Here is a 129,546-nt window from a genome sequence, read left to right as displayed (position 1 = left end):
ATTTTGTAAATGATTGGAGTGGATCTTGTGCTCCCATTAATATTAATATATCCTTTACACTTATAAAGGAGTTATGCAAACATTAAATATCATACCTTTTGAGGTAATTGATAAGGGCCAAATTCTCTAAACTCCGTTATAAATATTAGATAGTTAGGTTTTGAGTAGCATCGTAGCTACTATGACCTGTTTCCATTATATTTGTAGGTTTAAAAGATCAAAGAATGCTTGGGTATCAACTAACAAAAAATTTGAGTGCCAGAAATTTGCTAAGCGAGCAAGGAGTGAGCATGTAGCGCGAACCTAGATTCGCTATGCGAGCAAGGAGAGAGCCAAGTAAGAGAGTTTAAGGAAAGAAAGGCAAGAAATTTGCTAAGCGAGCCAAAGCAAGGTCAAAGCAATTCAAGTGAGAGAGTTGAAGGTGGATTGCACGAGCAAATTTGCTAAGCGAGCTTCACTTCCCTTATCAATTCTAGGAGGCATTAGTGACCTTAGAGATGAGATGGCAGCTGCTTCACTTAGACGAAACCTCAATTTACCAAGCGACAACTTGTTCGCTTAGCGAATCTTCACTTTTTTGAAACATATATAAAGCAACTCGTAATCGGTTTTGAAGATTCTATCAATTTTGAGAGCAAGAAACACACATAGGGAGTTGTAGGAGTAGAGAACTCAAGTGGGAATCACTCGAGGCTTGGAACTTAAAGACTTTGATGCAATTTCATATTCTACTCATCTCTTTGTATATGCTAACATAAGTATTTGTGTCAATTTTCTTTTATATCGGGATTAGGTGTAGTTAGCTATAAATTTGATGTAAACTCTTGATCTGGATTTTTTTTTTTTGTGTACAAAGCTAAAACAAAAGAGAAAAAGGAAAACAAAAGAAACAGAAAAAAAAAAAAACAAAGCTACACTCTCAAATAAAAATTTCCAGCTGCATCACTTCGAATAAAATTCAAAAGATCCATCGGAGGAGACTACGAATAAACTCTTGATCTGGATGATTATATATAATTTTTATTTCATTATATTGATTATTTACTTTTGTTCTTAATGCTTTTCTAATGTTAAACTCTAAGATTGAGCTTTTGATGTAGAAAGTGCTTGATAAAGACATTTTACTTAAGGGGTCTGGAATAATTTTATCTCATGTAGATGCTAGTTGCTAGGCATATGACTATATTTACAGTCATAAACCACGAACGAAACTTAATGGTATTGTATCAATTAATTAACAAAATGACACGATATATCTCTCGTTGTTTGCCGAACACGAAAACGCATGATGAACAACGCCATGTGAATATATCGTGCCATTATGTTAATTGTGTAACGTCAGTTTGGATTCACTTATACTCTAACATTCTCTAATGTATTCCAAGCAAGTTTCAATACTCTATTATAATAAGGGCCGGGACAATAACAATAATTTGTCTATTTCCCTGAGTCTTTCACACGTTCCGCATAAAGTTACATCATAGAATTAGAAACTCACACTTCCAAAACATAATGGTAAACCATATTTTTTTATTGCCAAATGGCATAAAATAAATTTCTATTCAGACTCAGGGTATTGTCCAGTTCATAGTTAAGTAAAAACAAAAGAAAAAGTTTCTCTACATTAAAAATAAAAAAAATAAAAAAAGTTGTGCAAATTCAACCCCGTCTTAGTAAAAGCCGACCAAATCCGGTAGCCGTTTATAATAGCATACAAATATTCTATTATTGTTGTGACGATAAAATCAATATACACACACATGACATCTATATATAGCCTAAGTTGAATTGCACAATTCATCAAATCAAATCAAAACACTAACATTTGCAGCAGTATTTGCTACCTAGCTATTCCTTTGACTGAGATTTTATTCTAGGAAATTTTTTCCTGATACTCATTTTTTATAGTTAATTTCCACACTTAGAGAGACATATATTTCAAACTCAAATTTTGTTCAAATGGCTTCTTCTCGTGTAGTTTTGATCATTTCCATTTCCATGGTTTTACTTTCTTCAGTTGCAATTGCAACTGATCACGTTGTTGGTGATGACAAGGGTTGGACTGTTGATTTCGATTACACTCAGTGGGCTCAAGACAAAGTTTTTCGTGTTGGAGACAACCTAGGTATGTAATAAAAGGAAAAAAGAAATATCCATTTGGTTTCAAGTTTATTCAATTCATATTCAATTGTTTAACTAATTAGTGTATCTCATAATTATAATTAACTTTTGTTTAGATGAACATGTATTAATCTAATATGAACTAATTCTGTTTTATCTCCTTCTTTTTAGTTTTCAACTATGACCCTTCAAGGCACAATGTTTTCAAAGTGAATGGCACACTCTTTCAAAGCTGCACTTTTCCACCAAAAAATGAAGCACTTTCTACAGGAAAGGACATCATTCAACTAAAAACTGAAGGAAGAAAGTGGTACGTTTGTGGTATAGCTGATCATTGTTCTGCTCGTCAAATGAAGTTAGTCATCACTGTTCTAGCCGAAGGTGCACCTGCTCCTTCTCCTCCACCTTCTTCTGACGCTCACTCTCTTGTTTCATCTTTGTTTGGAGTCGTCATGGCAACCATGGTTGCCATTGCAGTCATCTTTGCATAAGAGAATTAGGAAGCTTTATATTGTTATCAATACAAGAGTTTATGTTAACCTCTGGGCAAGATACATTGCCATATTTGTTTGAATTTTTTGCATTAATGAATTATATGGTTATTTATGTTAATGTCATTGTAATTTGATCATCAATTTTATATCCTGTTATGTTTTGATTTTTTTATTTTATTTTTAGAGAGTGTTATGTTTTGATTTGTGCTTGAGTTCTTTCAAATCAGATTGTAACTCTAACATTCATTAATAATTTGTTATAAAAAAGTGTTTGCTTGCTTCTTAGTTCAACTTAATCCATATTGTAAAAGACCCAAGAGAAAGCAATATCATTCGTGAAATTGACTCAATTGAGATCCACAATCTTATTGTTCGTAAGAAATTTCTACTTTTCTGATGAAGCAAACTGAAATGGTCGAAGAATAAGAAATTTTCTATTAATCGAATGCACAAGCCTTAACCGAATCATCAATCAATCAATCAATTTTTGGTTAAACTTTTTTTTTTTTTGGTGGTGGCTGGGGTTCGAATCCCGGACCTTGCATATCGAATGCACAAGCCTTAACCGAATCATCAATCAATCAATCAATTTTTGGTTAAACTTTTTTTTTTTTTGGTGGTGGCTGGGGTTCGAATCCCGGACCTTGCATATTATTATGCATTGTCCATACCAACTGAACTAAGCTCACGAGAACATTTTCGGTTAAACTTTATGCTATATTATTCATGTGGCATCTAAATATTTTATTGAAATGTTTAAAAATTATTTTTTTTTCTTTCAAAAAAAATTATATTTTGTTTTTATGTACATGACCACCCACATGTTAATTTATATAATTTTTTATCTTTGCAAAATTAACTTCTTCTTTTGTTATTTATCAAAAATATCTCAACAAAATGCATCAAATTTTAGTCACTTGCAAATTTCAAAATATTTATATCCTAATATTTAAATAGGGTTTAATTGTTTATCATTTTATCTTTTAGCAACATATTTAGATTCAAATTTTAATAACTACAAAATAATTTGATTCAATAAGTTTACTTTTTATATTTTTTTAAAATATTATTTAAATGTATAATTTGTTTATGGACATGTACTATACTATCACATTAACAATTTTTTAAGTAAAAAATCAATGTTTTTTATATTATAAATATCTCTACACAAATTACACGTCTTAATTATCATTATAAATTGTATGTAGAGATACCATTGCTTCTACATATGTATCCATTAATTTAAAGTAATTGAAATATCAAATTATTTATCTGTGTGTACATATTAAGCTATTCACTTTGTGTCAATGGTCGATTTTATTTGTGGATATTATACATATAAATTTTTTGGCATCCCTAATTACTGCTACTATTACTATTATTTTTTCCCTTCATAAGTCTATTATTACTATTATATTCATTTGATCTTTTTATTCATTTATATACTTTGTGCCCTTTTTTAACAACTAATTACTGATATTTATCATTAAAATAATCCTTTATTTTAAGGACAAAACTTTGGTCCATTTTCCTTACATGCTTTTCGTATGGTTCTTCACATAATTAAAATTCATTTTTGTGGTTATAACAAACGTTGAAAAAATTGTGAATTGGAGAAATCATAGGTAGTTGTGAGTATTTTATTTAAAGTACCATATGAAAAGCATTTGAGAAAATGCACCTAAGTTTTATCCTTATTTTAGTTCTGGCAAAAAACTTGGTGCATTTTCTTAGGTGCTTTTCATATGGCTCCTAAATCATGAAAAATATATTTTTAGCTAAGAATCATATGAAAAACACATAAAAAATTCACATGAAATTTGTCCTTATTTCAAACTATTTATTCCTTTCTCAGATTTCTCATTCATTAAATTTCATTTTAATATATATCAATAGCATAGATTTTTTCAAATTTAATAAACAATTCATTCATATTTTAAATATTAAATTGATAGAGAAAATTTTAGATGATTATTTGATTAAGTTATTTATTTTAATCAATTTCATATATTTATAAGGAAATAACTTTATTTGCCTACACGTGCTCATTATTTTCATTCTAAGCATGCATTCTTGATAATCTTTCTTAGATAACTAATATATTTATTTTCTCTAAAAAAAAGTAATATATTTATTTATTTATACTAAGTAGTTTTTTTTAAAATTTGATATCTGGTCGAATGACCGACTAATTCGAGGGGTCCAATCCCACCATCCATTAATGGGACCTCATTTAAATTCATATTTTTTTGTAGATATTAAGAATTTATTCAACAAATTACGGGTTATATCACAACAACAAAATTACGTGATATAATATGAGCAATCTTTTTCTTTTATTACCTTTCTTTTATCCTTAAATTAATATTTTATTTGAATAAAAACTAGTTTCACATCTAAAGTCCAACTGACTTTTTTTGACGTAAACCAAATACCATTTGTACGCAACTGCATGCCTAAGGTTAGATTAGAACCCAACACATTGGTTAATCTAGAAGAGACTTGCGTCATCTCATATAAGCGCTCTTGGTAAGGCCAATTGTCTCTTGAAGAAGAAAAACAAAGAATGAACGCTTAATTATATATTTACTACATTGAAACATCAATGTAAGATTAATCGGAAGCTTAATTGAAAATACCTTTATCGGACTAACATTTAATACCTAATTACACGTCGATGATAAATAGTAATTTTATTTCGTTAAAGTTAAATGTAAGTTTTATTGTGCGGCGGAGTATAGGTCGAAGGATTGTGTAAAGGGTTAATGAAGCTCACAATGTTGTTGTTATGATGATTAAAGGAGATGAAAGCCGGACGTTGTTAGATACAATGCTTTGATGACTGGTTACTGCTTGTGTGTGGAAGTGTGAAAGAGGCTAAACCGTTTGATAAAATGGTTGAGAGAGGTGTTTCTGATCCTGATTTTATTTAAGTTTGTTATGACATAAATATTGAAGAATTGCACATGTGAACATTTTTTCTCTCGCGCCTGACATTTTATTAGGTGAGAGCTATAGCGGTGTTATATGTTATGTCAGCTTCTGGCAGTGTCTCAACCGTCACATGGGTCTTCAATTGCCATTAGATATATACGCCAAATTTAAGAACGCACACACCATTCACAATTCGCATGATCATGTTTTATGCGAGCCGTAAACACATTACCATGCTAACCGTAACCTCTAACCGTAACCTAGTTGTAAGTTCAAACATGGAAATTAATTCATAAATACATTCCTGTATATGTGTGTGCATACCAAATTTGTATATTTGTTTTAACAAGAAGATAAAAACAAAAACATTATAGCCATGTCATACAATTTCTATGGAAAGCGTGAAACTTGTATTATGTGTATTTTACTTATTCACGACGTCCCATAAAAAGAACTGCTACTTGTAACACCCTCCTTTTATTTAATTATTTTTATCAAGTTAGAATTTATTTGTGTGATTTAATTATTTATATGAAGTGTTAGTATTTTATTGTGTAGTATTATTCTATTATTTGGAATATGAGAATTATTAGTGTAAGTAGAATTGGGGGTTAAAATAGAAAGGAGAATAAGTTGTTGGGCCCAAATAGATTTAGAAAGAATAGAAAAGGATATAAATAGGGGAAGCTAGGTTGAGAGAATAGTTTTACAACGTACGCTCAAGTTTAGGAGAAAAGCCAAGAGGAGAAAGAGGAGAACTCAGAGAGAGAGAACCTTAGGAACGAAGAACGCTGCTTTTGATTTCAGAAAAACAATTCTAAGGTAAGGGTGAGACTATCTTTCACTGATATTAAGTTTGTAGATTATTAAATTGCATCTGACATGTTTTAGGATGAGTTTGTGAGGTTATGAGAAATTAGGGTTGTTTGATCATATGGGTAGTGAAGGGTTTTTTTATTTTATTTTATTTGTTTTTCAAGACCTTTTGATGAATTCATGTTAGATTCGTATTTTAATTTACTGCTATTATGTTCTTTTTGGCTGTTTGCGTTCTTCATATTCGTTGTATTATTGATAACTTTGATAAATCTAATTTTGTGCCTAATTGCTATTTTGGTATGTAATTGTGTTTACTTGGCTTTCATGAATTACCCATCGATCCACGTGATATTTGTTATCCAGTTCCATATTGAGTGCCAAACTTTAGTTTCGGTAATATTTTGAAGAATTTGTCATTATATGATTATCATACCAATATTTTTTGAAGGAGTATCATGCTAATCATGTTTTTGGTATTCGGTGTTTTGACCATTGGTACCCATCGGCACATGATTTTGTTATAGTTATATGTGTTATATCTAATCTAATATAGTTGGTTTTGTTTTGCAATAAGATTTTATAATGTTTTGTTTTAAAACTGAATCACGTACGCATGTTTCGAACATGCCGTGCGATTTGGGAAACTTTATTTGTGTGCTTGTGCCTTCAATATTTTATGCACATATATGATGAATTAGTTGTGAACTGTCCATATGCTGTCTATGTTGCTGTTGAATCTTAGTGAAGTTGTATAAGACGGTCTAAGTCGTAAATATTTAAGAAGTTGTCCATTTTAATAGAATTGTATAAGATGTTCACGTTGTTGTCCAAGTTGTAGGAAGATTGTGTCGTTGCATAGTTAGCGATGGGGGCTTAATGCCCGACAGGTTCTTTATGACCTTAGCGATGGGGGCTTAATGCCCGACAGGTTCTTTATGACCTTAGCGATGGGGGCTTAATGCCCGACAGGTCCAAATATGACCTTAGCGAAGGGGGCTTAATGCCCTGGTGGTACCACATGCATGTTGAAGTTGTCTAAGTTGTTGTTGAAGTTGTCTAAGTTGTTGTTGAAGTTGTTGTTGCATTGTAGAGTCGTCATAACTTATATTTGATGATGATTTAATGATGATGCTTGTTTAAGAAGTTGATTATGAACTTAATTATGAAGTTGTTTTCGATAAATGATATGCTTTGATAATGATACTTATGTGAAATACATGATGATACTCATGATTATATCTGGTGTTAGATGTTGATGCTTATGATCATTATATGTGTTGATGTTTGTAATTAATATTTGATGATGTATGGTGATGTTTATGATTAGTAATTGATGTTATATGATGATGTTTATGCCTATAACTAAGATGATATAAGATGAAGTGTATAACTAATGTAGGAGATTAATGAAGCTAGTTAATGGAGTTTAAGATATGTTAATGATGTTTAAGTTGTTGAATGTACTTTATATGATTTATATGTTTAATATTATTGTTTGAGAAATCTCACCCCTTCTGCTGGAAATGTTGCCCTTCGTATGGGTAACTGCAGGTACTTATGGCTTGTAGGTTGGTTGGCTCAAGTGTCTAGGTGCTCTGATACGTAACGGGACGGGACTTGACTTTACTTCTATTCCTTACGTATAGTTATGAATTCTTTTTATGAATAAATGACGAAACAAGAATTTATGAGATTTTCTAATAAGGCCTGCGTGCCAAGACTTTATCATGTTGAACTATTTTCCGCTGCAAAGTTTAAGATTTTATGATGTTGAATTTGAAGGATAATTATTATTGCCTGTTTTAAGATTTTTAAGTAGTATGTGACATTCCGTTTATGAATTAAATACTCTGATTTTAAATGAAATTTTTATGTTGGGAAAACGGGGTGTTACAATTGGTATCAGAGCAGGTCTGTCCAACTAGACCGAGTGGGCGTAGTGTTAGTCGTGTCATGCATAATATTTTTCCCCTTCTTGACCAATTGAATGATGATTACATACAAGTTAATGAGATGTGTATTGCGTTCTTGAGTTACTTAGAATTCTCATAAGACTAGTACGTCTCGTTCCCAGCATGCTTTTATTTCTATTCGAAGTTTGTGTTTGATTGACTAAGTTAATTGTGATTTTTTTTTTAATTTTTTTTTTTGTATTGATTGATCCATGTTTCTACTTTGTTGCTGACTTGTTGCAATATTTGATTACTACGTGATATTCTTGCCTGTTTACTCATGTGAGACTACTCTGATTTTTTTTTTTTTTTTTTTTGACAAAATGTGAGACTACTCTGATTGAATGCAATGAATTAGTCTTGTAAATCCATGTCTTGTATTTTGGTTTTAGTTAGAGTACTAGTAAATCAATATCCTGGTTAACTCGTTAGAATAAAAGAACTGTAAGTAGTGATTTTTTTTTATTCGTTTGGTTTCAAGATTTTGTTTTCTTTCCATTATGCTAGTATTCAAGACTATATATGGAAAATATAGATTCTAGTTCTTTTTCATCTCAAAGATAGAAATACGAGTACGTCAAAAAAAAAAAAAAAAGAGATAGAGCTATCAGGAATTTGATGAATCATTCCATTCCTTTTTTTTCCTCTATTCCATAAGAACCCTTTTGTTTGGAGTGAATTTTTGTTAAAGAAATTAGTTATTTTGGATTGGGATTTTGGGAAAGGTTGAATTTGAAATATTTCTTATGTTAGAAGAATTAAAATGGTTAGTGTTTGAACCTTATATATAAAAAAAAGAACGATGTAGTTGTTTCTTAATGTTATGTAGCCACAATTTCAATTCATGCAACGAGTTGAAATGTTCAACTCTTATAATAAAGTTTTTTTTTAAAAATAAAATAAAATAATTGATAATGTTCCCACTTTTATTTAACCCTGTTCCTTTTAATATTTATCTTTTATAAGTCACTAGTAATGTTAGTCTTGCATTAATTTACTTCAACTATTTATTTAGAAATCGCTATCTAGCAAGTACAATTTCAGTTGTTGCAAGGACTTTGCTTTCTGGTATGGAAATAAATTGTGTTACTTCCATGCTGATTTTGTTTCTTCACATGACATTTTGAATATTATTTCGTACGTAGAATAAAACCTTGATTTTAAACATGTTTCTCTTAATAATTTTTTTTTTCCTTCTTTGATATCTTTTATAGATCTTGTTTGGCCTGCTATATATATAACTTTATTTGATCATTACTTAGAATATTGTTGCGATATTTTACTTTAGATTGTGTGATCTTTTGATTGAGTTACTTATGTGAGAATGGTAACTATATTTTGTGAACATATGATAATTTATTCGTCTGTATGTTGAATGGGAAGTGTATATACCTTATTCGTGTCATTTTTTTTTTGTGAGAATAAAATAGAAAGCTTAAGTTCTCATGTTTTTTTTTTCCTTGTAATATATAGATATATCATAGGACAAGAAACGTGAATCATTCCCTCGCTTGGTCATTTCCTTTGTTTCCCTCCTTCTAGCTGGGTTGGATTTTATTCTGAATCATGATGCAGAATAAATTATGTTTGGTAACCTACTACTTTTGGTGGTATTAGTTCTTTTGGCCTTGGCTCAGTTTAGTTTTGTCGTGAGGTTGGTTGTGTGGCATGGTGCTGCAATTGGGTGCAGGTCCTTACCATTCTATGTCTATTCAGGGCTCGTCTATTAGTGTTGGAGTTACTGGTTCTGGTTTGCTTCGTATTGAGTTTTTAATGTGCTTTTCTTTTGGTAGTCACCTTTGCTTTCTTTGTGGCATTTATTAGTGGTGTTCATTTGTGACAGTTGATAGTTTGTTGTGGTGCTCTATTTTTTTTCTTCTTTCTTTTATCTGTGAGATAGTTGGCTTTGTTGTTGGTATACTAATTTTTCTTTTGTACTACAACTTGTTCATTGGTGTCGATTATTAATCCATTCTTTTTCCTTGAAGAAAATAAAATAAAATCCCCCTTTATGTCTAATATAGATTGAGTATTAAATCTAATTTGATTAGTGTCGTTCTTGAAAAGTGTGTTGTCTCAACTCTTGGATAAGTCAAGTTGAAACTCTATTATAGTACGTTCCTTTTAGTTGACATTTATATTCTTTCTCATAATTTATTCCTTGTGTTATACATTTCGTTAAATCTAGTTTACAGTCACTAGTTATTTAGCTGTCCCAATTCCTCTCCTATGACCCTCTTGATTCTCTCCCCTTTTTGGGTAAAATTTTGATTGCTACTTCATCTCTTTATTCCTTTTAGAATTCAGTTCTTTAAAAAGGAAATAATAGATAATTCCTCTTTCCTTCATCTAAGATATTTCAAATTTCGAGGACGAAATTTATTTAACGAGGGGAGAGTTGTAACACCCTCCTTTTATTTAATTATTTTTATCAAGTTAGAATTTATTTGTGTGATTTAATTATTTATATGAAGTGTTAGTATTTTATTGTGTAGTATTATTCTATTATTTGGAATATGAGAATTATTAGTGTAAGTAGAATTGGGGGTTAAAATAGAAAGGAGAATAAGTTGTTGGGCCCAAATAGATTTAGAAAGAATAGAAAAGGATATAAATAGGGGAAGCTAGGTTGAGAGAATAGTTTTACAACGTACGCTCAAGTTTAGGAGAAAAGCCAAGAGGAGAAAGAGGAGAACTCAGAGAGAGAGAACCTTAGGAACGAAGAACGCTGCTTTTGATTTCAGAAAAACAATTCTAAGGTAAGGGTGAGACTATCTTTCACTGATATTAAGTTTGTAGATCATTAAATTGCATCTGACATGTTTTAGGATGAGTTTGTGAGGTTATGAGAAATTAGGGTTGTTTGATCATATGGGTAGTGAAGGGTTTTTTTATTTTATTTTATTTGTTTTTCAAGACCTTTTGATGAATTCATGTTAGATTCGTATTTTAATTTACTGCTATTATGTTCTTTTTGGCTGTTTGCGTTCTTCATATTCGTTGTATTATTGATAACTTTGATAAATCTAATTTTGTGCCTAATTGCTATTTTGGTATGTAATTGTGTTTACTTGGCTTTCATGAATTACCCATCGATCCACGTGATATTTGTTATCCAGTTCCATATTGAGTGCCAAACTTTAGTTTTGGTAATATTTTGAAGAATTTGTCATTATATGATTATCATACCAATATTTTTTGAAGGAGTATCATGCTAATCATGTTTTTGGTATTCGGTGTTTTGACCATTGGTACCCATCGGCACATGATTTTGTTATAGTTATATGTGTTATATCTAATCTAATATAGTTGGTTTTGTTTTGCAATAAGATTTTATAATGTTTTGTTTTAAAACTGAATCACGTACGCATGTTTCGAACATGTCGTGCGATTTGGGAAACTTTATTTGTGTGCTTGTGCCTTCAATATTTTATGCACATATATGATGAATTAGTTGTGAACTGTCCATATGCTGTCTATGTTGCTGTTGAATCTTAGTGAAGTTGTATAAAGCGGTCTAAGTCGTAAATATTTAAGAAGTTGTCCATTTTAATAGAATTGTATAAGATGTTCACGTTGTTGTCCAAGTTGTAGGAAGATTGTGTCGTTGCATAGTTAGCGATGGGGGCTTAATGCCCGACAGGTTCTTTATGACCTTAGCGATGGGGGCTTAATGCCCGACAGGTTCTTTATGACCTTAGCGATGGGGGCTTAATGCCCGACAGGTCCAAATATGACCTTAGCGAAGGGGGCTTAATGCCCTGGTGGTACCACATGCATGTTGAAGTTGTCTAAGTTGTTGTTGAAGTTGTCTAAGTTGTTGTTGAAGTTGTTGTTGCATTGTAGAGTCGTCATAACTTATATTTGATGATGATTTAATGATGATGCTTGTTTAAGAAGTTGATTATGAACTTAATTATGAAGTTGTTTTCGATAAATGATATGCTTTGATAATGATACTTATGTGAAATACATGATGATACTCATGATTATATCTGGTGTTAGATGTTGATGCTTATGATCATTATATGTGTTGATGTTTGTAATTAATATTTGATGATGTATGGTGATGTTTATGATTAGTAATTGATGTTATATGATGATGTTTATGCCTATAACTAAGATGATATAAGATGAAGTGTATAACTAATGTAGGAGATTAATGAAGCTAGTTAATGGAGTTTAAGATATGTTAATGATGTTTAAGTTGTTGAATGTACTTTATATGATTTATATGTTTAATATTATTGTTTGAGAAATCTCACCCCTTCTGCTGGAAATGTTGCCCTTCGTATGGGTAACTGCAGGTACTTATGGCTTGTAGGTTGGTTGGCTCAAGTGTCTAGGTGCTCTGATACGTAACGGGACGGGACTTGACTTTACTTCTATTCCTTACGTATAGTTATGAATTCTTTTTATGAATAAATGACGAAACAAGAATTTATGAGATTTTCTAATAAGGCCTGCGTGCCAAGACTTTATCATGTTGAACTATTTTCCGCTGCAAAGTTTAAGATTTTATGATGTTGAATTTGAAGGATAATTATTATTGCCTGTTTTAAGATTTTTAAGTAGTATGTGACATTCCGTTTATGAATTAAATACTCTGATTTTAAATGAAATTTTTATGTTGGGAAAACGGGGTGTTACACTACTGAGTTGAGATCACAGGTCATTGCATACATGATGTTTTCAATTAAAAGAACAATGGCAACACCACAATTATGTTAGTGTAGAGCCGGTCCAATATATTAAAAGGTCTAAAGCTAAAAATTTAATGGGACCTTTTAAAATATATTTTTTAACAAAATACTTATAAAAACATTAGGAAAATAAATTTTCGGGAATACAAGATATTAACACATGACCAAGAGTGTTTTAGGCCTTTTCAATACCAATTAAGCTATACAAATGCCAATAATTTATTATTTGCAATATTATATATTACTCCCTCCGTTCCTTTTTAAGTGCTTTTTGAGAATTTTAACACAAAAATAGCAAAGTGCATTTTTGCACATTTTTTCCTATTATACCCTCATTTTAATCCACTAATAATTTCCTATTTTTTTTGGACACACTTTATTTTTTTCAATAAATTTAATATGTAACAAACAATTGTTAGTTAATACTCTCTTTCTCCAACAAATTTCTATTATTTTGTGTGCTTTATCTGTCTCGTAACAAATAATTTTCAATTTTCTAAATATTGCACTTGAATTTTTTAACAATTACTACTCATCTTATTTAAAGAATTTTAACTCTTCATGAAACCATTATCATAGGTAACAAAATTTTGTTTAAATTTGAAGATAACAAGAAACAAATTTTGTTTTAAAACAAAACAAACGAACTTTGTTTAAAAAAACAAACTTTAGTTTTCAAAATATATGACATTAATTAGTTTTATTGAAAAATATAAGAGTAATTGACCAATGGTATAATTGACAAATTGTACCCTTAAAATACCAAAACGACAGTTAAATAGGAACGAAAAATTTACCCTAAAAAGACACTTAAAAAGGAACGGAGGGAGTATAACCAAATTAATTTTTTTAGGTATTTTTTGACCAAAAATTTTGAGGCATGAAGTCGTTGTTTCGATTACTTGACCCTTAGGTCGGCCCTGCGTGAGTGATATATAGGGTCATAAGGGTGTCTGAAAATAGTCTATGACGGGTGTTATGGACAATCTCTTTTCAAGACTCACTTTTTTATTGGATGAAATTCATGTGGGCATCGCATTTTGGAAATGGATCCCCCATAAAGTAGTGAGATCCACATGAATTTCACCAAATAGGAGAATGATTGTTATAGAGAGTGCTAGAAAGAGAGTGTTCCTTGCATTTCTCATATTGTAACAATTTTAGGTAGTTTTTTCTTTATTGTCAATATACAACCGTCACTGTTTTTTTTTGGGTAATAGTCACTTTGGTCCTAAAATTGTAATGAGTAGTCAAAATAGTCCTTCAATGTATCAAAACTTCAAAGGCTTAAATATGGTATTGGTCCCTGCAAAATAGGTCAGTTTTGGTTTTAGTCCCTGCAAATTTTTTTTATAGTTTTTGGTCCCTGCAAAATAGGCCAGTTTTGGTTTTAGTCCCTGCAAAATTTTTGTTTTTGGAAATAGTCCCTGACCCCTGCAAAAATATTAAAAAATTCTGGAAAAATGAAAAATTAATAAAAAAATTGAAAAAAAATATTAAAAAATTCTGGAAAAATGAAAAATTAATAAAAAAATTTAAAAATTCTGGAAAAATGAAAAATTAATAAAAAAATTGAAAAAAATATTAAAAAATTCTGGAAAATTGAAAAATTAATAAAATATTAAAAAAAAAATATTAAAAAATTCTGCAAAAATGGAAAATTAATAAAAAATTTGAAAAAAAATATTAAAAAATTCTGGAAAAATGAAAAATTAATAAAAAAATTAAAAAATCTGGAAAAAATGAAAAATTAATAAAAAAATATTAAAAAATTCTGGAAAATTGAAAAATTAATAAAAATTAAAAAAATAAGGAAAAAAATTTAAAAATTCTGGAAAAATTAATAAAAATAAAAAATGATTAAAAAAATAAAATAATCTAATAAAATGAAAAATAATGATAAATTCTGAAAAAAATAAAAAGATTAAAAAATTCTGAAAAAATAAAATTTCGAAATTTTCTGAAAAAAAATTAAAATTCTGGAAAAATGAAATTTTCGAAATTTTAATTAAAATTTTCGAAATTTTAATAAAAATTATGGAAAATTTCATTAGTATATATGTCGAGCTTAAGTTTTTTCAGTGTATTTATTTCCAAAAAAATTTCCGGGAATTTTGTGTATTTATAAATCGAGAATAAGGGAAAAAATATGTGTATTTATAAACCGAGCTTAGGTTTTTTGTGTATTTTTCGAAATTTCGAAATTTTCATTAGTATTTTTTCCAGGAATTTTTGTGTATTTATAAACCGGGAACTTTTGTGTATTTATAAATCAAGAATAAGGGAATTTGGAATATATACTAATCAAAATTTCGAAAAATACTAATGAAAATTTCAAAAATTTCATTTTTTTAAAAATGATTAATCTTTTTAATTTTTTCGAAAATTTCGAAATTTTTTAGATATTTTCCAGAATTTTTTCAGAATTTTTATTTTTCATTAAAATTTTATTTAAAATTTTTTCAGAATTTAGCATTATTTTTCATTTTATTAGATTATTTTATTTTTTAATCGTTTTTTATTTTTATTAATTTTTCCAGAATTTTTAATTTTTTTAGTATTTTTTTTAATTTTTTTTTCATTTTTATTAATTTTTAAATTTTCCAGAATTTTTTAATTTTTTTTCAATTTTTTATTAATTTTTCAATTTTCCAGAATTTTTCAATTTTTTTATTAATTTTTCATTTTCCAGATTTTTTTATTTTTTAAAATTTTTTTTATTAATTTTTCAATTTTCCAGAATTTTTTAATATTTTTTAATTAATTTTTCATTTTTCCTGATTTTTTTAATTTTTTTATTAATTTTTCATTTTTCGAGAATTTTTGTAGGGACCAAAAACTATAAAAAAAAAATTTGCAGGGACTAAAACCAAAACTGACCTATTTTTGCAGGGATCAAAAACTATAAAAAAATTTTGCAGGGACTAAAACCAAAACTGGCCTATTTTACAGGGACCAAAAACTATAAAAAAAATTTGCAGGGACTAAAACCAAAACTGGCCTATTTTGCAGGGACCAATACCATATTTAAGCCAACTTCAAAATAGTCCCTGATTATGCATTTTGTTAGTCAAAATAGTCCTTGATGTTAAAATGTTTAATTAATATTGTCAGATTAGTCCTTCAATATACTTACTTATTGTCATATTAGTCCTTATAAGTACATGTTTATTGTCATTTTAGTCCCTATATGAAAAGAGTTATTGTGAGCATTGAAAGGTTATTTTAGCGTCGAGGACTATTTTGACTAACATAATGCACAATCAATGACTATTTTGAAATTTTGATACAATGAAGGACTAAAATGACTAATCATTACACATTCAGGGACCAAAGTGACTATTACCCCTTTTTTATTTTGGAGTTTCTGCGTGTTCTGATTATGATTATGTGTTCTTTTTCATTTTATTTTCTTCTGTGTGTTTTTCTCGATGTATCTTTTTTTTTACTAAATCAATGTATCTTTTCTCATCTCGTTAGGTATTTATGTTGACTAAGATTGCCTATAGTCATTGATGACAATCAGGAGATGTGTGGCCTTCTAATCAAGATCGAACGATCAAGATCTCAAACGTTTTTTATTTTCTATAAAATCAAAACTTGAGAACTTGTATTTGAGACTCCTCAAGTGTATGTGGAGACAACTCATTATAATGAAGGCCGGAAGAGCAACTATACTTTTTCTATTTCCCTTTGGCACGTTCCACTCTAAAATTACACATTTGTTTGTCCACGTGGTTAAATAAAAACAAAAGAAAGCTTCTTTACTTGTTCAACTAATAAATAAAAATGTTTCTTTACATTAAAAAGTTTCTTTATGTTAGTCTATTCAAAAAATATAATAATAAGCTGTGGAAATTCAACCTCGTCTTAGTAAAAGCAGACCAAATCCGGTAGCCGTTTACAGTTGATAATAGCATACAAATATTCTATTATTGTTGTGTCGATAAAATCAATCTACACACACATGACATCTATATATAGCCTAAGTTGAATTGCACAATTCCTCAAATCAAATCAAAACAATAACATTTACACAGCATTTGCTAGCTAGCTATTCTTTTGATTGAGATTTTATATTCTAGGAAAAAAAATTCTTAACACTCATTTTTTTAAAGTTAATTTCTACACTCAGAGAGAAATATTATCCAAACTCAAATTTTGTTCAAATGGCTTCTTCTCGTGTAGTTTTGATCTTTTCCATTTCCATGGTTTTACTTTCATCAGTTGCAATTGCAACTGATCACATTGTTGGTGATGACAAGGGTTGGACTGTTGATTTTGATTACACTCAGTGGACTCAAGACAAAGTTTTTCGTGTTGGAGACAACCTAGGTATGTAATAAAACGAAAAAAGAAATATCCATTTGGTTTCAAGTTTATTCAGTTCATATTCAATTGTTTAACTAATTAGTGTATCTCATAATTATAATTAACTTTTGTTTAGATGAACATGTATTAATCTAATAAGAACTAATTCTATTTTATCTCCTTCTTTTTAGTTTTCAACTATGACCCTTCAAGGCACAATGTTTTCAAAGTGAATGGCACACTCTTTCAAAGCTGCACTTTTCCACCAAAAAATGAAGCACTTTCTACCGGTAAGGATATCATTCAACTAAAAACTGAAGGAAGAAAGTGGTATGTTTGTGGCGTAGCTGATCACTGTTCTGCTCGTCAAATGAAGTTGGTCATCACTGTTCTAGCCGAAGGTGCACCTGCTCCTTCTCCTCCACCTTCTTCTGATGCTCACTCTGTTGTTTCATCTGTGTTTGGAGTTGCCATGGCAACCATGGTTGCTATTGCAGTCATCTTTGCATGAGAGACTTAGGAAGCTACATATTGTTATTAATACAAGAGTTTGTGTTAACCTCTTGGCAATATATATTTCTGGATTTGTTTGAAATTTTTGAATTAATGAATTATATATGATTCTTTATGTTAATGATATTGTAACTAGATCCACAATTTTATATCTTGTTATGCTTTGATATTGTATTCAAATTGTAACTCTCACTTTCATTCATAATAATTCTTAGTTCAACTTTATCCATGTGTGCAAAAGACCCAAGAGAAAGCAATATCATTCTTGAAATCAACTCAATTGAGATCCATAACCAAATTTACTAATTTCATGTAAAGCATATGTTAATAATAAATAGGAGGGCCTTGCTTATTACATTGGAATTTCATGTAAAATTTATATAAAAAAATCCTAGTCTATAAAAGAGAAGTAGAAGACAACAATGACTGAGACAGCTCATACATAGTGCTATTATCTTGAGACTTAGAGATAAAGTTCAGAGATAAGTTTCAAAAGAGAAGACTGTTGCAGGGGTTTGGGACAAGCTTTAAGGGCTTTACATTACAAAATGGAATTTCGATAACAAGAAATCAAGGTGATGAAATAAAAAAAGGTGAAAATTGAGCCGAACAAGGAATTTGAAATAAAAGACATGGGGACTACAAAAAGAATCTTAGGAATTTAAATCAAAAGAGAGAGAAAAGGGAAATTTTTGCATCTGTCACAAGAGTTGTACCTCAAAAAGGTCCTTGACAGGTTTGAAATGTTGAATTCAAAATCTGTAATAACACTTATATCTCAGGAGTTCAAGTTAGGTGTAAACAAGTCTGCAAGAACCGAAGAAGATAGAACTTATATGGACAAACATCCCTGAATCAAGTGTTATAGGGTCATTGATGTATGCAATGGTTTGCACTAGACCAGATATAGCTCATGCAGTAAGCTTGGTTACTGGTTAGCATATTCATGTCAAATCCTAAAAGTCCACAGTTGCCAGCACTGAAATGGATACTAAGATCAAAAGATATCTTGGCATGATTCTAATTTATGGTGAAGCCAGAGGGATGCAAGAAGATAAATTGCCATAGAAGGGTTTTGTAGACTCTGATTATGAAATTTGTCTAGAGTCTAGACACTAGAAAGTCTCTAAGTGGATCCATCTTTACTGCATTTGGTACTACCATTAGTTGGAAAGCTGATTTGCAAAAGGTTGTACCTTTGTTAACTAATAAGGCAAAATATATTGCCTTGAGCCCTTGACTGAAGCTATTAAAGAGGCTCTATGTCTTGAAGAGATTTCTAAGGAATTGAGGTTGCAAGATCAGGTCATTATTGTATATTGTGATCAAGGTTTCAAAAAACGGAACGTTACCGGGATTGCGGCCGTTACAAATCGGTATCGGCAGTCACCGTGACCGTTTTCGGACCTTTTCACGTTGAGAACAAAAATCACAGCAAAATCGCCGTTACGGCCGTTACGGAACGCCGTCACGGGCGCGAAACGCCGTTACGGCCGCGAAACGCCGTTACGCACTCCGTTACAGACTTGAAAATTCAGTAATTTGAGGAGAAGAGGGAATCTGAATATCGAGGGAGTGGGAAGAAGGAACGAGATCGTGAAAGGGAAAGAGAAAGAGATCGATTGGGAAGAAATAAAAGGAGGAGAAATGATAGGTTTGATGCACGGTGTAAGAGAAGATGGTGGAGAGGATACTTCAGAAGAGAGTATTAACGATGAAGAAGATGATGATGATGAAGACGGTGGTGGTGTTGGAGGAGGAAGACGGTGGTGGTGGTGGTGGTGGTGGTTGCCGTTTCTTTGTTCATTCTCTGTGATGAGAATTGAGAAGTGAAAGGGAAAAAAGTACAAACGAAAAGAGTGGTTGCCGAGTCTTTGTTCATTCATATTATTTACTCTTCTCTTGTATTTTTTTTTTTTTTTTGAGTGGATAAGGTTTGTTATCACTTGGTTACCATAGACACACGTATGCAGCTTCACTCTTCATTCAATAATAATAAATTAATAATAATAATTAATAATTACTTTTAGATGGTTTATTTGTTTATACATATATTTATTTATTAAACTAAAAAAAATGTGCATTCATCTCTTATTTAAGTTCAAGGGAATTTTAAATTGACACTCTTAATTTTAGTATTTAGGTAACAAATATTAGATGAAATTTTAGAGAAAAAATTGGGACTTTGATGTTAAATTAGAACCTTGAACTTTGATTGTATATGTTGTTAGTGATTAAAAGAAAAATAAAATGATAGAGGAGTTAGATTAGAGTATTTTTAGTATGGTTCCTGTAACTTTTTTAAATTTTTTTATTTTTTAGAAAGCTATTTTGATGAAGCAGCCCATTAATATAATTTTTTTTAACCCATTAACATGAAGTTTTATTTTTATTTATTTTAGAAACCTTTATTTTATTTTTAAAAATATATTATATGATAATATAAATAGTTTTAATACGTTTTGTGAAACATTTTGATAAATTCACACCGCGAAGACCGTTATTTGTATCGCAGCGTCCGTTACAGCCGAAACCGCGACAACCTTAACGCGACCGCGATCGCGACCGCGACCGTTATTTAGAACCTTGATTGTGATAGCTAAAGTGCTATATTCATTGATCCAAAAAGGTAAACATACCATGAGAGGACAAAGCACACTGTCATAAACCTTTATATATGATTGGGAAAGGATCAGCTATTGTTAAGAAGATTTCAAATTTATCATAATGCTTCTGATATGATCACAAAGGCTGTTCCAAGAAGCAAGTTCTTCCATTGCTTGAATTTGATTAATCTGAAGGAAGATTGAGACCTTAGGAAATGTGTTTTGGCTGTAATTTCTAAGATTGTTTATGAATCAAGGTTCATATTGGTTCTGTCATCATAACTACTTTAACTGATTTTTGTTCAGTCTGTTAGAATAGCTAATTATTTCTATGGGTTGTTGGTTAGCTAGTTACTATGTCTATTAGTTCTATAGATAGTTGGTTCAAAGTCACATTGAATCAAACGGTTGTAATTCACTTGTAATCTATAAAGAGAAAGTGAGTTGATAAGCAATAAAGATTTGATTAGAACAATGAAAGTTGAGTGTGCCTTGCTTAGAGCATAATCCCCAACAATATCCATGTATTGAATTTTCCTTCTTTTACTCAATTATCTTGTTAAGTTATTGATTCAAATTTAATCATTATGTAATTAACTAGTATGGATACCCGTGCCAAGCACGGGCTAGAATTTTTTCATATTTGAGGGAGATAATGTTGTGATGTATCAAATGTAAGTTATAGTCTAACATTGAGTAGAGGATTGAAGGTTGAACAACATATAAGTGAAAAAATTCATACACTTAGTGCCTTAAAATATTGGGCGAAAATGTGGTATCATTCTTATTTGTGTGGTTCCTCTCTATTCGATTCAACTTTGTGGGGAAAGCGGGAGTGATTCAAGGTGGTAGATCACAGATGCAAAGAGTCTCATACTTGAAGAAGAGATGTTAATGTGTCAATTGTGAGTTAAAGTTTTGCATGAACGCTAGAGTAAATTTTAAAGAACATTTAAATGATATACCCATATACCTAGTTAATTCCTTAAAGCTCTATATTGGATAGAATAGTAGATTTCGAAGAAGGTATCAGTAAAAAGACTCATATACTTGATGCTATAAGATATTTTGTAAGGATGTGGTATCAATCTCACTCGTGTGGTTTCTAGTATACTGTGGGAATCATACCTAGTGTAGGATTCCCTGGTAGTTCCAAAATTATGATGAATTTTTTTGTTAGTTTTTGGATCCCCGGTAGTCCCCCAACAACTCAATATATTCCGTATACTTTCACAGACAAAGCACACACTCCTTAATTTTTTTTCCCTTATCATTTCTCTTATGTTAAAATTCACTTTCATACTATATTTTTATTCAACTTCTATTATTTTAAATTCCTTTAATTTTGATATTAGGTGGGATGTAACAATCGAAAAATGCAGATGTGTTATGTTAAGTTTAGAAAATACATGCTTATTAAACATTTTAAAATTATATTGAGTTTTTTTAATTAAGTCTAATTTGTTGGTAAAATAATTACTCAAGATTCCTCAATTCCTTCAACAAATCTATAAAATTAACGACAACTCGTATTATTCACTACTCTCTTATGGACCATATTTTTTTCTCTTATTATTTCTCTCATATCCAATGTCCTTTTTCGTATTCATTGTGTTTCTTCTAATTTTCTTTATCTCTTCTCGTGAAAGAAAGGAACATAAACATACATCCACGAAATAATCATCAACCCAAATTTTTGAACATGCTGTGTCTCTATTTTACTTTCCATGACCGTGTCACATAATTAAGAACACATGTAATCACACAGTTGGTTAAAATATGGTAACATTTTCAAGTGTGAGTTAACATTCTACATATTGGATTCCCTCAAAAAAAACATTCTACATATTGGATGAAAGAGTAGATTTTGATCAAGATAGAAATGAGATGACCCATTTACCTAGTGCCTTAAGGTTTTTTGTGAAGACGTAGTGTCAATCTAACTTGTTTGGTTGCTATTAACATAACATGATTATCCAACCTAATGTAGGCTCTATTGGAAGGCCTAACATTATGATAAACTGGTTTGTTAGTTTTTGAATGTCATTTGTTTGATTTTTTTTATCTTAAATTTTAGTTAGTAGATGTCATTCGCTTTAATGCTATATTTTTTATTCAAACTTAATATTTTTTTTCAAATTCATTTACTTTTGGCATTTGATGGGATTTTACATTAGACAAATGCAGATGTATTATGCTAAGTTGATAAAATACATGCTTATTAAAAAATTTAAAATGATATAACACTTTTTTTGGTTTAGTCTAATTCTTCTTCTAGAAAATATGAAATTTAAGTTTTTCCATGTTGTTCTCTTTCATACCATTTATTTCATTCAACTTGTATTATTTCAAATTCTTTTATTTTTGGTCTTTGGTAGGATTTAACCTTAGAAAAGCACTTTTATGTTATGTTAAGTTGACAACATACATGTTTATTATACATTTTTAAATGATGTGGTTTGTTTTTAATTGAGTCTAATGTTTTGGTAAATTAATTATCGAGAAATTCTCAACCCTTTCAAGAAACTCATAAAATTACCAACAACTTTTGAAAAATGTGTTTCATAATGTAATTCCAATAATCAAGAACAATTAAACCAATAAACTTTTTTCAGTAAAAAACCAAGATGAGAGATGGTTCATGTATAATGAATATGCTATTTATCATGATTAATTTGAATTAAAAATGCATTTTCTACTTCATTGTGATTTTCCGACTCTAAGGGTTTAATCTAGTGGTAAAAAGAAAAACTTTGGATTTAAAGGTTCCAACTCATGACAGAAAACCCATTGCATATCTTTTTCTCTTATCATTTCTCTCATAATCAATGTCCTTTTTCGTATTCACTTTGCTTCTAATTTCATTTATCCCTTCTCATGAAAGAAAGGAGCGTAAACCTACATCCATGAAATCACCACTAACCCACATTTTTGAACATGTTTGTGTCTCTATTTTACTTTTTATGACTACGTCACATAATTATGAATGCATAAATTCACACACTTGATAAAAATACGTTAATGTATGAAGTGTGAGTTAACGTTCTACATATCGGAAGAAAGAGTAGAATTTGATCAACATATAAATGAGATTACCCATATGTCTAGGGCTTTAAGGTTCTGCGTGAAGATGTAGTGTCAAATTAACTTGCGTGATTGCTATTGACCTAACATGATTACCCAACCCAATGTAGGCTCCACTGGAAATCCCGGCATTATGATAAACTCTCAGGATTTAGTCTAGTTAATTGTGATTTTCCAACTCTCAGGGTTTAATCTAGTAGTAAAAAGACAAATTTTAGATTTAGGCTAGTATCATTGGAGATAGATGAAATCATATTTAATACCTATCACAAAATCAACATTCGTCGACATATTTTTTTTATTAAAAATAAAGTCAATATGATTTTTGTTTCTTATTTTATTAACTTCATTAAATATTATACCTCAAAAATCGTTAGTGCAATGATCATTAAAGAGTTATCCATGTACATTTTTATTTATAAAATTAGACAAAAAGGCATTAAAAAAAGTGTTATTAAAAGACTTTTACATGCATTATGCTATTAAAAGGACACGACATATATACTTTAAAAAAAAATTGAAATACAGACTTTGTAGAAAATTAGTAAAATTGGAATTTAAAAAATCACCGGTTATTGCTCAAATTTAATTTTGGGTAACATTCGATTCTTCTTCAAAACTTTATTATTATTGTTTCTATAATTATATGATTTTTCCATTTTATTGAATAATCTTTCCTAAAAAATGTTTTCGATTGATCTTTTTTCTTTTATAATATGCTAAAATTTAGGCTTTCATTTTGAATCAAAAAGTTGAGATTTTTCATTTTTAATTTTTTTTAAATTTACAATTTAAAAAAAATGATAAAATGTTTAGATGAGTTAGGCTTCGGAAGCTCATCAGGGTCAAAACAAATCTCATGGCTCGAAGAGCATTTAGAGAGGTACTTGTAAATCATTCACTAAAGAAGTCCTCGCGCAAGCACGCCATAAGTTAAATCAATTACCTTGCAGTTAAGTCAATTCTTTACCAATTGAGTCTACCTTCCTTTGTAATGCTACTATTAGTAATTTAGTATTAACTTATAAAAAAAAATTTAAAGACATGTAACCATATTTAAAAAAAAAACATGATAGCAAATATTAATACTAATAATATCATTCAATTCTCCTTTTAAATATTGTTGTTATTACTATTTCTATAATTATATGATTTTTCCGTATTGTTAATTTTTTTTCTTTGGCTTAAATGTCACTTTGGCCCTGTAACTAATTTTAAAGTTTAATTTAGTCCCATAACTTTAAAATTGGTCAAATTTAACCCATAAACTTATTTTAAAATCTAAGTTTGGTCCCTTAATTTTAATATAAGTCAAATTGATCTCTTAACTTGTGTAAGTTAGTGCAACTTGATCCTTTATCGTATAACCAGATTAAACTTTGTTAGTATCATTAACAAAAAAAAAAACACCATTAAATAGAAGTAAATTTATATGTAGTACAAACCTATGGAATATCATCTTTTAAAAAAGGAATAGGTGTAAAAATATGATGACATATTCAATTTCATTATTTTTAGAAAAGTAATAAAGACCGTTTAGTGGAAATTATATTGTTGTATATTGTATGATTATTTTTAGGGAAAATGATAATGAGCATTTATTCCCTAAAATAATAATAATGGGTATTTAGGTGTCTTTATATTTTTTTTTTGTTAACCTTATGGTTCCTAAGAGAAGAGTTCAACCGTGACGTAACTAAAATTTGAGTTTTCCCAAAAAAAATCATTTGATGGAGTTCATAAACAACTTGAGCCAAAATAAGTGATTTTCATATTTATTTTTTTATATTACTATGATTACGATTTCAAAATCAATCAATTTTAATTTTTCAAGTTTGGAGAAGTGTTTTAAAAGAATTGTTTTTCCGTAGAAGTCAAGGATGGAACGAATATTGTGGAAAGAATTAAATATGGAGTCGTTTTTAAACCATTTGCGATTATAAGTTTTAATAATAGAATTGATGCTCCTTAAAAAAAAGAATGAATACAAAGATATGGTGTTGAATAAAACATTAATATTTTTTTCTAAAAATTTTTAATAATTTAATAATCATTAATTAGAATATTATTTTTAATAATAGTATGAATTCATTTAAATATTTCATAAGGATGAAGGAAATAAAACTAAAAAAACCAAAAGCATTATACACTAACGCAAGGTCTTGTTTTTGTTTTTTATTTATACGCCCATTAATTAATTAACTTTGTCCACTCAAATATCTATTTGTTTTAATTATAAAATATTAGTTTTGTTATTGTCTGTTTTAAATAAATCAAAGGAGCCATAAAAACAATTTTTTTTGTTATCTACAAAAGAAAATAGAAACATGAATAGAGATTCGGTCAAAAACAAAGAATATAGAAAAAAGCACCAAAAGAAAAATTTAAAAGAAAATATGAGTAGAAAATAGCAACATAAGAAATCACAATAAAAAGTAACATGTCATTAAGAAATAAACAAATAAAAGAAAAGAGAATGGGGTTGAAAAAAATGATTTTTTTTGGGAGGAAGATGTAGATGAAAATAATGAAAAACAAATTGTCTCTATATATAGGAAAAAAAATCATGTCATTATCAATTTTAATTGGCTCATGAAAAGTAAATGAGTCATTGATCCATTTTGATTGGCTAACAAAAAGTAAATGATTCAATATCCATTTTGATTGGTTGACAGAAAAACATTAAATGAGATGAAGAGCAAGAAGATGCCACGTGTACTATCGCTTATAGAGGTATGTTTTTGTATTATGTAAAGATGAGCAAGAATGTCAACAGTCATTGAAGATAATGTAAAAATTATTTGGGTGTTTTAGCTTCAAAGTGAAGTTTAATCTTTAAGGTGGAGTACGAAAGTTGTTTTGAACTATGATTGTATGTGAAGACAATGGAAATAGAAGATGTATCATTTCGATTAGTAAAAGTTTATGTACTTGGTTTAAAAAAATTTAGAGAAAAATAAAATAAAAGTGGTATGCAAATTAATTAACAAAAATAAAGCGAGTAAATTACTTAAATGTGAGAAGATAGTAGGATGAGAACAGAAATAGTATCTTTTTTATTAAAAGTATAGGTTGAGATGGATGTCAAAAAGCCCACCATGTCTGTCAGCGAACTAAACAAAGTGTGTTTTTCGTTTTCATTTCTATTTCAAATTTCCTAATTGTGGTTATGTTTGTGATTTTGTTGTTGTTCTTTCATGTTGTGACCAATCAATGCGGCGATTGATTGGAAGTTCTTCTGATGGAAGCACTGGTGAAGGAATTTTTACATTTCTATAGCTTGTGTCGTCGTCATCATTGATGTGCTCATGTGTTGATTTGTCTTATTTCTCCATTCCATTATTTGTTACTCATTCAAATAATTCTTTATTTTAGCTTCAATTGTATAGATAGATATGTTCACTGCAGCAGTATAGATAGATGTGGTGGTTTCGTTGTTTTTGTGTTACCGATTTACAAATTTTGTTAATTTTGTGTTTGTGATACTGATTCATCCATGATTCATCAATCGATAATAATGTAATTGCTTTCGCTATACACAAAAATATTTGTTTTTTTGTTTGTGAATTGTTGATTTTGTTTGTAATTTTAATACATTTGATTTGTGGGGTTCGCCCGACGAGGACCGGCACGCCCCGCCCCCAACCACGTCAACGTAGACTCCGAAAACTAAAGTTTCAAAGTGAAAACAACTTGTTAATTTGAATGAAAACTAGTTTCACATCTAAAAATTCTTATTATTTATTTACTAGGTTGAAACATCAATGTAAGCTTAACTGGAATCCTAATAGAATTGAAAATACATTTTTTTATAAAGTGACGTAAATAGGAGTTAAATTTGATTAAAGTTAAATAGTAATTTTGTTGTGTAGGGGGAGTATTGATCGAATGAATGTGTAAAAAGCTCGTAATGTTGTTATTGGATTCGTATAATAGCCTCTATTAGAGCATCATGTAATATATATAACCTATTAATAAAAAAAATTGGGTTTCTTTAATTCTATTAATGAGTCAATTAATTAGTTTTTTTTAACTGCTTTCGCTCTCATATTTTTTTCTCTCGAATAAACAGCTTACTTTTAATTATCCTTGTTATTGTCTCTCTCATCCCTGACGTCATCTTGTTGGAAAATCTTGCCACCGACATAAAAACAAAACTATAAACAAAAAATGATCAGAGAATGAAGAAGAAGCTCTTTGAAAGTTTGAATCGGGAAAAACAACGATTCTGGAGGTTTGAGTTTGCAGGAACTTGAAAATAGTAGAATTTTGATCTGATCGGATCCAAGAGAATGAGGCGGTTATTTCGTCAAGTTAGTTAAGGGGAAATGTTAACTAGAAAAACTTGTAGGCAAATTTGGTGTTATTTTGAAGCATAATGAATGGAGTAGAGGAAGAAAGAAGAACGAGTGTGTGTGAAGAAAAAGTCCTGAATACATTGAGGTGATGAAATAGGACATGGTTTTGTGGATTATTTACGGCGGCGGAACCATTAGTATTGAAGAGAGAGAAATGAAAAACTTCCTTGTAATCTGAAGCGGATAATAGTTAATCAAAGAGAGAAGACAAATAAATTAATTTACAATAAAAAGAGTGGTTAATAATAATTAGAGAAACCCAAAACATAAGGCATTTATTAGTCCTTAAGTTGTGCAATTAAAAAAAACTCTTAATAAAAACACATTTATATTATTGAATATTAAAGTAGAAGAATCTTTCGCAATGGAGATTTGTTTCTAAACTGTAAAGTAGAAGAATCTTTCGCAATGGAGATTTGTTTCTAAATTGTTCATGAAGTGTTATTATATTATTACTAATACAAATAACAAGGTACCCTGCATTTTGACAAGTGTTATTTATTTTCGTGCACATGGGTAAAATAAAAACAAAAGAAAAGGAAGAAAAAATACAAAAGAATAGAGTAAGAGAAATGAGAGATAGAAGAAATAATTTATATTGATGATATTTATTGTCTAAGTTTAAAATGGTAACTTTTTAAATTTATAACTTGTCCAACGAGCTACAAAATTTATGCGATTAGTTTATAATTTTTGTTAAGAATCTGTTATTTTGTATTAAAAAAACAATTATTTGATAGATAATAAAAATATAATACATAAATGTAGCAATGGTAGAATTTATAATCACTTGTTATGTTTAACATATATAATATTCATCATCACATGACACATATGATTTTAATAGTCGTATTTAATAAATGAAAATGAGGGAGAATTATGTAGGTAGTTGGTGGTAATTTTGGTGATAGATATACATGCTTTTAATAATCATGCAGACAACATGAGAGTCATGAAGAATCAATTATGTGTGATTTAAATAATATATTCGATATTGATTTTTTTATTTAAAATAATTAAATCTTGATTTTGTTTTATCCTTTATGTAATTATAATTAGTAAATCTTAAAATTTTAAATTAAAACTAAATTCTCTATTTTATATTACATTTAAATTTTAGATGGTGGTGTTCTTGGTAATAGATATACATGATTTCAATAATCATGTTTAAAACATGAGCCATGAAGAATCAATTGTGTGTGATTTAATAATATTCAATATTTAGATCAATGGATGAAATTCATATGAGGAATGAAGGAAGTAAAGTTGGATTGAGTAGTTTACTTTCACTGAAATGCCATGAAATTTTTATTGTACCATCTGCAATTACTCGAGCAAGAGTTCCGGCCGTGGTTGATAGTAATCCTTCATTATTAAAGGTTTGAGAAAACCTTGATGAAACCCAACTGACATAGGACATCATATGACAAAATGAATACATGTACCTTGTTGACATATCAGTTTCTGATTCATGTCATACCAGTTTCTAATTTTTAACCTATCTCAATTTCTGCTTCATGTCAAAATGACATATCAAATTCAGCATCATCGGATCAACTGACATACCATTTTTTTTATGTGAGCCTTTGAACATGTATTGTATCTCTTCTGCAATATGCTAATTAATTGTAATATCGTTGTAAAGTTCAAAAATGGAATTTGTTGCAGAGTAATTCATAAACACACTCCTCAATATGTGTACATAATGTTTTATCAAGAAGATAAGAACAAAAACATTATAGCCATGTCATAATTATTTTTTCTTCTGTAAAGTATGAAACTTGTGAGTATTAAGTGTATCTTTACTTACCCGCAGAAAAGGCGTCCCATAAAAAGAACTTCTACTGAGATGAGATCACAGGCCATTGCATACATCATGTTTACAATTAAAAGAACAATGACCTGAGTATGACAGTTCTTAGACACAATCGGTTCAATCACACACTGAAATAAATAGAAGCAATAACATGTGCAATAGCCGTTGATCCAATGACGACACCACAAACAATTGCAGCAGCTCCAAGGTTCAATGAGTAGTTGCCGGTCCTAGGCACAATGATGTAAGTAGTGACCATATACAAAAACGTGCTTCCCAAGTTCAAAAGAAGTGACACGAAATGATATCTTTCATCAACAATGTTTTCTTTAGATGGAGATGGTGATATCTCCTCCTGTAGCATAATAAAAGCATGTTTTCCCAAAAACTGAAGGAAATTCAAGAATTGGATCCTTCAAGTAAAAGACAGAAGGAAATCATTTGGAAGAATACCTTAGGTTTGTCTTATGAGTAAACCAAAAGTAAAAAAATTAAAACTAAACTACAATTATGGTTAATAGTGCTCAAAATCGTAGTTAATTACGTGCAATGGATGATAAACGAGTTGCGACAACTTTTTATATTCATTAACCATTGATCAGTGAATGTAATTAACCACACCACATGTTTTAATTGTGTTAACCATACAATTCTTTGTCGAATTTTGTGTCAGCTTCAAGCTAGGAACCCTCAAATTAGTATTAGTCTATTAGATCAAACACAAGAAGGGTTAGAGATCAAGTAAAGATTAAAAGTATCATGTAAACAATGGATCAAGAACTGATTTGATGAGCATAAGAAGGTTGGTTATATATAGAAATGTAGCTTCCTTGACACTTCTGTAAATCATGAAGGCCCGCAAGATTATGAGACAAGACTCCCACAACAGCACCAATTCCCTATAAATTAATATTATTACATGCTGAGACAGTTTCAAACAAACAAAGATTGCATAAAAGGAATCTATTGCAAAAAATACTACCTTATATTTTGTAACATTAAGCATGATACAATCAGGGTTAGAAACCCACATGCCTTAAAGGAGCACTTGCCCTAAAAAAAAAAAAAAAAAAGCAATTCAACCGCAAGAGACAAACGTTAGAAAAAAATTAAAATGAAACATAAAATGTATGCTCGTGAGTCATAGGATTCAAAGAGGGGAGCAGGGAAAATAAGTTGGACGTGGCTTGTAAAAGTAATTTTCATCTCTTTCTTAAAGTTTTTTTTCCCTTATTTTTCCATTTTATAATTGAAGAGTTTAGTCTAAATTTTGTTTGACACAACTTGTCATTCAAAGGAGATGATAAACTTCCCAGAAGTTGGGTTAAACGCTTCCATAATATATGAGATCTAGCTCTTCTTTACAATATGCACTAGTTGGAAGTATTTTGTTTGTGTCTCACTTTTTTCTTTCTTATACTCTTGTCATAAGGTATTGTGAGATGTAGTTATGTATTTACTTGTGAGTGATCCGAGGGTCATAAGATTGTTTGACAATAATCTATACATATTGTATTTATTTTCACATAATTTTTGTATTTATTTTTACATAATTTTAAATTGTTGCTTAAATTAAAATATTAATTGATGAGACAATTCTAAATATTTTGATTGGTTGTGTGTACAAAATTATTTTGAACCGTCAATTCTCCACTATTAACCTCTATTCCAAATAGAAAAACTCGTATAAGAATACAAACATTATTTATGTGTAAACTTTATGCATGGAGACAACTAAATTATAACGAAGGCCGGTTTTTATATTTCCCTTTGACACGGTCCACACTAAATTGCATATTTATTTATTGCCAAATTGCTTCAGATACTTTTTTTTAAATCACAGATTGTCCACGTGGTTAAATAAAAACAAAAGAAATTTTGTTTCCATTTTTTTTTTTGAAGTAGAAATTTTGTTTCCATGTAATATAAAGTTTCTTTACATTAAAATAAAACAATATAAGTGTATTCCAAAAAAGTAAAAAATAATAAGTTGTGAAAATTCAACCTCATCTTAGTAAAAGCCGACCAAATCCGGTTGCCGTTTATAATAGCAAAAAAAATATCCCATTATTGTTGTGATGATAAAATTAATATACACATACATGACAACTATATATAGCCTAAGTTGAATTGCACAATTCATCAAATCAAACGAAAACAATAACATTTGCACAACATTTGCTAACTAGCTATTCCTTTGATTGAGATTTTATTCTAGGAAGAAATTTCTTGACACTCATTTTTTATAGTTAATTTCCACACTTAGAGAGACAGATATTTCAAACTCAAATTTTGTTCAAATGGCTTCTTCTCGTGTATTCTTGATCATTTCCATTTCCATGGTTTTACTTTCATCAGTTGCAATTGCAACTGATCACATTGTTGGTGATGACAAGGGTTGGACTGTTGATTTTGATTACACTCAATGGGCTCAAGACAAAGTTTTTCGTGTTGGAGACAACTTAGGTATGCAAAAGGAAAAAACAAATATTCATTTGGTTTCAAGTTTATTCAGTTTATATTCAATTGTTTAACTAATTAGTGTATCTCATAATTATAATTAACCTTTTCTTTAGATGAACTTGTATTTATCTAACATGATCTAATTCTGTCTTATCTCCTTCTTTTTAGTTTTCAATTATGACCATGTAAGGCACAATGTTTTCAAAGTGAATGGCACACTCTTTCAAAGCTGCACTTTTCCACCACAAAATGAAGCTCTTTCTACCGGAAAGGATATCATTCAACTAAAAACTGAAGGAAGAAAGTGGTATGTTTGTGGCGTAGCTGATCATTGTTCTGCTCGTCAAATGAAATTGGTCATCACTGTTCTAGCCGAAGGTGCACCTGCTCCTTCTCCTCCACCTTCTTCTCCTGCTCCGTCTATTGAATCATCTTTCTATGGAGTCATCATGGCATCCATGGTTGCTATTGCAGTCATCTTTGCATGAGAGACTACTTAGGAAGCTTTATATTCTTATTGATACAAGAGTTTGTTGTTTTTCTTTAATTGATACAAGAGTTTGTGTTAACCCCTTGGCAAAATATATTGCCATATTTGTTTGAATTTTTTGAATTAATGAATTATATGATTATTTATGTTAATGGCATTGTAATTTATTTGATCCTCAATTTTATATTATATCTTGTTATGTTTTGGTTTGTTCTCGAGTTCCTTCAAATCAGATTGTAACTCTCCCTTTCATTAAGAATTTGTTGTTAAAATTGTTTGCTTACTTCTTAGTTCAACTTAATCCATGTTTGAAAAAGACCCAATACAAAGCAATATCTTTCCTGAAATTGACTCAATTGAAATCCATAATCAAATTTACTCATTTCATGTAAAGTTATAAACAAGATAAAAGTGTTCGTATTCTCTTATTCTTTGTGTTTTCTTCTGAAAAAACTTCGGAACTAAATTAAACAAGTTATAAACACATGTACAATATTATAAGAATTAATATAATGATTTTCTCCTTTTTTCACAGCAATAAACTTTACACAGAACCACCTCAAACCATAGCCTCATCTAATTTTGAAAATATGATTGACCTTGAGCCATGACGGTTTTGCTCATATCCACAAGATAATTTACAATAACCATTACAACAATTATCACAACCATGAATTTAAGAGCAACCTCTCTAGTAGTTTCTACATCATTTTCTCCAAACTTGTTGTCTGTTGTGTAATTATATTCTGATAGTTTTTCAATCTCTGCTTCTCTATTTCTTCCTCCAAATTCCAAACTCTGATATGTATTTTTCTCTTGATATATATCCTCATCTTCAAGTTCTGGCATTTGTTCTTCTTCTGGTTCCTCTTGAGGTATCAGATCAACTTTTTTTGGCAATACTACTGAAAGAATGTTTTGCATGAAATTGCCACGAATGGCATCTTCATTGCAATATTTTGGAAGTTCAAATTCTTTCTTGAAACGTTTCCATTTAGTTCCATCAAATGGACGCTCTCCACTTATCACCAAAAAACCAAGATGGTTGATTTGAATTCGTATTTGCTCTCTCTTAAAACCTGAAAACAAATTAATAACCCCTCATAACTCTCAAATAAAGCCCTAGTCTGTGAAAAAAGTCTAAACACATTGTTTTTGTTAAATTTACGGACAAAAATAAACAAATCATTTTGTTAACACGAGTATACACAAAATGACAAAGTAAATGAAATTGAACTAAACAAGGTCCATATATAATTTAGATACATGAAATTGACATGCCTGGAAGATGAAGCTCAACGGTGTCACGGTCTTGTTCTCTACGCCACTTAAAAACAGGATCAAAATCTTCATAAGACCGGTTATGTGCATGTTTGTGTTCCATTTTATTTCACAAATCTTTGGTGTGTGATCGATGATCAATAAATTTATTAGGTTGAAGGAATTAAACCTACTAATGAAGGCACAAGGGCTTTCAAATTTGCCTTAAGAGTTGGTTATGAGCTAGAATTATTCCTTGTTTACCTTTCCAAATCTTGGCCAGCTCGAGGGGTATATAGTAATTTGCATTTGTGTTTGAATAATACTCTTCCGTCATGTGTGTATTTCGCTTAAAACTTAGGATTAGGATTATTCCTTTTTGTTCCATTCGTGATAAAAAGGGAATGGAAAAGCTATGTTAAGAAGCAAGCTCTAAAATTACAAACGAAAATGAAACGATAAAAATATATTGTATGATTTTTGTAAAAAAAAAAATAAAAATTGGATGGTGTAAATTTAAATAAGAAAAAAGGCTATGGGGTCCTCTAAGTTATATGGTTATAACATGTTAGTCTTTAAGTTTTTTTTTTTTTTTACAAAATCGGTCTTTCAAGTTATAAAATATATGTATCATTATCCAGTTTTTATCAAACTTGATTAAAAAGTGTTTATGTGGACGTTTAATTTTAAGTTGATATGTCCAAATTTACGACTCTCAAAACTAAAGTTCATAGGTGTATTTATCAGATGTATAATATTGTCGATGACATATTTATAAGCAACTTGTTCTCAAGGTTGCACGGGGTTCTTAAAGCCATGATCAAATTTTCACAAGAGAAACTTTCTTCCAAAGTAACCCTAGGATTTTGTTTATTTTTTTATTTTTTTATGTATAGAACATATTAAAGGAAAGTAAATACGTGATAAAATTTTCTTACACGAGAACTTTTACGGAGTGAAGATATTCTCTCCCAATCACTAAAAATAAAGTTTTTTGTCGGAATTTTTTTAAACAAATTTACTCTTAACAATTCATCTCTTTTTTTATTTTAAGTTGAAATTTAAATCTACATCATAGACTCAATCTTAAATAGATTTTGTCCTCGTGAGCTTAACTCAGTTGGTATGGACAATGCATAAAAATATGCAAGGTCCGGGGTTCAAACCCCGGCCACCACAAAAAAAAAAAAACTTCGGCTTTTTAAGTTATAAGGTCAAACTCTTACCACCAGTTGATATCTTATGCACAAACAAATAAAATTAAGTTCAATATTATACAATAAAATATCTAAACCGCAAAATGCAATAGAAAAAGTGGATAGACAACAACAAAAGTCTTATGTTTGGTGAAAGATAAAATATATTAGTGGGGGAAATAAAAGACTCAATAATACTTTTACAAGAAACATCTCAAAAAAAACTTTGTCAAAAAAAAAAATCTCAAAAAAAATAATAACAAGAGAAAGATGTTATAAATTTTTATAAAACATATAATATCTATAAAAAAAAAAAAAAAAAAAAAAAAAAAAAAAAACCAGCCTCAAAATTTGACATGTTTGCATCAATTATTTTTTTGTAAAAGTACAACTAAATGCATGTATTAATAATCAAAGATTGAATACACGTAGAAATATCCTAAAAAATTTAGAACAAGGTTATAAATGATCGACCATCTTTGCGAAATATAATTTTACAACAAAAAATTTTTGATTGAAAAAACATGCTTTTGTGGGGCCAATTGCCCTTGAATCCTTAGATAGGTCCTACAAGTGCATGGTGGTCCTTCACTTTTAGGACGAGGTAGTTAAGATGATATTGTTTGATGACTGTTAGTTGAAAAGCACCTTTCAGTTGGATTATTCTCAAAACCAACTTATAAATGTGACAGCCAAAATGTGTTGCTTGGTGCTTTGACATTAAAACCTGTCACCAAATTTCCTTTTCACATAGACAGATGTAAGGAATGTAAATATAGTGAAAGAGATAGAGGAACAACTAAGGTCAAGTTTTTTGTTTTTATATCATCTTCATTATTCCAAAAAAATATATATCTTATTTTGCGTTTTCTTTTTAACCACATTGATTCTTTTAATTGCTTTGTCTTTTCAACTTCAGTTACATTGAGTTTCTTTGTTACGTCTATGGAACATTCATCCAGTTTTGTTGCTGTCTTAGATATACAATCCAAGAATGTTTCCAGGAAACCAAATTGTAAATATTTCTTCCCTCAAACTCAAATCCTTTTATTTATTTATCAATATATATTTAGTTTCCATGTAGGGTTTTATTTTTTAGGGTTCTAATTTCCATGTAGGGTTTTAATTTGGAGAAATGCGAAATTATTATATAAAATGACACTAATATCAAGGTTCTAAAAAACGGTCGCGGTCGCGATTGCGGTCGCGTTAAGGTTGTCGCGATTTCGGCTGTAACGGACGCTGCGATACAAATAACGGTCTTCGCGGTGTGAATTAATCAAAACCTTTCACAAAACCTATTAAAACGATTTATATTATCATATAATGTATAATAACTTAGATTAATACTTTTTCCCATAATTATAACATCAAAGTCCCAATTTTTTCTCTAAAATTTCATCTAATATTTGTTACCTAAATACTCAAATGAAATGGTTGTATTGAGAGTGTCAATATAAAATTACGTTAAACTTAATAAATAAGAGATGAATGCACACTTTTTTTTTATTTGAGTTTAATAAATAAATATATGAATCGGCAAGGAAATTGGAAATTGGAAATTGGAAAACTGAATGAAGCAAGAAACCAGAATCGGCAAGCAGGAAGGAATCACACAACACCAGAAGAATAACAACCCAAGAGAAGCATGTTTGTTTGTCACCACCACCACTGTATGTTAGTAATAGTTACTACCACCACAAGAGAAGAGAATAGAAGTAAGTAATTGATTTGTGTCTGAGAAAGGTTTAATTGAGAGTGAATGAATTGAGTTTCAGATTCCTTCTTCTTCTGTTCTTGTATTCTTGTGCTTTTTTTAATCTGAGATTCAATTCCTTTTCTCATATACAAATTTCTCTTTTTAAGTCTGTAATGGCGTTTTCGCGTCCGTAACGGCGTTTTCGCGGCCGTAACGGCGTTTCGCGGCTGTAACGGCTTCTGTAACGGCCGTAACGGCGTTTTTCCTGTGATTTTCGTTCTCACCGTTAAAAGGTCCAAAAACGGTCATGGTGGCTGCCGATACCGTTTTGTAACGGCCGTTTTTGCCGTAACGGACCGTTTTTTAAAACCTTGACTAATATATTTATGTCTCGGATAAAATTTGAACTTTGTCCATTGAAGTTATGAGTAAACTATCGCCGCATGGACGAAATCTCACATTTCCATCTTGTTATTATTTCAATTTTTTTAAAATCTCAATTATATACCAAAATAAGGCCTAAATTCAATTTCTCATATTTCTTTTGTTAATAATTAGTGTCTTTCTCTCTATTTTTCCTATTTGTGCTCATGGTTTGTTTTATTGATGGTAGATTCTAGATTCTCCCAGCAAGAACTTCATGCATGGCAACCAATTCTAACACCTGGATGGGTATATCTTCAAACATAACATCATGGTTTAGTTTTACAACAAATTCATACATAGTTATGCAACATTAATTAATCTTTGTCTACACTTTTAGGTGTAACTTTTTTATCATTTGTTCTGATTTTTCTCTCCAGGTCATTGGAATATTTACATTTATAGGACTTGTATTCATTCCTATTGGGGTTGCTTCATTGTTTGCTTCGGAACAAGTAATAAATTAAATTTTCTACCTACATTATATCAAATGGAATTTGTGTAATGAACGAACTGATTGTAAATTGAAATTGAACAAGAATTTCTGATGCAGGTTGTGGAAGTTCCGCTCCGATACGATGATCAATGTCTTCCATCTACTTATAAAGACGATGCAATGACATATATAAATGACAATAGGATCAGCAAAACTTGCACTAGGAAATTGACTGTTAGTATAACTCCTTTATTTGATATGATAATGATAACGATTTAAGCGCTACTTTTGAGAACTAATTTCTGTGAAATTTTGCAGGTTAAGAATAAAATGAAAGCTCCAATCTATGTGTATTATCAGCTTAGTAACTTTTACCAGAATCATCGCCAGTACGTGTAATTAAAACAGAAATAATTTATGCTTTTTTGTGTTACTTTCTGATTACTAATTGTGCTGGATTTTGGATGGTATTTGATTGCAGTTATGTTAAAAGCAGAGATTCTAAACAATTGAGGAGTAAGGCAGATGAGAATGAAGTAGGCAAATGCTATCCTGAAGACTATACTGCAAATGGTCATCAGCCAATTGTTCCTTGTGGCCTTGCTGCATGGAGTCTATTCAATGACACATACAGATTTTCAAACAATAATAAGGACTTGGTCATTAACAAAAAGAATATAGCATGGAAAAGTGACCAAAAGGCCAAATTTGGGTCTGATGTTTATCCTAAAAATTTTCAGACTGGAGGTTTGATTGGGGGTGCTAGACTTAATGAGAGCATACCTGTAAGTATATATTTATATATCTTCGTTACTGGATAATCTTTGTCGTGTTAAATACAATTTTACTCCGTACAGATACGAGGGTTTCCTCTAAATTTGCGAGGACTAGAAACATATTTAAACCATTTTAATTATGTTTTGACAAAATTCCTTGGACATTTTGAGAAAATTAATCTTGATTGTGTTGATGTGGAATGAGACAGTTGAGTGAACAAGAGGATCTGATTGTTTGGATGAGAACAGCAGCACTGCCTACATTCAGAAAATTATACGGGAAGATTGAAGTCGACCTTGAAGCTAACGATGAAATAACGGTGGTAATAGAGAACAATTATAATACATATCAATTTGGAGGAAAAAAGAGTGTGATTCTGTCAACCACAACTTGGATTGGTGGAAAAAATGACTTGTTGGGGATTGCATATATTCTCATTGGTGGACTTTCCTTGGTGTACTCTCTAGTTTTCCTACTTATGTATGTGATGAAGCCAAGGTGAGGAAAAACTATACATTCTACATCATCTTAATACATTATGGTTTTTTTGTCATTACTTTTATGGGTGAAAATATTTTTAGTTGACATTGTTTATATTGTTGTGTGTGTGTATGCAGACCCCTTGGAGATCCAAGATACCTGTCTTGGAACAGAAATTCAAAATGTTTGAGCTGATGATGTAGGATATTTCATCTTGTATGTTTTGATTTAACAGTTACATGAATGAATACATTCTTTTTGATGTCTCAAGAAAAGATCTGCCATGAGGAATATTGTACTTGACTAATTCAAACTCTAATCTAGATGTATGATATTAATAGACTTTTCACACAAATAGTATAAGGCAAAATATAGACCTCCCATTTTGAGGAGTACTTGGTAATGTTTTTAGATTTGAGTGCCACTATCGAGCTTATAATAAGGGACAGAAGGAGGAGTACTATTCTTATGTTTTAAATTTGAGAATATTAACTTTTACCATCGTTAACTCAAGCATAGTCTCGAAAAACTATAAAGTATTGATTTGATGCTAAAAATTTCAAATATTGCAGTAAAAATTATATTAGTCCTTTATAGCCATAGGATTAAAAAAAAATACATATTAATTTGATCAACATTTGAGATGTTTCAAGATCAGATTCATATTTGAACAAGAATGAAACATCCTTATATCTTTTATATTGTTTATATTACGTTATTTCCTATAGTTTCCAAACTAGTTAATTAATGATATAATATTAATCAAGCCGGACCATAGCCGTCCGTGACAGCAAAAAAATATAACAATGGCAACATTCTCCCTTCAGAAGTCTTATATATATGTTCATTTTCAATGTCAATCATATCTAACCAAAACAAAAAAAGCAATCTTAGTGCTTAATACAGTCAATTGATCAAAATATATTATGGCTCTTTCTCGTGCTCTTTTCCACTTTGCTCTCATTGCCACTATCTTCTCAACCATGGCTGTGGCAAGAGATTTTGTAGTTGGAGATGAACATGGTTGGACACTTGGGGTTGATTACCAAGCTTGGGCCGCAAACAAGGTCTTTCGTCTCCGGGACACACTCAGTAAGCTCATTCTACTCATAATCTTTATCTCTAATTTCGTCGCTAAATATTTTGAAACTAAAACAATTACATTTTTTTTATAAGTAAAAGTGTGAGAGCCCAACATAAAATAAGATAATGTCCGAATATAAGTTTACAAGTGAGGGCAGACCCTTCTTATAAGATGGATGTTTTATATGTATTGTCGAATTAGGAATATAATTAAATTGTGATAAAATGTTGAATTTAATTACTTGCAGCATTCAAGTATGTTGCTTGGAAGGACAATGTGGTGAGAGTGAATGGAAGTGATTTCCAGAGTTGCTCAGTTCCTTGGGGAGCACCAGTGTTAACAAGTGGACATGATACAATTGCATTGACAACCTATGGGAGAAGATGGTACATTTCAGGTGTTGCCAATCACTGCAAAAATGGACAAAAGCTTTTCATAAATGTTTTGCCAAAACAAGATGGTTGGTCTCCAGCACCCTCCTCACCTTCGGCCTCCCCCTCACCCTCACCTGTGCCGGCCCCTGAAGCAGAACCGCCTTCAAATGCACCATGGGCTGCTAGCGTGAAGACATCAGAGTTAACTTGGTCTCCGGTACCCTCACCCTCACCTACACCGGCCCATGAAGCACCACCGCCTTCAAATGCACCATGGACCGCTCCGCGCCGATCCCTGCTGCCAAAGAAGCTATTCAAAATTATTCACAGAAATCTGATAGTTGTTTGAGATTAGATTAGTTCATGTGTCATGTTTCAAAGTGGGGCTATTTTTTCTAGTTACTAAAATCCTAGTTTTTATTTCAAATCTGAGCTCATAGCTCTTCCTGAATTTCTTAGATTGGAGTTGCATTTGTTTTCCTGTCTAATAATAAAATCATGTTGAATTATTTGATATCAAAGAAAATTGTGTACTGGTGTTACTATGATTTATGGTAAATAAATTTATCTTAAAACTAGCATTGAACAAAGTAGAACTTTCTTATTAGTACTGCAAAGTCGACAGGTTTTTGAATGGCTTGTCGAGCCTGACAGCGACGCATAGCCCACGAAAAATAAAACACCACATAGCCCAAACCTGGCCATGTCGAGCCGGACAGCGGTGCGTGTGATAGTCATGTGATTGTGTCATCTCCCGCATACAAAATTGGGTAACCCTCGGATAACACTCCAATGAGGCATACCTCCACTATATAAACCCATGTTTGTGTGAAGTCTCTCTTATCTGGGACTTCTAAGAACTTTTCAATTACACATTTTGGTCCAACAATTCATATATCAGACAAAGCAAAGAATGAAACATTAAATACTAATAATGCATTACTTATGCAAATTAAACCCTCCATCCGTCTTTCCTCATCAAAATGATCGTCTAAGGATAATGCAGGAAACTCAAACACACAAGGACACAAAAGCATTTATTTATCGTTCCATATAAAAATGTTATCTCAAAATCCGAAGAATTCTCTATTTTTCTCTTTACTCTTCTCCCCACATACCTCCCCTCTTCAAACTCGTAAACAAAGCGAAAGAGTTTTGTTTGGTGTTATTATGTCATTATTATTTCATTTAGTGTGATAGGGCCGATAAGGCATGTTCCTCCTCATCAATTCAAGGTGTTGCTCGACAATATTTGGGGATTTTGTTTACTATCCCAACACGAGTTTCAACTCACAAACTCGAAAAAAAAGTCAATATGTATAATTTTTTGTCGTTTGAAATTATACGTCTAGATGATTTGATAGTGTGATAGACTCAATCAGTAAAGTTTCTCTTCTTCAATTCAAGATGTTATTATACTCCATGGTTCTCCTTCTTCATTTGTCAATGTTATTAATTTGTTAGTATATTTTTGGTATCAAAATGGACTTGTTAGAATTACGGTTGACCACCATAATTTTACACAAGCTACACTTTGTAGCTTTTGAATAATTATGAAAGCACATTGTGATTCGGAAAAAATATGTACTTAATTTAAATTTCTTTCAAAGATGTTGAGAGGAATATCTTTTAAAAAAAAACACAATATTATAAAATAAAATAAAAATAAAAAAGTTCCTCCCTTTTATATTTAGCTTCAGGAATGGGAGCTACTATTGTTCTGTTCTGGGATAAACAGGGTGATTCGAATTGATAGCCATTTGGGTCAATTTACGTGGTTGGATTTAGTCAGACGGATATATTTGAACAATTGAACATTCTTGTATCTTTTAACCTATACACATTGTTTTCATACCGTTATTTCCTATAGTCTCCAAACAATGTTAGTGGTAAAATTAGTAATCAAGCCGGACCATAGCCGTCCGTGACAGCAAAATTAAATATAACAATGGCAACATTCTCCTTTCTCCCCACATAAGTCTTATATATATGTTCTATTTTTAATGTCAATCATATCTAACCAAAAGAAGAAAAAAAAGAGCAACATTAGTACTTCTCATAAAGTGAATTGATCAAGCAATATTATGGCTCTTTCTCGTGCTCTTTTTCTCTTTGCCCTCACTGCTACTATCTTCTCAACCATAGCTATGGCAAAAGATTTTGTAGTTGGAGATGAACGTGGTTGGAAATTAGGGGTTGATTACCAATATTGGGCTGCAAACAAGGTCTTTCGTGTCGGGGACACACTTAGTAAGCTTATTACATTCTTATTCTTTCTGTATCTTTAATTTTGTCGTTGGTTACTAAGCATATCAATTTCATTTTTATTTAACTTTCATTGGTTACTCAACTTTTTTTAATAGATTTCTAATCTATTCTAAGTAACATGTATCTATTTGACTAAAAGTAGACCAAAGAGATTAAAGTCAATAGAAGTTGGATGTAATGACCAAGTAACATGTATCTATTTTATTATCTTCTCATGAGCCCACTCTTTTAAAGAGAAGAATTGCAATTAAATAAACAAAACCTTCTTAAAAATTGATACTAATTTCATTTGCACAAAAACATAAATGTGAATCACAAACTTAATTTATCTTTTTAAATGTAAGCTTATTTTGCCGCCCAACATAAAATTTATGGGTCCGTCCCTAACTAGTTTGTGATAAAATGTTGAATTTAACTTGCAGCATTCAACTATGTTGGTGGTAAGGACAATGTGGTGAGAATGAATGGAAGTGATTTCCAGAGTTGCTCAATTCCTTGGAGAGCACCAGTGTTAACTAGTGGACATGATACAATTTTATTGACAACCTATGGGAGAAGATGGTACATTTCAGGTGTTGCTCATCACTGCAATCTTGGCCAAAAGCTTTTCATAAACGTGCAGCCACCAAAGTTTGGTTGGTCTCCAGTACCCTCACCTTCAGCCTCCCCATCACCCTCACCTGTGCCGGCCCCTGAAGCAGCACCGCCTTCAAATGTGCCATGGGCTGCTAGCGTGCAGACATCAGACATAACTTGGTCTCCGGTACCCTCACCCTCACCGGCCCATGAAGCAGCACCACCTTCAAATGCACCATGGGCTGCTACTGTGCAGACATCGGAGATAACTTGGTCTCCGGTGCCCTCACCTACACTGGCCCCTGAAGCAGCACCGTCTTCAAATGCACCATGGACCGCTCCCCGCCGGTCCCTACTGCCAAAGAAGCTATTCAAAATTATTCACAGAAATTTGATAGCTGTTTGAAATTGGAGTAGTTCAGTATGATATTATAAATAGGGGCAGTTTATTTTCTTGTTACTAGTAATAATTAACCCCTTTTGTTATCAGTAATTATTTATTTTGTTTATGGTTATTTTTTTTGAATACTATTTTGTCTATGTTTATGAATGTATTGAGATACATTTATTTTTTGAATAAAAAGAATCATGTTGACTTAGATTGGGGTTGCATAATGCATTCTGTTTCCTGTCTAATAATAAAATCATGTGGAATTATTTGATATTGAAGAAAGTTGTGCAATGGATGCTACTATATATGATTTATGGTAAACAAAATCATCTTCAAATTAATATTGGACAAAACAGAATTTTCTTATTGGACTCTTCTTAAGTACATGTATTGAAAAAGAAAAAAACAGGTTTTTGAATTGGGAGATTAGTCACTTTAGTCCCTGAATAGGGAATGAGTCGTCTCTTTAGTCCCTGAATGCAGATAAATTGCAAAATAGTCCCTGAATGTAGACTCGGTTAGTCAATTTAGTCCCTGAATGCAGACTTCGTTGGTCAATTTAGTCCCTGAATTCAGACTCTGTTAAGTCACTTTAGTCCCTGAAATTGACCAACAGAGTCTACATTCAGGGACTGTTTTGCAATTTCTCTGCATTCAGGGACTAAAGTGCCTATTCCTTTCCCATTCAAGGACTAAAGTGACGAATTCCCCTTTTTGAATTGCTTTTCAATTATGTTTCAAATGAAATGAAAAGTAGATTAGTCCACTTTGATACACTTGGAACTATTTTCTCTAGGCAATCCAAAACACAAATCCTAATCACATTTACACCCTCGCAAAGTCGTGTAGGAGAATGAAGAAGAATTATTTGTGGTCTACAACAAATCAGGAAAAAAAATAATGAGTGATGCATAGCATTAAATACTAATAATGCAGAACAAAGCTACTACTATTATTCTTTTCATTGTGCTGGATTAAAGTTAAAATCACAACTATCCATGAGGTTAAATCGGAATAAAAAATTTAGACATACTTGATTCTTTTTCATGTGTGTTGGTTCTAGTGTGTGTTTGGTTCAGCTTTGAATATAATTGATTCTGATAGAATTGATTCTGATAGAATTGATTCTGACAGAATTGATTCTGAGAGAATTGATTTATGTTTGGATACAATTATGTAGAATTGATTAAACAAAATGATTTATGTTTGGATGCAATTATGTAGAATTGCTTTTGAATGTATAATTACTAAAATAGACATAGTTAAAGGAGAATTGATAAAGAATGAGAATTGATAAAGGGCAATAAAGTAAAATAACATGTTGTAATAATAAAATATACAAACCTATACACGTTGTTCAAGGAGAATTGATTCTAGAAAAGCTAGAAGCTAGGATTTGTAGCTTCATGGAGAATTGCTTTTGGAGGATAAAAGCAATTCTGAAAAGCTGAACCAAACACGTTGTTTTTGGCTAGAATTGCTTTTGGCACTGTAGAGAATTGATTTTGGGCTAGAATTGCTTCTCAGAAGCCAAACCAAACAGCTCTCATGATTTTGTCCTTTTCGACTATTTTTATTAGATTAATAATAATATAATATTTTGGCTTAAAAAATATTAATTTCAAATATATGCACATGTGTCGGTTTAGGTGTATATATAACGAAGCAAAGCATGCCGGTAAACGTTCGATGAACCATCCGGCGATCGAGCAGAATCATCATGACTTGCGACTTAAACAATGGCCACCCATTTTTATGTGTCTTTTTACATTCCTACCCCCCCCCCCCCCCCCCCCCCAACCCCAATTATAATCTCTCTTGTCACTGTTATAAGCAAATTTCAATTTTTTAGATTCATTCAATAAATGATGTATGTGATCTATACTGTAGATCACATACATCATTTATTGAACGAACCTAAAAAGTCAAAATTTGCTTATAATAATGATCGGAGGGAGTATATTTCAAACCAAAAGCTTAGTGTAGCACTCCATATGGATAATATACTTTTTTACACAAACATGGTTTTGTATTTAAAACATAAAACACAAAATATTTATTCACTTTAAATATTTATTTGTTTCCAAGCATTTGTCATTGTTTATTATTAACTTTAGTATTGTAAGTTTGTTCGAATATTCAACTTTACGTTTTTAGCAATATTGAATAACATAAATTTGTATTTGAACGAATAAATATCATTTTATAAAAAAAAATTATTTTAAACAAAATAGTTCAGTAATTGAAAAAGTTGTGTACCAATCACTTATTCATGCGACAATTATGACAATTAATGTTGATCAAATAGATATTTTTTTATTAGATAGATAAAATGATAAATAACTATTGAAATTCTCACAAACAATCGAAGATGCAAAGTTCATCCACTTTTGTCATCGAACTATGACATGTAGACTTAAATAAATCCATTTAACTCATCAATTTAATCTTATTGATGCTTAGTATTTCATCCATGGTCTAACAAATTATTGGACTATAAAAAAAATGAAAAATATTATAAAATACATTTGAATATAGAAAACTGAAATGAATTCATGGTATGATCCACACCGCAGTGGATGGTCCGAATCATAGTCACGAACCATTGAGATAATTTTAAATTCCTTTTGACGATAATCATATGAATGAATTGAATATTCATCCGATTCTCTAAAAAAATTGAGTATTCATTTCATAAATTTTAATTCTCTCCGTTGAAAAAATTTCATGTTTTTTTCCCATTGAACCATTCTTTTCTAGTATTTTTACTCTCTTTTTTTACAATACCATCCAAGCACCATTATTTTTTTATTTTTTTTGAAAGAGCACCATTATTTTCATTTTCCTAGGAAAACACTTCCCATAAAAAATTGATTAATTATTTTAATGATATATATTATGATCCAAACAAAATTTGATATTTTTACTCTCTTTTTTTACAATACCATCCAAGCACCATTATTTTTTTTGACAGAGCACCATTATTCTCATTTTCCTAGGAAAACACTTCCCATAAAAAATTGATTAATTATTTTAATGATATATATTATATGATCCAAACAAAATTTGATTCAATCTATCCCTACTTTTTAATGAGGAAACCATTATTCTCCATTTTGTATTTTTTAAATACATTTTAGCTAACCAGTAAGATTTTTCCTTGTTTGCAAAAAAAATGTAACAAATTTCCTTTTTAATTTATTAATAATAAGAATATTTGTTAGGTAGAATTTATGAGAACAAATATGGAATTATGAAATTACAGTAGAGTGACTGCATTGGGCAAGCATTGTAACATGTCAATAACAATGTTTCGTTACTATTTTATTTATTTTTGTACAAAAATCAATGTGAAAATTGGTCTGACTAATTTGACCTGAATTTTTTTTAACTTATTAGATTAAAGTATTTTAAAATCATATTTATCTTAAAAAAATCGTACTACAAGTCATAGCTTACCAGAGCTTCTAAAAAATTTATTACTTGACTAAAAGGATAAATAATTGGGTAAATAGAAAAGTAGATGAATACTTGTAGAAAAATCATATCTATCCTTTAAAAATACATGAAAAAAAGAAGTCAAGTAGACCCCTAAAAAAAGTCAAGTAGATATGACTCTCCATTTCATATTTTTTTTTTTTTCAAATACATTTTACTTTTTTAGGAAAAATATATTTTAGTTAACTAGTAAAAATTTCCCTTTTTATTTATTAATAAATAAAAAAATTGGGAAAGGAAAAAGGACAAATATGGAATTATGAAAATACAGTAGAGTGTGCAACTGTAAACAAAGCATTGTAACAAATGAATAACAATGTTTTGGTCTTTAACAACGAACGAGGTACCATCATCATTACATTCCTATTCCTTTTCCTTGCCTTGTCATACATTGTCTCTCTCTCTCTCTCTCTCTCTCTGCAACTCTTTTTTCTTCTGAACACAACCTTTTCTCTTCAACGACTCTTCTTTCAAAACTCATTCACTTCAACTCTCTCATATCATAATGCAGGTTAAAACCTCTTCAACTTCATTGAGTTAAAAAAAAAAAAACATCTTTTTTGTTTTTTCTTGTTCTAACTTGACTTTAATTTGGTTTTTTCTTTCTGGGTTTCTCTCACTTTTCTTGAATATTTCAGACAAGGACGGTTCAAGTGAAGCAACTTTCAGATCTAGCTACTGAGAGGGAGATTCATGAATTCTTCTCATTCTCTGGTGAAATTGAACACATTCAGATCGTTGGGTTGGTTATTTCAATTCAAAAATTCAACTTTTTTTATATTTTGATATACCCCTTTAGTTTTTTAATTTTAGTGCCAATTAAGGTTTTTTGTTCTTGAAGGTAAATTTGGAGGAGGGTTGTAAACCACAAATAAATCATGGGGTGTTTTTAATTTTGATTTTTGATTGTACAAAATTGTATTAACTAATCCAAAATAAAATAAACAAAAACATAATGGGACAGTTACTAGGTTTTTGTTTTGAAATTTTTGTTGGGGGTTACATATGTAGGGTGTAGTGTAAATTTAGCACTTGAAATTCTTGCATATTGTTTTGGATTGAAATTTAAAACAATATGTGGGTTAAATTTAGCACTTGAAACTTGCAGCTTTCTCGCTTTTTTTGTGTTTGTTAGAGAAGTTAAATCCATGATGGTTGCTCATGTTGTGTTTGCTTGTTGCAGAGAATATGGAAAACCAAAGACTGCATTTGTGACATTTAAAGATCCCAGAGCGCTTGAAATTGCGTTATTGTTATCGGTAATGTCTCTTTTCTTTTCAAAAGTTTGTTTGTGGAGCTGTGGTAACTTATCTATTGTCAAGTTTGATTTTTGGAGTCGGTTTGGGTAAAATTTTGAATAAAAACTTGTAGGGAAATGAAGTTGAAATAATCTTATTATGATTATGAGTGTTCAAGTAACCAATAGTTTTTCTGCATGTCAACGGTTTTAGAAGCTCTATTATCCGACTTCTTCACAACCAAAACTTATAAGAGAGCATTGTTTGTTAAGAATTGATTACTTATCTCAATTGAGAAGCTCCCATAAAACAGAAGGTAATCTAAGCCAGGTTTTGGTCATTATGAAAATGTCTACATTGACTAAGGGTACAAATTTTCATTTGGTGTATAATTTATGTTTGTTGTACATGTTAAAAAGTTGTTCCATTTTCAATTTTGTGATGGATAATTGGACACTTAAGTGAATCCTTTTGACTTGTTATGAACATTTAGTTAAGATTGGATTTGAGTTGATCATTTTGATAATCAGAAAGTAAGAACTTTTGAAGGAAACTAAGATTGAAATTCTCAAGAATCTAGTCCCAGATGTCATTTTACAGCTTATTTTGTTTAGATTGCGAGTACAAATAAATTCCTTTGGGTTTTAGTTTATTAGGCTTTATGCTAATATTCATCTGGTAGAACAAATTTCTTGCTCTTAAAATTACAGATTAGAGTCTAACTTCTTTTCACAGTAGAACAAAAGCTATTTTCCCCTATCTATGATTCTATGTTCTTTTGGATATGTTTCATTAGTATTATCGAGTCAATTGCTCGTGAGTCTGAAGCTTTATTGTCTATATATCAGGGAGCAACAATAGTAGATCAGATTGTGAGTATAAGTCCAGTCGAGAACTATGTGGCAAACCGTGAGATGCAGGTAGCTGTACCAAATATCAATTGCTCTTAATTAAATGTGTGCATATTTATATAAATAAGCACTTATCAAAAGTAATTTATGTAGGAAGTGGGGGTAGTAGAATATGCTATAAATATTGCTCCTGAAGATGCCGCGTCAAATACTGAGGTAAAAACCAAAATACAAATATAAAATTTTGCATGATCAGTTTACCTGATGAGCAGTTAACCACGATCATGATTTCTACAACAATTCAGATTTTGTTCCTGTTTTTGCGATTGAGCTTATGGTCTACTGTACTACATCTCTTTCAGGAGGAGAAACCCGGTGGAAGAGTATATCTTAGTAAAGCACAGGATGTGGTTACAACTATGCTGGCAAAAGGATCGGCGATAAGACAAGACGCTGTGAACAAAGCTAAAGCATTTGATGAGAAGCATCAGTTGACTGCCAATGCATCTGCAAAGGTCAGTTCTTTTGACAAGAGAGTTGGACTGACAGAGAAATTGACAGTTGGACTCTCCGTGGTGAATGAGAAAGTGAAGTCTGTGGATCAGAGGCTACATGTTTCAGATAAAACAATGGCAGCAATATTTGCAGCCGAGAGGAAGTTGAATGATACTGGATCAGCCGTCAAAACAAGCAGGTTTGGACTTGGGTTGAATATGATACCTTATCTTCATTGCAGCATCTGCATTATGATGATTTTATATTAAATTGTTATGGTTTAGTAGTATTATTCAATTATAATGATGACAAAAAGAAGCAGCATCTGCATTATGATGATTTTATGTTAAATTGTTACAGTCTGGTGGTATTATTCAATTGGGAATATATAATGATGACGAAATGAAATTTAGGGGTCTATTTAGTTGGAGAAAACATTTCCTGTTTTCATTTTTAATTGCAAAACGCTTGTTTTCACCAGGTTTCTTGTTTTAAAAGATTTGTAAATGAAATCGTGGAGACAACTGTTTTTTCCACTGATTCTACACACATTTTGTAAACAGGAAATAAAGTGAGTTTCACAATTAAAATGAAAACTACAATTGGAAACATAAAATATTTTTTTTCGTACCAATTAGGCCAATGGTCATGTTTCAATATTTCCGGAGTAGGTGAGAAATGATACATCACATATACATGGACCTTGTGGCTGTATTAATTTGACCCTATGTTGTATATTATTTTTGAATGTTAATGCTGATAAAATGTGTGCATGCAGATATGTGACTGCTGGAACAACATGGTTAACTGGTGCATTTAGCAAGGTGGCAAGGGCTGGAAACGTTGCTGGAACTAAAACTAGAGAGAAGTTTAATATGGCCGTTTCAAACTTGACATCAAAGGTTGGATATAAGCTCTTGCCGTGTTAAACTAAAGATAATAGAAATTTTATACTTGTAATTTGTTTTGTCGAGAGAACTTATATCGAGTGGAAGAGAACATACATGTTGTTACTTTAAATCTTCAACTAAAATTTGATCTCTGATTCATTGAATTTTTCATGCATTGATGCAGGAAACTTCATTAGTTGTATAGGCCAGAATTTCAGAAGGTCTCAAGTGAAGGACTCTTTCGGAACTGTTATGTAAGGTTTGATCTTTGAGATCACGAACTGCTTCTCTCTCTGCTTCAACATGCTTTGTTCTAGCAGCAACTATAGTGATTCAATTCAATCCAATTTTTTGTATTCTTTTTTCATTCTAGTGTTTTTTAGCTGTTGCTTCTATGTAATTGGTGATTTTGGCCTCTCTTTTTCCCCCTCTTTACCTTTGTCAATAGGAAATTATAGGTGTGATGCAATTGTTTTTCTTTTCTCATGGTTGAAATTTTTTAGCTGTGTTGTGCATGTAAGATAAAATCTTGTTTTTGTTATCAACACTTCAAAGATTTCTGTGAGAAATTTTTATCTTCTAGACTACTTTATTTTATTTCTTTGTTGGTACAAATAATGAAAATTGTATAGATATTTGTGTTGTATACGTAAACATGGACCATAAAATACATCAAAAAAAAACATGGACCATAAATTAACGAATTCGGTCAACTATGCTACACTTTGACCATGCTGTAAGCACAATAATTAGGATTCTTCCATGTGACATGATGGAAAGAAGAACACTCCAACTTTTGACCAACATGATGTTAGCTGTCGGGTAATGAAAGGGTGGTGCAAAAGACAATTTTTAAAGAAAAAATATAGGAGAATGCTAACCAGTGCCTTAAGAGCATTGATTAAGCATCCAAAACAAGTTTTCATAAAAAAAATTATGTAATTATTACTTGATCAAAAGTAACATCTTATATTGTCACTTTTTTTTGGTCAAGTCTTGTATTGTCACTTCATTCATATGTTAACTCTGTGATTTAATTTTTCTTATTTTTATCAAGGGTCTGTTTCTGTCATTATCTCTAATAAAATACCATTAATTTGAATGATGCATTTGGATGCTCTATAGTGATTGAATTTTGGCCATTCAAAGAGTCATGTATTAATCTTGATTATCTAACATTCCTGGCCATTTATTGAGCCTCTTTCATTGTACTGTACTAGAATTATGAAGCTACATCACTACAGAGCTATAGCCTAGCAATGGTAGGTCACTTTACTTCAAAATAATTGTCGATCATATATCACACTTTTCTTAAGATTAAAATAGGAGATCATATCACTCTTTGTGGTGCTTAAGATATTTGAATAGCATTTACTATTTGTTAAATAATCTTGTTAACGAGTGTCTTTGCCTACTCTTTAAGTATTCTAAAATGATCAATTATCAAGTTCTGTATTTCGATTTTCAATACATTAAATACACGTATTTTTATAAATATTTACCATTTTTTGTCCTTAAAAAGTGTTTGGAGGCACTCGATATTCGTTAACATTTCCCTTTGTTAAATTAATCCAAGTTGTGTTGTGGGTTTCTAAAATTAGCATTGAAGCATATTGAAATTAAAACGATATTCGTTAACCTTTCGATCGAACTCTATCGAACTCTGAATCATTGAGAGCTCTTCACCCTAAGAAATAGAAGATTAATATTAAAAAATTTGTCTTGCTATCAAGTGTTCCAGTAACAGTAACATTGTTTAAGGTTGTCAAACAAGAAAATAAGTCATTGAACTTTAAAGTTTAAACATGTCACTTCTCAACATAATAAAAACACACTTCTCACCAAAACTTCCCTCTTTAGAATTTAGATTTGTTAAGCAATGTTGTTATAACACTCATTAGCATTTGTGAAAAATTAAAATACAATTAGACCTTTGAAATTTGGGCCAATCAGGCAATTGAAGCAGCAGTGTGACATGTTATTTATTTACTCGCAATTTTATAGTATAGTCGAAAATTAATTTGGTACCACAAAAAACAGCAAAATTGATCCCATAAAAAAAAATATAGACAAAAATAACCCTTCTAATTTATTATTATATTGTTCGAGTATTTATGCATATTCATTGGTTATTATAATTTTTTTCTAATTTGATATTCATAAAACAGTGAAAAGTATCAATTACTTTTGTGGATGATTCCTCTCTATCTGAAGAACTTGACTGACCACCTTCAATTAAATCTTCCTTTCAAACCGCATCTTTTTCATATAATAGAACTCAAACTCAATACCTAGCTTAGGAATTAAGGTTTTTTTCCTACTTTTTCAAGTCTAAACACCAATTCAAACCTGTGGTTAAGTACTAAACCATGGTGGTACCGTCTGTTAAACCTAAAGCTACTCCTACGAGAGTGTGGGGGCACAAACCAGCTAAGTGTGTGTTTGAAAAACTATGCAACCAAGGTGTGGTACCATACACTAAACCTAACTTGTTGGAGAGTTCAATGGACGATCGTGATACTTGTAAGGCTAGTAAATGCCAAAGCAAACATTCTACTGGTAGTATTGTTGGGAACTAGATAGGTAAAAATACTCATATCATAAATGTGCACTATATATCTGTATAATTCATGAGATCAAATAACTATCAATGATTTACACAAGAGTGTGAAAAATAAATATAAACTTACACAAATATACTTGAGACACATGCACACGAGTCACAAAAAAGCCTTGCACAACAGTTATTCAGCCAGACAACATTGACACATAAACATCAGTATGAGGCACATGCCTTGCGCAACAGTCATTGGGCCAACTACATTGACACATACACATCAATATCAGTCACATGCCTTAAACAACAGTCATTCACCCAACAAGATTGTCGGTCCAGTTTCAAAATTTTGGTTTTGATCATTATTCTTTCAATATTGTCCAGAATTAGAAATATCTGGATTCTCACGCAAGACAAATTCACTTACCTTTGCACATTGCATCAGATGAATTAATGTCAAAAACTTGTATCCAGGTGTAGTTATTACTTTTTGACATGAAAATGGTTATAGCTGTCCATGGTTCTCGATTAATTGAACCAAAAGGAACCCTTTCCATTATTTTTTTTCTGAACCATATTCTCACCATCATGCCAAGTAGTAGGACTAAAATGACGTGGTTTATAATAAATCTAGTAGAGAACCGTTTGAATCGTGCCTATAGCACTGCACATGACTATGCTCCGTTTTCAAAACCCCTGCCTATACGAATCCCACAAATTATAGGTGGGAGTTTTAGGGGAGGTCCTTGCGGACTTGAGGTCTTGTATGTATGTAAGGGCCTTGCAGTCATTAATTATACCTTGTAGTTCAACAGTTATCCTCCCCACTCTATGGGGATCATAGGCTTGAAAGTCCTTGATATATCCTACCAGGAGTTACACCAAGTTAGCTCAATTTATACCCCGACAAAGGATTTTGGTTATGTTTTGGGCCACAAATTTTCATCCAACTGGGTTAGAATCACATGTACTAGGCAGGCATTCAGTAAATAAGAACATGCCTCTCAAAATGACAAATATTGGAAAATAACAGTAAAATTAACCAGATAAATAATACAAGTCCCCAAAACATGTATGAAATATATTAATTTTTTTGTACTTAATCAAGAATGGGGAAAATAAAATAAAGTATTGAACCTGTAATCTGTAAAAATAGAGTTTTTGAATTCATTTCATTTGAAATCCTCTGCTCTGGTAAAAGAAGGGGTTCAAAATTTCACTGGCAGGTGAATCCTTGAAATTGTAGACTTTTAGTTAGGAGCAGCAGAGTGGAAGGTAAATATCCCAAATTATTCTACTCATCGATCATTGATGATCTTCAAGTGTTATTCTTTTTATAAAATACACTCTTTTTTATCCATCTTTTTCCAAGGAATGAATCCTCTTCCTTCATTGTTCTTCTATGATCACATATTTTGTGTGTTCTTGAAAGTCATGTGTTCTCAACATCTTCCAATAAATAGATTTTCGATGCATTCTCGTTTTCTATATAAAATTTTAATCAAGATACATTTTACTAAACATGTATTTGTTTATTTAACTTCAAAAAAAATGTATTTGTTTATTTGTAAACAAAATAAAAATAAACATGTACTCACTCGGTCTCAAATTAAGCGAGTTATTTGCTTATTTTTTACATATTAAGAAAAATATATAAATGAATGAGAGAGAGAAAAATTGTTTTAAGCGTTCTTGTTAGATATTTGTGCATTCACCGTTATCATAAATGCAAAGTGGATTATATTGAATTGTGAGTGATGAAAATAAAATCAATTTGAGTTATAATTAAATAAAGTAATTAATATTGCATTCAAAAGTGAAATGTGTTTGTTACTTAGAGACAATAATTTTTTTACAAAACAATCACTTGTTATGAACGGAGAGAGTATTTGTTTAAAATAGAGTTTTTTTTTTTTTTTGAACTATGTGATTTATCTTGTGAAATCCAATATTTTAAATAAATTTAAATAAGCCCTAAAAATATTATAAATAAATCATGTGTTTTAACTAAAAACAATTTGAATATTGTATTTAATCTTGGCTCAGTAATTAATTTGTTAAATTTGATTCTTGAACCAAATTTGCCAAAATTGAGCTTAAAATTAGATTGGTTTAAATATGATTTTCGTCCCTGTAATATGGGCGTGTTTTGATTTTCGTCCCTGTAAAAAAAAAGTTTGAATTACGTCCCTGTAAAAAAAAAAATTGTTTGAAATTGGTCCCTGGCCCCACTTCATGGCTGACTTGGCATGTTATTCACCACGTGGCAGTTGCTGAATGTGCAACTTTTGCCACATGGCGGTCCACGTAAACAAAAAATAAAAATAAAATTCTGAAAATTATTTATTTAAATTTAAAAAATATGAAAATAAATTTAAAAATCATAAAAATTTTCGAAAAAAATCTGAAAAATAAAAATTTTCGAAAACTTAATTTTTTGACAAAAAAAACTTTTAGAATTAAAAAATTTGAAAAAAAAAAGTGAAAATTAAATTTTCGAAAAATAGATTTTTTAATTTGAAAATTATATATTAATTTTTTTTTAAAACAATGACAATTATATTTTCAAAAGTTATAATTTAAAAAAAAAAATCTAATTTCGTATTCTTTTATGAAAATTCTAATTTAAAAAAAAATCATTTTTTTCAGAAATTTCAGAATATATAATATTCAAAAAAATTAATTTTATTTTGAAAATTATACAAAAAAATAAATTCAGAAAATTATTTTAATATTTTAAAATTTATCTTCAGAATTTTTAAATTGTTTTTTAAATTTGTTAAATTTATTTTCATATTTTTTAATTTTAAAAACAATTTTCATAATTTTAATATTATGTGGCACGCCACGCCAGCGCCACGTGGCAAAAGTTGCATAGTCAGCAATTGCCACGTGACCAAAACCATGCCAACTCAGCTGAATAGTGGGGCCATGGACCATTTTCAAACAAAAAAAAATTTACAGGGACATAATTCAAACTTTTTTTTTACAAGGACGAAAATCAAAACACGCCCATATTACAGGGGCAAAAATCATATTTAAGCCAATTAGATTCGTTGGTACAATGGTATGACCTTAAAAAGCTCAACCCAATTATTTTATGGATCATCGAACAAGAAAGCTCATTCATAAATGAGCAATTAGGCCAAATAGTTAGCAAGCTCCAACAATGAGTGAATTTGAGGTGCTCGCCTCAGCACAAAGCTTGAACAACTTATAACTAAGAAGATTATAATGGGAATATGGATCCACAGGAGCACCTGAGCTCCTTCAACGCTAGAATGAAGATGTAATGATCCTCTAACGTTATCAAATGCAATGTTTTCCCTTACATTTTAAAGAGAGTCGTCGTCCTATGGTTCTTGCACCTTCCAATGAAGTCTGTAAAACCTTGGAAGTAGTTGGCAGAAGTGTTCGTGGCTCATTTCACTTGAAGTCGCATAACTTAGAAGAGTTCGACATGCTTGGTTGGACTTAGGGAAAAACCACATGAATCCTTGACCTCAATCATGAATCCTTTCAACAGTTGTACATCCCATGTCCTCGATTAAAACTCAGTTGTAGCACTCCATGCATTGGTGTCAGGTCTTAAAATAGAACCCTTTGCTAATTCATTGACAATTCGACCATCTGATACACTTAGTAGGCCATGAAAAAATAGCAACATGATAAATTATCAGGGAGGAGATCGCATGTGCAAGATGGGGTGGCTATAAAATCTCCCCCAATAACAAACGGGATCGCACAAGAGGTTGCAATGATAAAAATAAAGACAAAGACAGAATAACGAAGTAGTTTTCCTGTTTCACTCCACTTACAAAGAGAGCTCAGAGGATCTTTCAAAACACTTATGATTTCAACCTTATTAATCTACCTCGTTAGAGGGGGTCTAAGCCAAATGTAGATTGTAGGCTTTGCTATGAATACCATGACATACATGGTCACCCAAAGACGAGCGTCAAGGGATAAAGTTCCAAATTGAGAAGATGATACAAGAGTACATATTAATTTATGATAATACATGCTTGAAGGTCTTAAATGTTGTTGTTATCTGACCGTTTCGTTGTGACTAATTTGGATTGAACCGTGATATTATTTGTGAAGATTTTGAATGTTACATTGTTATGATTTTGTGCCTAATGGGATTGAGCTGATATATATTATAATTTTTAAAGGTTTTGAATATTATGTTTATGATGTGATACAATCTCAATTTGTTTATCCTTTCACTTATATTATAATATTACATGTTTTTGAAACTCAACATTTCATTGTTTGTGTTTATCTGTCTTAACCTTGCATTTGCGAATTTGCAGTTTCTGCAGGTTGTATTTAGTGTTTTAAACTGAAGTAGATTTCTTCTCTAAAGACTCTATTTTGTGTCGTTTGTTATTATAAAAATGGCCCGCTCTGATAGGTAACATCAGGTTGTGATATTTTATTTTATCTTTGTACTAATAATCAAACTTGTAAAACTGTTATAGTTTTCAAATTTGTTAAGCGGAATTTCATTATTATGAATTTTTCAAATAATCAACTGTGACTTGTATGCATGAGTTTTAATATTCTTATGTTAAAAAGTGTTTGTAAAATCAAGAACTTTAATAGTTTTGAAGTGAATTAAATTTTATGAATATTAAATAGATTATTTTGGGATTTAAGTGTCGGAAGGTTGACTAAATTGATAAAGAGTTGACTCATATGCAAAATCGTTGATTCAACTTTCGTTGTTAATATGAGGACCTTTTCGATGAGTGGTTTGTAAGTAGCTTTGTAACTGCTTGTTCACTAAGCCCTGAGATCTGCTCTGACCTGGACGAGTCTATGAGTCTAACTCATCTAAACTTTAAAAAAATATAAAGTCGTTCATTGTGAATAAAGGGTATTATATTATATCCAGATGCTTGATAACTTAACTGGTTTGATCGATAAAGAGTTGGAAAAACGAACATGACCTTGAAAACGAGAACATTTTAAAGTCTCAAATCAACAACACTGAACCAAGCTAGATGAGTTGACAAATGAGTAAATATTAATTCAATGGTTAAATATGTTCTTGGTTTCTATAAAATTTGGAACTTCTAAGTTTAGTCCTTACTTAATTTTAATAGCTTTTTTAGTCCCTATAAAAATAATTTACATGTTGTTTTAGTCACTACTAAAACAAAGTTTTTCTAATTATCTTAAACTCTTAATTTTTTTGAACGGTTTTTTTGAGACAATTTAGAAAAATACAAAAGGTTCGTTTACTAAAATTTAGAATTTTTTAACATGAAATGAGTTAAATATGAATTTTTTTAAAAGACAAAAGTTCAAGATAAAAGTAACAAAAATCTGGACATAGAAATAAAATTTTGAGATTTTTTTTTACAGATGAACTTTTAGTAATGTTCTTAACACTTCTGTAAAAAAATTGTACAAAATCTTAAAGGTTTAAGCATAATTAAATAAATTTAAATTTAATAAGGACTAAAATTGAGTGCAAGAATTTTTTATAGGGACTATAAGCACTGTTAAAATTAAGTAATGACTAAACTTAAAATGTATCAATTTTATAGAGATCAAAAACATATTTAACCCTCTTGTAAAAAAAAAAAACATATTTAACCCTTACTTTAAAACTAAGTAGCAATTCTTTTTTCAAGAAATGTAATAATTCCTGTCATTCAAAAAATAAAAATAAAAGTATATCAAAGATTTTTTTTTCTTGAAATGGTTTCCTTATTATTTATAAAAATGTTTTTTTTTTGGTGATGATTTATAAAAATGTTTAATGAAAAAGAAAAAGTTCTGTTTCTTTTGAAGTAAAAAATATTCCTTAACTTTTCTGAGTCATAGTCGTCATATTATCAAGTTATGTCGTCATAGCATACACATGTCAACTTCTTATCTAAACACGTGTCACTAGATGCCTTACTTGTTTGGTCGAAGACACAACTCAGACCTCGTCGTTGGACCTAACGTTGTTTCGCAAAGTCAGGGTCGTTTTGGTCCAAACATAAACCATATCAAATTCCTAAATTACCCCTTTCGTGTATAACTTTTTCCTCCCATATCCCTCCTTTTTTTAATTCAATTCCATATACAAAAAATAAAAATTCAATTTTTATTATTCCCTTATAGAATTTATGTGTACGAAGGTATATTCTGGGTTTCGATTATCGATGCTCTTTGGTCACAAAAATCATCATCTATAACTCTTCTCATCTTAACTTCAAACTTCATATTCTTTGGACAAGTTTTGAGTTTTTTCTCAACAGGGTAAAGAGGTGAGTTACACGCATTCATTTCCCTTTTTTTTCTTCACTCCTTATTTTGTTTTCAATTTTAATCAAATGGGTCTCTTTAATTTTTCATTTTTGTGGAAAATTGTTATCTGGGTATGTTGCGTGTGATCCAACAAAATGTTTCATGTGGGTCGGTGTTGCATTGCTGTTTTTTTTTTGTTGAAGATTGTGTTTTTGGTCACTTGGTATGGCGGTGATCTTGTGATTTTTGAGATATGATGTGTGATGAGTGAGAGGGTGTTCTTTTTTTTGTGTAAAGTTTGTTTTTTTAAGTACTTGATCATGTGGAACTGTGATGTTTTTTGTTGTTGTTTTGAGGTTGTTGTCATGTCTTGATTTAATTGTTTCAGTATTCGTATGAAGGTAATGAATTAGTTTTTTGAATGCTTGGATCAAATAGGAAACTTTGCAGATGAAATTTTGTGGTTGGTTGTTATTTTCCTTCCAAAATGGCTTGCATTGGGTCAATGTAGAATTTTTATTGCAATTATGATAATCTTTATGATGATTATTGTTAATGTTGTGAACTGATGAGCTTGTAAATCTTGTATTTCCACCAAACAGAAGAATTAGTTGTATCACTGGTTTCAATATACATTAGTATCAGTTGTGAAGTTATAATTTTGATTATAATTAGATACATTTTGACTTGCACAGTTGCAACCTTCATGGGATACATTTAGTGACTTTAATTTGAAGATTTGTTTGATATGAGTTCGGTTGGTTCTTAGCAGCTTATATACTCCAAAAGAGTGAGATTATATGCTTTAGATCTTTGGTTGCTTATGCATGTTTGTGTGCTTTCCTTTCCTAAAAGTTATTATTTTATCACGAGATTTGTCTTACCAATGGTTGAATTGCTTTGTTTATCCAGATTTCTCTGTGGCTTGTGAACGGTGCTGGGAATTGTCAATAGTTTTTCGGTAAATGATATTGTGATCAAGATATGGCGATGATGGTGTTGGTGGTAGGTTAGCAGACAACTAATTCCACTTGTAATTGGATATCTCTAGTTGAAGTTTTGATTATTATATCACATTAGCATGGGTTAGTGAGTATCAACTGAATGACGCAATGGCCAGAGTTATTTATTTTCGTTAGGTGTTCAAGTGTATTTTGGAGAGTGAATTAGCTTTAGAGAGTCTGGCTCTTGAAATTACCAATAACAGGTTAACATAATACAACTGCTGAGCGATTGGAGTCAACTTAAAGACGATAAAGTTTTGTGAAAGATAACAAACATATTTGGAGTGTATATTTTGTAATAATGGAAGTAGCTAGTTCTCCACATGCACAGAAGCAGATTTTGCAGAAAACAGGTCGCAAAGTTTGTTCTGGATCTCCAAAAGATCTGTGGCTTGTTGTGCGTGAAGGATCTTTGAATGACGTAGAATCGGCATTGTCATCACTAAAAAAGAGTGGGGGCAATATCAATGTGAGGAACACCTTCGGGCTGACTCCTCTTCATGTTGCAGCTTGGAGAAACCACATTCCCATTGTAAGGAGGCTTCTTGCGGCTGGTGCAGATCCTGATGCCCGAGTATGACAACTCTCTCTTTTCTTTTTTTATAGTTTTACAAATACATGCTTGTGTTTTTATATAAGAAGCATTGGTTTTGTGACTGTTTCTTATTTAATTCTCAAGAATCAAGATCATAAGGAGTAATTGTGTTTATTAACTTGTAACGATCATTCTACATTTTATTCTAATCACTTTGTGTACATTAAGCGGTGAATGGCTGTTTAACTACTTTTCCATGATCTAAGCTTGGGTTAATTCAGAAAATGATTGAAATGTCTGTGTATAAATTTTGGTGAATTTTAAAACTACATAGGAAGGAAGTTCTGGGGTTAATCTTTACAGTTTTCTACCCTTTAAGTAGTATTGCATTGATTTATACCCCTTTAAATTGTATGAGCTGAAAAACGCAGTGCACCGAAGGAAATTGCACAACAAAAGATCTTGTTTTCATAAAACCATCAACACTAACTTCTAACGAAACTTAGTGTCCTTATAAGAGTTCTTTGTTTTTATGGAAATTATTTATTATTCTTTACTGTTACAAGAGACTAACAGCAACATGTCCTCGTGAGCTTAGCTCAGTTGGTTGGGACAATGCATAAAATATGCAAGGTCCGGGGTTCAAACCCCGGCCACTACCAAAAAAAAAGAGACTAACAGCAACATTTGCAAAATCTGTGATGATCTTCAAATTTCACCACTTGGATTCAAGCCTTGGTATAGTAAATAATTTATAAACTATGTTAAAATGACCTCTAATATTAATTTTTGAAGTGCCACTTGCAATCCAAGATTGATATTAATCTGGATTGTCCACCTTAATTATTTCCTGACCGTTGATACTGAGGAAGGGTGGTATTCTTGTTTGCAACTCTGGGAGTCATAATGTCATATCATCTTTATTCATTTGGCTTACTAATTTTTTGGTATTGTTTAATTATCTAATCATTGTTCACAGTAGTCTCATTATTTTGCATTGATTCATTCAAATATTTGGACCACAAACTTTTCATTATTCATAGTGCTTATATACCGAAGGGAAGTTATAATTTAGGGGAAACTAGCTATTGCTTTATCCCTTTTAGTCTATTAATGGTGAAACTTATTTTATTTTCAGGATGGAGAATCAGGATGGAGTAGCCTTCACAGGGCTCTGCATTTTGGTCATCTTGCTATTGCAAGCATCCTTCTTCAGCATGGTGCCTCAATTACATTGGAGGATTCTAAATCTCGTATACCTGTAGACCTCATATCTGGCAATGTGTTTCAGGTTTTTGGAAATGAACACAGTTCAGGTATAAGTTGCCTTGCTCTGATCTGACTACTTTGTTATGATTTGGATTGTTGTTGCCAATAATAGGAACTAGTCAAATAGTAAGACGACCTGACTTTGGTTTATCTTTAGTTGCCACCGAGCTATTTAGTTGGGGCAGTGGTGCAAATTATCAGCTTGGTACTGGAAATGCGCATATCCAGAAGCTGCCATGCAAAGTTGATTCACTTAATGGTTTAATCATTAGGCTGATTTCTGCGGCAAAGTTCCATAGTGTGGCCCTTACTGATCGTGGAGAAGTGTATACTTGGGGATTCGGAAGGGGGGGCCGTCTAGGGCATCCTGATTTTGACATACACAGGTATATGGTTTGTTTCTGTTTTAATCGAATACCCATTTTGTTAGTATTGGCGTTACCATCTATTGATAATTTTAATTAGGTTGAGTTTATTCAGAAAATTTCTACCTTGGATGAGAGTCCAGTTTACTGTCTTACTAAGTCCTCCTTTGAAATAATAAAAAAAAAAAATTGGTTTTCAAAATTTGGAGATCCACATCCTATGTCATCTGTTTATGCTATCGGACTATTTTGAGAAGGAGTTTATATTGTTATACTCATTGCAGTGGTCAAGCTGCCGTCATCACTCCCCGCCAGGTGATTTCTGGTCTAGGTTCTCGCAGAGTGATGGCAATTGCTGCAGCTAAGCATCATACCGTTGTTGCTACTCAGGGCGGGGAAGTGTTCACTTGGGGATCCAATAGAGGTAAAACTCGACGATATTAGACTATATCTCTGTTCATCAAGTTACGAGTCTTGTATTGTAGAGTGTAAATTACTTTACTGGATCCAACCTAGTAATCTTTTCCCTACATCCTTGTATTGTAGAGAGTCTTGTATTTGTTTATGTTTTTATGTGTGAAATTTGAGAGCGAGACAACATTGACGTTGACCTTTTCTTTTTTCTTGTTATGCAGAGGGACAGCTTGGGTACACTTCTGTGGATACACAACCCACACCTCGTAGAGTATCTTCTTTGAGGTCAAGAATTGTTGCCGTTGCTGCAGCAAACAAGCACACAGCTGTAGTTTCTGATTTAGGTGAAGTTTTTACTTGGGGGTGCAATAGAGAGGGTCAGCTTGGTTATGGCACCTCAAACTCGGCATCTAACTACACCCCACATGTGGTTGAATCCTTGAAGGGAAAGATTTTAACTAGAGTTTCTGCAGCAAAATATCACACAATTGTATTAGGATCTGACGGAGAGGTAACTATTTGCTGATTATGGTCTTTTTGTTATAAGCTAAACTTCTTGTAATTGTAAGAAACTGTAGTTACTTTTAATGACTGTTCTACTGCTCTTGCACCACAAATTTGGAATGCAAACATTTACAGAGGAATAAGGCCTAACTTTTTTGGGCACTGATATTGTTCTTTCCCAAAATTATGTTCAAGTTCAACTAAATTTTTTTCAGGTACATGGATATGAAACAAGCATCCTATCACGATTTTTAGTTATATCAAGTATATAGTTGTTGTCATGTCTGTAGGTTTTTTTCATAGTAGTTTTTGGCCTTCATCTTTATATTCTAATCTTCCTTGTTTTGCAGGTATTTACCTGGGGTCATCGACTTGTTACTCCAAAACGTGTAGTGATTACTAGGAACTTAAAGAAAAGTGGAAGCATTCCTTTAAAATTTCATCGCAAGGAACGACTTCACGTGGTTTCTATAGCTGCTGGAATGGCACACAGCATGGCTCTTACAGAAGATGGTGCACTATTTTATTGGATCTCCTCTGATCCTGATCTTAGATGCCAACAGGTTCTTTTTCTCTGAATTCCTCTCTCCACTTACGTTACGATTTTCTGGACAAACTTGTTGGTTATAAACATTTCTCTCCTTTATTTTTGGTCTCTAATAAAACAATATTGTACAGTTATATGCTATGTGTGGAAGAAATATGGTGAACATATCTGCTGGAAAGTACTGGACTGCTGCAGTTACAGCTACAGGTGATGTTTACATGTGGGACGGGAAGAAAGGTAAGGATAAGCCGCTTGTTGCAACTCGGATGCATGGTGTAAAGAAGGCTACTTCAGTTTCAGTTGGTGAAACACATTTGTTAATTGTGGCTTCCCTTTATCATCCTGTCTACCCTATCAACACGATTGATAATTCTCAGAAGCTCAAGTCGAATAACGGAAGTAGTATGGACGAGTTAAGTGAAGACATCTTATTTGAGGATATTGATGTCCATATTTCCTTGGACACAGTTCAAAATGATAATCTTAGTCAAAGGTCTACACCCAGCTTAAAAAGTCTCTGTGAAAAAGTAGCAGCAGAGTCTCTACTGGAGCCACGGAATGCCATACAATTGCTTGAGATTGCTGATTCCCTTGGAGCTGATGATTTGAAGAAATATTGCGAGGTACTGATCTTGACAACCATACAAAGTATTTGCGAAGACTCTGTATAATATTTTATTACATCTCTAGCTTTAAATTATGTTCCATCCCAGGTTTTACCATGAAAGAATGTTGACATGTGTCCCCGTAAAGATATGAATTTGACAAGCCTGCATTTTAAAAAATGCAGCATGACACCAAATTGATTGTTAATATTTTATGATAAGGACCCAATTCTTCATTGATCATAAATTCAGGATTTCAAAAGTCTCTTCCATAAGACACATACAAAATGAATATTCTTAGAATGATGTGAACATTGAACAAATTAATTGTTGTCAAGCTTTGTCTTAAACAAGACTTCCTACGTCTTGCTTTGAAGAAAGTAATGTTCTCTATATCCTCATCATTTCTTTTTTTTTTTTTAATAGTTCTAACAAAATAATTATCATAAAATTAAATTTAGTTATTACACTTGAGCATTACAGATTACATAATGCTGTCATCATGTATGTGTCTCTGTAATTTAAGTGATCTTTATTGATATATTTAGTTGGATTTGTATCTTGTACCTTACCAAAGGTGGGTTTCATATATACTTAAGCATCATATTATTTACTGGTTTCAGGACATTGTCATGCGCAACCTTGATTATATATTTTCAGTTTCAACCCATGCTGTATCAAGTGCTTCACTAAATATTTTGGCAAACCTTGAGAGGTTGTTAGACCAGAGATCATCCGAGCCGTGGAGTTACCGTCGGCTCCCAACTCCAACTGCTACACTCCCTGTCATCATTGACAGTGAAGAGGATGATTACGAGATAGAGTGTCAAAGGACTAGTGACAAACCAATGAAAATGTCTGCACTGAAATTGGAGAAAGTTCAAAGGTCAGATTCCTTTCTACAGCCCAAGGATGATCCTGATAGTGAAATGTCGAAAGTAGTTCGAGCTATAAGGAAGAAGTTGCAGCAGATTGAGATGCTTGAAATTAAACAGTCTAAAGGACATCTTCTCGATGACCAGCAGATTGCGAAACTTCAATCCAAGTCAGCACTTGAGAGCTCACTTGCAGAGCTAGGTATTCCGGTAGAGACCCCAAGGAATAAAGAGTCATCTTCTATTCTACCAGAAGGGAAAGGTAGTAAGAAAGGTAAATCATCGAAAAAACAAAGGAGAAAGAGCACCAACAAATCAAACACAGAGCAGACGGAAATAGAGTCTGTTTATTCTAAAAGTGAAGTGATCCCCGAATCTGAAGACCTATTGGACATTGACATCAAGACTGCTCCTAATTCAAAGGTTGGTTTCCAATGTGTTGTTCATGCTACCTACCTTGAAATAAACTTCCATTGAATTTCTTTTCCCTCTTAAAATCTTGCGTGTTGACTGTGGAGAGAGGTTTCTAGCAAAAAGAAGTGATTGGTAATAGATAAAGACAAATATGTACCTATAATCTGGAGTATGAAGGCACTCTTAGCTCATATCACTCCATGAAAATCTTCCTCGGTTCCTTATGACGATACTGTCTCGGGATTGGTTCACTTAGTGAAACAGTCAACCAAGTCTATAAATATTTAATTTTAGAAAAGTAGATATACGATTTCCTTTCTTTTGTTGAATATTTATAGAAGTATTGGTCCTTTTGGCTAACAAAGATGATATAATAATAGTTATAAATGCCTAGGAAATCATATTTGAAGTAATTATGAAGTGAAGAACCTCCATCTTCATCTAACACAAATATATTATTATATTTATGAAGAACAGATCATAACAAATTTCTTTTTTCTTCTATATTTCAGAAAAATAAATTGCACAGTTCCTTCCATATATTGCACTTCTTAATACTCAACTTTGTTTGATAGGTGGAAGAGGATATCTGCAAACATTCCACGGAAGACCAGGGTGAAAAAGATATAGGTTTTGTTGTACAGAAGAAAGATACTTCAGAGTTGGTGAAGGGCACGGGTCAGTCCCCAAAGGTTTCCAAGAAGAAGAACAAGAAGGGTGGGCTTTCTATGTTTCTGAGTGGTGCTCTTGATGAAGTCCCAAAAGAGGTGGCTCCCCCTCCTCCACCGACACCAAAAAATGATGGTCCTGCTTGGGGCGGGGCCAAGTTTTTGAAGGGTCCTTCTACTCTTCGTGAAATCCAGGATCAACAGAGCAAAATAGTAAAAGGTAACAAGCTAGCTGAGGTTAAAGTCAAGGTGGAAAATTTTTCTGACTTTGGCAGTGGTGGGAAAATAAAGTTGAGTTCATTTCTTCTTTCTAGCCCAATACCTGTTGCGCCAACTCGAAGTTCTCAGGCATCTGATGGAGATAAAAATACCCCTCCTTGGGCTGCTTCAGTAACCCCTCCTCAATCCTCTAGGCTGTCTTTAAGGGACATCCAAATGCAACAGGTTTGTAAATTAAAAGCTTCATTTGATGTGTTAATTCTTCATGGTATTGCGTTTGTAAAGTATTCTTTCAATTGGATTTTGGTATTTCTTTGGTCTCGGTTGTTATATGAAAGTATCCAAATAACATAATATTAAGATATTATCTTATTTTCATATATTAAGAGTTGCCTTAAGATAAGAAATTAGTTCTATGATATAAACTATGATTTTATATTTTACTTTTCAGGATTTGGCTCCACTAAAGTGAGTAGTTAATAAAGTGAAAAAAAAATCAAGGGTTGATATTTAACCACCCATGATTTGTTTTTCAATGGTTCACATTGCCCACTTTACTCTCTAAAATGCCTCACTTTAGAGGAGCCTGATCCTGATTTTCATATACTCTAACAGTAGTGTTCAGTGTTCAACTAAGAATGTTGTTTGGTTGCAGGTAAAGAAACAAGGCCTTTCCAGTAGTCCAAAGACTAAAACTTCGGGATTCACTATAGCTACTGGTCAAGGCTCACCATCTGAAACAACCGGGGTGAACCGCTGGTTCAAACCCGAAGTGGAATCACCATCCTCCATTAGGTCTATTCAAATTGAGGAAAAAGCTATGAAAGATCTCAAACGCTTCTATAGCAGTGTAAAGATTGTCAAAAAGCAACAATGTTAAGTCTCTTTCCAGTGATTATAGTCTACCCTGTGCTCTACCCTTCGCTTGCTCCAACCCAATGACTGTAAATTAGTCTGTAGAAGATATAGTTTTAGTATGTACATTCTTCTCTCTTAGCATGGTTTTCCGTTGTCAGTCTTTACTTCTGGAATTGTATCATATGATCATGATTTTACATTTACTCATTTTCATTGGTGTCTCAAGTTGGAGACTGGTCAATAATAATTGGAGTGAGCTAAGTTGCAGTCAAGGGTAGACATGGTTGCAGATTTTCCTTATTCAAATTACTTCCAAAGGCTCAATAATGTCAGAATAAGAGGGTATACTCATTTCCAGAAATAAGGGATTTGTATTTTCCCATACATAGGGTATATCTTGGTTTATATCCCAGCTAGAACCGTGACCCTTCTGTAGTTCCCTAAAGTTGTTCCATTTATTTAAGGAATTTTAAGACTTTAGAGCGATCACAATTGTTTAAATACTTCTTCATAATCTCTAGCAACTTGCAAAACAAGTTCATTGATTTATTTGTTTTAACGATTTTATTTTATTTTTTGTGGCACATTTTTTATTCTATTTTCTTGTTGTACATGTCATAATTCTTTTTCCTATGTCAATGATTTGTACATAGGACTAGTATTATTTATATGGCTAATGTGTTCACTTTGTATTAGAATACTTACATGTTTAAACTTTAATTAAAAGTGACAAGCATTTTGAAGTGCTTATGCAAAGACAAAAACAGATCAGCAGGCTTGATTCCTATGTGATAGCGTATCTATTATAGTACTATTTATTTAGAGACATGTAAATTAATTTTTGCACACGTTGGATTCTTAACTTTAATCAATGCACAAATTTTTAAAATAACATTGACAAGCAAATGATTCTGGTTAACATAAGACAGGTTTTGTGGGTAGGACCAAGAAGAGTGATTTTCCCTAACACTTTGGCACTTATATATATGACACTATACATAAAAGCAAGTTCTTTAGATTTTCATTGGTCTATATGAAAAATTATTGACACATACACAAATAACATTATAAAAATTGAGTTTTACTTAAACTTTGGAGTGTCTACAAATTTGCTTCAAATGATGAAATTATATGTTTATGTGAACTCTCAAGAGTGACATGATTCTTTCATATGCAAAATCAGTATCATGTGAACAATGAACTTGTTGTTCCCTTGTTCTATTTTCCTTTTGCATTGAAAGGTTATATTTATGTCAGTGAAATGGGAGAACACATAAAATAGGGAGGATATAGGAGGAGGAAAATAGACCAAACAAAAAGAAAAAGGTTTATTAGAAATGTGGTGGCATTTGCTGTGGGGCAAGTGGTTTGGAAGAAACATCGTGTATATGATACATGAGTTAAGAATAGGCACCAATTATTTGATCATTGAGATCCGTTTGATATGATATGACGTTTCCCCGATGCCTCAAATACTTTTCAAAATAATGGAAACAAAAAGAGTATATTGAAAGACATGAGACAATGCACAAGTCACTGCTGCCCGGGATGAATCTATTTTTATTTTTTTTACTAGTAGAGTTAAATTTAATATATACATAGATGTTATCCATCAACTTGATTCCTTTTTCTTTGTTACCTAGTTATATTATGAAGTTTTTACCGTTGTTTACCGGTTGATGATCTTCTGTTGAAGAACCTATATATAAGACATTTTTTTTTTTTGAAATAATATATACTCCCTCCGTTTCAAAATGAGTGTCGCTTTAGCAAAAAAAATTGTTTCAAAATGAGTGTCGCATTCGGTTTCCAATGCAATAATAACATTTTCTTTTCAATTGTACCCTCCAATTAATACTTTGTAAACTACTTCCAAAGTATTACTTTTAAAACTAACCAATAGTTAATAAGGATAATTTGGTAAAATAACCATTCTCTTTCTCTTAATAATTGCATTTCTTAATATGTGTGTAAACACCTAAAACGACACTCATTTTGAAACGGAGGGAGTATAAGACATATAAGGTGAGTTATTATCCCCTTTCAACCGAATTTTCTCTACACGCAAGAATCAATATATAGTTGATTAATACATATAGAAAATTGCTATATGAGAGATGTTTGCTGTAGATACTAGCGAAAGAATTTGTCCCATTAGTTATTTTTATGTAATTGAAAAGGAAAAAAAAAAGGGAACAAGAAAAGAAACTAAAGCTCACGAACAAGCAACACCTACAACATCAATCATCAAATCGAGACTTAGTTTCGTAGGACACCTATTTCAAATCTTCAAGGTATCATTGGAAAAAGTTCCGGTCTTCGCAAGCCAACAAAGACATTCATTTTCCTCTCTAAGAGTATGTTAAAAACAAATGTTCAAATCACCATACAAAAATGACACATTTTTTGGATGAGCAGAGCATAAGAATGGAGTTTAGAAGTTCGAATGAGGGTGGAAGATAACTTGAGAAAAAATAATAATAATAATTAATCCACATATATTTCGTACTTAAAATAAAATTGTAATATAGTATATCAAACATTTGAGAACAAGACGTGAGAATATAAACAGTAACATGTAGTCCATTAAGAAGGAAACAAAAATGTGACATACTGAAAAGTAAGATCAGTGGCGACACACTTTTCCTTGAAGATGTAGATATCTGATATCTCCATAGTTGTTAGCAGGAGTAGTTGTTGAATATACCAAGCTAGCTTTATCTTTCCGCGTATGTGACTCCAACGACCCTAACTTTAATTAATTTGATATAATGATCAAGAAAAAAATGTACCTTGCTTGTGGATGCCCATGATGCTTTTCTTTTGGTCCTCCTCGTTATTTTCAGTGCTTAATTACCTTTTCCTTTAAAGAGACAGAAATAGTCTGTCCCAAGGTATAAACAATATGAAAATGGTTTTCCTGACCTAGTCAATTTATTGGTGATCGTTAGATTTAGATCGAACAATTAACAAAGTACATAGGTTTAAAATTTTAAAATATCATTTAGACCGTTCAATCTTGATTCAACGATGAATTGATAGTGTGAATTCAAGTTATCTCAATGGTAGGGTATCTTGGTCCCTAAGCAATCTCTAGTCATTTATTCCTCTTTGTCATAAAGTTACAGCCAGCCTCAGAAGAAGACAACAACATCCATCCATCCACACTTTTTCATTATTGTATTGTTATAGTGACCTGTCTATCATGTTCTTTACCTTATTGAAGACTTCTTTATGTTAACTCTCTCTTACTTTGTCTGTCCTCTATTAATTGATTTATTATTTAGTGATTGGAAACTTGAGTGCTTTGCAGGCCTTTATTGGTTTTTTCTCGAACCTTGAGAAAAAGACATACACATAAGATGGAGCCTGCAGGGGAGAGAGTGCATATGTCACTCATAAACCTACCTATTATTACCTATATATGTATATCATGGTTGAAATTTTATCATATATATATTGTTCCTTTTATTTACCCTCCTAGGATTCCCTTTCTTTGTGAGGACTATTTTGTTGTTGAAAGGAAAAGGGGGGTGTTTGGAGTGAAGTTTTAAACTTTTGTTCTCAAAAGAGTGAGTATTGAGTGAAAGATTTGTCTTCAAGGGAAGGAAAGGAGGTGTTTGGAATGAGGTTTGTTCCAAGATCATTACACATCATGTTTCTTCTTCCCTTTCATTAATTCTTGATTAATTTATGTTCATCTATATATATTATCAAGTCACTACATGCATGGGATGAGATATTGAGAGTGATCTCGGACCAGGCTTCATTCCTCACACCTAGCTTTCCTAGTTTGTATTGTATCATCAAGAAGCCAAAGGAAATCCCCTTTTTCTCTCCTTCATATGATACATCCAGGTAATTTTATTTTTTTTCTATCCTTCAAAAGGTATAAGCATATATTTTCTTCAAAACAAGAGTATAGATCTAAGTAGATCGATGTCTTTTTATGTTCTAGCTAGCCAAAAGATTTCAATTTACAATATATACACTTCGATATTTTTTTAGGGAATATATATACTTTGATATTGAATATTGATCTAATTAATTTTTTACATTAATTATTATTTGTTCTTGTTGGTTTTGGAAGAGGAAGATGGGGAATATTGTTTCATTATTTTATTTATTTTTTGTTTAAAAAAATCATTATTTGAAAAAATTTCTAAATGATCAGCAACAAACACTTTTGCATTTGTTCAGCTTCTTAAATTCAAAAGAACAAGAAATAACAAAATATTCAATCTATAATCATGCTATATATATTACAAATTTTTGTAAATAAGATTTTAGCCGATTTCGATGTTATTATATGCATATAATCAAATACTTTGGATTGTTCCTTTTGCTAAGTTTTTATTTGCATCGATCCCCCCTATCCTTTGGGCAGCCACCATCTCTATGTTGATCATGTTGAAATGAATGCTGATAGTAGCAAGATACCTGTAATATAAGAAACCCTAGATTAGTAGCTAGTGCACATGCTCTCTCTTTTATATCAATGATGAAGCTCATCATTTTCATGAGATGAACAACATCATGAAGATTGATATTTATTTTAGGGATGTTTTGGTGATCACCCTTCTGCTGAAACAAAGAGAAATTAAGTTATAACCAAAAAAAGAAAAAACAAAGAAATTAATTTAAGTACTAATTAATGATATATTGATTTTTTTGTTTGTTTGGGAAATAGATCTCTTGATTCTAACCCTTCACATAGTTCAAAATGAATTTGGTGCAGTTAAAAATTAGTACTAAATAATCATTCATCTCCTTGGAAAAAAAAAACTAGATGAAATTGAGATTTTAAATTCATTATTATTTGCTTAATTAATTACAATGTAAGTCATTTGATTTGCAACCAGTAGATTTGAACTGCTAACTATAAAGTGACTACACAGTGAATCAGGTTAAAAGGATACACAAGTTAATTTGTCTATCATATATGCTTCACATATGGGAGTTGGTATATAAAACTTTAACATAATGGAATTGGTGTAGTTAAAAGTCACTTAGTCATCTAATTGTCATCCAATATATGAATCTAAATTTTCAAGTGTCAACTATAGTGCGTTGTTTCAATTTTTTGTTGTTTTCCCTTGATTTTTTCTCCTTTATTTTGTTTTTTCTCGTTTTGGTTTTTATTTTGTAATGAGTTAGAGTAATTTCGGTTTTTTTTTTCTACGTGTTATCCCTCGATGAATTGTGGGGGTGGGGGTGGGGGCAATTTATCCATATCAAAGAAAAATCAAACTTCTTTATTTTTTACAATCAAATATCATTTTCATTTTAGAACATCAAACTTCTTTATCTGCTTCATTCAACGTGTGATATCCATCTCATTCGTTCCATAATCAAATCTTATTTGCCATTAGGGTAAATTACACCAAATTACCCCAATTCATCAAGAGATAATGTATGCCTCACTTAGTCACTTTCTTACAATAAGTTACTATTTTCATCTCAAGAACATCAAACTTCTTAATCTCCTTCATTCAACATATAATCTACATCTCTTTTATTCCAAAATCGAATCATACTTATCATTAGGTAACTTACACCTAATTCATCAAATGATAATGTAGACCTCTTTCCGGTTTCTGTTGGCGTGTTTGCATATAACAGTTTCATTATTCTACTTGTTTTTCCATTAAAAACAACTATCAATTAACTGTAGTGATGGTGGAGTTGAATTGATTGGTTCAACACATATTGAGGTTTGAGTCAAATTTTAAGATGATATCTTTTAATTTGAAATCCATAAATATTTTAGTAAAACTATTATAAGATAATAATATTCCTGATCACTCCATATTAATATGCATCTCCTCATACAATATATATTAAACTCTATTTTACCAATTCATTGAGCTGAAAGTAGTACCATAAAGACATTATATATCATAGAAGACCGGGGATAAGACCCATTTCATTATCCCATAGTTAGGTCACACAAATTATCGTATTAGGTTATTTCATGCAAATTTATAATGATAATAACAATTTTATCAAATTAACTATTACTTGATTATCCTTTTTCAAAAAAAAAAAAACTATTACTTGATTATCATCTACATAAATATTGTAATGTGAAAAGTAATAACTCTAGAAAGTGATGCACATAGTCTTAACTCTTAATTAGATGATGACATTTTTTTTTCTCTAAGTACGATACTATTATAGAATAATTAATGGGTTGCTCATAAAAAGAATATAGAATAGTGGGAGTAATAGAAAGGAATCTCACTTCACATTCTTCTGATTCTTTGGAATATACTTATAATATTTATGGTTTTTTTATCATAAAAGAATATTGGACTACAAGTTAAATTAGCATGCTTGATATGGGTAAATTATTATTTTACTGAATTCTATGCGTTTCCTCTTGAATTGAATATGAATAGAACACTTGTTCTTTTAAGTGCGTTTCCTCTTGAATATGAATAGAACACTTTTTCTCAATGTCATAACTTGCTTCACTTGCACCACACGTGAAGCAAGTTATGGCGTGAAGCAAGTTGAAACTTAAATCACTTTTTAAGTTATGTCATATGACATTGAGTTTTTTATTTTGTGCCTATGGAGTTTTTGAATTTATAACTTTGTAGATCTTGCTCTTCCTTTTTATTTAGCTTTATCTTCTTTTCTTAGTTTGTACATTTGAAAACTTATTGTTTAATTATTTGTTTCTCCACCGAAAAACTTTATGGACTTGGTATGGCGGGAAGAAGATGAATTCTCGAATTAAATCACCTGTATTATTAGAAAATTTAGGGCAAGTGGATGATGCCCCATATCAAACAACACTTATAAAATTATTTATATTTATCTTTCTCTGATAACAGTATATTTACATATATTTGTTCTCTAAAGACATAAACACAATTAGAATCCAGAATTTACAAAGCTAAGCTAGCACTTTAAGTGTGTGATTATAGTATATCATTATTTTTTTTGAATGGATTATAATATCATGTTGTTTATGCTTTTTCTTGGATATGAATATTTATGGTTTGTCTAATATGAAATTTTATGGTTTGTCTAATATGAATGGATTATAATTTTTTTTTACTAAAAATGGTAAACATTCACCTTTAAACCATTTATAAGAGGTCAATATTAAACGCATCCGAATTCTTAAAGGTTTTAGGTTTGCCAAGAAAAACTTTACTTCATACATTTGATCACAAACAAAACACATACATAATCCAAGTCTAATACATCAAATACTTAGTACTACACCCACAGAAAAAGTAAAAACAAAAACAAAAAACACCCAAAATATCTAATAGTACGAAGAAGGGGACTTGACTGCCATCGCAAACGATACAAAGGACACCCTTTTTTTTCTTCCATAAACCAACCCTAAAAGAGATGCTTAGTATCAAACACTACCTCGTCTATCGAAAGCTTCGATCTTGGCTCAAAAGATAAAATCATTTCGAACCTTTCAAACCACCCAAAGAGAGATGCTTAACATCAAACGCTACCTCGTCTACCGAAATCTTTCTAGTCGCTTGCCATTCGATTTGGAATTTCATAACTTCAATATCCTGCTCTAATATATTAAATTTGTGTTCCGTATCTCTTTTCAATTGATTAATTGTAGCTTCCATATCCTTATTGATTTGAATTTTCATGGCTTTCATATCCTTATTCATTTGAATTATCATGGCTTCCATTTCTCTCTTAATCGTGGTTTCCTGCAACTCAACCATTGCAGCTTGGGACGCAATGAAGTCATCCTCCCACATGAAATAGTCACAATGTTTCAGTTTTTTCTGCAACATAGTCAGCAAAAAAATTAATAATACACTGTTTAATTTAATTAACTTAAGATACTGCTTTAATTATATATACTCCGATCCCTGGAAACATATTTTTTAGACGGTTAGTATTGTAATTTTTTTATTTTATTTTTAGTCTTGTAGCTAAATATACTTTGTTTTATTTTTGGTCTCTATTGTTTTGTATTAATTCCTACAAAATTTATTCTTATAAACATTAGTTTCTATGATATGCATGCAATATTTATTTTAGTAATTTTTTCACTCGTATTAGAGGAACGAAAATCAAATCTTCATATTGTGGAGACCAATTTTTTTAATATAACAAATTTTGCAAGAACTGAAACATAATAACAAGGACCGAAAAAATGTGGTAAATTTACAAGGACGAAAAAAAAATATTATAGAAACTAAAAGCAAAAAATAATATATTTGCATGAACCAAATGTATATGTAAACCTAAAATACCAAATGGCATGGGTTCAAAATGTGAAGTTAGAGTAGGGTTCTTTGTATTAATTTACCTCAGCATAATATGGACATCCAAAGAAACGTCTATCTGGATTCTTTTTTGTTCGAGAGATGGATATGACACACTTTGCTTCACATTTGCATGTAGGAGCAGCACTCACACTAGATGTCATTTTTGTTTTGTGTTTTGTATTTTTGAAGAAAATATCACATATATAAATAGAGAGACTAACCTTATCCTCTTTTTTAATTTGGGTGTCCCTTGGATGATAATTGAGTTCTATAAGAAGTTAAATACACACACCACAAAGTGAAAAAACGGTCCAATCCAATGGTTATCAGAAATTAACAAGAAGAGAGAGGATTAGCGGCCATAGGTGAGTGTGAAGATCGGTCCAATTCAATATTTCAATGTCACTAGAAATATTTACAATTCAATTTTTAAATTTTCTTTATGGAATGGTTTTGCAGTCCTTCACCCTTTTATGATTTTTTCTACATTACCCTCTCTTGTTTAGAAGGTATTTATCCATTCAAGATATCAACCAATCAAAATGTAATATACAAATGTAACATTAAATGTCAAATAAATGAGTCAATTTTTTCTATAAAAAAATAAATTTTAAAAAGGTAACTTTTAATTTTTATTTAATTATATTTAGGTATACAATCTTAATTAATTTACACTGTAGGGCTTGTAACCATTAAAATTTCACATCAAATTCAACCCAACCATTTGGTAACATGAATAAGCTAGCTTATAGCTTGTTGGACTAGCTTATAAGCTTGTTTTGATATAATAAGATGTGTTTGGTAAAAAGCTTTTTCCACTAGCTTATAGCTTTTTTTTAGAAACTATTTGAAGTAGCTTTTGAGCTTATAACTGGTAGTTTTTTATATTTTCTTCCAATTTTAACCCTATTTTTATATTTTCTTTCAATTTTAACCCTATTAATTTAATTTAATTATTTTTTAATAAAATAACATGTTCATGGCTTAAAAAATAACGGCCAAGTTCATAGCTTATTTTTTAATAAAACAACTGCCACATTTTCTTCTTTGAAAAAAAACTGCCATGCTTTATTTTATTTTTTAAGGAACGCTTTATATATATATATATATATATATATTTCTTAAAAGAAATGCTTTATATTTAACTATAACTAGCCTACGGTACGTTGTGAAATTTTATATATTCTTGCTTACATTTTTTTTTCCACCTTCCTCTTATTTTTGGGATTTATAAAAGTAGAGATCAATGAGCTTTTGCCCTCTTTTGTACAAAAAAAAAAAACAAAAGAAAAACAGAGATCAAAATTGTCGGTGAAATTTTATTGGAGAATAAAACCAAAAGTTTGAATATTTATAGGGATCCAAAACATAGTTAACCATAAATTAAAATATTAAAAAATAGTAAATACATTAGAAAAAATATCTCTCTCTCTCTATATATATTTTATTTTTTTGAAAGATATATATATATATATATATATATATATATATATATATATATACATATATATATATATACATATACATATATATATATATATATATACATATATATATATAAACATGTCCTTTTATGTCATTTTATACTTATCAGCCACTTCAACAACTAATTTTACCAAACACTTCAATTTTAATAAACCAGCTTTTCAACTATAAGCTATCAGGTATAAGACATCAACTATGAGCTAGCTTTTCAACTTTCAGCTAGCTTATAACTTATTTTTACCAAACACACCCCATATACGTTCATAAATTTTGTTCCATTCCAAAACCTAGAACACATATAACGTGCAATTTCTTCTTCCCATCTTGATTGTTCAATTCTCTCGTTTCAGAATTGCCGTCATTTCCAATAATCGTGAGAATCGCTGCCTTCCTTTTGATTCCAGACATTGTGAGAATCAGTGTTGTTTCCATAATCACATCAGGTATTGTGACTTGATTTTTCTTCTTGATTTGATTTTTCATTTTCGTTTCTTTCTCACTACTATCGTGACTTGATTGCAACGGTTTCACACTTATAATGCGACAGTGGAGACTTTCAACTTTGGCATGAATTCCAATGATGCTTCCATTTTTATTTGGGTTTTGAGTTTGATTGAGTTGTTTGAGATTATATAAAATTGTATTTTATCACACAAATTTTGCGTTTGATTAAGATAAATGGATCTTCAATGTGTTGATTATTAATTTTATTTTTGGTACAATATTGATTATTAAATTTACTTTTGGAATTTGTTTTATTCAAATCATTATATTGTGTTGTTATGTTGTTCCTGTTCTTGGTGAATTTTGTGTTACCGAAATGAACATTTGTTGAGATTGTGAACACGGTGTGAGGTCGGTTAACGCTATGGAAGAGAAGACAAAGTGAAATAAAAAAATAATAAATAATGCTAATACAAACATGAATTTCATAAGGTGGGCGTTAATTCGTGAGCAATTCGTGGATATAGCTTTTGGAAACAACGATGATCTCACGATGTCTGGAATCAAACGGACGACAACGATTCTCACGATAATGGGAAACGGCGGCAATTATGGAACGAGAAAATTGAACAATCAAGCTGGGAAGAAGAATGAAGAAGAAATTGCATGTTATGTGTGTTTTAGGTTTTGGAATGGAACAAAATTTATGAACGTATATGATGGGTTGAATTTGATGTGAAATTTTAATTTTTACAAGTCTTATAGTGTAAATTAATTAAGATTGTATACCTAAATATAATTAAATAACAATTAAAAGTTACCTTATTAAAATTGATTTTTTTATAGAAAAATTGACTCATTTATTTGACATTTAATGTTACATTTGTATATTACATTTTTGATTGGTTGATATCATGAAAGAGTAAATACCCTCTAAACAAGAGAGGGTAATCTAGGCCTCACCCCCTTTTTTGTTTTGTTATTCTTTTTTTTTTTTTGGAAAGATTTCTCGTGTATTAAGTGTAATGTATCGTTCCCTCAAAAGAAAAGGTGCAAAATCAATGCAACATTAATTTAACTTTTATTTTGTCAATAATGTCTTTAAGTTGTAAAATGACTATCAATGTCACAATTATAAATATAATTTTGTCTTTCCAATTTCTTCTTTTTAGGAAATGAATTCTTTCATGAAAGCAAACATGCTCTTAATTTGTGTAAACATGTGGAAAAATGGATAAAAAGTTTTTTATAGCAAAATAAATAAAGAAAAAGCTACTCCCTTCGTCCCTATATGTAAGCACCATTTGTCTCTAATAAAATGGTGCTTAGATATAGAGACGGATAGAGTAGAACAAGCTAATCAGAAAGTAGTCATAATCATAGTGTAATGCATCAAGTGTAATTTACATGTTGTGGAAGCATCCGTATCGAGTGTTGATTAATCTTTGGGCTTCGGATAAATTATAAAGGCCAGATAATGTCAGCTAAAGAAGTTGGAGATTGCTTTATTCAAAACAAAAAAAAAAGTTGGAGATTGCTGTAAAACCTCCATCAATTGCTTAAAATTCCAGTTACACTTTTAAGAAGAAAAAAAAATGTCTATTGAAATTCCAGTTACACTTCTACGAGGAGTTTGTTGAGTAATCAACAAAGAAGTTTGGATAATGCTATCAATTTCAATCCAAGAATCCAAGATGGCAAGGTGTTAGGTTGGCAAGCAATTTTTTGGATTCAACAATTTAATCTCTCTGAGATGGAAATGAAATTCAGGTTTGAAATTTAAGATTTTCTACTCTCTTCTTTTGAGAACGCCGACGTATAACTACGTTAACTTGGAACATATGTTGCCGTAATATGTTTTAATGGAGTTTTTAAACCTTAGTTTTAGTAAATCATGAGTAGACACCACATAACTGATTGTTTTCTAAGTTAATTCCAACAAAGAGGTAAAAAGATTCAAGGATTCCATGTTCGCAGTAGGGCAATTAAACCTTGCAACTTTAATCAATTCTTTTAAATTCACCCTTTAAAATAAGTTTTACTAATTGCTAAGTTGAACGACAATCCATATAAACCATAAACTTACTACTTTATTATCTGTTACGATTTGGTGCACTTGCCAATTTCGTCCATCAAAATTTTAAAAGTTAAAGATCCAAAATTTAAATCTAGAGAAAATATTAACATAACATTTTTTTTAAGGAGCAATTAACAAAACATTTGTTATTTTAAAAAATTATCTAATGTCATTTTTTGGTTGGATTCTTAAAATTGTGTTTCATAGCTTTAGTTGAAGTGCTGAAGATGATTACATATTTGGTTTTATTACCCTTATATTTTTACATAAGTGGTTGAAAATTCTCTTTTTAAGAGAAGTGGTTGAAAAGTTAGCACACTATTATAAGTATTTTATCTATACAATCCAACGACTCTGAAAAATACATAACACGTCATTCAATTTTACCTTTTGTCAACTTATCCATTAAAAGAAAAACGAGCAAACTATCAAATTGATTTGTAAGTCACTTTTTAAATTGTCTCTTACTTTATTGATATTTTAAATTAATTATTGTCTTTATGTTTTTGTCACATGACTAAAAATTTAATTAAGAAACTTTTGATAAAAACAATGATTAATTTAAAATATTAATAAAGTTATAAACTAATTTGAAAATGACTTACGCAAGAAGCAAATATGTGGCTTACTCTATTTTGTTTTTATACATTATCTCTTTTTCAACTTATGTATTACATTTTAGAGCAATGATATTTGTACATCCATTTCATGACAACTTTAGTGACAATGTTGTTTTTCTCTCTTCTTATTGATCAAAGAGTAATGATATTTTGACATCCATTTGATGACAACTTTGTTGACAACCTTGTTTTTCTCACTTCTTATTGGTCAAAAACAATGGAGAGAGAAAAAGGAAGAGAGAGAATAACAACATCATGTGAGTATGAGAGAGAAAGTTGTCCAAAAGTTATCAAAAAGTGGTTGTCAAAATATCATTTCTCTTGATCAAAAACAATGGAGAGAGAAAAAGAAAGAGAGAGAATAAGAACATCATGTGAGTATGAGAAAAAAAGTTGTACAAAAAATTGTCATAAAATGGTTGTACAAATATCATTTATCTACATTTTATACATTATCTCTTTTCAACTTATGTATTACATCACATCTTTGAGATCTTATTTTGTTATTAATATTATTATTGGACATTGTTGATGTTACAAGGTAGCTGATCTCTGCAGTAATGTGTCACTGCCACGTGTATTTGTTTCCAATATTTTTTTCAGAAAAAATATTATTAATCATATTTTATTCATTTTTTTATTCAATCTTATTCATCTCTCAAAGGTCAAATGGTTTGATACTTCATTCAATGCACAGTGGCATTGAATTCATGCTTTCAGTTTCACATAAACTCAAGGTAATTTCTTGTTCTATAAGCTTAAACATACGAATCTCAATGTTCAATGTATCAGCTTTTGCTTTTCTTTGAAAAGCTCTTCAAATCACTTTTGGAAAAAAGTTGCTTTTTATTGAAAAACCAAGCATTTGTGCCATTTTTGTTAATGATGAAGATTTTGTGTTCTTTTTAAAAGGGTTCTTAGTTTTCTTCATTATTTGAGGTTATTAATAATGTATAATGATGATAATGGACCTCATTTCTATGGACAGTGTCTTACAAACCCTGTTGAATTAGATTCAGTGCTAATGAGTGGCTAAAATGGCTAAAATTCCAATCTTTTTGGTAGGATTTTGGCTATTAAGTAATTGGGCTGGTTTATTGGAGACAGAAGACATGATGAAGTATAAGAACCCTAATGAGTCAATTGATATTAGAGTTGAGGATCTTATTAGTAGAATGACTCTTGAGGAGAAAATTGGTCAAATGTTACAGATTGAGCGTAAGTATGCATCTGATAATGTGCTCAACAAATATTTTATAGGTAAAGATAATGATTTTTTGTTTCCCTATTTTTCTAAGGTATATTCATTCAATTAGGTTCTAATGAAAAATACTTGTTTTTTGATTATTGATTAGGGAGTGTTATGAGTGAGGGAGGGAGTACTCCAGCTCCACAGGCTTCTGCTGAAAACTGGATTGATATGTTGAATGAATTTCAGAAGGATGCTTTATCAACAAGGCTTGGAATTCCGATTTTTTACGGGATTGATGCTGTTCATGGCAACAGCCCTGTTTACAAAGCAACAATTTTTCCTCACAATATTGGGCTTGGAGCTACCAGGTAAATTTTTTATAGGCAAATGCTAGTAAATTAGCGGTTTTGTTAATTGTTTGTTAGTCTCTAGGGATTGAACCTCGGCCTTTTGATTAGGACTTTTTCGACGTCCCTCAGCTCACCAATAGAGCTGTCTACTTGGAACCTACCAAGCTGCCTACTTGACATTAGAAGGCTTTTGGGTAGGGTGTGTAAATGTTAGATGTAAACCATCAGGGAATTTTCTGTACCAGTTAATAAAAATCATTCTATTGCTTATGCAAGTTATTATTGCTCTTCTTATAAATGATAATAATGTGCATTTCTATTTTTCTGCTAGGGACCCTGAACTAGTGAAGAGAATTGGAGCAGCAACTGCACTTGAAGTTAGAGCAACAGGAATGCAATATGTTTATGCACCTTGCGTAGCAGTAAGTACATACCACCAACTTTTGATGTTATCATCTTATACTGAGATTTTAGGACTGGTATATGCTCTTGGTAGGTTTGTAGAGATCCAAGATGGGGTCGGTGTTACGAAAGCTACAGCGAAGATCCTAAAGTAGTTCAAGCTATGGCTGAAATCATATTGGGAATGCAAGGGGACATTCCTGATAATATTCCAAAGGGTGTTCCTTTTATTGCTGGAAAGTAAGAATTTAGGGTCAGTTTACTTTCTAACATTTTTAATTTTGATTTTTACATTGTATGTGGGTGGCATGAAATGACATTTGGTTGTGGATTGTCCTTTTTAGTTGTGATAGAGAGAAGATGAAAGTTAATTAGAGAGAACGCATTTCTGGAAACACTGAAAACAATATATTGAAATTTTTCAAAAATATTCAACTATTTTTAGCTATGAAGCACGTACACTTCTTAGATTAGGAGTGTCCCGGTGTTGGACACGCATCGGTGTCCGACACCGACATCGATACCGAAACGACGCTTATGATTCTATTGAATTATGTGATTTTATTAAATTATTACAGGTGTCGGTGTGTCCGTGTCCGTGTCATGTCCGGTGTCCGTAGCCGTGCTTCATAGATTTTTCGAATGCATTTTCAAAAACTTCTGTAATACATTCTCTGGTGTAATTTTATCAGCAAAAATGGAAACAGGAAACACCAGACGTAAACGAGCCCTTAGAAAACAAAATAGATAGTTTTAATATGATAGTATCAATTAAATTGAACCTTGTAGTTGATAATATTGCTCTTAATTCAATTGAACTGTGTAGTTGATATCATTGGTCTTAGCCTTTTTTTAGCCATAGGTTTCCATGTACCTGTTGTAATATGTGGCAGCTCAGTCTTTAGAAACAAAGCTACTAAAATTCAGGCCAGAAAAAATGTACATCTAGTTGTCTTTCCTTTCCCTTTCTATTCTTCATCTTCTTTCTCATTTCTTATTCTTACTTGATCGGCTATGGTTGAAAACAACGAGATAGCTTATCCCTAAAAGCAAGGCTGGAAGAATTCCTTATGTTGCACCATACTATAAAGGACAAAACTTAGGTGCATTTCTTAGGTGCTTTTCATGTGGTTCTTCACATCAAATACTCATAACTACCAATGATTTCTCAAATCCACAAATTTCTCAAAGTTTGTTATAAGCACAAAAAGTGAATTTTATGTGAAGAACCATACAAAAAGTACATAAGGAAATGCACCTTAGTTTTGTCCTACTATAAAATGCTTATTCTATGTCAAAACATATTATTGATTTTGGCTTAGTTAGAGTGTTAAGTTTTTTTTGAAATACTTTTGTATCACTGGACAGTGAAAAGGTTATAGCTTGTGCTAAGCACTACGTCGGTGACGGTGGAACAACCAATGGGATAGATGAGAGTGACACTGTTATAGATAGAGATGGATTGATGGAAATTCACATGCCAGCCTACTTGAGCTCCATTAGCAAGGGTGTGTCAACCATTATGGTATCTTACTCGAGTTGGAATGGAGATAAAATGCATGCTCATCACGACCTTATTACTGGCTTCCTCAAAAACACTCTCCATTTCCAGGTAAATAATTTGTTCATCAAATGTACCATTGAAAATCTAAATCATCATATATGCAAAATTTTAAATAACTAACCCCCTAAGCTTTTCTTGGATTATGACAGGGATTTGTTATTTCAGATTTTGAGGGTATTGATAGGATTACCTCACCATTTCGTGCTAACTGCACTTATTCAGTTCAAGCAGGAGTGTCTGCTGGCATTGACATGGTAGTTTAGGCCTAATACGTATGCTTGAATTAATAATGTTCAGTGAAGAAACATTTAATATTGTTACACACTTTGCTTGTGTTTGCAGTTCATGGTTCCAAAGTTCTACACCGAATTTATTGATGATCTAACAACATTGGTGAATAATAAATTCATTCCTATGAGTCGAATTGATGATGCGGTGAGAAGAATTTTGCGGGTTAAATTCATGATGGGTATTTTTGAGAACCCATTTGCTGATTACAGTTTGGTCAAATATCTTGGGATTAAGGTTAGCTATTTTCCTTTCCCTAAGTTCGAATTAGATAAAACTTATATGGACCACCCTACAAATATCTCTTCTATGCTTGTTTAAATTCTGAACAGGAGCACAGAGAACTGGCTAGGGAAGCTGTAAGGAAATCCATGGTTCTTCTAAAAAATGGTAAATCTGCTGAGAAGCCTTTGTTACCTCTTCCTAAAAAGGTTCCAAAAATACTTGTGGCCGGAAGCCATGCAAATAATCTAGGATATCAGTGTGGTGGCTGGACCATTGAATGGCAAGGAGTCAATGGCAACGATGATATCAAAGGTATGATTGATTTTAAATTTTCGAAATAGCAAAAACACTTACTGGCTTATGATATCGACTATGTGCCTACTGGCTTATTTGACCTTACTAGCAAAAACACTTGTTCCTATATGCTAGAGATTATGTAAAAAACTAAAGAGTTGTCCATAAGCTGTTTTTCGGTTTATTTCTATAAGTTCTCCAAGATAGCTTATGAGATCAACTTATACCTGATATTCATGCAGCTTGATTTTATTTTATCCCTTTTTTTATTATATAGAAATAGCTTGTACATAACTCTAATATGATAAGCGCATATGCTAGTAAGCGCTTAATTAAGTTGTTTATTCAAACGGTTGCTACCCTTGTTAATATTGTATACTTCATATGATCAGGGACTACAATTCTCAATGCTGTGAAAAACACTGTTGATCCTGAGACCACAGTGATCTACAAGGAGAACCCTGATAAAGAATTTCTCGAATCCAATGAATTTTCCTATGCTATAGTTGCAGTAGGAGAGCATCCTTATGCTGAAATGCATGGTGACAATATGAACTTGACAATCCCAAACCCTGGTCCTGAGATCATAACAAATGTTTGTGGAGCTATGAAGTGTGTGGTTATCATTATTTCGGGTCGGCCTTTAGTTATCGAACCGTATGTTGGTTTGATAGATGCAGTTGTTGCTGGTTGGCTACCAGGTAGTGAAGGACAAGGCGTGGCGGATGTTTTATTTGGAGACTATGGTTTCACAGGAAAGCTTCCAAGAACATGGTTCAAAAGTGTTAATCAACTTCCAATGAATGTTGGAGACCCCCATTATGACCCCCTTTTCCCATTTGGGTTTGGCCTTACTACCAAACCTACTAAGGCTATTTACTCTGAATAGCTATTATTTTGAAATGTATACTCATTATAAAGAAAACATTAAAAGAGTGTGCAAGGTTGATTTTGAACATTCGGCATTCATTTTTTTAGTTGAATTCAAAACTGAGTAATGTATATGGGAACTTGGTTCACGTCAATTTTTATGAACTCATTTCATATTGGTAAGTTCACTTTTACCCCTACCACAACAAAAAAAGATGCAAAGAATTTATAGAAAGCTTGTGAATAAATGGAAAACACAAAATAAACAGGACAAAATCGGTTTGAATTCTAATATGAGAGGAAGATAAAGATGAAGGAATACAATATGAGAGGAAGAGAGACAAAGGAAGAGGATCAAGAAAGAGAAGAAAAGAGAAATAAAAAGAAAAATTAGAAAAGGATAATAGTTGAAAAAAGACATTTTCTTCAATTCGAAGTATAATTGGAAATCATCAACACTCAACTGATGTTGATGATTTCCAAGTAAAAGCAACAACAACAACAACCAAGCCTTATCCCACTAAGTGGGGTCAGCTACATGGAACAAATGACGCCATAGTAAAAGATTAACCCATAGTAAAAGCATAAAAAAAAAAAAATTGATACATCTCGAAAAAGATTAACCATAGTAAAATTATTCTTTGGAAAAACAGTGTAACAAGAAATATGTGTGCTCAATTTATTTTAAGGACTCTTTACTTATAGACATGCAAAACCCTACTTTTCCGAAACTGTTGTTGTGCGATGCGTACCAGTCTCTGTGTCGCAGTTCATCCTTGCTGTGCAATGAAGCGTGACTATATACCCCAAAGACAACTATGATATCCTTGTAGAAAGTCTAGCACGACCAGTCGACCACATAGTTGTCTGATTAGGGTATTTTGGCATGTTCCAAGGCCTTTTTCCTCTTTTTTGCTCTCCTTTGTGAATACTTTGATTTCCTTACAAAAACTCGACTAAAACAATAGAAAACTTCCTAAAAAAAACTCAAAACTAGCTCCTAAATGATGCTAAAAACCCTAAATTAAATACTTTCATCAAGTTGTCTTTCTCATTTTGTTGTAGATAGTTGTAGGATTTAACGGTGGACAACCCCTATTAGTTTTGCATTTGAATAAAATTGTCACCTTTATTTGTGGTGGGACACCCTTATTAATAAGGTTTCAGATTTAAATTGACATTTGTTATAAATATATTATAGTGGATGTCCACCCACTATACTTACCATGCTCTTCTATTTTCCCTATAAATAGGGTACTTTGTAATAGAAACAGAGAAGAGAAAATAATACAACTTCTCTCACTTCTCTCTCTTTCTCTTCATTAATCTATATTTTATAACACGTTATCAGCACGATTGTTTCTAACCGGGAGTTTACACTACTGCTACGTATGTTACCTATACTCATCACTTTAATATCACTACTTAATATTGCTATGTATATCATTTATCTTTATCATCTTAATATTATTATTATCTGCCCCGGTTATAGATAACTGGCAATTCGTCAAGTGATTTATAACTAGAGTGGCTATTATTGTTATTATTACTTTACTTCTTATTATAGAAAACTGGCAACTCGTCAAGTGATCTATAATAAGTATGGATATTATTATTTAAAGTGGTGGTCTAAAACCCCATATATACTATATTATCACGAAAGATAATTTCGAGTAGTGATACTAACCAAAGTTATGCGATCCTTTCATACCAAAGTCATGTCCTTAATGTGTGAAAACTATATTTTATGTCATGTTTTCAAACTGCTCCACCGCAAGCTATGTGTGTTCTCTGCAACAATCTATACATAGCTGAACTATTTCAAAGGAAAAACTAAGCCATGCATTTAATGCACTATATAGAAAACTTGACAATTGTTTGTTGCAATTTTCTTTTTGACTGGAGCATGCACCATGTGATGTTGCAATTTTCCTTATTGAAAAACTCATGTGTTACTTCTTTTCTTTTGTCCGCGTGAAGTTTTTTTTTTAGCATTTGACTGGACTAAAAAAATGGTATTGCAGACCATTTGAAAAATCATGTCCTAACTTAGATGATATTTAACGCTTAAAATATTTTTCTCATTATTCAACGGTTATGAACAGTGATTTCAACAGTCATGAACAGTAATTTCAACGGTCATGAACGGTGATTTAACGGCTATGAACAGTGAATTTAACGGTAACAATAACGGTCATTTTTTATAAAATTCACTCTATAAATACCTCACCTTCATTCATATTTTTTTACATCTCAAAATATTTACCCATACTTACAAAATGGCTAAAATCTTTTTTCTATGCATCACTCTATTTGTGGTTATTGTGTTCTTCTTCTTTTTCACTCATATTGAAGAATTAGGAGAAGATTTTGTACTATTAGCTATAATTTTCGTTTTACCATTATTAGTCTTTGCTTGTATTATTACTTTTTATTTTCGTGGAGGATTAGATTAAAATATTATATTATCATGTTTTGTAATCATTGCTATTAAATAAAATGGTATTTTTTTTCGTCATAATATATATATATATATATATATATATATATATATATATATATATATATCTGTGTGTGTGTATATTTAATGATGATTATGCTCTTCTGTATTATAGATTGAATCATGTCGAACCTTGCAAAACTTGATTTTGAGGCTCTTAATATTTCTGGAAATAATTATCTGGCTTGGGCTCTAGATGCCAAAATTCATTTAAATGCCGAAGGGCATGGAGATACAATTAAAGAAGGAAACAAAACAACTGAACAACAAAAGGCTAAGGCCATGATATTCCTTCGTCACCACCTTCATAAGGATCTAAAAAATGAATACCTTACCATAGAAGATCCAAAAGATCTTTGGGACAATTTAAAAGAAAGGTTTGACCATCAGAAAACTGTCATCCTTCCTAATGCTCGTAATGAATGGTTATATTTGCGTTTACAGGACTTTAAGTCTGTAATCGAATATAACTCGGCTGTATTTAAGATTACTTCTCTATTAACACTGTGTGGAGAAAAGGTGACTGATGCGCAGATGTTAGAAAAAACATTCTCCACTTTTCATGCATCTAATGTAATCCTGCAGCAACAATACCGTGAAAAGGGTTTTAAAAGGTATTGTGACTTAATATCATGCCTGCTTGTGGCAGAACAAAATAACGAGCTTTTGATGAAAAATCACTCGGCTCGTCCCACTGGTAGTGCTCCATTCCCAGAAGTGAATGTAGCAACACATGATCACTATGGACAAAATCGTGGTCGTGGCCGTGGTCATGGTCGTGGACGTGGACGTGGACGTGGTCGTGGTTATGGAAGGGGACGTGGTTTTGGTTTTAATCGTAATCACAATGGAGATTACAAGAACACATACTCTCACCAAAACAAAAACACATTTTCTCACCAGAAGATGAAAAATGTTGTAAAGAATGATATTGGTCAAAGCAGCAAAAGTAATGAGAGTATTTGCTATCGTTGTGGAGGAAAAGGTCATTGGAGTCGTACCTGTCGTACCCCAAAACATCTTGTTGATCTTTACCAACAATCACTTCAAAATAAGGATAAAAGGGCTGAAACGCACTTTGCATGCGAAAATGATGAAGATGATTATGGTAATATGGAAAGTACCCACTTAGATGCTGCTGATTTCTTTGTTGATCCTGATGAAAAGATTGACCATCTCATTAGAGATGAAAATATCCAGGAATAGAACCCCACCTATAAAATGTTTAAGAGTACCTTTTATTTTCTTATAATAAAAGTGTTGTATGATATGTTTTTATCTAATGATAATAAAAGTTTTACAGTCTTATGTTGTATCTATTTGTTTTATGTTATGTTTTATCTGATAATAATAAATGTTTTTATAGTAATTCTTATATTCATACTTATCTCTTATTTGTTCATTTTTAGATAGAATGAGTATTAACATTAACCCCAATAATGGAGATATGTGTCTCGCTGATAGTGGAACAACTCATACAATTTTCAAGGATAAAAAATATTTCTCTTCTTTTCTAAAGCAACAAACCGGTGTTAGTACCATATCTGGAAGTTCAAAAATAATTGAATGCTCCGGAAGAGCTAATGTAATATTGTGTGGAGGAACAAATTTAAACATTGAGAATGCATTATATTCTCCCAAGTCTCATAGGAATTTATTAAGTTTCAAGGATATTCGTCTAAATGGATATCATATTGAAACAAGAAATGAAGGAAATATTGAATATCTTTATATAACGAGACATCATTTGGATAAAATAAGTGTAGTGGAAAAGTTACCTTCCTTTTCCTCTGGTTTGTACTACACTTATATAAGTGCAATTGAAGCACATGTGATTGTAAACCAGAAGATTACAAATCATAATAAATTTGTTGCTTGGCATGACCGGTTGGGACATCCCGGGTATATAATGATGCGAAAAATAATTGATAATTCTTGTGGTCATCAATTGAAGAACCAGGAGATTCTTCAATCTAATAAATTCTCATGTACCTCTTGTTCACAAGGGAAATTGATAATCAGGCCATCACCAACAAAAGTTGGAAGTGAATCTCTAAATTTTTTAGAGCGAATACATGGTGATATTTGTGGGCCAATACACCCACCTTGTGGACCATTTAGATACTTTATGGTTTTAATTGATGCATCAACTAGATGGTCACATGTTTGTTTATTATCAACTCGCAACCAGGCGTTTGCGAGATTGCTAGCTCAACTAATTCGAATAAGAGCTCATTTCCCTGATTATCCTGTCAAGAAAATACGACTTGATAATGCCGCTGAGTTCTCATCTCAATCATTTAATGAATATTGTATGTCCATTGGAATTGACATTGAACATCCTGTAGCACATGTTCATACACAAAATGGACTTGCGGAATCATTTATCAAGCGTATACAGTTAATTGCAAGACCATTTCTCATGAGATGCAAATTACCCATTTCCACTTGGGGACATGCAATTTTGCATGCTGCATCATTGATTCGCATCAGGCCAACAAGTTATCATAACTCCTCCCCTTTAGAAATGGTTCTTGGTCGAGAACCTAATATTTCCCATCTAAGAATTTTTGGATGTGCGGTGTATGTTCCAATTCCTTCACCACAACGCACTAAGATGGGTCCTCAACGAAGGTTGGGAATATATGTTGGATATGAATCTTCATCCATTATAAAGTATCTCGAACCAACAACAGGAGATTTATTTACAGCTCGATTTGCTGATTGTCATTTTGATGAATCAAATTTCCCAATATTAGGGGGAGAGAAAATGCAGCTAAAAAGGGAGATCAGTTGGAATGAATCTTCATTATCTCATCTTGATTCTCGAACTAAACAATGTGAACTCGAAGTTCAAAAGATAATTCATTTGCAAAGTTTATCAAATCAATTACCAAATGCATTCACTGATCCAAAAAGTGTGACTAAATCACATATACCAGCTGCTAATGCTCCAATAAAAATGGATGTCCCTGTTGGACAATCTAAAATTGCAAATGAGTCTGAACCACGCTTGAAGCGTGGTAGACCAATCGGTTCCAAAGATAAAAATCCTCGAGCAAGAAAAGGAGCAAAAAGGGAAGATGACCCAAAAGAGGATATAGAAACTCTAAAAGAGTCTTCTGACATAATCAATATTTCAGTTCCAGAAGAACCTAATCAGATATCTGAAATACCTGAAAATCAAGAGATCTCAATAAATTATGTCACCAATGGAATACAATGGAACCGAGATGAAGTCAACCTTGATGATGCTTTTGCATATCATATAGCGTTAAATGTGATAAATGATAATGATGATCAAGAACCAAGGTCTATTAAGGAATGTAGACAAGGCAAAAATTGGCCAAAATGGAAAAATGCAATTGAAGCAGAATTAAATTCTCTTAATAAGAGAAAAGTTTTTGGACCTGTTGTCCGAACACCTAAAGATGTGAAGCCAGTTGGATATAAATGGGTGTTTGTCCGAAAACACAATGAGAATGGTGAAATTGCAAGATACAAAGCAAGACTTGTTGCTCAAGGGTTTTCCCAAAGACCCGGAATTGATTTTGATGAGACATACTCACCTGTAGTTGATGCAACTACTTTTAGATACTTAATGAGCCTTATAGCTCATGAAGGGCTCAATTTGCACATGTTGGATGTTATTACAGCCTACTTGTATGGCTCACTTGACAGTGACATTTACATGAAACTCCCTGAAGGATTTAATTTGCCTGAAACAAATAATTCAGGATCTAGGGATGACTACTCCATAAAATTATATAAGTCTCTCTATGGGCTAAAACAATCAGGACGCATGTGGTACAATCGCCTCAGTGAATATTTGCTGAAGGAAGGATATAAAAATGATTCCATTTGTCCATGTATTTTTATGAAAAGATCTGGAAAAGAATTTGCTATAATTGCTGTCTATGTTGATGACATAAACATTATCGGAACTCCTGAAGAGCTTCCAAAAGCCATAGATTGCTTAAAGAAAGAATTCGAGATGAAAGACTTAGGAAAGACAAAGTTTTATCTTGGATTACAAATTGAGTACCTAAATGGCGGGATTCTTGTGCATCAAGAAGCTTACACAACAAGAGTGTTAAAGCGATTTTACATGGAAAAATCTCATCCATTATCTACTCCAATGATTGTTAGATCACTGGATGTAAAGAAAGATCCTTTCAGACCTCAAGAAGAAGATGAAGAAATACTTGGTCCTGAAGTACCATATCTCAGTGCAATAGGTGCATTGATGTATCTTGCTAATAATACACGTCCCGATATATCATTTTCTGTCAATCTATTAGCAAGATATAGTTCTTCACCTACACAAAGACATTGGAATGGGATTAAGCATGTACTTCGTTACCTTCGAGGTACAATGGATATGGGATTGTTTTATCCTAAAGTACCCAAACTAGAATTAATTGGTTATGCAGATGCAGGTTATTTGTCAGATCCTCACCATGGTAGATCACAAACAGGTTATTTGTTTACAAGTGGAGATACAGCAATTTCATGGAGATCTGTGAAACAGACAATAACAGCAACATCATCAAATCATGCGGAACTTTTAGCATTACATGAGGCAAGTAGAGAATGTGTTTGGTTAAGATCCATGATTAAGCACATCCAAAAGAATTGTGGTTTATCCTCTGGAAGAATGGATGCAACAATAATTTACGAAGATAATACAGCATGCATCGCTCAGTTGAAAGAAGGATACATTAAAGGAGACCGAACAAAACATATTTCTCCAAAATTCTTTTTCACTCATGATCTTCAAAAGAATGGTGAGGTCAACATTCAACAAATTCGTTCGTGTGATAATCTTGCAGATGTTTTTACAAAGTCACTCCCAAGTAAAGTTTTTGAGAAACTTGTACTAAAAGTTGGTCTTCGTCGTCTAAGAGATATTTGTCTTCATGAGGGGGAGAAATAAATGTATTCTGCACTCTTTTTTCCTTCACCTAGGTTTTATCCCATTGGGTTTTCCTGGTAAGGTTTTTAATGAGGCAGTTCACACTTAAAAGGATATTGTACTCTTTTTCTTTCACTAGAATTTTTTTCCACTGGGTTTTTATTTTAGTAAGGTTTTAATGAGACATATCTTCGGTGGACATCCAAGGGGGAGTGTTATAAATATATTATAGTGGATGTCCACCCACTATACTTACCATGCTCTTCTATTTTCCCTATAAATAGGGTACTTTGAAGAGAAAATAATACAACTTCTCTTACTTCTCTCTCTTTCTCTTCATTAATCTATATTTTATAACAACATTGAAATTTTTCAAGCCCCTTGTAGAAAATTCAATTTATAAAACTTTCTATTTTGTTTCTTCTCAAACAAACACGTTCTATTTTATTTTTTTAACATTATCTAGTGTATTACATCACATCTATGAGATCTTATTTTGTTATCTGCTTGCTTCTATTTTAATAAATATTTTTGGACACTGGTGTTACTTGCAAGCTGTACTTGTTACAATATTTATTAACAAACTTTTATGTCCAGAATTCAATCATCTTCATCTACCTTATTAATTATAGACTATTAATTTCTTATTCAACTTATTTTTTATTCAATCTTATCCATCTCTCAAAATGATCTCAATCATTTACCATAAATATATTTCAGCGTTTGGTGATGATGTTCATTTTCATTCCATGCACAGTGGCATTCATCATAAACTCAAGGTGATTTCTTATTCTTTAAGCTTTACATATAAATCTCAATGTGTTAGCTTTGGTTTTTCTCTCCAAATCACGTTTGAGAAAAAGTTACATTTGCATGAAAAACCAATGATAGTGAACCTTCTTACTATGGACAGAGTCATACAAAGCCTGTTGAGTTAGATTCAGTTCATAGGAGAGGCCAAAATGGAAAAAAATTCAATCTTTTTGGTAGGGTTTTGGCTATTAAGTAGTTGGGCTGGTTTATTGGAGGCAGAAGACTTGATGAAGTATAAGAACCCTAATGAGTCAATTGATATTAGAGTTGAGGATCTTATTGGTAGAATGACTCTTGAAGAGAAAATTGGTCAAATGTTACAGATTGAGCGTAAGTATGCATCTGATAATGTGCTCAACAAGTATTTTATAGGTAAAGATAATTATTTCTTTTTACAATTTTGTTTCCACTTTATGTTAGGTATTATCATTCAATTAGATTCTAATGAAAAGTACTTGTTTTTTGATTATTGTTTAGGGAGTGTTATGAGTGAGGGAGGAAGTACTCCAGTTCCACAGGCTTCTGCTGAAAACTGGATTGATATGGTGAATGAATTTCAGAAAGATGCTTTATCAACAAGGCTTGGAATTCCAATTTTTTATGGGATTGATGCTGTTCATGGCAACAGCCCTGTTTATAAAGCAACTATTTTTCCTCATAATATAGGGCTTGGAGCTACCAGGTAAGTCCTTTTCTTAGCAGTTAATAAAAGTTTTTATATTGCTTATTCAAGTAAATAATCATTTTATAAATGTTAATAATGGATATTTCTATTTTGCTGTTAGGGACCCTGAACTAGTCAAGAGAATTGGAGCTGCAACTGCACTTGAAGTTAGAGCAACAGGAATTCAGTATGTTTTTGCACCTTGTGTAGCAGTAAGTAAATGCCACCAACTTTTAATGTTAAATTATACTGAGATTTGGCACTGTCTTATACTCTTGAAAGTTGACAGGTCTGTAGAGATCCCAGATGGGGTAGGTGTTATGAAAGCTACAGTGAAGATCCTAAACTAGTTCAAGCTATGACTGAAATCATATCAGGATTGCAAGGAGAAATCCCTGATAATATGCCTAAGGGTGTTCCTTTTATTGACAGAAAGTAAGAATTTAGGGTCCGTTTACTTTGTATGTGGGTGGATGAAATGACATTTGGTTGTGGATTTTCCTTTTTTAGTTGTGATATAGAGAAGATGAAAGTTAATTAGAGAGAATGCATTTCTGGAAACACTGAAAACAATACATTGAAATTTTTCAAAAATATTCAATCTATTTTTTTTAATGAAAAATGTTAGTAGTTAATTGTTAAATTAATATTTACTCATATTCAATCTATTTTTCAAATGCATTTTCAAAAATTTCCCTATTATGTTCTCTGGTGCTTATTTTATCAGCGAAAATGGAAACACCAGAAGTAAATAAGCCCTTAGAAAACATAAAGGACAGTTTTAACATGAGAGTATTGTACTTGCAGTGAGTACAATATTAGAAACTAGGATTTAGTCTCCTTTGGTCATGCCTTGATAATGCTCTCAAGAGGTGTATTTATAGCCCTCCGCGGGCTTGTTTTCTCGTGACTTAAGCCCCAAGAAACCTGGGCCTTAAGTCATTTTATAGTGCTCTAGAAGCTTCTAGAAGCCTGTTGAGGCAGCGGTCCTGGGGGGAACGCGCCTAGGCTTTAGGAGCCTTTTTGGAGGGTGCCTAAGCCTTTCTGGAGGGCATTCGTGTCCTTAGGAATAGATTAACGGTCCAAGTATCAATTAAATTGAACCTCGTAGACCGTAGTTGATATTGTTGCTCTTAATTGAAATGAAATTTGTAGTTGATATTATTGGCCTTAGCATCTTAGCCATAGGTTTCCATGTACCTGTTGTACTATATGTGGTTGCCCAGCCCTTAAAAACAATGCTTATAGAGTTCAGACCGGAAAATGTCAAATAGTTGTCTTTATTTTCCTCTTTCTATTCTTCTTCTTTTCTCATTCCTTATTCTTACTTGATCGGCTATGGTTAAAAACACCGAGATAATTTGTCCGTAAAAGCAAGGACGGAAGAATTCCTTATGTTGAAACAAACTATAACATGCTTATTCTATGTTAAAACATATTATTGATTTTGGCTTAGTTAGAGTGTTATGTTTGTTGAAATACTCTTGTACTGCTGAACAGAGAAAAGGTTATAGCTTGCGCTAAGCACTACGTCGGTGACGGTGGAACAACCAATGGGACAGACGAGAGTGACACTGTTATAGATAGAGATGGATTGATGGAAATTCACATGCCAGGCTACTTGAGCTCCATTAGCAAGGGTGTGTCAACCATTATGGTATCTTACTCGAGTTGGAATGGAGATAAAATGCATGCTCATCATGACCTTATTACTGGCTTCCTCAAAAACACACTCCATTTCCAGGTAAATAAACTGTTCATCAAATGTATCATTGAAAATCTAAATCATCATATATGCAAAATTTCAAATAACTAATCCCCTAAGCTTTTCTTGGATTATAACAGGGATTTGTTATTTCAGATTCAGACGGTATTGATAAGATCACCTCTCCATATCGTGCTAACTGCACTTATTCAGTTTTAACAGGAGTTTCTGCTGGCATTGACATGGTAATTTAAGCCTAAATTATATGATATGTATGCTTGAATTAATAATGTTCATACAGTGAGGAAATATTTCATGTTGTTACACACTTAGCTTTTGCTTGCAGTTCTTGGTTACGAAGAACTACACCGAATTCATTGATGAAGTAACGACATTGGTGAATAATAAATTCATTGCTATGAATCGAATTGATGATGCGGTGAGAAGAATTTTGCGGGTTAAATTCATGATGGGTATTTTTGAGAACCCTTTTGCTGATTGCAGTTTGGTCAAGTATCTTGGGATTAAGGTTAGTTATTTTCCTTTTGCTTCCTTAAGTTCGCAATTAGATATAACTTATAAGGATCACCCTATAAACGTCTCATCTATGTCACAAATAATGGCTTGATCCTTCTCATTGTTATTCCTTGTGTATATATAGAGGTTACAAGGCTATACATATAATTACACTAAATAATTACATATAATGGAAACAAATCAATTTCTGATTTATGTCCTTATTTCTAGGAACAAACTAATAAATATAATAGGAGAACAAATCAACTCCTTATTCACAATCTATCCTTATTTGAATTATGAACAGGTGCATAGAGAACTGGCCAGGGAAGCTGTGAGGAAATCCATGGTCCTTCTAAAAAACGGTAAATCTGCTGAGAAGCCTTTGATACCTCTTCCTAAAAAGGTTCCGAAGATACTTGTGGCCGGTAGCCATGCAAATAATCTAGGATATCAGTGTGGTGGCTGGACCATTGAATGGCAAGGAGTCAGTGGCAACTATGATATCGAAGGTATGATTAATTTTAAATTTTAACTGTATTTCTATTATCATCGACTATGTGCCTTCTGGCTTATTTGACCTTACTAGCAAAAACACTTGTTCCTATATGGTAGAGATTATGGAAAAAAATTAAGACTTGTCCATAAGCTGTTTCCGGATTATTTCTATAAGTTCTCCAAGATAGCTTATGAGATCAGCTTATAGCTTCTATGCATGCAGCTTGAATTTATTATATAGAAATAGCTTGTACATAACTCTTATATGATAAACGTAACGGTTGCCACCCTAGTTAATATTGTATGCCTTCATATGATCAGGGACTACAATTCTCAATGCTGTGAAAAACAGTGTTGATCCAGAGACCACGGTGATCTACAAGGAGAACCCTGAAAAAGAATTTGTTGAATCCAATGAATTTTCGTATGCTATAGTTGTAGTAGGAGAGCATCCTTATGCTGAATGGCATGGTGATAACATGAACTTGACAATCCCAAGCCCAGGTTCTGAGATCATGGCAAATGTTTGTGGAGCTATGAAGTGTGTGGTTATCATTATTTCGGGTCGGCCTTTAGTTATCGAACCGTATGTTGGTTTGATGGATGCAGTTGTTGCTGGTTGGCTACCAGGTAGTGAAGGACAAGGCGTGGCTGATGTTTTATTTGGTGACTATGGTTTCACAGGAAAGCTTCCAAGAACATGGTTCAAAAGTGTTGATCAACTTCCAATGAATGTTGGAGATCCTCATTATGACCCCCTTTTCCCATTTGGGTTTGGCCTTACTACCAAACCTACCAAGGCTATTTACTCTGAATAGCTGTTATTTTGAACTTTATATCTAATAAAAAACAAAACATTAAAAGAGTGTGGAAGGTTGATTTTGAACATTTGGCATGCATTTTTCTCCGTGCCTAATTCACGTCAATTTTTATTTTTGTTTGGTGCCCAAGTCTCAAACCGAGTTTCTTGAGGCTGAAAAGTTACCCTACAACCAAATTACTTCTCGGGAGATACTCGGGAGATAGGCACCACATCGATTTTTATGAACTCAATTCATATGGGTTAGTTCATGTTTATCCTTACCACAACAAGAAAATGCAAAGAATTTTTAAAAAGCTTGTGAAAAAATGGAATACACAAAATAAACAAGAAAAAATTGATTTGAATTCTAAAATTAAGGGAAGAGAAAGACAAAGGAAGACGATAATGAGAGGAACAAAGACAAGAAAGAGAAGAAAAGAGAAATAAAAATTAGAAAATGATATTAGTTGAAAATTAAAAAAAAACAATCTTCCATTCAAAGTATAATTGGAAATCATCAAGAGGGGTTTTAGAAGGAGCCTATGATGCATCGATACAAGACACGATACGGACCCCGACTAACCGTTACCACTAATAATTTGAGAAGATCACACAATTCAGTGTAATATGTGTCGGTATTGGCTTGAGACGTGGGAGTGTGATCCTCCTCAAGGTCTTAGGTTTGTTTCTCACCGGTGTCAATTTAGGTGGGCTAATTTAGCTTCTTCAAAAAAAATTGTGTCGGTGTCAGGCTTGACACGTGTTCAACACTAAGACATGCCTAATCCGAGGAGTATCCGTGCTTCATAGGAAAAAGTTGTAGTCCCACAACATAGTAAACATGATCCAACTCCACCCCAGGCAGTAGAAATATTTATATTTACTCTTCGATATGTCTCAAATAGAATTAACTATGGTAAAAAAAATTGATGGAAAAATAGTGGGGAGTCCCTAATATGGTCCTCATTTTTAAGGACCAGCCATGGTCCTCTTTAATTGACTGCCGATAACCTGTTACCCCTGATTTGGGTTTTAATTTTGGCTTTTAAATTATAGAAAAGGTAAGTACTAATATAGACTAATCTGACAAGAGGTTTACGGTGGATCTACATCTTCCACCATTAAATTTAACTAGTTTTTGTGCATATTATTGTATTTTTCTTTTCAGACCTCTTCCCTCCTCTCCTCTATCAATACATCCTCCACTGTCTTGACCAACCTTACAAGAGCTTTTTCTACTAATTATGCCATAGGTATTAGTTATTGAAATTGAGATGAGTACCCTTTTCTGTGCATTGACAATTTGGGATTTTTGTTGAAAAAGACACATCTTTGTAGACATGAGTGAGTACCCAGAAAATGAAAACGCGGATGAACCCCTTTTGTGAGTTTACCTTTCAACAGGCATTTGAATAAGGGGATCTAACTTGGCTTTAGAGGTTAGGTTGTTAGAACTGGTCAAGTTGATAAAAGCATCCATGTATGTGGGATGCTACTGTGTTTGGTAGAGAAGAAATAGAGAAGAGAGAGTTAAGAAAGAGAGAAATTGAAGAGAGATAGTGCAGTTACCTTGTTTGGTAGTGAAGAGAAATAGGGGAGAGAGACTAAAAATATGTGGACCCCACACAAAATCCTTTCTCTCCAAAGTTGAGAAGAAAGTGAAGAGATTAGTGATATTTTTGTGTATTCCTATTATACCCCTGGTTCAATTCAATTAAATTTGAGTCTTTTTTTTTTTTAAAGAATTTTGTCTCTTATGAAGTTTTTTTGTTTTGAAGGATGTCTCTTATGCAGTTTTTTTTCCACCGTTTTATATAATCTCAAAGTGAATATAGGATAAAGGTTTTTTTTTTTCATCAAGGGTAAGCTATTTTTTGGTATTCGTAACTTTTTTTTTGTATATGTATTAATATTTTATAGAATCTTTTACTCTAATTACCATTACTTTGCTATTTTGCAAATGTATGTTACTACTTTTTTTTTTTTAAAAAAAAAAATCCTGTATATATTTCGTTATTTCTTTTATAAGAAAATATATAAATTTTGTTGAATTAAAATAAGTAGTTGAATTAAATTAATTTGGTTGGAAATGTTATATAATGTAGGGGCATTATAGTACTTTTCAAAATAAACAACACTTCTCTCTTCTCTATTTCTTCTCTCTTTTTATTATACCAAACAACCACTCAAATCTACTCTATTTCTCACATACTTCTCTCTTCTCACTCTCTCTCTCACCTATTTCTCTCTTCACAACTTCTCTTCCATTCCAAACACACCCAACTCTTCTATATTATCAAAATTTTGAAGAAATTTGTGAAAATTGATGGGTGTTTGTGGAAAAATTTTGAGGGTTGTGTTTATTGGTGATTTTTTATAGTGGTGGGTTTTGTGAATTAAGTTGTTGGTCATAGAGATTTGTTGAAGAGCAGCGCAGTTTATAGGTGGGAAAGATGAACAGTACATAAGTGAAATATAAAATAAAATAGAATGTTGGAAGTGCGTCATAATATTTGATAGTACTACTTTGATCACACGGTTCACAAATATAGTTTATCATAGATTCTGATTCTATATGGCACTTATTCATCCCAGTCTTCACCTATAAAAAGGATAACCTGATATAAGAAGTCAAATACAAGGGACCACCAATGTACCCTTAAAATTGGGGACCATGGGCTCCCAAAATAGTGTAGAAGAAATTCAGCAACGGATATAATTTAAGATTTTTATAGGTGTGTTTGGTTTAGAAGAGAAATTGTGAAGAGAGAAGTAGGTAAGAGAGAGTATGAGAAGAGAGAAATTGGTGAGAAATAGAGTAGATTTGATAGGTTGTTTGATATAAGAGAAGAAGAAAAGAAATAGAGAAGAGAGAAATGTTGATTATATTTAAAAGTACAAAAATACCCTTGAGATAAAAATATCACATAAAAATGAGTTAATTATTTGATTTGAGTTGTTTAACTAATTATATTAGCTCTAAATAAAAGAACTAATTATATTAATTAAGTATTTTAATTATTAATTAATTTAACTAATTTCCAGTAAAAAATTAATTTGACTAATTTTATTTTTTTTGTTGAGTAATTTGACTAATTTAACAACAAGTAAAAGGATCTTAAAAAAACACAGTAAATGGAATGAAGGAAAAAAAAATCCAGGAGCTTCCATCACCGACCCATCCACAAGCTGCATCTATCGTCACTCAACAAGACCTTCTCTTCATTCTTTTTCTTTCTTTCTTTTTTTTTTTTTTTTTTGTCTTTTTTAAATAAGCTCACGGCAATACCTTTACGATTTTGTCCACTGCCCATAAACACTTCATGGTGTTTTTATCTCATCATAGCACAGACCTTCTCTTCATTTATATAACAACAAATTAATTGTTTTTAGGGATAAATTCCACTCAAGAAATATTGGATTTGACCGTTTTGGTATGGTAGAGCAAAAGTTGAAACAGAACTGCACAATTGTTGAAGACAGGGACAAAGTTGGAAAGGCAAAATAGTCACGCTCTCTCTCCCACTTTCTTCGCATAAATGGGGTAGGTGGGTCCCACACGAATTTAATCACTCTCTTCAATCTCTTTGCTAAACCAAGGAGAAGTTGGGCGTTTCTCTACATATTCTCTCGTCCCCTTCTCTCTCTTCTCTATTTCACCTCTACCAAACAAAGGCACAGATGTAACGTTGGCAAACATTGTTGTCTTGTCCTCAATCCTTGTCTAAACCGGATTTGGCTGCTACTACAATACAATTACCACACCAAACAGAACAAGAACAGAAGAAAAAAAATGGTGAACATCCAAATCCACCGTTTATACATAGTTACACCTTCAGAGACAACACCAACCACCACACTCTCTCTTTCCCTCTGTGATCAACTCAAGCTCCCTAACCATGGATACCAACTTTACCTCTTCACAAACAAAAACCATTCATCATCACTCATCTCTTCAACAAACATTCTCATAACCTCTCTCTCCAAAACACTCACTCACTACTATCCCTTTGCAGGAAGATTAAGCTGGATCAAACCACAAAACCACTTACTACAACTTCATTGCAACAATAAAGGTGTACAATTCTTAGAAGCCACATGTGATATCACTTTAAAAGATTTAGGTAGTTTTGATTCTACACATGTTGTCCAAAAACTTGTTCCAAAAATTAACTATGATGTCCCAGTTGAAGATGTTCCTTTGTTGGTTGTTCAGTTTACCAAGTTTCCTTGTGGGTCACTCACTCTTGGTCTTGCTCTGGGTCGTTCTGTTCTTGATGGTTCTTCTGCTGGTAGTTTCATTAGCTCATGGGCTAAACTTGCTAAAGGTGAGAGTTTAGATTCCAGTATGATTCCATTTCATGATAGAACTTTGTTAGATTCAAAGATCCTTCATTTACCACCACGTTTTCATCATCATGAGTTTTCTCCACCACCCCTTTGGGAAAATAGTAGTAATAACTCAACAATTGTGAGTAAAAACCCACTCTTTGCCACTACCATGTTGAAATTCACCAAAAAACAAGTTGAAAAACTTAAGAACAAAGCCAACACCAATGAAAACAAGGTACGAGGTTATACTAGTTTTGAGGTTATTAGTTGTTACATATGGAGGTGCGTTTGTAAAGTGCGCTTTGAAGGAAATTGGAACCAACCAACAAGGTTAACAACCTTGGTTAATTGTAGAAACAGGTTGAATCCACCTTTGCCTAAGAATTATTTTGGGAATGCAACTTTTCCTACGGTGACACAAACTTGTTCATTTGATGATGTTGTGAACAAGCCTTTTTGTTATGTGGTTGGGAAAGTGAGGGAAGCTATTAAAAAGGTGAATGATGAGTATGTAAGATCTGTTCTTGATTATGTAGCAAATCAGAAGGATATGAATTTGTTAAGGGACAAGTTTTATAATTTTGCTAAAAGAAATGGACAATTCGGTGGTGACCCGAATTTGTATGTTGTTGGTTGGACTAATTTTCCGTTTAATGAGACCGATTTTGGGTGGGGGAAACCTGATTGTATGGTTCCTGGTATTGTTAATTCTGATGGTATTGGTAAGGCTTATATTCTTGATGAAGCTAATGGTGATGGCTTTGTTGTAAGTGTTTGTTTGCAATCTTTTCATATAGATGCGTTGAAGAAGTTGTTTTATGAGGATATGGAGATGATCACTAGTTCCAAACTGTGATGATAGTGTCAAAACCTTAGGATTTTGATAACCCTTTCTGTTAGATTAAGGTTCAATTTTGTGATTAGATATAGGGGGCTGTTTAGTTTTTTGTTTGGGAATGTTTCGTATGCTGTATTAATTTTTCTTCAGAGGATTTGGTTCATTTGGCATTGAACTTTCCGTGCTGATTGTGCTTTGGTGCACTTGTAGAACACATCTTGTTCATCTTGTGTTGTTTCTTTTCACGTAATAAAATTGATTTATATGTTTTGGATTGTGCCAAGCCGATTCCGTATGGATCTTCGGCCTAAGAAGTTTAAGCACTATGGTACTCCGGCAACACACACTAGCGGATCCCGTGATCAAATCAGGCAGTAGTGATCCACAAATCACACTGAGATGCACACAACACCTCTAACGGTTTCATGCATCAGTCTCACCAAACCTCTGCTATAAAAGGAACACAGTCCCTGCTAAAAGGTACACAACTTCATCCATTACCACAAGTCTGATTGGTTTGGGTTTGAGTAGAACTCTTTCTATCTTGTAGTCCTCCTCACTTCATCCATTGCCACCTCCAACACATAAAAAAGAAGGAAAATAGAGTTCTAGCAAAGAAAACAGTCATCGGCTATGTAGCACTGACACTTTAGAGCATATGTAACACATTAGTGCCCGACATGACATTAACACATGCGGTTACAATCAAATCAGTTCTTTTTTCCGCATATCATTACTGGTTTTTACGAGTGAGTGTTAATCTCATAGTTTCTTAGTGTTGAGTACTAATTAGATTAAGCATTATTCTAATTAGCAAAACACGCTAAGCCTATATTTGGTTCCACGTTTGTACCTTCTAAACTGGTGTTTGGTTTAGTCAAACGTAAGTGTAATGTTTTATTTCATTTATGGACTAACTTATAAGCAAAAGGTAAACATTTCTTCTTCTTGAGAGCTGGAAAAGAAATAACAACTCCTAAGATCAACAAATTATATCCAAAAAGTAGCATACTATGTACAAGTTTCATCTAATCACTCTTTAAGAACAATATTTACTTCATCCTTTAACTTAATTTTTGCAGTAGTGAAACTAATTATCACAATTATGCTTTTCATATATAAGTCAACAGATTATATCCATCAAGTGGTTATAATTGAAATCTAAGAACGAATTGAAGAAAAATTTAACGTAAAATTTCATATTAGAATTGGATATTTTGAAACTTGGAAATCTTTTTTTTTTTTTTTTTGAATCAGCAATAATTTTATTAAGCCTAAGCTAGGTAAGAGAAACACCAAAGCTTGCAAAGAGGACAAAAAACAATAAAAACCCCTGCATGGTAAACACCAGTACTGCCAAATAGCACCAAAACAACTCCTGTCAAATAGACAAAGCATTGGAAATCTCTTACAATACATATTTTGGAATCTAAGTAAACTCATTTGAAATATTTGACTCTCAAACTTGTAAAGGTTTACCCTAATATGATAATTAATTTCGTATTTACATAGATGAATGAGTCGTTAATGGTACTGAGCATTATAACCGCATCAAAGATGAATAATGAGTGGCTCTGAGCATGGGAGGAGGGATGGTCACCCATGATACAATTTTGGGTTAATTAAGTTTTTGGTTCCTCAGTTTTGTTTTTAGTCCCTATAAAAATAAATCACACTTTCTAGTCCCTACAAATTTTTCGTTAGTGTTTTTAGTCCCTGTTAAATTAAAATTTGTTTAATTATGCTTAAAATTTTAAATTTTTTAATGATTTGTTTAAAACATTATAAAACGTTCCGCCGCAATAAGTTAGCTCAAAATTTTATTTTTAGGTCCAAATTTTCATTAGTTTTATCTTGAATTTTTGTCGTTTTAAAAAAATTATATTTAATTCATTACATGTTAAAAAAATCTTTTTTATAAAAGAGATTATTATAATGTTCTTAACATGTCTGTTAAAAATCATTTAAAAATATAAAAGTTTAAGTATAATTAAACAAATTTTAATTTAACAGGGACCAACACATACTTTTAGTCCTTGCAAAATTAAAATTTGCTTAATTGTGCTTAAACTTTTAAATTTTTAACATATTTTTTACGTACTTATTTAGAACATTATACAAAGTTCCTCCGCAAAAAAGTAACTCAAAATTTTATTATTAGGTCCAAATTTTCATTAATATAATCTTGAAATTTTGGCTTTTAAAAAAATTCATATTTAATTCATTACATGTTAAAAAACTAAAAGATTTTATAAAAGAGTGTCTTATGATGTTATGAACATTATATATTAACAGGGACTAAAAACACTAACGGAAAATTTTGTAAGGACTAAAAAGTGTGATTTGTTTTTATAGGGACTAAAAACAAAACTGCAAATATTTATAGGGACCAAAAACTTAATTAACCCTACAATTTTTAAGAGGCATCAAAATTATCATTTTACTTTCTTTTTTTAATTTTTTTTTATCACTTTACTTAGCTTCCTGCGTATTTTATTCGTTTTGACATTTTCACACATTAATAAATTTAGTTAATTTTGTATTAGAACTAGTTACAAACCCGTGCTTTGCACGGGGGTTAGCTACTTTTTTGACAAAATAGTATATCGGACGGATAGATTGCGAAATAACAGATAATTATAAACCATAACACAATATTTAGAGTACTCCTGCATCACGGGTTAGAAAATGAAATGTTCAAAACGGCTTATCACGGTTAACAAATGAAAACGTTAAGGACCTTTTTTGTAGAGAGATGCAAAGCAAGCTGCAGCGAAGACAACAATTGAGAAGGCTAAACGTGCATTGGAAAAGTAGTGGCTTTCCACAACTCAATAACTGTAAAGTTAATTTAGTAGAATAATTGTGAATTGTGTACTTGATCCGATCCACCACCCCTGCATTATGCAGAGTCAATCTAACCTCGTGGGTACCCACTATACGGGTACTCGTGGGTATTCAGGTATCTATGGGTACCCATGGAGTTTTGAATTTATTTATTTTTTGGTACAAATAAAAACTTTTTTTAATTACCAAAAAACCTCAACTTTTAAACATCCATACATAATCCGTTCAAAATTTCATAAATCATACGTAATCCATATGAAATTCATGATTCTTAGATAATCTACATATTTTATGATGTGAATGAAGTGGAAACGGTAAACCTAATAAGATTGAATTAAAAAAATTTAAAATAAAAATAGGTTATTATTGAGGATTTTTAGGTGGGCGGTAAAATTTTCTTCAATAATGTTACAACTTTAAGTAATAAGATATGATATATAAAGATATTTTAATAATTTACTTAATTTATTATCGGGTATGGGTACCCGTGGTTATAGATACAATCAAATCCGTGTCTGTGTTCATATTAAAATGGGTAGTCAAATACCCGTTTATTATACCCGTGGATGCTCGTTTAGCTACCCGCTCCATGCCCGTGACGGATTTTACCCACGGGTACCCGTGGGCAATTAGAATACTATGGTTTTGAAATTCTTTATTATATGTTTGAATAAGTTATAATTTGGAAAATCTGTTTATTACTAAAACCGATTCGTATTTGCGCTCAGGTTTCTACTCTTTTTAATAATGTTGATAAATTTATCTAAGAACATATATGTAAATGTTGCAGATTAATAACTCTAAAATGATAAACAGTCAAAGTTGCACATTTATAAACTAAAAAGGATCATTACATCTACTAATGCGGGTGCGGTTCCAGAAGTGGACCTCATAAGTGGACCTCGATCCAACCGAAAAACTTTTTTGCTATAAACTTTTTAAAGTAATGAAGGAAATTTGTTCTAATGGAAAATATTATTATTCCAAAACATGGAAAATGTATTATACTTGGTATCCTTCCTTAGTATGATAGCAATTCCAATCCACATGGTATTATTCTTATAAGGTGTGGGAAGCTAGAAACTATCTACAATCTTCCACATGACTACCATGTCACATGAATGAGTATGTTCAATAACAACAAATAATTCAATTTGCCAAACACTTTCTACTGAGCTAATAATGGACAAAGTAAACTCTCTTTTGAAATATTGAATAACCAAAAGCATGGATAAAGAGAACTCATAACTTCCATGAACAATTCATAAGTTCATGTGAACCCCTCTGTGAAAAAGTATCAATCCACAAAGGTTCTTCAACTCCTTCTTCCAAAGAATATAAGCTTACGAAATCCTCTCACCACTTTTGAAGAGTTCTCATCATTTATCCATTTCTTCCTGTTGTGGATTGATTCTTGCATTGCTTCGTTACTCGGCGGAGGAGTAGAGATTTGAATCTCTGAGACTTTAGATGAGGTAACATTACTTTCTTCTATTTTCTGATTCACCTTAGAATTCACAACAGTAAATATTAATGGTTTGTTAGGTAATGCAGCGGTAGAAGTTGTGATCATGTTAGCATTATTTCGAAGTTGGTTATTATCACCACGAAGTGAAGTTGTCATTGAAATATTATACAAAATATACATGTCAGAATACAATTTCCAAAAGATTAGAATATGAGTGAAAATGCAAACTTCATATTCATAAAAAAGAATAAAAAAAATAGAACATTTACATGAGATTGAAGCATTTTCTTTTGGCATTGTTTTCAGCCTTCTTGTTTTCTTAACTTGGAGAACATTTTTTCTAAGAAGTCTAGCCTTTGCTGCTTTATTTTTTCTCACCCCATCTTTAAAAATCAAGTGTTCCTTTGACTTCTGATGATCCATCTTAAACGAACTTTGTCAAGAATTTTGATTCCAAAATCTTTCCCAAACCATTTTAATATCTGCAAAGATACCATAACCACAACCACTCATTGTTGAGCAACAATTGACTATAATTAATGAAAAAGCAAGCAACAACAATATAGTGACACCTAAATTTTGATTGAAACTACTTATAGTTGAAAAAATAGAACTCCAAGGAAAGCAAGAAATCAGATATGATGCACAAAAATCAAACGAAAAAGCAAGTCCCTGTTGCAATAATTGATAACTAATTATTTATGTTAATACCTGCCTTGGTTATTCTTGAACCCGTCACAAATTCCTTGTGTACGTAGAAGTTACATTCAACTAAACATTATTCATTCTAATTGTGTCATCACAAATCAAAGGCAAAATCACTTCTCATATTGTTCAGTAGGTAGATAGATACCAAAGAAGGTGGGATCATACCTAAGGTATCATATAAAGGAACACAACAAAGTCCATGAGCATTGCAGGCTTGAAATTATCTTAAAATATGTAAGAACATGTTGAGTTAAAAGGATAATAGAAGCTAGCTTAGCAACACTGAAATTGATCACCACTATTGGTGACAAAGGATGTCCAAGAGAGAACAATCACATTCAAAACAACATTCCATATTCCCTCCAAACAAAGGTTAGTTTCAAGGCGGCTGCCTAGCACTTCCACCTTATTTCATCTTCAATTGATCCACCAAGGTTGAAAACACTCATATTTAAGTATGATTTGTGCAAAATAGTGCAGAAAATTTTTCCATGCTAGAGGAGACAAAATGTGAGAGTTTAGGATCTTAAAATTATAAGTTATCTAGCATCATGGCCTACGGTTTTGTTAACTAATTATCCATATACTTGTATAATGACCTAAACCACTTGTCACTTTTGAAGTGACTCATTTTTTAGACTTATTATCAGAGCATAAATAGCTTTGTTAATACGCTTTTTTACTGCAAAAAGTGATAAAAGGTCATTTATTTACCTGCATTGTGATCCCTCTTTTTCATGCCGGCCTGAAAATTTAAGGCACTAAAATATATAATTTTGATAAAGTTGTATAGTCCATCACCAAGGATTAATGCAATGGAAATAAAAACATGCATCATGAAAATAAAGAAAAGTTAAGACTTAAAATGGAAGAGAAAAAACACAACTCAAATCAAAGAAGTTCTAATAGAGTGTTCCTAAGTTTTTGTTTATTCAATGACCTTATAACCATTAAGACTCTTCATGATGTTTCTTTGTCTCTGGAACATAACATACACATTGATGAGAAGATAGACATAAACTTGGAAAAACAGCTTCTCAAGCCGATTCATATAACTCAAGTTTTGGATTACCTAAAGTCAACCATGTACCTTAAAATTCTGTGACAGAACAGCTGTGTTTAAATAGCAACTGGGACATATAGGCAAATTATAAAATTATGAAATTAAACATGAAGAAACTACTGTATGTCCTCTTTCAAACGCAACTGGTCCCACTCGAAAAGGAGTTTCCAAGCTTAAGATATTAACTTTCTAAGCTGACTGATGCAACATAACTTGTAAAATCGAACAGCTCAATTCATAAAATCACTATAAATCACATAACCAATATAAAAATATAAGACTTGACAGTATTAAAGTAGTAAAAGTAAGCTTTCCAATCTAATTGGTTTCGCAACCAACAAATTCATATTTATGCAGGCATATATCAAATGTGTGTACAATTATAGGACATAACAAATTTTAGAGAATAGAGATACATTTGAACTTATACTCTTTGAAAAATGAAAGCATGAATTATATCACATGTATGTTACAATCATAATTTGCACTTTTATATTATCTAGTACTAATCATAATTAAGCATGCTCAACTGTTTTGCATACAAACAAAACATCATCAATTTTATCACAATCATAATTAAGCATGCTCAATAATCAAACCCTTTAAGAAAAAACAAATGTCAAATGTGTAAATGTGTAAATAATAGTAAACCTCATGTGTAAATGTTCTGACAGGTATGCCAAATGCCCTAGCCAATCCAAAATCTGCAAGCCTTACTGAATTAGTGCGCCAAATATCAACAAATTCTGTGGTTTCAAGTCTCAATGAAGAACTCTATGTGAATGACAATAAGCAACTCCACAGAGCATTTGATAAAGGAACATCTGCAAAAGGATTAAAGAATTCAAACTCCAAATTAACTGGCCAAGTTCACAAAAATTAGCAGCTCTATTTTTAGAAGCTCACACAAAAATTCGCATAACTTTTTTAAAAAAATATTACAGCAATCCAGATCCAACTACGCTCCAAACATTTGAACCGCTACCATGAAAAATCTCAAAATCACCGATGGATGCACTTCGTTGCTTCTGTACCGCATGAGCTATATGATTTATGTCTACCTTTATCTGGCTGAAGTTCAAAACACTCAAGTATCTGATAAGAAACATCCGTCAGTAGCCAAATACAACAATAAATGATAATGCAGATAGGCACCTGAGTTTATTGGGAAAATAGACACCTGAAGAGATCCAACTTACAATATCAAAAACCCGGTTCGGATCCAAATCAAAATGACCAATCAATGACTGCAGAAGTAAGGTAAACCAAAATTATGATCATTATTGTTATAAAACAAAAACAGAAAATTATGGAATAGTCATAATACTTCAAATTGTTAAGATCTTAATAATGCCCATTGTTGATGCAGATCCTTTTTTAGTCAATGATGCTTCAAAAAAAATTGTATGGAACACATAGTTAAATTCATTTTGGTTAAGAATGATTAATTAAAGCAGTATTTAGACAATATGCATACAGTGGAATACACAATAAAATTGCTATGATATAATAACAAAACCAAAATGATCAAAAAAAGAAAGAATAAAACTAATTTACTTCAACTCTTCAAGCAGTGACCTTTGACATCTCCAAAATCCACGGCTTGAAAATTTGTTCCACACATTATGAAACCAATAATACCTAACTTCCCAGGAATCAAGTCTAATGGAACTTCTCAAGTTAAAATCTGATAGAATCATCGCTATTTAAATAATATGAAAATGTCTATTGCAGCTTAAAATCATTAAAATAATGTGATAAGATAAACTCATACAATTCTCAACAGGACACAAATCATTGATTTGAATTGTATCAACTTATACAATGCTTCTAAATTTCTCACAATGCACAATCAATGAACCACACAACACCAATTTGGGATTAACCAATTAAAATCAAAGTAATTTTGGGGCTTCAACTATCAAGATGAGAAAAAAGCTCAATTATTTTAAAAGAATGAACAAAACCCATGTTAATTAAACAATAAAGATCGAAAATTGGAAGCAGAAAAACACACTAACACAACAAATTGAAGCCAAAACTGAAATTGCAAACACAAAATTAGGGCACAAAACTAATTCCAAATCAAATTAAATTCAAATCAAACATAACCCTGATGAAATTCAACAACAATTTCACACCACAAGTGAAATATATATAAGTATATGAATTCAAATTCAACAATTCAAAATGAAACACCATAAGCCAGATCAAACAATAAACATCATAATTCATAAACATAAAATATGACCAAAAACTTGCAATAATTGAACTATTATGCCAGTAAAATATACCTTCAACCAAGATGGTGCTTTGAAGATCACAATATCAGACACATCCCGCTTTCTAAAGAAGAATGAAAACTGTTACGCAAGATTGAAAAGGGTCTTCAGCTACAGTCACAAATTGTCCTGCTTCCTCCCTTTTCTGCGTTCACCAAACAAATACAAAACCCTCATTAAGATACCAACTCACCAAAATACACATGAAAGCATGAAAAAAAAGCCACAAACAGAAACCCAGAAAACGAAAATCATCCAAGAACAATAAAATTCTGAAAAACCTTTTTCTGAACCTAAAACAAACCAAAACCACAAAATCAAACCCTTAAAATCACAAAAACAACTTTCTGGAGACTTGCATGCAATTAGATTGATTGAATAAAAATTAGAAAGTTGAAAAATTCAATTCTCTAAAATTATTGTTTGAATTTGAATAAAAATGAAAACCCAAGGTGAAAATTGAGGGAGAGGGGTAGAGGAGAAGAGGATTGAGGCTTGATCTGTGACATGCATGCTGATGAAAGATGGAGAACCGTGGATCAGTGTGTTCGACGGCGGCGACGGCAAGATCAACGGCGAGGTTGACGGCGATGGTGTGTTTTATTTTAGAGAGAAGGCGTTTTTTTTTGAGCATGCTGAAGAAGGAAATGGAAATGAAGCAGTAGTGAGAAGGCGCCGCCGTTTTTCGCGACGGAGGAGAATGGTTCTCCTCCCATTCCCGTTCCCCCTTTCTTCTCCCGTTCCCGTTTCTCTCTCCCTTTTCTTTTCTTTTTTTTTTCTTTTCCTTTTCACATATATATATGGGGGAGATGGATGTTTACCAATTTACGAAAATACCCCCAGAGGGGCAAAATAGTAAAACGTACGGACATTCATTTTCCTATCTAGTTTAGTAGAAGAGAATGGTGAAATATGATTTTACGAAATATTATTTATTAATGACATGAGAAAGACATTAAAAGAATAGAAAGAAGAGAACATAGTAAATGGTAAAGAGTATGATATAATTTTTTTATTAACCGGGCATTGTAAAAGAATATATAATAATATTTTTTATTAACACAATATTTTTTTTTCCCGTGAGCTTAACTCACTTGGTAAGAGATAATGCATAATATATATATGGGCCGGGTTCGAACCCCAGATACCCTACTATTCACTTTTAAGGTGAATTTCTCTAGCTGTTAGGCTATTTGACAAAAAAAAACGATGTTTTTTAAAATGACATATAATAAAATCGTTTGCTTGAGTTAAGCGTCACTAGGCATGGCAACAAAACCCATACCCGTGGTTACCCGCCCAAACCAAACCCGATTTGACGGGTTTTTCCCATTTTGACTGGGTTTGGGTATAAGTTTAGGTTTTCCCTGATTTCAAAACACGGGTATGGGACGGGTAATGGGTATATAGGTACCCACCCCGAACCCATATCCAAACTCGTCCCAATTGCAGAAAATTACTTTATATTGATATCCTATGTTATTTTGTTTGATAATTGTCGTGTTATAAAAACTACCATTGATATTTAAAGGAGCAACTGAATTAACCGGTCTAACAAATGTTAAAGTAGACATATTGCTGGATAATGCATTACAACATTTCTTTAGGGTTGCAAAAAAACTTCTACTTTTTATCAAAAAAAATTATTCAATGCGGGGATGGCGATGGGGATGGGGCGGGGATACCTGAACCCATCGGGGACGAGGATGAGGTTCAATTTCTCGTCCCCGTTGGATATGGGTAAGGTAACGGGTAAATAGATAACAATCGGGTATGGGGACGGAGAATGTAAAACCCTTCCCCACCCCGCCCCATTGCCATGCCTAAGCATCACATACTCCCCCAGTTTTTAACTATTAATAAGAAAATGCTAACTTGTATCCTTCATTTACAAGTTAAGAAGTCAAATTTTGTCAAAAAACAAAAGTTAAGTCAAATTTAGAAACATATTTTTGAAAATTGTGCATTTAATGTCAAGTTAATTTTTTTTTTTTTTAATAAAAGTTTGAAATCATAAACTTATACCTAATAGATGAAGCCAAAGAACCTACAAGGCTACAAAAACATGATGACTTGATAGCCTAAAGGATTGCCATTCAAGTAATTTGTTTCATCCCGGCGTCCTTTTGCATCTATTTTCGATACAAATATATATGGTTTTGAGAAGTGTTAACAAAACTCTCTTTTCAACACTTATTCAATCACTCTCTTTTTAATTGGAGGAAACATAGTGTGTCTCATGCTTTGAAAATGGGATCCACATAAAGTTGTGGGACACGCATATGTTTCACTCAATTAAAGATGAATTGTTTAAGTGGGTGTTGTTAGCACTCTTCATCAGATTTTTGGATAAATCTTGCATGGTTAATTTACAAATTCAAATTATTTAAGCACACATAAACACACCATTTAATTATTTTACTGATAATAATTAAAAATTTGATTATTTATTTTTTTTAACTATTTTTTATTTGTGTGATTATGCCTAAATAAATTAAATTTGTGGCTTAACCACACAAACTTTGGTACTGGTTTCTAGTCAAATGGATATCAAGAATATTTTTCAGATTTTAGTTAATTTGTGCAATGCTTAACAAGTTAGAAATCCAGATTTTCGTGACAATTTAGAATCCGATTTTCTACTCATGTATTTAAATTTAAGCATGAAGTTTTCTTTCTTCTTTTTTGAGGAGATTTAAAAATGATGTTGCTTGCTTTCTGATGATCTCTTTGGTGCCTGCATGTCTAGAAAGGTTAGACTAATTTTTTAGTTTTATTTTCTTGTTGTTGTTTGATCTTAGATTCTCTGCGCATGCATCTTCCTCTAAAAAAAGTGTATGTACATTGTACATGTATTATCACTTAGCAATTCAACTTTGTACTCTCTTCCACGTGAGGTTTCGGCCAGTTTGGCATGAAAAGTACCACACTGTTCATAGGGTCCCTTTAGTTTGGACGACCTATACTTTGGGTCCAACTTGGACCAATTTTTTTACCACTAGATTGAAACTCCCATCATATATCCTATTATGGTTCATTCACACCAAATAAAACTCATCAACTTTTTCTCTCTCATTGCACAGACTCTCTTTCATCCATATCTTTGCCTCTTGTCTTCTTCATTCTTCTTTCATCTCAAACTATTAAACTAGATACAAATGATAGCTTTTATTTTCCATTAAACTGTGGTTTTATTCATTCATGATAAAGTTGCAGATTAATCTTCACAAACGCCATTTTTCATTAATTTTGTTATTATGTATTAATTTTCAGAAATCAAAGGATGAATCTTGAAGTCTCCCATTAACTTCTGCATATATTTTCGGATACTAAAATATTTTTAAAAAGTTAATTTTTTTTTTTTTGACAATCAATTGACCTACTTGTGTAACCAAGATGTTAGCAGAGGCAACAACAATGGAAGTGGTTCAGTGAATTAGAGAAGAAAGGGAATATGTTCGGAGGGTAATGGCGGAGTGAAAAGGAAGGGGAAGTAAGGAAGGAAGCCTTTTTGAAAGACATAACTTGAAAGAGAGAAAAAACTTAATAAAACTACCACATAAATTGAAGAGGGAAAGTAAGAAAGTACTTTTGTAGTTGAGATTGTGTTTTGCTTATAACAGTACAGTGGGTTTGCTAGCTACAACAACCCCAAGTAGGAAAGGAGGAGAAAGCAAGATGATGGAAGAGTGAGAGAGTAATTCAGTGCAGTTGGACTATTATAAAATCCGTGTGTCTCATTTGATCAATGCTTAGAAAAAATTGGTCCAAGTTGGACCCAAACTTTCACGGGTCCAAATTAAAATTATCCCACAATTTGTGAAGAGGTAATATCCAAATCGAAGACTTTGCTAGTTGCAAAAAACAATTATAGTTTTGTATTTGTCATTATCTTAAATTAATAATCTTTTAAATATAAGGAATGCTAACAAGTGTCTTTAGGACATTTGTTTAATTTGTGCAAAAAAAATTAATATATTAAAATTTAAATTTTATAGGATAAATTGATAAGCCGGGCAACCCCGACTCACCAAACTAAAGTTAAAGTTCATTTGAAGAATATTTTTATGAGTAGAACCTCTTTATTAAAAATATAAGGTTTTCATGACTTTAAAATAAAACGAAATTATAAATTAAGTTTTTTACTTTCCTTAAAAAAAAAAGTTTTTTACTAGAAAATAATAACCCTAGTAAAAGAACTTTCTAATACTATAATTTTTAGAAAAGGATAGGAATGCACCTAATTGCTTACGTTGCTATACATGACATCAACAAATTACGTTGCCATACATGACATCAACAAGAAACCATTTAGCCTCTTTAAAAGGCTGCAAAGACAGTGGATAACTCAATAAAACAACAAACATGGTGAGTGTCCAATCTCAATTTATTGTCATCCCCTCCAAACCAACTCCTAGTCCAAAACTGTTCTCATTATGTGAACAAATCAAGCTTCGTACTCATGCTCCTCTCCTCTGTCTACAAACCACATAATCACAACAACACCTCAACTTTTCTTGAAACACTTAAAAAATCCCTTAGCCAAGCTTTGATTACTTACTATCCACTAGCTGGAAGGTTGAGTTGGATCAAAGGTAGAAGATGGGAAATTCATTGTAATGCCAAAGGAGCACTTCTATTAGAAGCCAAATGTGAGGAATTAACCAATTTGAACCAATTGGGTGATTTTGTACCAACTAATTTGGTGTCACAACTCATACCAAACATTAATTACAATCTTCCCATTGAAGATATTCCCTTATTGGCAGTGCAACTTACAAGGTTCCATTGCGGCAGTTTTACATTAGGTGTTGCCTTATGTCGAGCCGCAATTGATGGAACCGCAACCATGCATTTCATGAACGCGTGGGCTAAGTTTGCGCATGGAGAGAATTTGGGTCCAAATGAATTTCCATGTCACGATCGAACCATGTTGAATTCGCGCAAACTCACACATTCTCCATCCTTACATCGACATCATCATGAGTTTGACGCGCCTCCTATTCAGGTAGGTCGTGATGTGGGCAACACTAGAGAAGTGAGTGTTGCTATTGTAAAACTCACGCGAGAACAAGTTTCAATACTTAAGAAAAATGTTAACTCTCGCGTGAGTTTTCAACCCACCTCCAAAGATGTCCCTAGGACAAAACCTTACTCAACTTTTGAGGTTATTGCAGGATATCTTTGGAGATGTGTCAGCAAAGCACATTGCATGGGAAATAGTGACCAACCCACAAGGTTGTCCACATTAGTTAATTGTAGAAACCGTTTAAAACCACCTCTTCCTAGTGGTTATGCTGGGAATGCAGCATTTCCAACGGTTACACCAACTCGCTCCTTTAATGATCTTATTTGCAAGCCTTTGAGTGATGTGGTTGAAGATGTTAAGAAAGCACTTGAAAGAGTAACGGATGAATATGTAATGTCAGCACTTGATTACATAGATAGGGAGAAGGACATGGATTTATTGAGATATAATTTTCACTACCCAGCAAAGAGTGTGTGTAAGGGACAATACAAAGGAAATCCAAATCTTTTTGTTGTAAGTTGGATGAATTTTTCGTATAAAGATGCAGATTTTGGGTTGGGAGAACCTGTTTATTTTGGGCCAGGGTACATGGATTCTGAAGGGAAGGCATTTGTTATGAATAATAATGGTGGTGATATTGTGGTGGCGATTTCTTTGGAGGCATCTTGTATGGATAATTTTAGGAAATTTTTCTATGATGATATCAAAGAGGTGTTTTCTACTTCCAAACTGTGATGGGCGTAGTCCAAATATTTGACACCGAAATTTTCTTGCATGCACATGCATTTTTCCGGTGCTTGTACTAGAGTTTGTTTTCCAAATCAGAGAAGAAATATATTAATTTGGGTTCCAAATGAGGTTGATGTTGGTCTAATGCAGTGATTCGGTTGGGAAAGAAAGTTGTGCAGTTACTTTGATTATTTTTGTTATATATAACTAGCTCCGTGGTTTTGTTTGATATATTCCTTTTATTAATTTTCTCATTTTCAATGTCAATAAAAATATTATTCTATATAAATAAGTAAACAATCACGAGATTAAAAGGATTTGTAGTTTGAGTTGTTTTGTAGGTGATTTATTTAATTAATCAAATTATATTTATGTGTGGTCCTATATTATAGAGTATATAGTATTAATTTTTTTTACCCAAAACATTGTGAGGGCATGACCCACTATGGCCTAACCTAGGGTCGTCCTGAGCACAAATGTTTCTTTTATAAATTGGTTTCAATTCAAATATTTATAGATTGTACAAATATAAAAATAAAAAAATATTAAACTAAAAAATGTAAAAATATGTTTATTGAAAAGAAAACTGCTTGTGAAAAACATAAATAAAATAAAACTGGAAAAAGTATCCTTTTTCTTTCTTAGACCATCCACAATGCAGCACCCCATTTGGGTGCTTAAATGGGTCCCGACTGTACACGTCATTCGTTTTATAATTAATACGTAATAAGCACCCAATCTCTCCAACACAGCACCTCAAAATAATTATTAATTGGGTCCCAGCAATAACTCTATATCATACATTTTAACAATAATTTTTATACTCATTCATAATCATATAATTTTAAAATATTGAAATAATTTAATTATAAATTATTAAAAAAGCGAACATTTTTATTTTATTTTTATTAATAATTCAAGAAAATGTTAAAACTTAAAAAAAAACAATATAACATGAATGATGAAAAATTGTATATTTTAAATAACAACAAATCTTGTTGACTATCACTCTCAAAACGTTGTCAAATATGCTCCACAAGATCATGTTGAAGATGGGTTTGTCTATCTTGAATTTGTGCTCTCCTTTGTAGGTACGGGGAAAGATTTGGATGAGGACCATTATGTATTTCATTCCTTGCAACATCATTTTTTAATATCAAAATAACACAATAATTAAATATATAAAAAAATAGAATTAATTGTACATGTGGGACCCATGAGTAATAGGAGAGAGAGGGTGCCTATACAAGCACCCACCTTCATAAGCACCATATTTATTGGTGTCACAAAGAGGGTGCCTATTTACAATGGTGCTTAATAAGGGAAGGACTCCCCATTGTAGATGGTCTTATAACCTTCTTCTCTCTCCATCTTTATTTGTCTTTTCTTTTATCTTCCTTCTAATCCTAATCCAACTCACTCTTTTTCACCCAAAACAAAGGCCACTAGAAACTTAAGATATTTTTTTAACATTTATTCAAATGAAACTAGCCTTACAAAACTTATGCAATTGTATTTGGTAGAAAATAATTTGTTTCTTGACAAAAAAAATAAAAAAAATAACTTGGTTAACAAAATCAATAAAAAAAATGAACGAAATGATAAGCTAAGATATTTTGGTTTTCCATGCATTATATAAAATAATTTAATAATTAAAAAATTAGACTTAAAACTAAGGGATTAGGATATAGAGTAAATAACCCAAACCATAATTTTAAGGATCAAACCACTATTCAACTTTATAATAACAAAAAATATAGCTAAATACCTTTAGGTAAAAGACTTTCCGTTTCTAAGATGTTTGGTGGAATGGGTTTTAAGGGCCTTAAGACATTTAATATGGCTATGGTTGGCAAGCAGACTTGAAAGTTGGTTTCTACTCCAGAATCTATAATCACTCGTTTACTCAAAGCTAAATACTTTCCTCAAGGTGATTACTTTGGAGCTTGTACAGGCCATAATCATAGCTATGGTTGGTGTAGTATTTGGAGTGTGAAAGATGTGATTCACTTTGGTTTTCAATGGAGTATAGGTACGGAGAACGTATGGCTCAATAATGTTGAGCGCATTTTACCAACTACTCATCAACACTTGGAGTGGCCACATATCACTGTTTCAGACTTGTTTGATTACACCTAAGAAGCAATGGAATATGGAGCTAATTAATGAATTTTTTGACAATATTACTGTTGAATATTATCACAGAATCAATCAGATTCTGTCTTGTTTGACTTATTGTAAATACTAATTAATTGTAATTAGCTGTATTAGAATTAGCATTTAAAGGGAGAATAAGTAGCATTTATAGATAGAATAATTTCTCCTATTTTCTGGCAAGACTAGCACACTGCCTATTCTATAAATACCTCCTATGTACTGTTTTACAGATATATGAATATAGAGCATATTTCTATATGGTATCAGTGGCAGCAAGAAATCCATAGGGTTTATTTTGCTTCCGTTTGTTTGTTTTTTCCCTTTTCTTCCCATCCCACATAATGTCTGATTCCATGTCTGATAGTGAGTCCCAGCACTCACCCAAACATTCTTCACCCAAACCTGAATCATCCCAACCTGTCAGGACATACCACGAAAATCACCCTGTTCAGATCACAACAATTCGGCTGAACGGTGCTAATTACTTTCGTTGGTCACAGTCTGTTCGGTTGTATCTCAGGGGGAGAGGAAAGATTGGCTACATCACTGGAGACAAGAAACAACCGGACAAGGCAGGCGCAGATTATGATACATGGGATGCTGAAAATTCTATGGTCATGACATGGTTAGTCAATTCTATGACCGAAGAGATAGGTGCGAACTATCTCTGTTATGATACCGCAAAAGATCTTTGGGAGAGTGTCTCTCAAATGTACTCTGATTTGGGAAACCAGTCCCAAATTTACGAATTAACTCTCCAGCTTGGAGAAATTCGGCAAGCTGAAGATTCAGTCACCAAATACTTCAATTGTCTCAAACGTATTTGGCAAGATCTGGATCTCTTCAATGAATATGAGTGGAAGTCACCTGAGGACTGCAAGCACTACAAGAAGATGGTGGATGTTAGCCGTGTCTTCAAATTTCTTGCAGGTTTAAATGTTGAGTTTGATGAGGTTCGTGGACGAATCCTTGGTAGGAATCCTATCCCTCCAATTGGTGACGTCTTTGCGGAAGTGCGTCGCGAAGAGAGTCGTAGGCAAGTGATGCTCGGAAAAAAGATAGCCGCTGTCCCGCCACCGGTTGAAGGATCTGCCTTGGCCGTACCTCAAGTCAATCGCAAATCTTTCCCTAATCCGCGAGGTGGTGACAAGACTGATTTAGTTTGTGACTACTGTGGCCGCAATCGTCACACTCGAGAAACTTGTTACAAGCTACATGGTAGGCCAAACAATAGCAAGGCTGGTAAGTTTGGTCACCGACCTATGCCTACAACCAACGATGCTGCTTCATCTCCATTCACTAAGGAGCAGATGGACCACCTTCTTAAGCTTCTAAAGTTCAATTCATCTCCTAATACTCCTGTTGGTACTGTGGCACAAACAGGTAAGGATTCTTGGGCACTATCTGTCCAAAACCATTCCAACCCCTGGATAATAGATTCAGGGGCATCTGAACACATGACTAATTGCTCTCATCTATTCAATTCATATTTTCCTAGTTCAGGTTCTGAAAAAGTTAGGATAGCTGATGGTAGTTATTCCAGTATTGCAGGTAAAGGCAACATAAAAATATCAGAGCAAATCACTTTGCAATCTGTTTTACATGTTCCCAAATTTGCTTGTAATCTTCTATCTGTTCATAAACTGTCTGAGGACTCTAACTGTTCTGTTCTTTTTCGTCCATCTACTTGTATTTTTCAGGACCAGAACTCGGGGAAGACGATTGGAATTGCTAGAGAGATTAATGGACTGTACTACTTTGATGAAACTCCTCTTGGTAATACAGCAATGTTCGGTTCAAGCCGTATAAGTCCACCTCTTGTTTCAAAGAAAATCATGTTATGGCATAAAAGATTAGGCCATCCTAGTTTTTCTTATCTTCAGCATTTGTTTCCTGAATTTTCCAAAGAAATAAGTTCCTCGCAATTTCATTGTGATGCTTGTCATTTAGCTAAAGATCATCGTGTGTCTTTTAATTCAAGAGGTTATTCTGCTTCCAAACCTTTTTATCTAATTCATAGCGATGTTTGGGGTCCTTCAAAAATTAAAACTTTATCTAGAAAAAAATGGTTTGTGACATTTATTGATGATCATACACGAGTGTGTTGGGTTTACCTCATGGAAAAGAAATCAGAAGTTGAACAAAGGTTTCAAGATTTTTTTAACATGATTAAAAATCAATTTAATACCACGATTGGCATTCTAAGGTCTGACAATGGCACTGAATACTTCAATAAATATTTAAGTACATTCCTAGTAACTAATGGGATAATTCATCAATCCACTTGTCGTGATACTCCACAACAAAATGGTATTGCTGAAAGAAAAAATAGACATCTCCTAGAAGTTACTAGAGCTATTATGTTTTCTATGAATGTACCTAAGTATCTTTGGGGTAATGCTTTATTAACTGCTTGTTACCTCATCAATCGAATGCCATCCCGTGTGTTACAATATGAGACTCCTGTGCAGGTGTTACAAAATAATTTTCCCACTTCTCGCATTATTACAAATCTTCCCCTTAGAGTCTTTGGTTGTCTCTGTTATGTTTACATCCCAAATATTTTTCGTTCCAAGTTGGATCCTAAAGCCGAAAAATGTGTTTTTCTTGGCTATGCTTCCAATAAAAAGGGATACAAATGTTTTAACCCAATTACAAAGAAATTTTTTGAAAGCATGGATGTCCACTTTGTTGAAGATCAACCTTTTTTTGAAAAAAATTCTCTTCAGGGGGAGGGTCAAAGTAGTAATGAGGAAGATAATTTTTGGGAAATTTTACCGGTTCTAGATGATATTGTAACAAATGATCACCTAGATGCTAAGATAATAGAACCTAGAAAATCTAACCTTGAATTGCCAGAACATATAGTATTTGAAACAGAGGGTGAAGAGGGAGAAACACTGAATAAAAATCCTGAACTTAAAGTATATGTTCGGAAAAAATTTCACAAAGATGGTACAGACCCCATTGTCTTTCCAGTAGAAGTTCAATCGGATTCTCCAAGTGAAGGTCCTACTGATAATCCATCTTCTAGTTCCTCCGGTAATTCTTCTCACTCATCCAATGATTTACCTGATTTGTCTTTTCCTGATATTAATCTTCCAATTGCTTTGAGAAAAAATATTCCAGACCTCAATATCCCTATTGCTGAAAGAAAACGTGCCCGTACATGCACTAAACACCCCATGTCTAATTACTTGTCATATGACAAGTTATCACACACTCACAAAGCATATGTGTCTAGGATTTCTAATTTGTTTGTGCCCAGAACTATTCAGGAAGCATTAGGTGATCCGAATTGGAAATTAGCAGTGAAAGAAGAGATGAATGCTTTGAACAAAAATAACACTTGGTGTATCACTGATCTACCTTATGACAAAAAGGCAGTAGGATGTAAGTGGGTCTTTACAGTGAAGTGCAAGGCTGATGGAAGTGTGGAAAGATACAAAGCAAGATTAGTAGCAAAAGGATTCACTCAAACTCATGGTATAGATTATCAGGAGACTTTTGCCCCGGTTGCTAAGATCAATTCCATCAGAATTCTTCTCTCTCTTGCAGTAAATTTCAACTGGACCCTACATCAATATGATGTTAAAAATGCCTTCTTAAATGGAGAATTACATGAAGAAGTATATATGACCTTGCCTCCGGGATTTGAAGATAAGCTTGGAAGAGGTAAAGTTTGCAGATTGAAGAAATCCTTGTATGGATTAAAACAATCGCCAAGGGCCTGGTTTGAGAGATTTGGAAGTGTTGTCAAGAGACATGGCTTCACTCAAAGTCAAGCAGATCACACTATGTTCTTCAAACACTCACGTGAAGGTAAGATTGCCATCTTAATAGTGTATGTTGATGACATTATTATGACAGGAGATGATATTGGAGAGATTAGTGATCTAAAGAGAAGACTTGAGGCTGAGTTCGACATCAAGGATCTTGGAAAATTAAAATACTTTCTTGGTATGGAGTTTGCAAGATCGAAAGAAGGAATTTTCCTCAACCAGCGGAAGTATATACTTGATTTACTCACAGAAACAGGGATGACAGGGTGTAAGGCAGCAGAAACACCAATGGATCCTAATGTGAAACTAAAATCAGCTGCTGAAGATGAAATAATAGATAGAGAACGCTATCAACGGTTGGCTGGTAGGCTAATTTATCTGTCACATACAAGGCCTGATATAGCATTTGCTGTGAGCGTAATAAGCCAATTTATGCATGCACCAGGGCCAACCCACTTTGAAGCTGTTTTCAGAATATTGAGATATTTAAAGGGAACTCCAGGAAAAGGGTTAATGTTCAGAAACAGAGGGCATATACAGGTTGAAGCCTATACAGATGCTGACTGGGCAGGTAATATAAATGATCAGAAGTCTACATCTGGTTACTGTACCTTTGTAGGTGGAAACTTAGTTACATGGAGGAGCAAAAAACAAAATGTTGTAGCCAGGAGCAGTGCAGAGGCTGAATTTCGATCGGTGGCTCATGGTTTTTGTGAAGTACTATGGATCAAAAAATTCATGCAAGAATTGAAGATTGCAGGCCCAACTCCAATGAAAGTTTATTGCGATAATAAGGCAGCTATTTCTATTGCTCATAACCCTGTTCTACATGATAGAACGAAACATGTTGAAGTGGACAAGCACTTTATTAAAGAAAAAATTGACAGTGGTGAGATTTGTATGTCCTATATACCTACCAAAAGCCAAGTAGCAGATGTCCTCACAAAGAGCTTACCCAAGAGACAGTTCGATGACATGGTGTGCAAGCTTGCTATGAATGACATATTCATGCCAGCTTGAGGGGGAGTGTTGAATATTATCACAGAATCAATCAGATTCTGTCTTGTTTGACTTATTGTAAATACTAATTAATTGTAATTAGCTGTATTAGAATTAGCATTTAAAGGGAGAATAAGTAGCATTTATAGATAGAATAATTTCTCCTATTTTCTGGCAAGACTAGCACACTGCCTATTCTATAAATACCTCCTATGTACTGTTTTACAGATATATGAATATAGAGCATATTTCTATAATTACAACCAGAAGCATTTTTGATACTTTGGTGCTCCCTTCGATGACTCATGATGTGTGTCATACCCTAATTTTGGACCTAAAAATACTTGCTCAAAATATTTTTCCATCTCTGATATGTGTCTATTACTCTTGAGAGATTGCCAATTTGATATTGTTTACCCTGATATTTTACTATGCTTTATCTGCATGTTTTACTGTCTTTGTCTTGAAAATATTTTCAATTGTGACTTTGTCTATGTTTTCTTGCATTTTAAACTATCCAAAGGGTCTTTCTTGCATTCCAAGTTATTTGAAATTGTCTCTGATCAATTGCATCTTTCTCTGCATTTTATTTCAATGTTATTTGTAAAAATATGGAAAAGGGCATTTTAGTCATTTCCTGCATTCAAACTTATTCTAGTCCTTGAAATTTGTCTCTGAGTTTTTTCAATTTGTTTGTATAAGTCCTTGTTTTTATTCCATGTTAAAATCCATTTCAAAGATTGCATTTGAGTCATTTTGGGCCAATTTAGTCCCTGAGGGCATTTTAGTCATTTCCTATGTTAAAGCTCTTTTAATCCCTAAAAATTGGCTCTGAGTCTTTTTTAATTTGCTCGTATAAACTCTTGCTTTAATTCCCTGTTAAAAACCATTTTAAAATTGCATTTGAGTCATTTTGAGTCATTTTAGTCCCTAGAGGCATTTTGGTCATTTCACACAAAATTTTGACAGAGAGAGGTTACTTTGAAGTACCTCATTTATGTAGTTTGTTCATTTTAGTCCTTTTTGTGTTTTTTATTGGTTTCACTTTACGTTTTTTTTCCATTTTTACCAATTTTATTCCAATTTTATTATTTGTTTTCATTTTAGTCCTTCAAAGTTCTAAAAATTGCATTCGAGTCCTTTTGGTCTTAAATTTGTTTTTTTTTAGTCTTTTTCTTAATTGCAGAATATGCCTATGTTTCCGGTCAAACGACGAGTTCGATCCAAAGAACAGTTTGCACCTGCCTATATGTTGTTGATCAAGCAGCAAGTTCGATCCAAAGAACAGCTTGTATCTGCCTTTTGTTTATGCCTCCAGTCAAGCGGCAAGTTCGATCCAAAGAATAGCTTGTACCTGTCTATCTGTTTGTGCTTTTGATCAAGTGGCTAGTTCGATCCAAAGAACAGCTTGTATCTGCCTATATGTCTATGTTTCCGGTCAAGTGACAAGTTCGATCCAAAGAACAGCTTGTACCTGTCTTGTACTTCTATCCCCAGTCAAGTAGCAAGTTCGATCCGAAGAACAGCTTGTACCCATCTCTTGTTTGTATTTCTTGGTCAAGTGGCTAGTTCGATCCAAAGAACAACTTGTACCTACTTCTTGTCCCCTCGTTCGTCTACTCTGTCAATGTCTACCTAGATCCCCAGTGATGTGACATGCTCTGTAGACTCCAGTTGTTTGTCTTGCATTCATAATCAAAATGTTGCATGGCATTCATGTTTTTTGAAAATCTGAGAGCGTATTTTTATGTCCAAAAATAGTGCAAATGTTAATATTTAAGTATCTTCGTCCCGTCAAATCAAAGACTTCGTCTCTTGACCCTCCGGACAAAGAAACTTAAATAGGGGCAGCTGTTATACCCTAATTTTGGACCTAAAAATACTTGCTCAAAATGTTTTTCCATCTCTGATATGTGTCTGTTACTCTTGAGAGATTGCCGATTTGACATTGTTTGCCCCGATATTTTACTATGCTTTAGCTGCATGTTTTACTATCTTTGCCTTGAAAATTTTCAATTGTGACTTTGCCTATGTTTTCTTGCATTTTAAACCATCTAAAGGGTCTTTCTAGCATTCCAAGTTATTTGAAGAGTGTCTCTGATCAATTGCATATTTCTCTGCATTTTATTTCAATGTTATTTGCAAAAATTCATGAAAAAGGGCATTTTAGTCATTTCCTGCATTCAAACTCATTTTAGTCCTTGAAAATTGTCTCTGGGTCTTTTCAATTTGCTTGAATAAATTCTTGCTTTAATTCCCTGTTAAAAACCATATTAAAATTGCATTTGAGTCATTTTGAGTCATTTTAGTCCCTAGGGGCATTTGGTCATTTCACATGAAATTTTGACAGAGAGAGGTTACTTTGAAGTACCTCATTTATGTAGTTGGTTTATTTTAGTCCATTTTGTGTTTTTTATTGGTTTCACTTTACGTTATTTTCAAAATTACATTTTTTAACCAATTTTATTAATTTTTCATTTTAAGTCCTTTTTTCATTTTTAATTGCAGTTTTGTCCTTTAACCAGTTTTGCATTTTAGTACTTTAAGTTTCTAATCTTTGTTTTTAGTCCTTTTTCAAAATTGTAGTCTGGTCCTTTAGGTTTGTCAAATTACAGAATGGTCCAAGTCCCAAATTTAGTCCAAATCCGAGCCAAACAAGTCCAGGAACAGGTGTCACAAGCTGATTGGGTCTCAAGTCCACATGGCAACCTATATAAGGGCCATATCATCACTGCACAGTGCCAACAGTCCCATTCACAACACGCCAACTCATCAAATCACAAAAACAGAAAGAGATTTTCTCTCTCTTGGCAGTTAGATCAAAATTCAACAGAATCAAAGAACATTGTTGCAGTTCATCAAGAACTTCATCAATATTCATCATCACCAAACCCTAACCAACTCAATTCTTCACCAAATTCATCATCTATCGCAAAAAATCAACACAAGTTTCCAGAAAATCGAAATCAAAATCGTTTCAATTCGACAAATCCTCATCAAATTCAGTTGGATTCGTACTAGTTCTCAGTGATTTTCTGCGAAAATCCTCATCACCGAACTGTTTTTTTCTCTTCTTACAATTCAAGCGTAAAGCGATCACAAGAAGAAGTTTGAGGAAGAGAAGAAGAGGAATCAAAGAGGAATTGAACCGGTGAAGAAGACGAAGAGTGAGAAGACGAAGAATCTTCGATTTATTATCGGAGATTGAACCAAAACACTTACCGGAAGCAAAAGCAAGGCATCAGAATTCTTTTCACCGTTTCTTTGCTCGAATCTCCGAATTACAACGAGGTAATCCGTTAATCCTTCTCTGTTTCACAAGTTTCCTTCGCATGAGTGTGATTCCCTCACAAAACGATGTAGATCTACAGTGTTTAAAGCGTTTAGTTACGAGTTTCATTGAAATCTTTTGAAAAGAATTTAAACCGAAGAATTTAGGAGTAGATCTACGTCGTTTTGTGGTTTCTTTGTGTTTTTTGGTTGTGGATTTGAGTTCAGTGTAAAGAGACGAGTAGAAAGATGTTTAGATCGGGTTTTTCTGAGCTAAAAAGGTGGCGGTTAGGTTTCCGGCACCGGAATCTTCACCGGCGGTGGTCAAATCCGCCGGAGAAGACGGCCGGCGTTTTAGAGAGAAGGAAGAGCGTTTTAGGGATTAGAGAGAGAAAGAAGAGGAAGATATGAACTGGACTGGTAGTCCATTCCTTTTATAAACCTTTGAACCGGTCTGGTTCACTTCCGGTTCACTCTTCCTTCGTTTTCCACCCTTAGATCTAGGTTTTGGAAGATCTGGATCAATCCAACGCCTCTGAGGCTTTGGATAATCCAGATTCATCCATACGTTTGGGCTTGGGCCTAAGTCTTTGCTTCCTGCGTTTTTTCTGATAGTTTTTGCTATTTTCATACTGCTTGTTTGATATTTGCACCACTGTTTGACTAAAAACCTTGATAAAAGTTCCTAAAGTTTTGTTCAATGTTCTCTTGCTATTTTTGATAAATTTTGATGTGTTTTACATGATAATCTTGATAACAAATACATGAAAATATTTTGTTCTTGGGTATTTCAATACTTTGGTTTAATTTTGTAAAAAATGTTGTTAAAAAAAACTTCTAAAATTTTGTGAAGCAACTCTTGTGATTGATGAGGATACTAAAGACTTGGTTCTATGATATTTTAGCATGTTAAAAATGGATAAAAATATGTGTGATTTTGCTTGTGATTTTTGGTGCCTTTTGTCAATGTTTGTGAAGTTTTCTTTGCATATTTTGATTCCAATATTTTGCCTCATGATGTTTGATACTTGATGAATAAATTTTAAGATATGTTTGTCTTTGATTTAGTGTATTTGGTGCTGTTTGTGATGTATGGCATTAGTTTCTTGTTTTACAAGTCATGCAAATAATTGTGTGTGAAAATAAAGTGTCAAATGTGTCTAAAAGTGTGTCATAACTCTTGGCTTGAATATGTTCCTATAATTCCCACATTGTGGCTGCAATAAAATCTTTTGAAAAGTGCTATGATGAGAGAATTATAGGTCATGTGCATATTGAGAAGTTATGGTAAATTTTTAGTGTATTTTGACACTTTATTCTTGTTGATTTTACCACTTTTGTTTAACACTTTCTTGCCTTATTTCTTTACCCTATTATATCTTGTGCTACTAACCCTTTCATTTCATGTTTCATACATTCCATAAGCATATTTCATCCTTTAGCTTTAGTTTTATTTCTTGCACTTTAATTTTCATGCCAAGACTTAGCATGTAAAAACTTAGGGATTTTTGTATTTTCTTTATGCTTTTAATTCCTTGCAAGACCATAGCATGTAAACTAGGGCATATGTAAAGGACAATGGACTCTAATGATGTACACCGACACAAGCACCGACACATACACACACATCACATGGATACTTTAGATGTATGCTTAGGGAATGTATGCTTTAGATGTATGCTTAGGAATCATGACACTTAGAAAAATTCTCTTTTCCAAAAAACATGAACAACTTCACTCAAATAATTTTCCAAAGAAACCTTGGGATCAAAATCCCATTGAATTTTCCCTTTATTTTCTTAAACAAAAACTTTAATGAATTTTAATCACACTTAGACTTCTTTTTGCAAAATAACTAATTCCATCTC

The 129,546-nt window shown here is 32.1% G+C and overlaps 13 protein-coding genes, 2 long non-coding RNA genes and 2 pseudogenes across 27 annotated transcripts; 14 read left to right on the top strand and 3 right to left on the bottom strand.

The window, feature by feature from the left end:
* The first annotated feature begins 1,959 nt into the window (after positions 1–1,959).
* LOC146909381 (blue copper protein 1a) lies at positions 1,960–2,750 on the top strand. Its single transcript, XM_085727351.1, has 2 exons — positions 1,960–2,125; positions 2,293–2,750. The coding sequence occupies exons 1-2, from the start codon at positions 1,960–1,962 to the stop codon at positions 2,610–2,612; spliced, it is 486 nt and encodes a 161-aa protein (XP_085583477.1). The 3' UTR covers positions 2,613–2,750.
* Positions 2,751–17,192: 14,442 nt separating this feature from the next.
* Positions 17,193–17,848, top strand: LOC146909380 (blue copper protein 1a-like). The gene is made up of 2 exons (XM_085727475.1): positions 17,193–17,358; positions 17,526–17,848. Exons 1-2 carry the CDS (start codon positions 17,193–17,195, stop codon positions 17,843–17,845), a joined length of 486 nt encoding a protein of 161 aa, XP_085583601.1. The 3' UTR covers positions 17,846–17,848.
* Positions 17,849–31,887: 14,039 nt separating this feature from the next.
* Positions 31,888–32,812, top strand: LOC146909379 (blue copper protein 1a-like). Its single transcript, XM_085727224.1, has 2 exons — positions 31,888–32,177; positions 32,343–32,812. The coding sequence occupies exons 1-2, from the start codon at positions 32,012–32,014 to the stop codon at positions 32,660–32,662; spliced, it is 486 nt and encodes a 161-aa protein (XP_085583350.1). The 5' UTR covers positions 31,888–32,011; the 3' UTR covers positions 32,663–32,812.
* A 347-nt stretch (positions 32,813–33,159) lies between these two features.
* LOC146909378 (uncharacterized) lies at positions 33,160–34,168 on the bottom strand. Its single transcript, XM_085724693.1, has 2 exons — positions 33,946–34,168; positions 33,160–33,743 (listed from the first exon to the last, which is right to left on the bottom strand). Exons 1-2 carry the CDS (start codon positions 34,046–34,048, stop codon positions 33,241–33,243), a joined length of 606 nt encoding a protein of 201 aa, XP_085580819.1. The 5' UTR covers positions 34,049–34,168; the 3' UTR covers positions 33,160–33,240.
* A 1,663-nt stretch (positions 34,169–35,831) lies between these two features.
* Positions 35,832–39,338, top strand: LOC146909377 (ALA-interacting subunit 3-like). Its single transcript, XM_085731171.1, has 9 exons — positions 35,832–35,924; positions 36,040–36,135; positions 37,433–37,491; positions 37,623–37,697; positions 37,796–37,912; positions 37,997–38,067; positions 38,160–38,463; positions 38,664–38,953; positions 39,073–39,338. Exons 2-9 carry the CDS (start codon positions 36,066–36,068, stop codon positions 39,128–39,130), a joined length of 1,044 nt encoding a protein of 347 aa, XP_085587297.1. The 5' UTR covers positions 35,832–35,924; positions 36,040–36,065; the 3' UTR covers positions 39,131–39,338.
* A 411-nt stretch (positions 39,339–39,749) lies between these two features.
* LOC146909376 (blue copper protein 1a-like) lies at positions 39,750–40,844 on the top strand. The gene is made up of 2 exons (XM_085731175.1): positions 39,750–40,027; positions 40,267–40,844. The coding sequence occupies exons 1-2, from the start codon at positions 39,862–39,864 to the stop codon at positions 40,740–40,742; spliced, it is 642 nt and encodes a 213-aa protein (XP_085587301.1). The 5' UTR covers positions 39,750–39,861; the 3' UTR covers positions 40,743–40,844.
* A 1,633-nt stretch (positions 40,845–42,477) lies between these two features.
* On the top strand, positions 42,478–43,785 carry LOC146909375 (blue copper protein 1a-like). Its single transcript, XM_085731174.1, has 2 exons — positions 42,478–42,643; positions 43,084–43,785. The coding sequence occupies exons 1-2, from the start codon at positions 42,478–42,480 to the stop codon at positions 43,641–43,643; spliced, it is 726 nt and encodes a 241-aa protein (XP_085587300.1). The 3' UTR covers positions 43,644–43,785.
* Positions 43,786–47,485: 3,700 nt separating this feature from the next.
* LOC146909374 (RNA binding (RRM/RBD/RNP motifs) family protein) lies at positions 47,486–51,197 on the top strand. Its single transcript, XM_085731173.1, has 8 exons — positions 47,486–47,637; positions 47,765–47,868; positions 48,310–48,385; positions 49,213–49,284; positions 49,369–49,431; positions 49,578–49,909; positions 50,489–50,612; positions 50,785–51,197. Exons 1-8 carry the CDS (start codon positions 47,632–47,634, stop codon positions 50,803–50,805), a joined length of 798 nt encoding a protein of 265 aa, XP_085587299.1. The 5' UTR covers positions 47,486–47,631; the 3' UTR covers positions 50,806–51,197.
* Positions 51,198–59,239: 8,042 nt separating this feature from the next.
* On the top strand, positions 59,240–68,255 carry LOC146909373 (ankyrin repeat family protein / regulator of chromosome condensation (RCC1) family protein). Its single transcript, XM_085727842.1, has 11 exons — positions 59,240–59,426; positions 60,319–60,984; positions 62,084–62,261; positions 62,372–62,600; positions 62,864–63,003; positions 63,215–63,504; positions 63,848–64,060; positions 64,176–64,667; positions 65,273–65,947; positions 66,514–67,050; positions 67,481–68,255. The coding sequence occupies exons 2-11, from the start codon at positions 60,712–60,714 to the stop codon at positions 67,703–67,705; spliced, it is 3,252 nt and encodes a 1,083-aa protein (XP_085583968.1). The 5' UTR covers positions 59,240–59,426; positions 60,319–60,711; the 3' UTR covers positions 67,706–68,255.
* A 2,575-nt stretch (positions 68,256–70,830) lies between these two features.
* On the top strand, positions 70,831–72,743 carry LOC146909372 (uncharacterized). The gene is made up of 2 exons (XR_015018501.1): positions 70,831–71,313; positions 71,402–72,743. It is a non-coding gene; the product is annotated as an uncharacterized LOC146909372 (long non-coding RNA).
* A 2,088-nt stretch (positions 72,744–74,831) lies between these two features.
* On the bottom strand, positions 74,832–76,149 carry LOC146909371 (uncharacterized). The gene is made up of 2 exons (XM_085725478.1): positions 75,992–76,149; positions 74,832–75,461 (listed from the first exon to the last, which is right to left on the bottom strand). Exons 1-2 carry the CDS (start codon positions 76,109–76,111, stop codon positions 75,117–75,119), a joined length of 465 nt encoding a protein of 154 aa, XP_085581604.1. The 5' UTR covers positions 76,112–76,149; the 3' UTR covers positions 74,832–75,116.
* A 5,104-nt stretch (positions 76,150–81,253) lies between these two features.
* On the top strand, positions 81,254–85,916 carry LOC146909370 (uncharacterized). Of its 2 annotated transcripts, none has more exons than XM_085727541.1 (10): positions 81,254–81,313; positions 81,642–81,836; positions 81,932–82,136; positions 82,450–82,540; positions 82,615–82,760; positions 83,889–84,132; positions 84,234–84,338; positions 84,427–84,609; positions 84,705–84,909; positions 85,284–85,916. In XM_085727541.1, exons 2-10 carry the CDS (start codon positions 81,689–81,691, stop codon positions 85,778–85,780), a joined length of 1,824 nt encoding a protein of 607 aa, XP_085583667.1. In that variant the 5' UTR covers positions 81,254–81,313; positions 81,642–81,688; the 3' UTR covers positions 85,781–85,916. The 2 variants fall into 2 exon arrangements, with proteins under 2 accessions (XP_085583667.1, XP_085583666.1); XM_085727540.1 differs by having other exon boundaries at positions 81,565–81,836.
* A 2,468-nt stretch (positions 85,917–88,384) lies between these two features.
* On the top strand, positions 88,385–89,467 carry LOC146909369 (uncharacterized). Its single transcript, XM_085729348.1, has one exon. The coding sequence runs from the start codon at positions 88,385–88,387 to the stop codon at positions 89,465–89,467; it is 1,083 nt and encodes a 360-aa protein (XP_085585474.1).
* Positions 89,468–93,554: 4,087 nt separating this feature from the next.
* On the top strand, positions 93,555–98,260 carry LOC146909368 (uncharacterized). The gene is made up of 10 exons (XM_085727539.1): positions 93,555–93,955; positions 94,090–94,361; positions 94,467–94,671; positions 94,775–94,865; positions 94,943–95,088; positions 96,154–96,397; positions 96,499–96,603; positions 96,705–96,887; positions 97,182–97,386; positions 97,694–98,260. Exons 2-10 carry the CDS (start codon positions 94,139–94,141, stop codon positions 98,188–98,190), a joined length of 1,899 nt encoding a protein of 632 aa, XP_085583665.1. The 5' UTR covers positions 93,555–93,955; positions 94,090–94,138; the 3' UTR covers positions 98,191–98,260.
* A 3,049-nt stretch (positions 98,261–101,309) lies between these two features.
* LOC146909367 (spermidine hydroxycinnamoyl transferase pseudogene) lies at positions 101,310–103,614 on the top strand (annotated as a pseudogene). Its single transcript, XR_015018210.1, has one exon. The product of XR_015018210.1 is annotated as a spermidine hydroxycinnamoyl transferase pseudogene (transcript).
* Positions 103,615–107,147: 3,533 nt separating this feature from the next.
* Positions 107,148–112,493, bottom strand: LOC146909366 (uncharacterized). 10 transcript variants are annotated; one of them, XR_015018631.1, is made up of 9 exons: positions 111,725–112,493; positions 110,630–110,677; positions 110,373–110,525; positions 110,082–110,254; positions 109,308–109,346; positions 109,082–109,112; positions 108,371–108,532; positions 107,929–108,141; positions 107,148–107,698 (listed from the first exon to the last, which is right to left on the bottom strand). It is a non-coding gene; the product is annotated as an uncharacterized LOC146909366 (long non-coding RNA). The 10 variants fall into 10 exon arrangements; XR_015018630.1 differs by lacking the exon at positions 109,308–109,346; XR_015018632.1 differs by lacking the exon at positions 109,308–109,346 and having other exon boundaries at positions 108,375–108,532.
* Positions 112,494–116,062: 3,569 nt separating this feature from the next.
* Positions 116,063–117,784, top strand: LOC146909365 (hydroxycinnamoyl-CoA:piscidic acid hydroxycinnamoyltransferase pseudogene; annotated as a pseudogene). The gene has a single exon (XR_015019245.1). The product of XR_015019245.1 is annotated as a hydroxycinnamoyl-CoA:piscidic acid hydroxycinnamoyltransferase pseudogene (transcript).
* The last annotated feature ends 11,762 nt before the right edge of the window (positions 117,785–129,546 follow it).

This window comes from Medicago sativa, chromosome 7 (assembly GCF_051527215.1).
Source record: "Medicago sativa cultivar Bolivia chromosome 7, Bolivia_mono, whole genome shotgun sequence".
Lineage (NCBI taxonomy): Eukaryota > Viridiplantae > Streptophyta > Magnoliopsida > Fabales > Fabaceae > Medicago > Medicago sativa.
The sequence above is the reverse complement of the archived record's forward strand: the minus strand, read 5'-3'. Positions and strand labels throughout refer to the sequence as shown.

Excerpts from the sequence above, each read along its gene's own strand:
- LOC146909376 (XM_085731175.1), top strand. The coding sequence starts at position 39,862 with ATGGCTCTTTCTCGTGCTCTTTTCCACTTTGCTCTCATTGCCACTATC. Across the intron at positions 40,028-40,266 it reads TCGTCTCCGGGACACACTCA|CATTCAAGTATGTTGCTTGG; the intron begins GTAAGCTCATTC and ends AATTACTTGCAG.
- LOC146909379 (XM_085727224.1), top strand. The coding sequence starts at position 32,012 with ATGGCTTCTTCTCGTGTATTCTTGATCATTTCCATTTCCATGGTTTTA. Across the intron at positions 32,178-32,342 it reads TCGTGTTGGAGACAACTTAG|TTTTCAATTATGACCATGTA; the intron begins GTATGCAAAAGG and ends CCTTCTTTTTAG.
- LOC146909378 (XM_085724693.1), bottom strand. The coding sequence starts at position 34,048 with ATGGAACACAAACATGCACATAACCGGTCTTATGAAGATTTTGATCCT. Across the intron at positions 33,744-33,945 it reads CGTTGAGCTTCATCTTCCAG|GTTTTAAGAGAGAGCAAATA; the intron begins GCATGTCAATTT and ends ATTTGTTTTCAG.
- LOC146909374 (XM_085731173.1), top strand. Across the intron at positions 48,386-49,212 it reads AAATTGCGTTATTGTTATCG|GGAGCAACAATAGTAGATCA; the intron begins GTAATGTCTCTT and ends TCTATATATCAG. Across the intron at positions 49,910-50,488 it reads TCAGCCGTCAAAACAAGCAG|ATATGTGACTGCTGGAACAA; the intron begins GTTTGGACTTGG and ends GTGTGCATGCAG.
- LOC146909380 (XM_085727475.1), top strand. The coding sequence starts at position 17,193 with ATGGCTTCTTCTCGTGTAGTTTTGATCTTTTCCATTTCCATGGTTTTA. Across the intron at positions 17,359-17,525 it reads TCGTGTTGGAGACAACCTAG|TTTTCAACTATGACCCTTCA; the intron begins GTATGTAATAAA and ends CCTTCTTTTTAG.
- LOC146909381 (XM_085727351.1), top strand. The coding sequence starts at position 1,960 with ATGGCTTCTTCTCGTGTAGTTTTGATCATTTCCATTTCCATGGTTTTA. Across the intron at positions 2,126-2,292 it reads TCGTGTTGGAGACAACCTAG|TTTTCAACTATGACCCTTCA; the intron begins GTATGTAATAAA and ends CCTTCTTTTTAG.
- LOC146909371 (XM_085725478.1), bottom strand. The coding sequence starts at position 76,111 with ATGACATCTAGTGTGAGTGCTGCTCCTACATGCAAATGTGAAGCAAAG. Across the intron at positions 75,462-75,991 it reads GATGTCCATATTATGCTGAG|AAAAAACTGAAACATTGTGA; the intron begins GTAAATTAATAC and ends ACTATGTTGCAG.
- LOC146909368 (XM_085727539.1), top strand. The coding sequence starts at position 94,139 with ATGGAAAAAAATTCAATCTTTTTGGTAGGGTTTTGGCTATTAAGTAGT. Across the intron at positions 94,672-94,774 it reads ATAGGGCTTGGAGCTACCAG|GGACCCTGAACTAGTCAAGA; the intron begins GTAAGTCCTTTT and ends TTTTGCTGTTAG. Across the intron at positions 97,387-97,693 it reads TGGCAACTATGATATCGAAG|GGACTACAATTCTCAATGCT; the intron begins GTATGATTAATT and ends TCATATGATCAG.
- LOC146909375 (XM_085731174.1), top strand. The coding sequence starts at position 42,478 with ATGGCTCTTTCTCGTGCTCTTTTTCTCTTTGCCCTCACTGCTACTATC. Across the intron at positions 42,644-43,083 it reads TCGTGTCGGGGACACACTTA|CATTCAACTATGTTGGTGGT; the intron begins GTAAGCTTATTA and ends TTTAACTTGCAG.
- LOC146909369 (XM_085729348.1), top strand. The coding sequence starts at position 88,385 with ATGTCGAACCTTGCAAAACTTGATTTTGAGGCTCTTAATATTTCTGGA.
- LOC146909377 (XM_085731171.1), top strand. The coding sequence starts at position 36,066 with ATGGAACATTCATCCAGTTTTGTTGCTGTCTTAGATATACAATCCAAG. Across the intron at positions 37,913-37,996 it reads CTTGCACTAGGAAATTGACT|GTTAAGAATAAAATGAAAGC; the intron begins GTTAGTATAACT and ends GAAATTTTGCAG. Across the intron at positions 38,464-38,663 it reads GACTTAATGAGAGCATACCT|TTGAGTGAACAAGAGGATCT; the intron begins GTAAGTATATAT and ends GGAATGAGACAG.
- LOC146909370 (XM_085727540.1), top strand. The coding sequence starts at position 81,614 with ATGGCTAAAATTCCAATCTTTTTGGTAGGATTTTGGCTATTAAGTAAT. Across the intron at positions 82,541-82,614 it reads TTTATGCACCTTGCGTAGCA|GTTTGTAGAGATCCAAGATG; the intron begins GTAAGTACATAC and ends TGCTCTTGGTAG. Across the intron at positions 82,761-83,888 it reads GTTCCTTTTATTGCTGGAAA|TGAAAAGGTTATAGCTTGTG; the intron begins GTAAGAATTTAG and ends ATCACTGGACAG.
- LOC146909373 (XM_085727842.1), top strand. The coding sequence starts at position 60,712 with ATGGAAGTAGCTAGTTCTCCACATGCACAGAAGCAGATTTTGCAGAAA. Across the intron at positions 60,985-62,083 it reads GTGCAGATCCTGATGCCCGA|GATGGAGAATCAGGATGGAG; the intron begins GTATGACAACTC and ends TTTTATTTTCAG. Across the intron at positions 64,061-64,175 it reads CTGATCTTAGATGCCAACAG|TTATATGCTATGTGTGGAAG; the intron begins GTTCTTTTTCTC and ends AATATTGTACAG.